The 124208-nt window shown below is 58.4% G+C and overlaps 1 protein-coding gene across 1 annotated transcript; it reads right to left on the bottom strand.

Annotated features, from left to right (window-relative positions):
• Positions 1 to 4011: 4011 nt before the first annotated feature.
• On the bottom strand, positions 4012 to 88046 carry LOC129147385 (basic salivary proline-rich protein 1-like). The gene is made up of 4 exons (XM_054709329.1): positions 88036 to 88046; positions 84687 to 85166; positions 29884 to 30011; positions 4012 to 4348 (listed from the first exon to the last, which is right to left on the bottom strand). Exons 1-4 carry the CDS (start codon positions 88044 to 88046, stop codon positions 4182 to 4184), a joined length of 786 nt encoding a protein of 261 aa, XP_054565304.1. The 3' UTR covers positions 4012 to 4181.
• Positions 88047 to 124208: the final 36162 nt, after the last annotated feature.

Below are 124208 nucleotides of genomic sequence, written 5' to 3'. Positions count from 1 at the left end.
CCCGTCACCCTCCCACCCAGGAGGCCCGTGACCCTCCCACCCAGGAGCCCCGTGACCCTCCCACCCAGGAGCCCCGTGACCCTCCCACCCAGGAGCCCCCGTCACCCTCCCACCCAGGAGCCCCGTCACCCTCCCACCCAGGAGGCCCGTGACCCTCCCACCCAGGAGCCCCGTGACCCTCCCACCCAGGAGCCCCGTGACCCTCCCACCCAGGAGCCCCGTGACCCTCCCACCCAGGAGCCCCGTGACCCTCCCACCCAGGAGCCCCGTGACCCTCCCACCCCGGAGCCCCGTCACCCTCCCACCCAGGAGCCCCGTCACCCTCCCACCCAGGAGCCCCGTGACCCTCCCACCCAGGAGCCCCCGTGACCCTCCCACCCAGGAGCCCCGTGACCCTCCCACCCAGGAGCCCCGTCACCCTCCCACCCAGGAGCCCCGTCACCCTCCCACCCAGGAGGCCCGTGACCCTCCCACCCAGGAGCCCCGTGACCCTCCCACCCAGGAGCCCCGTCACCCTCCCACCCAGGAGCCCCGTCACCCTCCCACCCAGGAGCCCCGTGACCCTCCCACCCAGGAGCCCCGTGACCCTCCCACCCAGGAGCCCCGTCACCCTCCCACCCAGGAGCCCCGGCTCAACGCAGGCGCTCAGGCGCCGGGTCCTCGCTCTCCTCGCCCTGCACTTGCTGGGCCGCCCGCCCCCTCAGCCCTCCCCACCGCTCCTGCCCCCCTTGCCCTCTGGAGCCACCGTATTTCTCTCACCCAACCTGCCCCCACGCAGACCCCCGACCCTAGCCCCAGCACCCAGGAGACACTCTCTGCCTCCCAGCATGGCACTCGGTGTGACCGCTGCCAACCTCCCAGCGACACGGAACCCCGAGGAACGACCGGCACTGCCACCAGCTCTTGTGCCCCAACTTTGCACACACCAGGCACGACCCTGGGTGCGCCCTCCCTCCTGTCCGCCGGGCAAAATGCTCACAGGCCCCAACTTCAGCTCAGGGCCGCCTCTCAGCTCGCCCTGACTCTGACAGGGGCCTGTCCCCCCCCCCCCCCCCCGGCCCCCGCACGTCACTGGTCACTCGGCCTGTGAGGAGCTGCCGCTGTGCCTCCAGCGAGCCTGCAGCTCTGGCCCCTCGCGGCGCCCCCAGGAGTGAGGAAGTGAGTGACGTGGGCTGGAGAGGGAGCGGGCGCCATGCGATTCCAGAGGCGAAGCTGGTGGCTGGACACGAGCCAGAGCTGTGAGAGGCGGACGAGGAAGCGGCCACCGTCCCTGGGCACCTGGGAGCGATGACAGCGGCCGTCACGGCCTCTGGGCACCAGGCCCTGTGCTGAGGCCTTCACTACGGCCCGCCCCCCCCAGGACAACACGGTGCTGTTACCCACGCAGAGATGAGGACGGGGAGCACAGAGAAGACAGGAACTAGCCCAAGATCACACAGCCGACGAGTGAAACGAACCCAGGTGTCTGACTCCAAAACACCTGCCCACCAACGCGGCCAGCTGCTGCCACCGGGCGCGTGCGGAGGCCCGGGCTCAGCCGAGGGGCCGGTGGCACATCTCCCAGGCCCGCCCACCTCCATCTGCAGCCGCACCTGCCGCCAAACTGCTCCTCTGCCCGCCAACCCCGAACGCTTTGGCTGGGAGGTGGGCTTCTCCCTGGAGACGGGGTGGCTGAGCATGCAGGGTGGGCACAGCAGGCGACACAGCTGGGTCCCAGCTCTGGCTGGGCTCTGGGAGGCTGAGCGGCTTCCCGGCGGAGGGTGCGGGCCCACCTTGGTGTGGGACTTGGGTAGTAGGTACCGGGCTACAGGGCACCACTGAGCTGCCATGGACTCCCGGCAGAAGCTCCCCGAGGGCCAGGGCAGACAGAGCCAAGCTTCTGGGCGGAGTGCCGGTGACTGACGGCTGCCAGGTCCTCTCTGGTCCTGGCTTCTTCAGGGCCACTGAGCCGTCACTGTCTACCTTCCCCCATCATAGGCTGAACATACACCTACATGCCTTGGGCACTCTGTCTCCCCAAGCCTGGCAGCACTGCCCACACAGGGCTCTGCCCAGGAGGGGACCCTCAGCAGGGGTCTGTCAGATGAGTGACTGGACCATGATGTCCCAGGACCTGCTCCTCCAGGAAGTCCTCTGGACACCCCACTTCTCTACCCCAGTCACCCAGAACCCTTAGGACACACAGCTCTCACCCAAAGATTTAGCCTCAGATCCAAATGGCAGCATTCCCGTGGGCTTCGCCCCGCTTCTGCCCACTCACTCCAGGGACGCAGTGCTTCCCTCTTCCACAGCCCTTCACTGTGCACCGAGGGGTGCTGGCCTCGGCGCCGGGCGCTGCATCAGCAGCAGGAGGCCGGGTCCCCTCGGGCAGCTCAGCTCTTGGCAAACCTCATCCTGGATGTGTAAGGACTCAGGGAGCCATTCCCAATGCATTAAGTGGGACAGCAAGTCACTGACGGGACGCAGCAAGACTGACGCTACTTCTGCTTTTAAAAATCCAGAACCAGGCTTGGTTCCAGAGCAAATGGGCCCAAAGCGATCCAGCCATTGGTAGGGGCGAGACCCCACAGGAGCCTCGCTTTCTTGGGACTTGTGTCTATTTGCCGAGTTTTCCACGATGAACAGATGTTAGTCACGGGCGGGGGGGAGCCTGCATGCACTGCGCCGGGCCCACGGCTGGGCCCCGGGGTGTGTCCTTCCTGGCGGGGCAGGGAGAGAGCGAGACTCCTCCTCACTGGTGCCCTGCTGCTTCTCCAGGTCATCAGCCAGACCCCCTGCCCAGGCTGCTGTGCCCTCATGGGTCTGTACGGGGCTGCCCCCAGCTGCAACCGTGACTTCCCCAGGGCAGGGCCCACGGGCCCACGTGGGGCTGGGCACACAGGCCCACGTGGGGCTGGGCACACAGCAAGTGATAAGAACAGCTTGCGGGGCGGACTGCCTCCGCTGCCCCCCACCTGGGCAGTGCTCTCGCCTCTCCAGGCCAATGGATGCTACTAACAGCACCTGCAGATGTCAGCCCCTCCCCACCACCCAGGGTCCCTAAACACTGGAAAAAGGGGGAACACGCATGGCTCTTCTGCAAACCCAAACCTGACCTTATTTCTCTCCAGTTTAAACCCCCATGACTCCCCAATTCCCCAAATAACGCCCCAAGCTTTGCATGCAAGGTCTTACATCCTCTGACACTTGATCCCTCTTCCAGGCCCTGTTCCCCACCAAAACACCTGCTTCATGCCCCTGGGCCTTTGCACATGCCAGGCCCTCGGTCCAGAGCAGGCAGACCCACCATGTTCATCCTTCAAAACCCTGCCCGGGCGCCTGCCTCCGTGAAGAACCCTTCCCGGTCCCTCCCCCTCCCCCAGGCCCCTCTCATCGCCTTCCCCCTTCCTGAGCCTGCTCCTGTGCACGCATTGATCATCGCACTCAATGCAATTAGGAGCTGACGTGTCTGTCTCCTACCAGACCGGATGCGACAGGGACAGGGCCTTTGTCTTTGTTTTAAATCCCTGGTGCCGATACTGCCAGCAAACAAGCAGGCACTCGGGAAGGTCTCGCTGGCAGGTGGGGAGTCAGTAAACAACATCTGCACAGCGCTTCCCGGCTTCCATCCCCCTCTCGCGGCTCCTCACCAGGGCAGGGTGGGGGGGGGCGCTCCAGGACCCCATCCCTGCCCACAGGAGCCCCCTTCTCTCCTCCTGGGCAGGAGCTGAGGTCTGCAGGGCTCACCAAGAGCGGGTGGGACCCCCTTTCAGCAGGAAGCCACCGGTTCCCCAACAAGGGCTCTCTCCCACCCACCCTCAGGGAGAGCCGGGTGGGTGCCCAGGTGGCGGCCAGCCAGTGCGGCACGGTGGCCGCGTCCCGCCCAGAGCTGTGGGCTGCGCGGGCTGGAGTGGCAGCGGCACCAGCGAGTCTTGGTAACAGTTGCTATGTAAAACGCTCAGAGGGGGAGTTTACTGTCAGCGTTAATAATAGATGAAGGTTTCAGAATTTTTGATGCCTTACGTTCTAAGCTGTTTGATTTATAATGTCTCTGGAAAGGGAGAGATGAGGTGGGGGCGAGGGAGGCGGCTCAGAGGCATGGATGGGAGCTCCACACCTGCCACCTTGGACGGAGGGGAGACGGGGCCTGAGGGGAAAGCCATGGGGTCACGTGTCTCCAGAAGGCCAGGGCCTTGGGGGCTTCAGCTGCCCAGCCCTGCCGGGGCCACGGGAGGAGAGGCCAGGGCTGCTGCGATGGATTCCTGCTCCTCCTCCGAGCCAAGCAGGTGCCGCTCAAGCGGTCTCCGGAAGTGGCGCCGAGGGTGCCCTGGCGGGCGGGGAGGCGGCTCCGTGGGGCTGGTTACAGGCTCTGCAGAGGCAAATGCAAGTCCTCGCGCTGAGCGGCAGCGGTGGCTGCCGGTGGCTGCCGTGGAGTCCTTGGGGAGCAGGCGCGCAGCTGGGCAGGAAGCAGGGCTGTGGGGGGGTCCCGGGCTGTCCTAGGTGTGGGACGCCGGCAGGAGAGCGTCTGCCCTGGGCCAGGCCCCACCAACATGACTGGACCCACCACGTGGACACACTCGGAGGGGCTCCACGCTCATCTGTCCTGGGCGGGGGGCCTTCCCTTGGACTCCCCACCCTCTGCCCCTCCGGTTCCCTTCTGCCGCCCCAGCCCCTCGGCCTCCCAGCCTCGACCAGGAAAGCTGACCCTGCGGCCAGATGGGCTCCCTCTTTTTTTTTAAATATAATTTTTATTGATTTTTTACAGAGAGGAAGAGAGAGGGAGAGAGAGCTAGAAACATCGATGAGAGAGAAACATCAATCAGCTGCCTCCTGCACACCCCCTACTGGGATGTGCCCGCAACCAAGGTACATGCCCTTGACCGGAATCGAACCCGGGACCCTTCAGTCCGCAGGCCGACGCTCTATCCACTGAGCCAAACCGGTTTCGGCAAGATGGGCTCCCTCTTGCTGACTCCCCGAAACCCTAGCCTTTGGGCACGAGACACTGGGCCCAGGGCTGGGCACCCCAATGCCCAGACGGCAGTCTTCACCTTCACCCCAACAGCGGTCCCCCAAAGCCACGTTTACAAATGGGGCGGGCCCAGGGTCCTCCTGCCTCACCCTCAGGCTCTGGACACCCTGAGCCCCCGTGTCCTGGCTCCCGGCAGGGGAGGACCTCACCGCCTCGCCTCCGCTCGCCCCTCAGGGATGAGGAGCAGCATTCACAGGGCCTCGGCGCCAGCGCTCAGCACAGGCCCGGGTGGACCCCAGGCAGCCATGAGGCCTGCAGGGTGACAGTGACCAAGGCACCCACCGGCCCCACCACACCCCTCGAGCGGCCGGAGGCCCACTGCCTCGGAGGGCTGTGCCTGCTGCTAACCACAGCCACCAGGGAGGACGGGCACACTCTTCCTGCCCCTCAGAGAGGCCTGCTCTGCCCCACCCCAGCTTCATCGCCAACGACTGATCTGCTTTGCTCAGTGCCCCCAACTCAAGCGTCACAAACAAGGATTTTGTCTGTCTGCGTCACCACTGTGCCCTCACACCTAGGACAGCCTGGCACACAGTAGGTGCTCAATTGGTGCTTGTTAAAGGCAAAGTAAATTTTTAAAAATGAGTAAATTGTGCCTGTGGCTGTGCATCCAGCCTCCCATGAATAGGGCCGCCTACAGGCAAGGGGCCGGCACTTAGGGGGGAGTCTGCGTATAGTCACTGGGTCTCCCTGTCCCCCGCTCCCGCCAACACTCGTTCATCCATCCACGCAGCCTCTCCGGCTGTGCTCAGGCATCCCCAGGGACCCTCGATGCCAGGCTCCAGAGTACCCTCAGATGGCGACCCTGGAGCTCTGGGCCCAAGGGGAGCTGGGACACATAGACCCACCCACACTCCAGACACCCCGTTTCCTCATCTACAAAATGGACCCCATGAATGGCTCGGGTCGGTTGGATACATATTCACATAGTAAATGCAAATGTTTTCCACTCTGCTGAGAGACAGGCCAGCCTGCCTCGACCACTTTCCTCTCCCAGCCGCCGCAGAGGGCCAGGAACCAGCACCCGCGGGTGAGGCCGCCAGGGCGGCGCGTGGCTGTGATCACGGAGCCTATGGGGGTCAGCTCGTCTGTGACGACGTGCGGATTTCTGTAACTTCATTAGTACTGCCAGCCTGAGCTGTCGTGGAGGCAGGAGGGCAAGGACGGGCTGGGCGAGGCCCTGCGCTGGGCCTGTACGAAAGGCACAGGTGCCCGGGGCCAGGCAGCACTCGGCAGCAGCATGTAGGTTGGGTTCCCGCCAGGAGCCCCTGTGCAGCGCACAGCTCTACAGCCGCACACTCTGGCCCTGGCTTTAGGTGAGTGTCACATGGAGGCCTCTCCCCACACAGGTCTCCCTAACTTTCCGATCACTCAGCCCCGGCGGGAGAACTCCTCAAATCAAATGCCAAGTCAGATGTGTGTACAAGCACATTTTTTCTAAAGAGAGTGCAGGTCTTTTGTTCCAGTTCCCAAAGGGTCCATGGTCCCGGCACCCTAGACTGACCCTGAGCCCCGAGTCCAGGATGGAGAGTGGGGAGAGGCCCCGCGAGAGCCTGGGAAGGGGTTCAAATGCGTCTGGGGACACAGTCACTAGTCATTCCATTCCTCAACGTTGGACTGAAGATTCTGAGCATTGAAACCACATAAGCTTGAAAAAGGGCAGATTTCCGGACCACACCCCTTAAAATCTGTGATTTGGGGGTGGCCCGAGTCCAAGAATTTCCCCTGTACAAATGCAGGGCGTTTTGTGAAATGTGCCAAAGCTCCACGCCATGAATTAGTATACTGTCACCAGCTTTGCTGTACAATTTTTTTGGTCTTGGTGGGGAACAATATATGCTCCAAAGCCCATCAAAACCCCAAAAGGGATCCCCATGTAGGGCCGTGTAGCTGATTTCGTGACCAGCTCCCTGTTTGTTGCAGAAGTACCACAGGGGTCGGCACTGTGAAGGTCCCGCCCCCCCCCCGCCCCCCACCCCAAGCCAGGGAAGGGCCCAGTAGGGAGTCAGATGGCGGGGCCTCCCTGGGGTCTCTGCTGCCTCTCGAGGCAGGGCCAGCCCCGGGCCCCCATCTGGACAGCACAGTGGACCATTCACCAAGGGCGCACACCACACGAGGCTCCTCTGGCCTGGGGTCTGGGCCAGACACTCACCCCATGGCCTGGCCTGGGACACAAGCTCTTCTGTGTCTGGGAGAGAAGGGGCATCTGTCTCCCTTCTCCCCAGTCCCGGGTCCAGCACTGGGCCTGCCAAGGAGGCCTACAGGGCAGCTGGATGAATGGGCTCATTCAACAATATAAACCGAGCACCTACTGTGTGCCAGGCCACAGGCAGGCCGCGCCCTGACGGCCCTCAGTCTGCTGTGGAAAGAGGAGCACAAACACAGGTACAGTGACAGGGAGAGGAGGCTGGCCGAGAGGAAGGGCCTCCTGTGGTGTGGGCGGGGTCAGCCGGGGAAGGGAACTGACCCCGGGACCAGAAAACACTGCCAGAGCCTGAGCCGGGCACGAGGCGTCCTCCTTTGTTTGGGAACAGCAGTCAGTGCGCACTCACCCCCAACACGCTCAGGTGGCCGCTGTCTCTGAACCCCCACGGCGGAATTCATAACCCCCGCCAACCCTCTGGGCAGGGCCACTCGCTCTGGATGCCCCGCCCACGCAGTTTGGCACCGCCCATTTCCTGTTCCTGGGTGAGGCTCCTGGGGGGCCCACCCTACACAGCATGATGGCCAATCAGGAGTGGCGACCCAGTTCTGGCCTGTGCGAAGGAAATACAGAGTCCCAGGATGTAACCGGCAGGGTGCCCAGTCGGATGCTCGGATGCTGGGATGCTTGAGGCTGGAGACCAGTGGATAACCTCTGGTGGTGAGACCCAGGCCTCCGCTCCTTCTAGGAAATGGGTTCACATTTCGCCTAGGGCTGAGTTCGCTCATTAATTTTAAATTTCACTGAGTGACTACTCTGTGCAGGGCTAGAGATCGACCTGAACAAAGCAGACCAACAAACCCGGCGGCGTGGCTCAGTGGTTGAGTGTTACCTATGAACCAGGAGGTCACGGTTTGATTCCCGGTCAGAGCACATGCCTGGGTTGCCACTGGGTCCCCAGTGTGGGGCGTGCAGAAGGCAGGTGACCGATGATTCTCTGTTATCGTTGCTATTTCACCTCTCTCTCCCTCTCCCTTCCTCTCTGAAATCAATAAAAATGTATTTAAAAACTTTAAAAAAAGGAAGTGCTGTCTGAGGGAGACTGATGGGGAGAGGGACCAGCTATCTGTGGGAAGAGCACGGGAATCAGGGAAGAGCCATGCAAAGGCCCTGAGGCATCACTGTGCACGGGGCAGAGGAGGGAGGCCACTGTCCACAGCTGAGAGACAAGGGAGCAGAGGGGATGAGTCCTGAGAGGTGACGGCAAACAGACCCAGGCCCCTCTGAGGCCTCAGCAGGTACTCGGCCCACTCAGTATCTGCTCCTTCCCCTCCTCACCTTCCTCCTTTCTGCTGTCTTCTTCTCCTCCTTCCTCCTCTCCTCCCCCGCAGACTAGGAGACATTCTGTCTTCAGCGTCCGTCAGAAGGACCTGGATCACTGGCCTGGCTCTAGGGGCTACAGAGAGGCAGGAGCCAAGACCGAGGCTCTCTCAGCCTTTGCACAAGCTGTTCCCTCTGCCTGAGTGCCCTTCCCGGCTCTTAACCTGACTAACTCCCGCCTTCGCCTTCAAGGGCCAATCAAATGTCGCCTTTTCCAAGAAGCCTGGGCTGCCTGGCTTAGTGAGACACCACTCCTCCATACAGACCCTGCCACACCACTGACGCACACCCAGCAGCTTTCCCCGCGGAGTAAGAGGAGGGACAGCTGCTACAGGGCAGGAAGGCCAGTAGGAGAACACTTGTCAATCATAAGGGGCCAGGAAGACAAAACGTGGAGTAAATGGCCACTGGTTAGTGGCCCCAGGTGTACCTCACTCCTGGGTGGGAGGGTGAGTCCTGCCTTGCCCATCACCTCCAGGTGCCCGGCACAGGCCCAGAGCTCAGGAGGCAGAAAAGCAGAGCCCTCCAACACGACGGCTGAAACGATGGGGTGCTGAGCCCCCAGAAAGCTGCACCCCTGCCCAGGGCAAAGGCAAAGCCTTCGGACCAACAGGAAAGACACGCCAGCAGCTGCGCTCAGCACCGCGCGGCCTCTGCCCTGAGCGTGGGCCTGCCTGGGCACAGGCCGCGACGGCTGCCGCAGACTCAGGGGAAGACTCTCTCCTGGACCAGGGCGGTGTTCTAGAAGTTCTTCGGACAGAGAGGCGCTATGGAAGAAGGGCAGGCCAGTACTCAACAACACGGGTCGTTCCGTCAGCTCTGCCCTTAAGGTCACCTGAGCTTCAGGCTCATTCGTACGGAGTTAATAACACCCACCTTGTGAAACTGTTGTGACAACTAAATGGGCCCACGTGAGAAAAGCGTTTAGAGCCATGTTAAGGACTCGGGCAACGTTGGCTCTGGTGGGTAGAGATCAATATGGAGCCTTTGGGTCTACAAAACCAGTGTCTTCTCCTTGGAGCCACAGCTGGACTACATTTCCCAGCCTCCCTTGCAAATGAGGTCATTTGACTGAGTCCTGCCATGGAGTGTGAGTGGAGGTGATGCCCTGGGGCGTGAGGGTTTTGCTGAGGCTACAGGGGAAGGCAGAGCAGAGCAGAGCTCCACAGGGAGAGACTGCCTTCCAACCGGCAATCTCTCCTGCCCCACGTGAAGCACGAGCTCCTAAACGCGTAGTTCTGCTCCCAGCCTCGTTCTCAGTAGCACAGGAGTTCACTGAGCCAGCACTCACTGCGGGCCTAGGTCTCTATCGCCTCAGGGTGCCAGGAACAGAGCAGGGGTGCGCTCTGCCCTCGGGGTTCAGTGTGGGAGAAAGGCCATCCTTAGTACACCCCGAGGGCGGAGTCCTGGGCAGGAGTGCCTCCTGAGATGGGATCAAAGGGAGAAGAGGGAGCCCTGTCAGAGGGGCAGAGGGGTCAGAGGGGTCAGGGGGGGGAAGGTCTGTGGTGGGCAGGGCCACGGCTCCACTTCCCGGAACGAAGAGGGAAAGATGAGGTCGTGTGGTCTGTTTCCCTCAGGTCCCCTTTCTAAGCCTCCGTTTTCTCCTCTTTAAAATGGAGGCGATGCTAACAACACTCTCACAGCATCTCTGGAGCTCAGGGGACGCCCCGCCAGGAGCTGGGCGCTGGGTCCTCCCGCTCTGCCTGACGCCTGTGAGGGCGGGGCCGGGCGGGGTGGGGGGCGGTAATGTCTGCTCAGGAGGTGAGCCGGGCCCTCTCTGGGCTCAGGAGGCAGGAGCAGGAGAGAAAGCTCCAGATGTTCAGGCCCCTGCCGCACAGGCAGCAGCGGTGCTGGCTCCCGGGGGAGGCGGGCAGGAGGCCGCTCGGCGGGCGAGCTGGTGCTAAGGACTGGAACTCTGCTGCGGAGCCCGTGCTGGCTGCCATTCTCCTCTTTCCCGACAGGACAGGGAGGCGGGCCTGGGCACTGCAGGACCTGGGGCAGGTCGGAGGGGCTGGCGGGGCACTTCCTACCGCTCGGTGCCAGCCGGAAAACACGCACCGGTCCGGGAGGTGTGCTTGCCCCCAGGCACCTGGAAGCCAGGCAGGAGGGTGCTGGGCAGGGGGGTCTGCCCAGGAGAGTGGAGCCCCAGTGACGTCACTCGCTCAGCTGTGCCTGCCACGCACGCGAGGCTCTCCGGCCCAGCCGCCGCCACCCTTTCGCATGCACCGCGTTGCCCGATGCACCTCCCATATCCTTCTCTGTCATCTTTAAAGAACCACTTGGAGTTCTAATCCGGGCTGAACAGGTGGCCAGGCCACCTCCCTCCTGATCCTCAGGTACTCACTGAAAACATGTGGGAGCTATTTCCTCCCTCACAAGGTTGTTGGTGCAAATTAAACACGACGACGTATGTGAACAGCACCTGATGGCATGTGGCATGAAGCACTTATGTAAAAAGTAACCCTCCCCCCATCAACCAGTCTTCTTGTAATAGCACTTCCTCCAGGCAGCCTTCCCCGGCACACACCCGTCTGGGAGAGGTGCCTGCTTGCGGGTCCCTAGTTCCCTGGGCAAGTCCTGCCTGAGCGTCTGCCCCGGCCCCCCGGCATGCAGCACCTGCAGGGCAGGGCGTTCCTGGTGGATGCGGGGCCGCACGGCCAGTGTCGGACGGGTGCGCAGGGGCGGGTGCCGGGCCCATCCTCAGCCTCCTCACAGGCCTGCGGGAGGCAGGAGGAGCCTCACCAACGCCCAGCACCCCGAGGCTCAGCCTCTGCCCTCAGGACCAGCTTGCCAGGAGGGTCCTGTCAGGTGCCCTCCAGCTCTGCCCAGTCAGCCCTGACCTCTGCCAGGCTCCCAGGCTCCCACTGATGGCAGCTTCAGGGATGGGAACAAGCCCATGCCATCTCTTCACCCTCTGCCACGCTGCTGGTCAGCCTGAGCTCAGGGCCGGCGGGAGGGGGGCGGGAACTCCCCGGGGGCCCAGGGATTTGGGGAGGTGGTGTGTGAGGTGCATGAGCTGTCTGTTTCTTCTAGAAACCTCAGGGGCACCGTGCATTTACCCGCACGAGGCCACGCCGACACGCACACAGCAGTGTCCTGCTCTGGCCACAGGCGGGCGGTCCGCAGGGCACCTCTCCCAAATCTCAGATGACACTTAGGGGTGTCCCTGATTAATAAGAAATGGGGCAATGAATTAATCATTTTATAATAAATGCAATTTGTTGGGCAGCCCTATCTTCCAACCACATGGCCTGTGTGTGTGTGCGTGTGTCCTGACATAACGAAGGGGGCGCCCCTCCAGAGACACTCTGGAGGCTGCAGTTTCTGCCCCTGGGCCCGGACGTGGGGCAGGCAGTGACAGTCACCAGGATCTGAAGGAGGGGGCAGGAGCGCTGACCGGAGGCCAGAGAACAGCGGCGCGGCCAGGGGCTGGTCTCCCGCCGCGGCTCCTGCCCGGGGCCTGGGACGCTCCAGCAGAGGCGTGAACAGATGTTTCCCTGGGTCAGGAAAAGAACGCTGGCTCCCAGATGGGCTGCGTCCGGAAGTGTGTCCCCTCCCTCCCTCCCTCTGTGACCAGCTCTGTCTTCGGGAGCAGCCGAGTGTCAGAGGGCAGCGGGTGGCCGTGGCACCAGCAGGGCCTCTCTGAGCCCCTGGAGGACTTGGGAAGCACCAAGGCTGCTGTTCTGGGTGGAGGGCGTTCTGTCCTGGAGGGGGTGGGGGGTGATGGGGTTGGGGGGTGAAGGGGGGTGAGGGGATGATGGGAGGTGGGGGTGATGGGGGGTGAAGGAGGGTGGGGAGTGATGGGGGTGGGGGTGATGGGAGGTGGGGGTGATGGGGGGTGGGGGTGAAGGAGGGTGGGGAGTGATGTGGGGTGGGGGGTGATAGGGGGTGGGGGTGATGGGAGGTGGGTCTGATGGGGGGTGGGGGGTGATGGGTGATAGGAGGTGGGGGGTGATGGGGGTGGGGGTGATGGGAGGTGGGGGGTGATGGGGAGTGGGAGGTGGGGGGTGATGGGGGGTGGGGGTGATGGGGGATGGGTCTGATGGGGGGTGGGGGTGATGGGAGATAGGGGGTGATGGGGGGTGGGGGTGATGGGGGATGGGTCTGATGGGGGGTGGGGGGTGGGAGGTGGGGGGTATGGGGATGGGGGGTGGGGGTGATAGGAGGTGGGGGGTGATGGGGGTGGGGGTGATGGGAGGTGGGGGGTGATGGGGAGTGGGAGGTGGGGGGTGAGGGGGATGGGGGTGATGGGGGATGGGTCTGATGGGGGGTGGGGGTGATGGGAGGTGGGGGGTGATGGGAGGTGGGGGTGATGGGGGGTGGGGGCCTGGGGATCTCGGGGCCAGGCCTCTGGGGCCCAGGCCCCCCCAGCCTGCCCCCAACACAGACACACACCCTCCTGCAGCAGCCTTGCTGGGGGCTGACCTGGAGTTCCAGGTCCTCAGGCCCCAAGACCCCCTTCCCTGAACGCTTCCCAAGCTCCCCCTCTTCTCTGCGGAACCAATTCCCGGCGCCGGTGCAGGCCCAGCTCAGACTGCACAGCCCTGACAGGGCTCTCCCTTCCCACCCACCCGCCACGCCGCACCCCTCCTCAGGGACCCTCCTCACCTCAGCACCTGACAGCAGCTCCCCAGCAAAGGGTAACTTATCAGCTATCAGTCTCCCAGCAGGTCAGAGAGCACCCCTAAAGGCAGGGCCCAGAAGCACCAGAAAAACACCCGAAGGCCCGCAGGAAGCGAGTGGAAGCAGGACCCCCGGGAAGCCTGGGGAAGCACTGTGACCTGTTTTTATTATTGATTTCAGAGAGGACAGGAGAGGGAGAAAGAGAGAGAAACATCGATGACAGAAACATCGACGCCAATGGGCTGCCTCCTGCACGCCCCCTGCTGGGGTGGAGCCTGACACCCGGCGTGTGCCCTGACCGGGAATCGGACTGGCAGGCTCCTGGTCAATGCTCAACCACTGAGCCACACCAGCTGGCTGTCCTATTATTTTATGTCCCTCCATCATTTTTCCCTTTTCTATTCATAACCATCATCTCTCTTCTTTTGCAATTAAAAAATGATTTAGAATAAAAACTACCCCCGGCTGTTCAGGGCCAGCTCCCTATGATGGACCCCGTTCGGAGCGAAGCCCTTGCCTCGTGGCCACTGACCCTCACAGCCCGCTCCGCGTTGTGCTGGGTGGTGTGAGCCACTTAGCCGAGCAGCCACACGCGGGGCAGACGGGTGGGTGCTGGAACCTGAGCTCCAAGCTGCCGCCAAGCTTTGTGGGGCTGACCCGGCCATCCCGCAGGGTCATCACACGGTAACCATGTCTGTAAGCAGCGTCGCTGAAGCATTTGCTGTGTGCCAAGAACTAGACACCGGGCACCGGCCGCACCGCCCGAACCAGAATCCCGAAACACCGCCTCCCGCGGGCCCCTCCCCTCCCGCCTCCAGCACGTGGGCCTCTCGCCGCCCAGCCAGGGCTAGAGGCCGGGTCCCCCACTGCGCCTCGGGCCGGTCCTGGGTCCTACACTCTGACTCCTGGGCCACCCCTGGGACTGCGGCTCAGGAGCCGAGGACGGGAGCCGTGTGCCGGGCCAGGCTGCTGTCCTCCCAAGTGCCTGGCCAGGCGAGCCCCGGCTGCCCCTCGGCTGCTGGCTGAAGAGTCTGGGAGCGGGCTGTGGGGTGGGGGCAGGAGGCGGCTCCCGAGAGAATGCTGTGGGTGAGCTCTGCTGCCCCACGAGCCCTGGCACCCGCAGTGGCACAAACTAGTCTGATGGCACCTGGTGCCAGCCGCGATGGGCTCCTGGACGCACCTCCTCGCCCTCCAGAGCCATGGAGGGCCTGTGCCGGGGCCTGTGCACAGAAGGGGCACAAAAAGTGTGTGGGGCGTGGAACTGAGAAGATCCCTTCCAAGTCACAGGGGCTGCCGCTGACTAGGCGCCCACTGTGGTAAGCGTTCCGCCTCCCCGAGCTCCTTTCAGCTGGGACTGGGACCAAGGCAGTGGTGACAGCGGGAAAGCTGGCCACACACAGAACGCACTGTGTCCTGGCCCCGGGGTGGGGGCGCGGGGGTGATGGCGGAGGCCCGTGGAGTTAAAGAACAGTGTGTGTGGAAGTGTCCCACGGAGAAAAACTCCAATCTCACGAGAAACATGCAGAATTCCTGGTGAGAGAGGAAGAGCTAAAGGATGGGACTCCGAGCGTGACTCTGAGGACTCGGGCCTAGATCTGTGGGATGGAAACTTCCAACTGCACATACTGCTGCTCTCTCTCTCGAAACAATGAACACGTATTGTTATTATTATTTTTTAATAATAGGATTTTTGGCAAAGTTTCCAGCTAATTCAGGGCCAGGGGCTTGGGGGGGAGGGTATGCAAGGTTGGCAAGCCCTTCCAGACTGATTCTGGAGAGCAGGCAGACATGCATTCACGCATTCGTTCATTCAGCAAAGGTCCAGCTGGAATCGGCCTCCGGCTACCCAGGCTGTAAGATTTCACTCACTCGTGCCTGCCAGAGACATTATGAAGTGTCTGCTGTGAGTCTCGGGCCTGGGCAGTGAGCTAGGAACCATGGCTTGAGGCTGGGCTGGGGGTGGACAGCCCAGGACAGGTGAGCAGAGCAGCGCCGGTGGCAGTGCCCGTGTTCCTGTCCCTCGGCCCCTGCGGCGTCCCCCGTGGCCACAGGAGACCACGCCCTGCTCCAAGCCGGCAGACACCCACGACCGAAATCATGGTCGCTACAAGCTGGTTATATTACTGCCTTTTCAGCAAACATAATTCCTTTTGATTAGAAAATTAAAGGACAGGACCAGCTTGCCAAAAGAGCTGAAACGCGCTCTCCTAAGATATGCAGCTTCTGATCAAATGGGCTTGCCTGTCTCCCTCCCCCTCCAGCACCCTCCCCCCGCCAGCCTTCCCTCCTTTCGCACCCCTCCGGCGGCGGCACCAAAGCCAGGCCGGCCTGGAGCTCGGCCAAGGCGGCAGGCGCAGCCCCGGAGGCAGGGCCAGGCCGTGGCTGCCCTGCACAGGACATGAGCCGCTTCCTGCGGCCAGGGCTAAGCTGAGGGTGTCAGGAGGGAGAGATGGGAACAATACGGGACTGGCCTCCCCAGAAACCGGCTCCTGGTCACCTGAGACCCAGGCAGGAGGCTGCAGGGAGCCCGGGAGGGCACAGGAGGAGGTCCCTCGGACACACAGAAGCAGCTGTTTAACCACCAGAGAGCCCTTTCTTATGGAGAAGGCCTTGGTTCTCCCCGCCATGTCTCACTGCTGGGGTGACAGAGGCCCAGAGGGGGGCCCCGCACAGGAAGGCTGGGCCAGCTGGCAACGAAGGTAACTCCAAAATCAGATCGTCTTCCCACTAATCTCCCCTTTTCTCTCTGCTGCTCAGATGCCACCTTCCTGGTTTAGAGGGGACCAGAAAGGGGTGGGGAAGAGGGAGTGGCATGTGTGTGCTGAATACTAAAACGGTGACCCCGCTCTTGACATTCCAATGGGAGGGTATGCTCATCGCAGATGTGTCTGCTCCTGCCCTCTCCCCAAAAGTGCCCCCCCCACCCCATGTCTCCCTGTCAAGGGCAGGGTCATCCTCTGCACTCCCTCCCTGCGTGACAGAAGGCGAGAGGCGTCCCCCTCCCCTGCCCGGCCCAGCCTCTGCCTTGGCCTGCCCAGTGGGGCAGCTTTGTTCTGGGGAGAACCAAGGTGAGGTCTGTCCTGGGCCCGCAGGGGTCGGGTAGAAAGAAAGGCCAGAGTGGCGCTGACGTGCCTGGGGCCACGGTCCAGGCCAGCGCAGCCAGAGCGTCGGCCTGAGGAGGCCAGTTCCGGTCCCAGAGGGCCGCAGGGGGCCGCATGGCAGGGCAGCTTCTTGCGCTCTCTGGGCCCGGCTTGCCTGCCTCACAGGACACCCCACAACCTGCAGGAAGTCCGAGCACAAAGTCAGGGCTCCCCCACCTGACCATCTGCAGAGCTGAGAGGGGAAGTACTCTCCCGTTAGGGCAGAGGGAAGGCCCAGCCGGGGACTGCGGCCCATTCTCCGAGGGCGGCTGGGTAGGGTCAGAGCTCCGGGAGGTGTTTCAGGGGAAGAGCGCATGTCATTAGCCCCGAGGACCTAGTGTTCCTCTGAATGGAGGAGCTGGGGACCCCTAGCCAGCGTCCTCCCCAAAAGGAGGCCATGGGAGCGCGGGGGACAGGCAGGGCCTGGCCTGGCCCTCCCGGGCCTGCAGTCTGTGTGTCTGGCCGCTCCTCTCCCCCAGACGTGAGGTCCTGAGGGTCTCCCGGGGCTCCCGGTGGACACCAAGCCCAGAGCCGAGGCAGGGGCCTGGCACACGCAGGTGAGCTGTCCCGTCCCCTCTGGGGTGCTGAGGTCTGGGTCCCCCTGTTCCCTTTGGAAGGGGTTCATCCTGGTCTGTGATTCCTGGGGTGAGGGTGGCAGCATCAGGAGGTGTCTCCCGCCCCGCACAATGGGGAGTGGGGTGAGTCCAGCTGCTTGCACGGCGGCGGGCTGCCCTCTGCCTGGGCGCAAGGTGGTAAGGTCAGCTCAGCAGTGGGCTAGGCAGGCTGGCACCTCGGACCATCCCAGGAGGCCTCTATGGGGCGGACCAAGCCCAGCTCAGGACAGGTGTAACTTAAGGCCTCAGAATAGTCCAGCAGTGGAGCGGGAGGCGGGATGGCGGGGAGGGCGCAGGTGCGGGGCTGTGTCTGCAGCTCTGCAGGCTGGAGGGGCCCAGGGCAGGCTCCATGGCCACAGGCCCTGACCCCTGGGAGCCAGATTTTCTCTGCATTCCATCCCCCGCTCCCCCTCCAAGCACTGGGATGGAGCGTTTTTCATTGCTCCGCCCTCTTTGCTTCCCCAGTTCCTGGGGCCAACTTGTCCCTTCTCATCCAGGCGCCTCGTGGCCCTCCCTGCCCCCACCGAAGCCCAGCTGGGCGCTCCTCGGAGTGCTGAGGCCTTGCTGGCGTGGAGTGCATTGTAATGGGTTTTCCAGAGAACACCTGATGGGTGTGTGATTGTCCTGCGGGCGCTAGTGCACCTGGAGGAGGCAGGCCTCCCCACCCCACCTCTTCCTCACGCCAAAGGCCTCAGTTTCCCTTGTTACAAAGCCTCCCCCCCCCGGGGGGCGGCGGAGAAGGCCCTGGGCAGGGAGCTTCCCCCACACACGTTTCTGGGTGTTGGGTAAAACACCTCAGTAACGACACCCCGGACAGCTGCTGCCATTCCCCCAGCTCCTGTGGGCGCGGGGCTGGGTCTGCCGGGGCCCGGGCATGTGTATTCACGACAGTGACAACAACAGCCGCACCGGCAGAGTTGAGCACTTTGCAGATATTTTAGCTCCCAAAACTCCTACCTAGTTGAGCACAGATCTCATTTCCCAGATGGGGAAGACTGAGACCCCAGGGGCCCATGAGCAAACCCTCTGGCTTCCTGCAAGCACCAGGGGCCAGGGATTGACTAAGTCTGAACAAATGTGGGTAGCAGCTGGCAGCCTCGACATTTTGCCCCAATACGTCAGCGTTGCCTCCCAGCCCAGGGCCCCCCTGGAGTCCATGGTTTCTCCCTGTTTCCTACTGGCCCCTGGAGTCCTCTGCCCTCACCAGCAGACAGACCCGAGTGGTGGCAGGGACCACCCAGGAGGAGAGAGAGAGAGAGAGACAGGCAGACAGGCAGACAGACAGACAGACATGTGACCCAGTGCCCAGCCCAGCGCACCACCCAGCCTGCCTGACCGCAGCTGGGAAAACAGGCTCCTCAGCGGCCCATACCCCGCCCACCTACCCCCCGCCCCAGGCCGGCCGCTCACCCAGCCCTGAACCAGGACCGGGCCTGCCACCGCCCCCCCCAACCCCCCCCCCCCCCCCGCTCTGCCTGCCTCACAGCCCCCCCCCCCCCCCCCCCCCCGCTCTGATCCCACGGCCAGGAGGGTGCAGTGGTTCTGGGGGGCTGCACCTTCTTGCTACCCTGGCTCAGAAGCTCCCAACACAGGCTGCCCCATTCCACGCCTGCTGCAGGCCAGCCCCGCTCCTCTCCGCCCTCCCCCAGATTCTTAGGGGGGCATGCCCGCCGTGCAGCTGCAGTTTGCCACTGACTAAAACCAAGCCCACCCTCTGCAGCCTCCACACTATGCCCCTCACCAGTGTTTGGCTGGGCAGCCCCCTGCCCCCGGGCATAGCGGCTGTCACTGCCTGGCTCCTTCTGGGGACGGGAGAGGGGCTCCCCATCCTCCCCCAAACTGGCCAGGCACAGGTCTCGCCCTGCCTCACACTCCGCGGCAGGATTACTGAGGCTGAAATTTCAATTGAGAAAGAGAAAGAATGACTCCAGGGCTCCAGGCTCAAGGGTGACAGGCCTCCATATCCGCTTCGGGGCGGTGGCCCGAGACCCCTTCCGATCAGCATGGACCTGAGCAGGATCAGGGCCTTTGCCCACACTCAGCCTTGTAACCCCACCATCCTTCTGCTGAAACGGGGCCAAGCTCAGAGCTGCCCGAGGTCCCCCCTGGGGGCCTGGGAGAGGGTGGAGGCTCCTGGCAGAGTGGGAAGGGAGCTTCAGATGGCTCAAGGAAATGGAGAGAAACTGACTCTAACTATCCAGGCGCTGTCTGTTCCTGCCGGAGCCTGAGGGGCTCCCAGAGCGGACTGAGGGCCCGGCCTCCCTCGGGGTGGATCCAGCACAGGCCTGGGGGCGGGGCGGCCTCCCCTATAGGACTCAGGTCCATCTCCTGCAAAACAAGCGCCACAGGTGGGGGCCATTCCTGGGCCCTGCGAGACCCCCATCTATTCAAGAGGTCTGTGTCCCCCTCATCTCTGAGAAATTCCATCTCCATCCAAAATCATCCCATCTTCCATCCAAAAATGTCCAGAAATTCTCAGCTCCAGAATGTTGTATCTCCAGAAATGTTCCATTTTATCTCCAGAAATAGCCCCCGTTCATCTTCAAATATAACCCACCTCCAGCAATGCCAGTGCTCCCTATCGCGGCTCCGCCTGCACCCCAATGCTCCACTTCTCGGAAATGTCCCCCCCTCTCTAGAGATGTGCCTTTTCATCTCCAAAAACACCTCAAATCCAGAAGTGCGCTATTTTATTTCCAAAAATACTTCAGTATCATCTTCAAAAACATTCCATTTCCAGATGTGCAACAATTTATCTCTAGAAATTGTCCATTTCCAGAAATGTTTCATCTCTAATAATGTTTGAAATAGGAATCCAGAAAGGCCTCATTTTTACTCCAGAAAATGCCCTCTCCACTCTCTAGCAATGTTCCTATTTCATCTCCCAAAATGCCCTATTTCATCTTCAGAAACGGCCCTCCTCCAGAAATGCTTTCCATCTTGTCTCTAGAAACGAGCTTATCCAGACTCCAGAAATACCGCGCCCGGTTTCTAAAAGCATTCTGTCTCTGGAAACGCGCCAGCTCGTGTCTGGAAAAGCCCCGGGTGTCTCAGGAAAGGTCTCCCTCGAGGCCTAGGTGCGGCAGGAAGTCAGAAACCCGCTCCTTCAGGCTCTCCTAGGGCGGGGCCCGAGCAGCTGGTGGCCTCGGCCTCCTCCCCGTCCCGGTGGGCCCATCTTGTAGCAGGAACAAGGGTAACGTTAAGAGCTGTGCTGGCAGGTGTTTTGATCCCTGGAAGCGGGGAGCACAGATAGTCAGGGTTTGAGGCGGCTGGGAGCCGGCCTGAGCTGGAGGCAAGCGTGGTGAGAGGGACCTGGGGCGGGAAGAAACAGGCCAGAAAGGACTCTGCAGGGCCTCACACAGCCCCCGACATACCTCACCAAGAGCATGCCCCCCCAGCCAAGTGCACATACGCGAGTTCGGTCAACACCTGCACATGCACAGAAACACCCACCCCCTCCGCGCCCAACCCCGAGCCCCTCACACACACTCACAACATAAAAGTCCACATGACACCTGCAGCCCTATCCACACCAGTGCACAGAACACACACACACAACACATACCCACACACAGGCCCGCCCGCACTGACACACTCTCACCCTCATCCGCATTCTCCGGGTCTCTCTGGGTCAAGCTCTGGGGACACCAAGGGGCAGGAGCCCTGTGGGTCTCTCCGACCAGTCCAGGCTAGCCCGACGGGCACCCCCAGTGACGGCCGGGGCGCCACTGGGACGCTCCGGGCTCCAGGGCTTGGGCTAGAAGGGACCAAAGAAGACAGGAGGCTGCACACTGGCACCTGCTCCCACACCCACTCAGAGGGCATTCCCCCCGCCCCGAGCTTCTAGAGGCCGCTCTGGGTGGAGCTGGAGCCTGGGGTCACCTCTGTCCAAACAGCCAGGCACTGCTCTCCACAGAAGGTGCGAAGCCGTGCCCTGCTGAGCGCCGCGTGGAGGTCCTCTCTCCTTGTCCTTGGACAGGTGGGAGGCGTAAGGGGGACACTGCTCTCCGGGAGGGAAGCCTGGAGGCAGCTGAACGGAGGGTGCGAGTACCAGCCACACACACACACACACACACACACACACACACACACACACAGATGTGCCGTATGTGTCCCAGGACCTCAGGTGCCGACACGTGGACAGGCAGGTAACACACCTCCATGCCCTGAACCCCACAGGCAGGAAGGAGGTGGCCTGGTCTGCACCAGGTCTGTCCCTGATACTTGTGGGTGGGAATTCCAGAGACTCTAGAAAGGGGCCGGGGGCAGGGGGGGGGGGGCCTGGAATTCATCATCTGGGCTCCCAGAGGCATCGGTGAGCTCTGGCCGACTCCTGCGGGAGGACAATTACCATTTATTAATCTTCCCAATTTAGAACCAGCCTTAATTAACTGGAACCTCAGAGCCCCCTCTTCTGGTCCTCCGGGGCCAAGGGCACATGCGAACAGACCTTGAGCTCGCCCTTGAGTCTGCCCCCAGCCCGGGTTCCTTTGTCTGCCGCTCACACTGGCCAGCTCTTGCCTTACTCACCCCTACTCTCCATCCCCCTCAGGCCTGGGTGCCCTTTTTTTCTCTTCCTAGACCTCCCCGCCTCTAGGAGCTAAGATCCTCTCTCAAAAATGGGAGGGGAAAGCCACATGGTCAGACATGAATGGAAACAGACACGCGTTGGGATGGGCGAGCTGGGGCCAGGCCTCCGCCTGCACCGGCATTCTCTGTCCTCACCCCCAAACCCACCGCTAAACCGGGGCCTTTCAGCGCCGCTGTCACCTCAGCAAAAGGTTATGTCAGAGAGCACCGCACCCCTCCCGCATATCAACGAAAGCGTGCTTTAATGACAGGGAAGCAGCTCGCTGAAGAGCCGATTTTCACAGCAGCTCCGTCAGAATGAGCCCTGAAGCGGGGGTCAAAGAGAGGGCTCCTGGCCAGACCCCTGCCCTCCGGGGCCCCGGGACCCAAGCCGCACGCCTCACCACTCTGCTTCCCACGCTTCTTGTCCACGAAGAGCGACATCAAAGCCCCTACAATGGTGTCCTCTCGCGGACGGATCCTGGGTGGCACCAGCAGGCTAGCCAGGGCCAGGGGTCAGGCCTGCCCAGCAGGTCGTAGCCTTGTTCCCGGGAGGAGCTGGGTGCCCGCCAGCACCGAGCCCTTCCACGGCCCCTTACCTGGGCTGGGGCAGCGCCCGCCCGGGCCCCCTGAGTCTAGGGACTGTGTGGGCGACCCCGGCACCACCCATGTGGAATCAGCCCCAACGACCAGTAAAAGCGGGGTGCCAGAGAGACAACCCAGGTCTGGGCGGGGGCACACTCCACTGAGCGGGGACTCTGCAGACACAGCAGAAAATACAGCCCCCTGCGAGCTCGGCCAGCATGGGCATGCGGACACTGAGCCGAGGCCTCAGCCCGTCTCCCAGCCGTTCCTGACCACTGAGGTCACGCACGCACGCAGCTCCAGGTGCAGCAGGGCAATGCGCAGGCGCACCGGCAGGGCCATCGCATATCTCCGCTGAGAGAATGGCCTTGACCACTAGGCTTTCCCCTCCTGCCCCTCCCTGGGCTCAGGTGCATTCCTCTTCTCTGTGAGAAGCCTTCTTCCCGGAAGAGGAACTGCAATCTGCTGGGGTAACTACTGCTCCCCACAGACCACCTCTTCTCAGGGAGACCTAACCATCGCCCCGCCCCCAGGGCTAGGTGACAAGCTGCAGGGCTGGGCCTGGCCCGCTTCCCTCTGGAGCAGCACCCCAGGTCCACCAAGAGTGGGGAGCGCGGTCATAAGGAGGAAGCCCTGTCCTGTCTGGGCCCAATGAGTTAGGACGGAGGCTCGGGGCTCAGCAGTCAGGAACTGAATTTCTGAGGGAGGAAACTGAGGCTCTGCAAGGAGAAGGGGCAGGCAGAGGGCACGCAGCCACACCCAGGCCTCTGCCACCTTGGGCCTCCACACATTCCCAGCTCCACGCCCTTGCATGGGGAGGGGGGACCCCCTTCTTTTCCTGCATCCTTAGATCCATCGCTTCACAGCAGTCAAGGCCCCAGGGAACTCAACCTCCACTCCTGTCTATGACTTCCCTGTTCCCACCTACCTCTGACCTTCTAGAACTCTCCAGGCCCCTTCACACTGCCGGCCTCCCAGCATGCGCCGCCTCCTGCAGTCACCGGTTTCCCTCCCAGCCTCGGGCGAGTACTCTCCTCCGGAGACCCACGCTGACTGGCTGACTGGGGAGCCGGCCTCCCTGCGCCTCTGAGGCTGCAAGCTGAATGCTGAACAAGACGGAAGGGAATGGGAAATGGAGCTGGACCTGTACACCAGGCGCCGTCAGATGCCCCCGCACCCCTGTGCTGCCCGTCAGTGGGAACAGCCGCAGGAGTGCGGGCACCATCAGGAGGAATGGCACCTGTGTGAGCCCTCTGCTTCCACCCCTCAACTCTAAGACAGCTAACAAGGGCCGGGTGGGGGTGGGATGTGCAGGAGGCCGGCACATTGACAGCTCTCAGGCCTGCAGACGGAGGCTCAGAGCCAGAGACAGGCAGTCTTAGTGAGCCCTGGAGCCTGCACCTTGGGGGCCACGGGTGGGTTGCTGGGTTAGATCCGACATACACAGACCAGATGTCATGTAAACATCTGGTCTCGGGTCCTGAGAAGGTAGGCGATGGACACCCCATAGGCCACCCTGGCACAGCTGAGCTGCGACCTCAGGAGGCCAGGTGCCCCTCAGCACTGCCCGGGGCCTGCAGGGCCTCCGGAGGGTGGGCCTGCATTATGCAAGCATGAGTGCATCCTCTGATCACCCCTTTAGGCAGGGCCTCCCGCCCCCTCTCTGCGCCCGCAGTGATGGGAGGAGGTCTCAGGCCCTGGGGGAGGCGGAAGGGGCATTCTGCGGAAAGACAGTGCCATCTCGCTCAAGGTGCTCCTGGGCGTGGCCTTGCAGGGACAGCCTGGGGCAGGTGGGTCTCTGATGCCTCAGTGCAAAGGGCTTTTTGTGGGATAAGCCAACATCGGCCTGTGTCTCTCCCAATTCTGCCCTTGGGAGCCTGTGGGTGCTAACTTTTCCGATCCCATCTGCCCTCTGATTCTCTGTAAGACTATTTCTGGACCCAGAACCCTACCCTTGGTCAAGTTCCCCATAAGAAACCTGGTCCAGGAGGAACATCCCTCCCTTTTCCCATTCTCAGATAATGCAGCTTCTGGGACAAGGGGGGTCCCAGGAGCTTCCTAGCCCCCTGGAGGCTCCTACTGAGGTGACAGTCACCTCAGCCCCAGAATGTCTCCTAGAAAGCACCAAGGGAGTGATGTCGTGTCTCCCTCCACAGAAGCCTGCCAACTCAAAGCCCGGAGTGGCCACACAGGTGCCTGAAGGACCCCGTGTGCCGGCTGCTGCCAGGCACTGGACACACGGGACCGGGTCTCCCTCCTTTCCCAGCAGGGCCCCCGGGAAAAGCTACGCTTCCCCCTGCACCGAGGGGAGCGAGGCTCAACACGGGGCCAGGGCGCTCAGGGGCTTCTGAATGTGGCTGCCGAAGCCAGGTCTCCACGAAGGCCCCGGTGAGCGGCTCACCCCCGCACCTACACGCTATGAACCACAACACCGATGCCGGGTACAGTGAGGACCACCTGGGTTGTTGTTGTTATGACTGCTTTCTCTTACCTCTGCCGTCCTTCCAGGGCTGGCTGGGGGCGAGATACCCAGGCAAGACCCCGACCTTTCCCAGAAAGGTCTTGGTGGCAAATACCCAGGAGTGTCGGTACGTGGCAGCTGGCAGGCCCCAGGGGCACCTGTGGCTGGTCTGCGGCCGAATCATCAGCCACCTTGGGGGATGGGGGGTGGGAGTGGGAGAAGGTCATCCCAGTCGGGCAAAGGTGACCTGGGTCAGACAGGAGCTACCCGGCCGGCAAGCCATCAGGCTCCCCACGTGAATGGCCATCGTCGCCCTAACCCCGTGGAGCCTGCCCTCAGAGAGAAACCACTCGGGTTCGTGGAGGATGAGAGGGCGTGTCCTTGAAGCCTCAGCTCCTCAAGGGTCATGCAGAGGGAGGACCCCTCATTGTGAGTCTGGGGACAGCTGAGAGCTAGGAAGGGGATCTGGGCCTTGGGGTCAGAAGACTGGGCCCAGGCTGGGGCCCCCAACTTCTGGCTCTATGACCTCAAGCTTGTTACTTCTCTGTAAACCCAGAACTACAAATGCTGACTCACAGGATCTGGGTAAACAATCAGGCTGGTGCCCAGCACATGAGTGAGGACCCATGGGGCCTGGTGGCTGCCCCCCAGCTCCTGAGCTCAGAGCACCACCCACAGGAGCGGGTATTTTACATTCAAAGGAAAAGCTCAAGTCAGCCTCCACGCATACCCCTAACACCTCTCCACTCGGCCCCGCCAAGGCCCGAGGCCCTGTGGGCTGCTGGCTGTGCCCTGCATTGGACCTGCCCGGTTTCACATCCTCTGGTGGCTGCCTCCCCCTCTCCCTTGGAGGGGATGTGAGCAGGAATGGCTCAATCAGGATACAATCATTTTTAATTAACGTGCAGATCATTTCACAGGCTGATCTCCTTGGAGACCAGAGGGAAGACAGTCTTTTAAGATTTTCCTTTGCCTTCCTGTACCCACCCCTCCACACTGAGGGCTGCCCCCCCTCCACCCACCCAGCACAACCTTCGAAGCAGCTTGAAAGAGCCTGCCGCCCGCATCCTCCGGGGCCATTAGGAGCGTGTGCTCACACAGCCACACGTGAGCGTGCCCAAGCCTGGGGCATGCTCTCCAGAAATGCTCAAATGGGAACAGAGACTCACAGACAGGGCACATGCCAAAGATGCAAGGCACAGAGACCCCTCAAGAAATATGCAAACAGAATCCGACACACACAAATGTGGGCACACACAGGCCCAGGCTGGCAGGCACACCAACCCCCAAGAATAAACAAACAGGATCAGACACAGACACACACGCACAAAGGCACACACAGATGTGCGGGCACCTACAGGGACACACCCAAGCACAGAGGCAGGTCACAGAAATGCCCAAATACCCCCCTCACGGGAGGGCTGCTCTACACTCCACAGCTGGTGGGCATGCGGGCAGGAGGCAGACAGAAGGTCCCTTCCCTGCGACGGGAAGTCAGAGCCACAATGACCTGCCCCTACAAACAGCCTGGTCCAGCCCCCAACGCCGAGGGCCCTGCCACCCAGCCTAATGGGGAGCCCACGAACAGAGACGTCACCAAGGTCTTGCCTCCCTGTCACCTGGGTGCACCTGGGATCTTTCTGAGCCCCAGACCCCCCTCCCCCAAACAGCCCTGGCAGAGCCCCTGGATATCTAACCTTTCCTGGCCATCCAGCCCTGGCCCCCCAATACCCATACAATACCCATTGAGCCCCCAACTTCTCCTCTGGGGAGAAGAAGTTGGGGGCTCAATGGGTATTGTATGGGTATTGGGGAGGCCATTCTCTTCTCTCTCCTTTGTCTCCTCCCCTCTCCCACTCCCTCTCCCTCCCCAGGGGGCCTCCTGGGGTCAATCTAAGGTCAGAGGGAGAATTCAAGATGTAGCTGGTCCTTCCCCTCCCCCACAGGGGGTACCTGTGCAACACCTGCCCCCAGCTCCCAACCGATCCAGATTTTGCTCTTTGGACAAGTAAACTGAGGCACAAGGGAGGGCAGCACCGCTGCGGACCTCTGGCCTCTGCAAGTCTCACCCCTCTTGCTGCACCTGCTTTGATTCCTGGCTTTTCCTTCTGGAAAATGGGATGGCAAAGAGGAAGGGCAAGATGTGGGGGGAGATGACAACAGGGATCGCATGGCTGGCCAATGGCAGGCTGGTAACTTGGGGGACCCCAGATCCTGTGGCCACAGCCAGTGAGTGTGACAGAGAAGGGCTTGGGAGCCCATCTCAGCTGGAGGCATGCTGGGTGCTTCTCTCCACTCTGGGGGTCTCAACGTCCCCATCTGTGAGGTAGATGAGGTCCAGCTACAGGAGCCCTAGGGACTCTCAGGGTGCAGAAAACAACATGGCAGACCAGTAGCCCGGTCCTGGCTGCTGCAAGGCCCAGCAACTGCGGTGCGACCTTGGAACGCACTCCTTCCCTGGGTTCCGTCCCTCCTCTGTCAAAGGCGGAGGGTCAAACAGGTGATTCATTGCCAAGGCTCTTTTGGGGTCTGATAGAAGGTTCTAGATTGTGCTGGAAGGAAAGAGAATCATGTGCCCCTTCTCCGGGAAAAATGAGAGGCCCATTTCTTCTACTGCAGGCACGTCGGAGCCTTTGGCATCAGCAGAATCATTTTTAGGAAATCATCTTAAACATCAAAGAAACCTTTCTACACAAAAATATATCCACTACCTCATTCATCAGGAGCATCCAGAATGCTGAGCAAAAGGGGAATATTAAGTAAATGATGGTACAGCCACCGGCTTGGAAAAGCCTGAAGACATGGTGTTTATGACGAGCTGGTTGCAAAACAGGAAAAGACTGCTGTTCGCGTGCCAAGGAGAAAGCAGGATGCACAGCGGACGGAGAATGACGCCGCCGCCTTTACAAACAAGACCGCCCGCCACAGGGACTGCAGAGGGCGGAGGGCATCAGCACACGCTGCCACGGCCGCGAGGCTCAGCACCCCTTTGTTTCCTTTCATTTTTCAGATTTTCTATGAGCCATATTTTAAAAGGTCCTTTTCTTAAAAAAAAAAAAAGGCTAAACTCCTCCAATTGAGAAACCTTACCCTTTCACTCACTCACTCATTCATTCATTCATTCATTCATTACTGATCCATTCACTCCTGTGTTGGTCTAGCCAAAGCCCGGGGCCCATCCTGTGCCAAGCCTCAGGGCTCTAAGATCCCCAGGACAGGTTCTCACCAGCAGGAAACGGAAATGGAAATGCGGGGGGGGGCGGGGGGGGGAGAGAGAAGACAGCCCCTCAAATACCTACACCCCAGGGGCTTGTGCCTAAGGGGCGCGCTTTCTCCTGGGAGTGAGGAGAAACTAACCCTGCCCCCCTACTGAGCCCTGCCCCCCATGACCTCACCCAGCTCTGCCCTCAGCACCTGGGCCTCACAGTCTAGCCTAGGGGTCAGAAACTCCCCCTTAACCACCGAGCCTCCAGCTGTGCTTGGTGCGGCGGGGAGGGGGGGCGAGTGCAGAAGACCCCCCTCCCCTCCCCGCCCCCAGTCCCTATGATTCCACTTCCAGTTCCTGTGGGCCTGCCAAGTCAAGTAACCCTTTTTCAAAGCCTCAGGGACACAGGGGGCCCCTGATGGCAACACCCTCTCGGGCTCTTATTTCAGGCTCCACCCTCCAGGTCCTGCTCCGAGGAGGCGGCGTAGGGGCCAGGCATCTGCTAGCTCCCTCCCTGTGGGCAAGTCAAAGGGTCCTGCTCCCAGTTCCTGCCATGTGGGGGCTGAGAGAACGGGGGAACCCTCTCTATTCCTGGACCAAGCCATAGACTGGCCTGAAAACGGTCTGCTACCGCCCCCCCCAACACACACACACCAAGGTGCCTCCACACTCCCCCAGGAATCCTCTCTTTAAACGGGAATTTCCTTCACCCGCCTGGGTGTCCAGCTTCAGGGTCCCTGGCTAGCCCTTGGGCTGCACACCTGGGAATCCCATTAAGGCAGGTTCCCATGGACTCTCCTCCCCCAATCCCGTTCCAACTAGCGCCTCCACACCCCCCCCCCCCAAAAAAAGGAGCAAACGGATCTGGGAGCTTTGACCTCACGGCCCCCACTCTGAGTTGAAATCAGAGTGCAATCCCCAGAAATTCTCTGGGCTACCACTCCCTCCCAAGGCCCCAGTGGGAAAAGAAGTTCCCATCACTCCCCTCCCCCTCTTTTCCCACCCCCAGCCCCTGCGGGAGGGGATGAGGCGCTCGAATCACCGGTCACCAGAGCAGCATCTGCTGTGGATCGCAAGAAAGAAACACACACACACACACACACACACACACACACACCCTCCGGATCACCTCTGAAGCCTGCATTGTACGTGAGGGGAGGAGGCCCAGCTGGAGGGAGGAGGCTGAGGTTGGGGAGGCCCGACTACGACGACGATCCGAAGTCGCCAATCAGCAAGCCCAAGAATCCACCGCCCGGGGCGAGAACCCAGGCCTCCGGCCTTCCCGGCAGCTCACCTGCCCCCGCCCCGCCCCCACCCCAGGCGCCATCCTACGTCAAAGTCTCTGACCCCAACAAGCCCCTCCTCCTGATAGGTCTCCCCCCCCTCCCCCCCTCCACAGGGTCAGTAGCCCCAGGGGAGACCAAGCTTCTACTAACCCCCACCCGACAGCAGAAGCGCAGGATTTCATTGTCAGCCCGGCCATCGGCACCGGAGCCGGCAGCGCTGGCGCGAGGCGTGGGGAGGGTCTCCAGGGGGAGTGTTTGAAGCTGCAGCTCGGCCCGGTACCGATCCGGAAGCCGCTGGGGGTAGAGGAAGGCGGGGCGGGTGAGCGCAGCCTTAGGCGCTCGCGGGCAGCCGGAGGAAGCACCGGAGGCGACAGGGGCGCCAAGTTCCCCAGGAGGCTGCGCTCCCGGGAAGTTTCCCACCGGTTGCCGGGAGCAGGACGGGGTGCGCCAACGGCCCTCGCCGGCCACCAGCTCTGGGGCGCAGACTGGGAACTTGAGCAAAAACACTCCTCCCTTCGCCGGCGTATCTCACTCCCACCACTGCCACTAGCCCCTCCAGCGCAGCCCCTTGCCTTCCGCCAGTACGACTGTCGCCAAGGCCGTGGAGGAAAGGGGAGGAAGGAATCTCCAGCACAACCAAACTGCGGCAAAAAAAAAAAAAAAAAAGGGAAGAAATTCCTTCTCCTGAGACCAATTCCCTCAACCGACACGGAAAACCAACCCCGAACAGGCAAAGCTGCAATTCCAGCCAAGATTGCGGCGTGCGGGAGGGGTGCCGGGTCAGGAGCGCCGCGGCGGTCGGGGACCCGGGAGCCCGCGCACCCCAGAACCGCTCCCCGAAGGCACAAAGCTTCCGCCAACAATACCTGCGGGCTCCTCCCGGGTCTCCCAGCGCCGGCGCTGCGCGTCTCGCCGTCTCCCTTCCCCAGGCAGTCTCCTCCTCCGCGCACGCCCGCTCCCCTTCGCTTCTTCCAGAACTCGGCAGCCGGAGGTCCTTGGGAGAAAAAAATGTGAGCGCTCGCACGATTCCTTTCTCTCCGCCGCCGCCGCGCAGCCCGGCTCGCTCCTTCTCCCTCGCGCTCCCGCGCGCGCCGCGCCTCTCGCGCCCCGCGTTTCCTTCTCAGCAGCCCCTGCGAGCGCCCTCAGTAGCCATTATTCACGGGTCGCCAGGGGACAGGAGGTAATTAGACCGCCCCGTGGCCGCATCCACTCGGAAAGCGCGATGCAGACGCGGGGCGGGGGGGGGGGGGGGCGCGCACACGCGCGCGGGGAGGGGCGCGCGACGAGGGGGCTTGACTGCGCGCAGCCCTCGCGCCAGAGGAGGGGGAGGGGAGAGGAAGGGGGAGCGGGGAGGAAGGGGCGCGGGGGGACGCTCCAGCGGCTCACTGCGGGGGCTCCGGGTCACAGGCTAGGAGGCTCGGTGGCGCTTAGGGATGGGGGGTGGGGCGAATGTTTCCGTGTGTGTGTGTGTGTGTGTGTGTGTGTGTGTGTGTGTGTACGCGCGCGCGCACGCCAGCCAGAGATAAAAGGGGAGGGAGGGAACGCTTTAATATTTTCCCAGTGACTTACGAGCCGGTGGGTGAGCTCTTCCTGGCTGCGCGTTTCAGTCCGTGTGTGTATCAATGAGGCGTCTACTGCTGGTCTGTCCTACGTGTGAATGTCACGGGGCGTAGGGGTCTGGCTGCGAGCTGTGAATGGCTGCGAGCTGTGAATGTGTCTCTGGGTCTCAGAGGAACCGAGTGATGCGGTGCCTGCGTGGGTCATGTTTGTATGCGATTGTTTATGGGGGGGTGCCTGCGTGGGTGTGACTGCGCCTGTGCAGAGCTGTGTCTGTGTGAGGTTGGGGGGATTGTGTCTGCGTGGGCCCGAGTGTGTCTGGGGGGTGTTGTGTTACGTGTGGGCTTGTTTGCGAGTGGGATTGTGGCTGTTGGGGCTGTGCATGGAGGAGGAGTGCGCTTGTGCAGGGCCGTGGGTCCGCGAAAGGCGGTGGTGCGTGTCTGAGGGCGATCTTGCCTGGGGCTGTGTTCTGCGTGTGGGTCTGAGGCCTGGCGGGCGAGGTGGAGGTGGCGGTGGTCCGAGTGGTGTCGGGGATCCCATAACCGCAGAAGAACCACTAAGGCTCGAACAGGCTGCGGCGGGGTCAGGGCTCGGAGCGCCCAGCCGTGGCGGAGGAGGGAGGAAGAGGGAAGGCGGAGGCGGGGACTTCATCTGCGCCCCCTCTCTGCACTGGAGACGCAGCTTAGACACAGACCCTGACACTTGCCCGCTCCAGGTGCTGGAGACACTGGGGTTGGAGGACCCTGCTGCGCAGGGGAAGCTGCCCAAGGGCTGGGGCAGCCGGAGCTGACACTTGGGGTCCAGGAGCAGCCTGGAAGCCTGCGCGGCCAGGGTTGCCTGAAGAAGCAGGTCGTGGACGGGAGACAGTGGAGGACTAGCCGGAGACAAAGAAGACGGCGGGGAGGGGGCGGGTGTTTCAGGGCGGACCACACCTCCAGGTTTCCTCCCCTCCTGACCCCCACCCCTCGGCAGAGGGGTGGCCCTGCCAAGACGCTGAAGGCTGGCGTGGAGCCCCGCGCAGTGGTGCGGCCCCTCCCTGCCCAGTCCCCAAGCTGCCTCGAGCCTGGAATTACGTGCCCAGGCGGCTGCGGTGGGGCGGGGGTGCGGGGACGTTTTGAGCAGTGGGGGTGGGGGTCTGAGCGGTCAGGAGGGCGTGATGCCAAGGCACTGTGATTGAGCGCTGGGCTGGCCACCGCCTTCCTGGGCGTCTCACCGCCCACGCAGCCAGTCACTCATTCATTCATCCATCCATTCGCCTCTCCATCCACCCACCCACCCTTCTTTCCAGACATGTGTCCGACCTACAGGGGTCGGTCTATTCTATTATCGATCATCATTATGGATTATTGAGCCACAGACCACACAGCCTTGTCAGACCTGGCTCTCTCCGCTCTCCTCTGGTCTCCACTCGCTAGTGTTTCACTCTCCTCAACCCTCACCAAGCTTCCCACTCAGACCCCTCTCTGTTCTGGTAAGCGGGGAGGAGCACAGGTTTTGTGGTTCAGAGATGGCCACCTCCCCTCTCCCCATCTCCCACCCGCATCTCCCAACCTCCCCATACATCCAGGGTAGGGGCTTCCCCCACCCTCCCTGGCAGCATCTCCACCTCACTGCTCCAGGGCCTCCCTCAGTCCAGCCCCCTCTGGGTTGGGGTGCGGAGAGCAAAAAAGGGTTTCGTGCCAGGATTGCTGTGCCACCAGGTCCTTGGCTGAGGCCTGTGCAGGGGCTGGTGGCAGAGACCACCCGTTTCCCAGTGGCGTAAACAGGCAATCCCAGTGTCAACTGGGAAACTAAAAACAGATCCTGGGCTCTAGCCCGGACCTAATCAGTCCCAGTGCCCAGAGCCTCGCTGTCTTCTTGCTCATGCTGATCCCTCTGCCAAGGAAACTAGCTTACTGCCAGGCCCGGAGCATCCAGACTCCGGAGTGTGGCGCCCACCTGGGGACAAAGAGCAGGCCTCGCTCCCAGAAATGGACCCAAAACAGCCCTCTGGGCTGACGGAGCCCTGGCTCACCTGTGAAGGGGCTGACTGCAAGCAGCCACTCCCAGCCAGCAGGCCCCAGGCAGCCCCGCTCCTCCCTGGGCCGCCATCTTTAAAATGCAGACTGCTCCGTCTCTACCTTTATGATCTGGCCTGGGAACCAGGGCCCTCAGACCTAAGGCCACTGGGTGAGCCAGGAGAGGCCCACTGTGTGCACCATTAGATAAAACACACGCACAAATATCTGCTGGGGACACCAACCCAGCCATAAACCGATCCATGACCTGTCACAGTGCCACCTGACCCTCGCCTCAGCCTGTCCCTGTCACAGCCTGACTCAGTCACCTCCTCCATGCAGCCACCCACAAAAGGTCAAGACCGGCCAGACTAGAATGGCAGTGCTTGCCTCTTCCCCTGGAGCAGGCAGGCTCCCACCCCACCCTGGTTTTAGAGCAATCAAGGAAGGAAGAGTCCTCACAGCTGTTGAGGTCCCACGCGGTCAGGCCCACCACCTCTGATCGCATCCCCACCCTCCTCACTGTCCCTTGAATTTGCAGGCCCACTCTCAGTTCACGGCCTTGTCCTTGCTGGTCCCTCTGCCTGGAAGGCTCTTCCCTAGCTTCTAATGGACCACATAATTTACCTGTCCGTGGATTTATTTTTGTTTGTGTACCCTCCGTATCTGGAATGGTGCCTGGCACACACTCAGTATCTGTTGAATGGTTCAATGGGGAAGTGAAGGACGGCATGAGGCCGACCCCAGCCCCTCCTGTGAGCATGGCCAGGCCGGGCGTTCTCTTCTGGGAGCCAGCAGCCCCTTAAGAGAACAACAGGGGGTGGGGATGGAGAGCACCAGGGCAAGGGCAGCAGGGGCGCTCCGGGGCTGCCCTTCAGGGCTCTGGATCCCCCTCGCATGCCGGGGGGTTGGAGGAATGAGATGGTGGTACCATGGCTTATTCTAAAGGAGAGCAGAGCCCTTCATCTGTCCAGCGCCCTCTGTTGTTCCTGGGGCCGTCGGGTGGAAGGTCCAGATTCACATCTGCCAAAGGGGGTGGACGGCCCTGCCTGGCCAAGGCCTTCCTTTAAGTGCTAAAGGGAGTGTCGTGTGTCGTGTCCTTAGAACAGCCCTGCGCGCCCCGCGGCGTTCTGCCCATCCCTCAGGGCGGTCGAAGGTTTGTCAACACACAGAAGACAGTCTGATCCCTGCTTGACCATACGTTTCTAGAGAGATCTTGCCACCTCTGCCTGGCACAGAGCAGGTGCTCAACATGCATTTAGCAAATGAATGAATGAATGAAGTGACAATGTCAAGATTCAAACTTAGGTCTTCATGGCGCCCAAACCCTGGCTTGTCCCATCAGACTCTATTGGCAGATTCCATGGGATCAGGGCAGCAGCACCCAGTACACAGCAGGCACTCCATAAATGCTGAGGGAATGACCAGCACGGGAGGTTGCCTGGCTGGCAAGATCCCTGCTCTGTCCAGGGGTCTGACTCCACTACCCACCAATGAGCCCTAATCCAGGCGAAGTGGGGCGAGGGGACCCACCCCATAGCTTGACTGGTGGGAGAGTTCTCTGGGCGAGCGTGGGGTGTTCCCAGTCTCAAAGGGCCCGCTCTTTCCTGGGGAGGTGGCGCAGTGTTCAAGAGAGCTGGGCCTGGACGGCGCCCGTTGGTTTGCTCAGCGCTGAATAGGTGCTTTCCTGTGACGTCTGTGTCTAAATGCTGTCCCAGGGCTAAATAATAGCAGGAGCCGTGGGGGAGACCCAGCATGGGCTCGCAGGGTGCAGGCAAGGGGGTAGCAGGGCTCACTGATATGCTACCGGGGGCAGGGGTTAGCCAGGGCCACCCGGTGGGCACAAGAAGCAGAGAAGAGGGCTCTGGACTCCACCCATCAGACCAGGCACATGCCACTGAGACCCAGAAGTTGCATTCAAGTTCAGCCCTGGGCTGGTGACCCTCAGGCCCTCCTCGCCTGGGGGCTGTGTGCAAATATGAAGGCCTGGGGTCAGAGGTGGCCAGGCAGGTTTCACATCTACTCCGCACATGTTTATGGAGGAGTCAGCCCGTGATTTCTAACCTCTGTCTCTGCCTCCACTTAATCACCCTCCCTATTTCAGAGACAGGTCCCTGAGGTCCAAACAACTGACCTGCTCAAGGTCATGCAACGTGAGTGTAGCAGAAATACCCATCCATTTGGTTGGCAAATGTTTACTGAGCACCTTCTGTGTTCCAGGCACTGTTCTAAGAGTTGAGGATTCAGAGTGAGGAATGAGAAAACGTTTCTAGTCTTTTCCAGCTGTGGTGCAGGCAAGAAGCAGAGTGACTGAGCAAACGGCGCAGCACGTTCCATCAGGTGGGGCAGTGCTACCACACGTGAAGCGAGGGAGCGGGCTGGAGCTTTGTTTTCATGTTGGGGCTCAGGAAGCTCACACTTGAAATCATTTGAGAACAGATTTGAAAGACTAAGTAGTGAGGCATGCAGCTCTCTGAGGGCAGACTGCAGATAGAGGGAACAGCACGTGCAAAGGCCCCGAGCAGGAACAGGGTGGGAATATTCAAGGAATGGCAGAGGCTGGTGTGGTTGGAGCAGAGAGCAATGGGTGAGTGGGAAAAGATGGGACAGAGAGGTGACAAGGAGCCACATCTTTGTAAGGACCCTGGCTTTCACAGGGAGTGAGGTGAGGAGTCTGCAGTGTTTGAGCACAGGAGGGACATTCCCTGAGGTCCTCAGTGTCCCCCTGGCCCCTGTAGCTAAATGGTTAGATCACTGGCCTGTGCACTGAAAGTTCTCGGGTTCAGTTTTGGCCAAGGGCACATACCTGGGTTGTGGGTTCGATCCCCGGCCCCAGTTGGGGTGCGTACGGGAGATGTTTCTCTCTCCCTCCCTCCCTCCCTTCCTTCCTTCCATTCTCTCTGAAAAATCAATGGGGAAAAAAATATTCTCAGGTGAGAATTAATTATAAAAAAAAGACAAAGAGAGAGAGAGAGGATAGGTGTGGGAACAGGGCAGGAGCGGGAGAACACTGAGGCGGCCCCTGCACAAGATGGAGCTACAGCGGCCGGTGGTGGGTGGTCGGGCCGTTGGCAGGGCTGGTGGGAGGCGCGTCCTCAGAAAGGAACCCCCTGCCTCTGGCAGGTTACTGACCTCTGGGCCGATCTGCTGGCCATGAAGAGGCCTCGTTTCTCGTGGGCACACCGAGCAGTGTCCTGCCCGGGACAGCACTGGGCAACCTGCCAAGGTACTTTCCCATCCCAAGCCTCAGTTTCCCCTTCTCACGAACATGTTGGGCCAGGTCAGACCAAGGGCCCTGTCGGCCATGTCTCCCCCACGGCTCCTGCTCTCCCAGACCAACTGAGTAAATCTGCTCCACACACCTCCACTCCAAAAATCTCCACTCCACACACCTCCCTCCACACACCTCCCTCCACACACCTCCCTCCACACACCTCCACTCCACACACCTCCACTCCACACACCTCCCTCCACACACCTCCCTCCTCACACCTCCCTCCACTCACCTCCCTCCACACACCTCCCTCCTCACACCTCCCTCCACACACCTCCCTCCACACACCTCCCTCCACACACCTCCCTCCTCACACCTCCCTCCACACACCTCCCTCCACACACCTCCCTCCACACACCTCCCTCCACACACCTCCACTCCACACACCTCCCTCCACACACCTCCCTCCACACACCTCCACTCCACACACCTCCACTCCACACACCTCCCTCCACACACCTCCACTCCACACACCTCCACTCCACACACCTCCACTCCACACACCTCCACTCCACACACCTCCCTCCACACACCTCCACTCCACACACCTCCCTCCACACACCTCCACTCCACACACCTCCCTCCACACACCTCCCTCCACACACCTCCACTCCACACACCACCCTCCTCACACCTCCCTCCACACACCTCCCTCCACACACCTCCCTCCACACACCTCCACTCCACACACCTCCCTCCTCACACCTCCCTCCACACACCACCCTCCACACACCTCCCTCCACACACCTCCACTCCACACACCTCCCTCCACACACCTCCCTCCTCACACCTCCCTCCTCACACCTCCCTCCACACACCTCCACTCCACACACCTCCCTCCACACACCTCCACTCCACACACCTCCCTCCACACACCTCCACTCCACACACCTCCCTCCTCACACCTCCCTCCTCACACCTCCCTCCACACACCTCCACTCCACACACCTCCCTCCACACACCTCCCTCCACACACCTCCCTCCACACACCTCCCTCCACACACCTCCACTCCACACACCTCCCTCCAAACACCTCCCTCCACACACCTCCACTCCACACACCTCCCTCCACACACCTCCACTCCACACACCTCCCTCCTCACACCTCCCTCCACACACCTCCCTCCACACACCTCCCTCCACACACCTCCACTCCACACACCTCCACTCTACACACCTCCCTCCTCACACCTCCCTCCACACACCTCCCTCCACACACCTCCCTCCACACACCTCCACTCCACACACCTCCACTCCACACACCTCCCTCCTCACACCACCCTCCACACACCTCCCTCCACACACCTCCACTCCACACACCTCCACTCCACACACCTCCCTCCACACACCTCCCTCCACACACCTCCACTCCACACACCTCCACTCCACACACCTCCCTCCACACACCTCCACTCCACACACCTCCACTCCACACACCTCCCTCCACACACCTCCCTCCACACACCACCCTCCACACACCTCCCTCCACACACCTCCACTCCACACACCTCCACTCCACACACCTCCCTCCTCACACCTCCCTCCACACACCTCCCTCCACACACCTCCACTCCACACACCTCCCTCCACACACCTCCCTCCACACACCTCCACTCCACACACCTCCACTCCACACACCTCCCTCCTCACACCTCCCTCCACACACCTCCCTCCACACACCTCCACTCCACACACCTCCACTCCACACACCTCCCTCCACACACCTCCCTCCACACACCTCCCTCCACACACCTCCACTCCACACACCTCCCTCCACACACCTCCCTCCACACACCTCCACTCCACACACCTCCCTCCACACACCTCCCTCCTCACACCTCCCTCCTCACACCTCCCTCCTCACACCTCCCTCCACACACCTCCCTCCTCACACCTCCCTCCTCACACCTCCTTCCACACACCTCCCTCCTCACACCTCCCTCCACACACCTCCCTCCTCACACCTCCCTCCACACACCTCCCTCCTCACACCTCCCTCCACACACCTCCACTCCACACACCTCCACTCCACACACCTCCCTCCACACACCTCCCTCCACACACCTCCACTCCACACGCCTCCCTCCACACACCTCCACTCCACACACCTCCCTCCACACACCTCCACTCCACACACCTCCCTCCACACACCTCCCTCCACACACCTCCACTCCACACACCTCCCTCCACACACCTCCCTCCACACACCTCCCTCCACACACCTCCACTCCACACACCTCCCTCCACACACCTCCCTCCACACACCTCCCTCCACACACCTCCCTCCTCACACCTCCCTCCACACACCTCCACTCCACACACCTCCCTCCACACACCTCCCTCCACACACCTCCCTCCACACACCTCCACTCCACACACCTCCCTCCTCACACCTCCCTCCACACACCTCCCTCCACACACCTCCCTCCTCACACCTCCCTCCACACACCTCCCTCCACACACCTCCCTCCACACACCTCCCTCCACACACCTCCACTCCACACACCTCCCTCCACACACCTCCCTCCACACACCTCCACTCCACACACCTCCCTCCACACACCTCCCACCACACACCTCCCTCCACACACCTCCCTCCTCACACCTCCCTCCACACACCTCCACTCCACACACCTCCACTCCACACACCTCCCTCCACACACCTCCACTCCACACACCTCCACTCCACACACCTCCCTCCTCACACCTCCCTCCACACACCTCCCTCCACACACCTCCACTCCACACACCTCCCTCCACACACCTCCCTCCTCACACCTCCCTCCACACACCTCCACTCCACACACCTCCCTCCACACACCTCCCTCCTCACACCTCCCTCCTCACACCTCCCTCCACACACCTCCCTCCACACACCTCCACTCCACACACCTCCACTCCACACACCTCCCTCCTCACACCTCCCTCCACACACCTCCCTCCACACACCTCCACTCCACACACCTCCCTCCACACACCTCCACTCCACACACCTCCCTCCACACACCTCCCTCCACACACCTCCACTCCACACACCTCCCTCCACACACCTCCCTCCACACACCTCCCTCCACACACCTCCACTCCACACACCTCCCTCCTCACACCTCCCTCCACACACCTCCCTCCACACACCTCCACTCCACACACCTCCCTCCACACACCTCCACACCACACACCACCCTCCACACACCTCCCTCCACACACCTCCCTCCACACACCTCCCTCCACACACCTCCCTCCTCACCCCTCCCTCCACACACCTCCCTCCACACACCTCCACTCCACACACCTCCCTCCACACACCTCCCTCCTCACACCTCCCTCCACACACCTCCCTCCACACACCTCCCTCCTCACACCTCCCTCCACACACCTCCCTCCACACACCTCCCTCCACACACCTCCCTCCACACACCTCCCTCCACACACCTCCCTCCACACACCTCCCTCCACACACCTCCACTCCACACACCTCCCTCCACACACCTCCCTCCTCACACCTCCACTCCACACACCTCCACTCCACACACCTCCCTCCTCACACCTCCCTCCACACACCTCCCTCCACACACCTCCCTCCTCACACCTCCCTCCACACACCTCCCTCCACACACCTCCCTCCACACACCTCCCTCCACACACCTCCCTCCACACACCTCCACTCCACACACCTCCCTCCTCACACCTCCCTCCACACACCTCCCTCCACACACCTCCCTCCACACACCTCCCTCCACACACCTCCCTCCTCACACCTCCCTCCACACACCTCCCTCCACACACCTCCCTCCACACACCTCCACTCCACACACCTCCCTCCACACACCCCCCTCCACACACCTCCCTCCACACACCTCCACTCCACACACCTCCACTCCACACACCTCCCTCCACACACCTCCCTCCTCACACCTCCCTCCTCACACCTCCCTCCACACACCTCCCTCCACACACCTCCCTCCACACACCTCCCTCCTCACACCTCCCTCCTCACACCTCCCTCCACACACCTCCACTCCACACACCTCCCTCCTCACACCTCCCTCCTCACACCTCCCTCCACACACCTCCCTCCACACACCTCCCTCCACACACCTCCACTCCACACACCTCCCTCCTCACACCTCCCTCCTCACACCTCCCTCCACACACCTCCACTCCACACACCTCCCTCCACACACCTCCCTCCTCACACCTCCCTCCACACACCTCCCTCCACACACCTCCCTCCACACACCTCCCTCCACACACCTCCCTCCACACACCTCCACTCCACACACCTCCCTCCACACACCTCCCTCCACACACCTCCCTCCACACACCTCCCTCCACACACCTCCACTCCACACACCTCCCTCCACACACCTCCCTCCACACACCACCCACCACACACCTCCCTCCACACACCACCCACCACACACCTCCCACCACACACCTCCCACCACACACCTCCACTCCACACACCTCCCTCCACACACCTCCCTCCACACACCTCCACTCCACACACCTCCCTCCACACACCTCCCTCCACACACCTCCCTCCACACACCTCCCTCCACACACCTCCCTCCTCACACCTCCCTCCACACACCTCCACTCCACACACCTCCCTCCACACACCTCCCTCCACACACCTCCCTCCACACACCTCCCTCCTCACACCTCCCTCCACACACCTCCACTCCACACACCTCCCTCCACACACCTCCCTCCACACACCTCCCTCCTCACACCTCCCTCCTCACACCTCCCTCCACACAACTCCCTCCACACACCTCCCTCCACACACCTCCCTCCTCACACCTCCCTCCACACACCTCCCTCCACACACCTCCACTCCACACACCTCCCTCCACACACCTCCCTCCACACACCTCCCTCCACACACCTCCCTCCACACACCTCCCTCCACACACCTCCCTCCACACACCTCCCTCCACACACACCTCCCTCCACACACCTCCACTCCACACACCTCCCTCCACACACCTCCCTCCACACACCTACCTCCACACACCTCCCTCCACACACCTCCCTCCTCACACCTCCCTCCACACACCTCCCTCCTCACACCTCCCTCCTCACACCTCCCTCCACACACCTCCCTCCACACACCTCCCTCCACACACCTCCCTCCACACACCTCCCTCCACACACCTCCCTCCACACACCTCCACTCCACACACCTCCCTCCTCACACCTCCCTCCACACACCTCCCTCCACACACCTCCACTCCACACACCTCCCTCCACACACCTCCCTCCACACACCTCCCTCCACACACCTCCCTCCACACACCTCCACTCCACACACCTCCCTCCACACACCTCCCTCCTCACACCTCCCTCCACACACCTCCACTCCACACACCTCCCTCCACACACCTCCCTCCTCACACCTCCCTCCTCACACCTCCCTCCACACACCTCCCTCCACACACCTCCACTCCACACACCTCCACTCCACACACCTCCCTCCTCACACCTCCCTCCACACACCTCCCTCCACACACCTCCACTCCACACACCTCCCTCCACACACCTCCACTCCACACACCTCCCTCCACACACCTCCCTCCACACACCTCCACTCCACACACCTCCCTCCACACACCTCCCACCACACACCTCCCTCCACACACCTCCACTCCACACACCTCCCTCCTCACACCTCCCTCCACACACCTCCCTCCACACACCTCACTCCACACACCTCCCTCCACACACCTCCACTCCACACACCTCCCTCCACACACCTCCCTCCTCACACCTCCCTCCACACACCTCCCTCCACACACCTCCACTCCACACACCTCCCTCCACACACCTCCCCTCCACACACCTCCCTCCACACACCTCCCTCCACACACCTCCACTCCACACACCTCCCTCCACACACCTCCCTCCTCACACCTCCCTCCACACACCTCCCTCCTCACACCTCCCTCCACACACCTCCCTCCACACACCTCCACTCCACACACCTCCCTCCACACACCTCCCTCCTCACACCTCCCTCCACACACCTCCCTCCACACACCTCCCTCCACACACCTCCCTCCACACACCTCCCTCCACACACCTCCACTCCACACACCTCCCTCCTCACACCTCCCTCCACACACCTCCCTCCACACACCTCCCTCCACACCCCTCCCTCCTCACACCTCCCTCCACACACCTCCACTCCACACACCTCCCTCCTCACACCTCCACTCCACACACCTCCCTCCACACACCTCCCTCCACACACCTCCCTCCACACACCTCCCTCCACACACCTCCACTCCACACACCTCCCTCCACACACCTCCCTCCTCACACCTCCCTCCACACACCTCCCTCCACACACCTCCACTCCACACACCTCCACTCCACACACCTCCCTCCACACACCTCCCTCCTCACACCTCCCTCCTCACACCTCCCTCCACACACCTCCCTCCACACACCTCCCTCCACACACCTCCCTCCTCACACCTCCCTCCTCACACCTCCCTCCACACACCTTCCTCCACACACCTCCCTCCACACACCTCCCTCCACACACATCCCTCCTCACACCTCCCTCCTCACACCTCCCTCCTCACACCTCCACTCCACACACCTCCCTCCACACACCTCCCTCCTCACACCTCCCTCCACACACCTCCCTCCACACACCTCCCTCCACACACCTCCCTCCACACACCTCCCTCCACACACCTCCACTCCACACACCTCCCTCCACACACCTCCCTCCACACACCTCCCTCCACACACCTCCCTCCACACACCTCCACTCCACACACCTCCCTCCACACACCTCCCTCCACACACCTCCCTCCACACACCTCCCTCCACACACCTCCCTCCTCACACCTCCCTCCACACACCTCCACTCCACACACCTCCCTCCACACACCTCCCTCCACACACCTCCCTCCACACACCTCCCTCCTCACACCTCCCTCCACACACCTCCACTCCACACACCTCCACTCCACACACCTCCCTCCACACACCTCCCTCCACACACCTCCCTCCACACACCTCCACTCCACACACCTCCCTCCACACACCTCCCTCCACACACCTCCCTCCACACACCTCCCTCCTCACACCTCCCTCCACACACCTCCACTCCACACACCTCCACTCCACACACCTCCCTCCACACACCTCCCTCCACACACCTCCACTCCACACACCTCCCTCCACACACCTCCACTCCACACCCCTCCCTCCTCACACCTCCCTCCACACACCTCCCTCCACACACCTCCCTCCTCACACCTCCCTCCTCACACCTCCCTCCACACACCTCCCTCCCCACACCTCCACTCCACACACCTCCACTCCACACACCTCCCTCCACACACCTCCACTCCACACACCTCCCTCCACACACCTCCCTCCTCACACCTCCCTCCACACACCTCCACTCCACACACCTCCACTCCACACACCTCCCTCCACACACCTCCCTCCTCACACCTCCCTCCTCACACCTCCCTCCACACACCTCCCACCACACACCTCCCTCCACACACCTCCCTCCACACACCTCCCTCCACACACCTCCCTCCACACACCTCCACTCCACACACCTCCACTCCACACACCTCCCTCCACACACCACCCTCCACACACCTCCACTCCACACACCTCCCTCCACACACCTCCACTCCACACACCTCCCTCCACACACCTCCCTCCACACACCTCCCTCCACACACCTCCCTCCACACACCTCCCTCCACACACCTCCACTCCACACACCTCCCTCCACACACCTCCCTCCACACACCTCCACTCCACACACCTCCCTCCACACACCTCCCTCCACACAGCTCCCTCCACACACCTCCCTCCACACACCTCCCTCCTCACACCTCCACTCCACACACCTCCCTCCACACACCTCCCTCCACACACCTCCCTCCACACACCTCCCTCCACACACCTCCCTCCACACACCTCCCTCCTCACACCTCCACTCCACACACCTCCACTCCACACACCTCCCTCCTCACACCTCCCTCCTCACACCTCCCTCCACACACCTCCCTCCACACACCTCCCTCCACACACCTCCCTCCTCACACCTCCCTCCACACACCTCCCTCCACACACCTCCACTCCACACACCTCCCTCCTCACACCTCCCTCCACACACCTCCCTCCACACACCTCCACTCCACACACCTCCCTCCACACACCTCCCTCCACACACCTCCCTCCACACACCTCCCTCCACACACCTCCACTCCACACACCTCCCTCCACACACCTCCCTCCTCACACCTCCCTCCACACACCTCCCTCCACACACCTCCACTCCACACACCTCCACTCCACACACCTCCCTCCTCACACCTCCCTCCACACACCTCCCTCCACACACCTCCACTCCACACACCTCCCTCCACACACCTCCCTCCTCACACCTCCCTCCACACACCTCCCTCCACACACCTCCCTCCACACACCTCCCTCCACACACCTCCCTCCACACACCTCCCTCCTCACACCTCCCTCTACACACCTCCCTCCACACACCTCCCTCCACACACCTCCCTCCACACACCTCCACTCCACACACCTCCACTCCACACACCTCCCTCCACACACCTCCCTCCTCACACCTCCCTCCACACACCTCCACTCCACACACCTCCACTCCACACACCTCCCTCCACACACCTCCCTCCTCACACCTCCCTCCTCACACCTCCCTCCACACACCTCCCTCCACACACCTCCCTCTACACACCTCCCTCCACACACCTCCCTCCACACACCTCCCTCCACACACCTCCACTCCACACACCTCCACTCCACACACCTCCCTCCACACACCTCCCTCCTCACACCTCCCTCCACACACCTCCACTCCACACACCTCCACTCCACACACCTCCCTCCACACACCTCCCTCCTCACACCTCCCTCCTCACACCTCCCTCCACACACCTCCCTCCACACACCTCCCTCCTCACACCTCCCTCCACACACCTCCCTCCACACACCTCCCTCCACACACCTCCACTCCACACACCTCCACTCCACACACCTCCCTCCACACACCTCCCTCCACACACCTCCACTCCACACACCTCCCTCCACACACCTCCACTCCACACACCTCCCTCCACACGCCTCCCTCCACACACCTCCCTCCACACACCTCCACTCCACACACCTCCCTCCACACACCTCCCTCCACACACCTCCACTCCACACACCTCCCTCCACACACCTCCCTCCACACACCTCCCTCCACACACCTCCCTCCTCACACCTCCCTCCACACACCTCCACTCCACACACCTCCCTCCACACACCTCCCCCCACACACCTCCCTCCACACACCTCCCTCCACACACCTCCCTCCACACACCTCCCTCCTCACACCTCCACTCCACACACCTCCACTCCACACACCTCCCTCCTCACACCTCCCTCCTCACACCTCCCTCCACACACCTCCCTCCACACACCTCCCTCCACACACCTCCCTCCTCACACCTCCCTCCACACACCTCCCTCCACACACCTCCACTCCACACACCTCCCTCCTCACACCTCCCTCCACACACCTCCCTCCACACACCTCCACTCCACACACCTCCCTCCACACACCTCCCTCCACACACCTCCCTCCACACACCTCCCTCCACACACCTCCACTCCACACACCTCCCTCCACACACCTCCCTCCTCACACCTCCCTCCACACACCTCCCTCCACACACCTCCACTCCACACACCTCCACTCCACACACCTCCCTCCTCACACCTCCCTCCACACACCTCCCTCCACACACCTCCACTCCACACACCTCCCTCCACACACCTCCCTCCTCACACCTCCCTCCACACACCTCCCTCCACACACCTCCCTCCACACACCTCCCTCCACACACCTCCCTCCACACACCTCCCTCCTCACACCTCCCTCCACACACCTCCCTCCACACACCTCCCTCCACACACCTCCCTCCTCACACCTCCCTCCACACACCTCCCTCCACACACCTCCCTCCACACACCTCCACTCCACACACCTCCACTCCACACACCTCCCTCCACACACCTCCCTCCACACACCTCCACTCCACACACCTCCCTCCACACACCTCCACTCCACACACCTCCCTCCACACACCTCCCTCCACACACCTCCACTCCACACACCTCCACTCCACACACCTCCCTCCTCACACCTCCACTCCACACACCTCTCCTGTGGGCACTAGAGCAACAGTGAACAAAACGGACATCCCCCTGCCCAGGTGGCTGGCCGGCCACTGAGCAATTCCAGCCTGTTCCTGTCCTTCCCCCGCAAAACCACCTAAGGCCCAGGCCTTCCTGAGAGCCGGCCGCCGTGTGAGGCTGAGAGCTCACAGTGGGGAAAATGTTTTCTTCTGGAACCAAAGACCTCGGTGTTTTAGCTGGGGAAGGGGATCGGGATGATGAATATCCAAGTTCCCTTAAGTTTTTACAATATTTTCAAACAGTTGGCGTGCCTGGTCCCTCACTCCCCCACCCAGGGGCTGGCAGGAGAGGTGAGAGGTAAAATCTGGGATCTCCCTGGTTAGTTCTGGCCAATGTCTGGGCAGGAGAAAGGCTATTTGGCATCCACCTCTCCCGCCCTGGGGGGGGGGGGGGGGGAGGGGACACGGCACAGGGTGGCCCGGCCTGGCCCTTGGCCCTGTAGGGGCTGAGTTGGGTGCTGCCCGCCAGCCTGTGACAGAGACCAGTTCTCTCCCTGCCTGCTTTTGAGCTGCACCACCTCTGCTCTCTGCTTTCTGCAGCTTTCTCAGCCGTCTGTCTGTCCACCCTTCTCGGCTGGACGGCAGGAGGCCACCAGATGATACACCTGCAGAACTCCACAGGCAGCCTCCCCTAGGCTCCCTCTCCTCGGGGCTGGGCTCCAGAGGAGAAGCCTCGACCTCTCTGTAACCTCTCACCCTTGCCCTGCACCCCTCCCATGCCAGGGCACCTGCAGGCCCAGGCCTCCACTGTGTCTCCGCATCTGAGTACCTAGAAGAGGCGGGCGTGTGTGCGTCCCTGAGCGGGGAGGAGGCAAGGCCCGGGATTCACAGGGCTGTGGCTGCAGGCAGGGCTGGGGGAGGGGACACTGGAATGAACGGGAAAACGAGAAGGCTGGGCAGCGGAATGGAATGGAAGAGAGAAATGGGGAGGAAGCACAGAGGGGAGGGAGGAGGAGAGAGGAGAGGAGACGGTAGGAGAAGGGGACACATGGGGAAGAAGGAATGGGTGAGCAGGGGGGAGGGCACCAGAGCTCCCAGTGTGGGAGGCTCTGCCCCTGCTCTGCATCCGCTGGCTCAGTCCTGGGTCCAGAGGGCACCCCTGGGCCCTGGGTTACGACCAAGGTCACCCACACCCAGCACATTGGCCTGGCTGGGACCCTGTCACAGCCACAGAGCAGTTCACGGAGCCATGTGCCTGCCTGGTGCCCAGCAGGCCCAGGTGACTTGTAGGCCTGTGCCTGCTTTCGGAGGTACCCCCAGGGCTCACATCCACACTCTTGGCCAGGAAGCCACCAAGAGGCTGAGGGCAGTGGTGTGGCTAAGGCCTATTCAGTCCTCTGTGCCAGTACCCCTGACCCCAACCACGGACTGACCCCTGCCCTCTCCCATGAATGGACTTCTGACCCCAGCGATAGCACCTAGCCACACACCAACATCTGGCCCCTGCTACAGACTGACCTCTGACCCCAGCCCCAGTCTGAGCCTGAACCCCGATGCTACAAGGTGCCCCGTGGTGACCATCCATGGATATATTCCCGCAGGGACCATGAGGGAAGCTCAGAGCCATCCCACCATTGAGATAAAACCGCATCAGCCCGGCACCCGGTCCACACTGACCTCAGGGGCCCGTGGTGACTGAGGAGGCCCGAGGCCACTGGCTCTTTCCCAGGGCACAGTCCAGAGCCTGGTCAGCACAGCAGGCCGGACGCACACCCAGCACGCCCGAGTCAGGCGGACCTACACCTACAGTCAGACCCACAGGCCCAGCCCGACACCCTCACACACACACATACATGCAGAGACACACTAGGTGACATGCGCAGGTGCCAGCACATGTGCACCAAGCAGACACCAACCTAGACATGCACCCAAGCACACACAGACCACCCACCCTGCCCTTCTCACTGGGCCACACAGCCCCCACCTAGGCCCAGTGTGTCCCCAGGTGCCTGAGGGGGGAATGCTGACGCCCCCTCCCCTTCCTCTCCTGAGAGGCGGGGGAGCCCCCAGGCCCTCCCCGGCTCCAGGCTTCCTCTGCTTGCCTGGAAGGGAACCTCATGAGAGTTTCAGCTTTACTCCCTCCCCAGACTCAGGGCTGCAGCACCCGCAGCTTTCCAGAGGGGCCCCGGGCACACAGTAGGTCTGAGTGATCAGCACAGGCATGAACACACATGCTCCCCTAGGTGGAACTGCGTGGCACACCATCTGTCACACACTCACAAAATTAAACGCACACATGCGCTAATATGCACACAGGAGACATAACAGGGACATGGACACATGTGAATGTGACACAGATGCACACTTAAGGGCACGCACAGGCTCCTCTGTGTGAGAGTACACACGCACCTGCCCACACCTGGGTGGCAGCTCCCCAGCACAGGGCTGAGCGCTCCTGGGAATCTCCGGGTGGCTCACCCACTCTTCAAATGACCCTCCCGCCCCGTCCCAGCTCAGCTCAGAGCTCCGCAGCCTCTGCCCTCCCTCGGCCTGGTGGTACCCAGGATGCTGGTTAGTCCATGGCTTCTCCTGGCCCCAGCCCTCAGCCCTAGGAAGGTGAGGGCCCTGGAGCCTCCTGAGAGCTGCGGCTCCAGCCGGAACCTGGGCTGGTTGGCTAGCTCCCTCCTGCTAAGGGAGGCCCGTGCCTGGCCTGAGAGACCTGGGCTGCCTCTCCTGGGCAGGGAGACCCTGCATCTCAAGGAACGTGCGAATGGGAGGCTTTCTTCAGGGGCCTGTGTCTGGGCCACTGCTGACAGAAAGGGGGCTGGTGTGGGAGGGACATTCGTGTGCTGTGTGAGTTTTTACCATCAGGGTATGAGGAGGGGAGAGGGGAGCTGGAGGAGGGGAGGAGGACAAAAACGGGGGGCGGGGGAAGGACATTCTTGTCCGTGTGCTCGTCTTCCTGGCTTGGCTTTATCCCAGAATTTCCCGGTGGAACCCAGGTGGCTGTACCACGGCTCATAGGGGTGGCTTATACAGATGGCGCTGACTCCGCCAAGCACGCCCCACGGAATCCTGCTAGCAATCCCGCGGCAGGTGGCCTTTGCCCGTCTTAGAGATGTGGTACCTGAAGCTCAAAGAGCAGAGAGGCACAGGCCTGCGTGACTTCGGGTCCAGCGGAGGCCCTGCCCGCCGGTGAGCTTTCCATGGAGCTTTTCTCCACCTGGATGCCCGCCTGCTCAGGGCAGGCCAGCCCTGCATTTGTGTGGAGGGAAAGAGCAGGCCTGGCTTCGGATGCCCACTGGGCTCTCCAGGAGTTCCTGGGGGCGAAGTCATGGTTCCCACCCTCCCACTCACCCTAAGCAAGGATAGCTCTGTGGCCGCCTGGCTGTGTGTCCCTGGACAGCGCCACACCCTCTCTGGGCCCAGAGTCCACAGCTGAGAAGGACAGTGTTTCTGCTCCTGCTTACCTCAGGCGGCAGGAGGGGAGGGGCATGGTCTGGGCTGGAAAACAGACTTGTAAGCCCTGTGATAGCTCTCTCCTCAGACTTGGCAAAAAGCTCACGGTCTAAGCCCAGAACACTCCCGACCCAGCACCCAGACGCAGCTGTGAGTACAGACAGGACCCTTCACTCGACAAACTGCCAGTGCCAAAGCCAAGTCCAACCGACCACAGCCAGCACGTCCTCCCGGCCTGTTTCCATGCATTCTGCGGAGGGATGGTGGCCTCCACCCGCCCCGAACTGTGCGACGAGCGTCATGCCCGTTTCCCATCGGATTTCTGAGTCTCCATTTTTCCACACGTAAACTGGGAGAAGAGCAGGGCCTGGGCGCGCCGAGGGGAGTGCGTGACAGCGGCGGCTGGTCACACGCTGGCTCTGTGGGCAGCCACCCTCCTGGCCTGTGGAGAGGCCTGTTTTCAATCTCTGGGCAAGTATCAAACACCAACCTCACAGTCCAGGCTGAATATTTCATGTGGAAATCCTACTAGGTGCACTGCTGGGGAACCCCCCCCCCCCCCCCCCCCCCCCGTGTCCCCGGTGCCGAGGGACTGCCGATACCACACGAGCTCTGGGCTACTAGATTTTCTGAGTCCTTTACAACCTCCCAAGACCAAAGCGGGGAGGAGGTTGGGGCAGGGAGGTGTGTGGGTGCCCCAGCCACAGGCCCAGAAGGAGCTCAGGAGGGGCAAAAGCAAACGGCAGGCGGATTTCACCTCCATATAAGGAAGAGCCTGCGACCAGGCACGGCTCCCAGAAATGGGGTGAGCGAGCGCCCCGCCTGGGGTGCTGAGGCCCGTGGGGAAGGGGGAGCAGGGAAAGGTGATCTTTGCGGGGAGACGTCAGGCAGACAGCTCAGACGCAGACGGAGATGGGACCCCCAGGGCCTCGGCTCTGTGACCGGGCCAGGCCCTGCGAGCAGGGGTGGAACTCCAGAAGGTGGGCCCTGGGCCCGAGCGCACGGCTGCCCAAACGCCCAGCAGCCGGACAGCCCTGGCGCTGGAGGCGGCCCCTCCCGGTCAGTCCCCAGCCATCCTCCCCGTCACAGAGCAGTTACTTTTTAGAGAGAAAGGCCTACATTTAATTTTAAAGTTGGAAAGTACATAAACGTACAAAGGAAACATGAACCCAGGAGTGAGCTTCCTGCCGGCGTCTCTGCAGGTGGAGCTGATTCGACGTCCTGGTGTGCTCTGAACTTTAGTCTAAAGCTTTGTATGGAGATGCAATCCACTCTTCTCAAGGTTCTTGGTGTCCTCGGAGCGTGCAGCTCCCACCTCTAACCTCAGAGCACGTCCCTGCCCCAGACCCCGGGCCACGCTCAGCCCGGCTCCCCGCTCCTCGCACCGCAGCCCACAGCCGTCACCGCTCACTCGGCGCCTGGCCTGTGGGGACCGGTGCGGCCTGTGGGGACCCCTGTGGGGACGGATGGGTGCGGCCTGTGGGGACGGATGGGTGTGGCCTGTGGGGACGGATGGGTGTGGCCTGTGGGGACCGGTGTGGCCTGTGGGGACGGATGGGTGCGGCCTGTGGGGACGGATGGGTGCGGCCTGTGGGGACGGATGGGTGCGGCCTGTGGGGACGGGATGGGTGCGGCCTGTGGGGACTGGATGGGTGCGGCCTGTGGGGACCGGTGTGGCCTGTGGGGACGGGATGGGTGTGGCCTGTGGGGACCGGTGTGGCCTGTGGGGAAGAGATGGGTGCGGCCTGTGGGGACGGATGGGTGTGGCCTGTGGGGACGGGATGGGTGTGGCCTGTGGGGACGGATGGGTGTGGCCTGTGGGGACCGGTGCGGCCTGTGGGGACGGGATGGGTGCGGCCTGTGGGGACGGGATGGGTGTGGCCTATGGGGACGGGATGGGTGCGGCCTGTGGGGATGGGATGGGTGCGGCCTGTGGGGACCGGTGTGGCCTGTGGGGACGGGATGGGTGCGGCCTGTGGGGACGGGATAGGTGCGGCCTGTGGGGACGGGATGGGTGTGGCCTGTGGGGACGGGATGGGTGTGGCCTGTGGGGACGGGATAGGTGCGGCCTGTGGGGACGGGATGGGTGTGGCCTGTGGGGACGGGATGGGTGCGGCCTGTGGGGACGGGATGGGTGTGGCCTGTGGGGACGGGATGGGTGCGGCCTGTGGGGACGGGATGGGTGTGGCCTGTGGGGACGGGATAGGTGCGGCCTGTGGGGACGGGATGGGTGTGGCCTGTGGGGACGGGATGGGTGCGGCCTGTGGGGACGGGATGGGTGTGGCCTGTGGGGACGGGATGGGTGCGGCCTGTGGGGACGGGATGGGTGCGGCCTGTGGGGACGGGATGGGTGCGGCCTGTGGGGACGGGATGGGTGTGGCCTGTGGGGACGGGATGGGTGCGGCCTGTGGGGATGGGATGGGTGCGGCCTGTGGGGACCGGTGCGGCCTGTGGGGACGGGATAGGTGCGGCCTGTGGGGACGGGATGGGTGCGGCCTGTGGGGATGGGATGGGTGCGGCCTGTCGGGATGGGATGGGTGCGGCCTGTGGGGATGGGATGGGTGCGGCCTGTCGGGATGGGATGGGTGCGGCCTGTGGGAACCGGTGCGGCCTGTGGGGACGGGATGGGTGCGGCCTGTGGGGACGGGATGGGTGCGGCCTGTGGGGACGGGATGGGTGCGGCCTGTGGGGACGGGATGGGTGCGGCCTGTCGGGACGGGATGGGTGCGGCCTGTGGGGACGGGATGGGTGCGGCCTGTGGGGACGGGATGGGTGCGGCCTGTGGGGACGGGATGGGTGCGGCCTGTGGGGACGGGATGGGTGCGGCCTGTGGGGACGGGATGGGTGCGGCCTGTGGGGTCGGGATGGGTGTGGCCTGTGGGGACGGATGGGTGCGGCCTGTGGGGACGGGATGGGTGCGGCCTGTGGGGACCGGTGTGGCCTGTGGGGACGGATGGGTGCGGCCTGTGGGGACGGGATGGGTGCGGCCTGTGGGGTCGGGATGGGTGCGGCCTGTGGGGATGGGATGGGTGCGGCCTGTGGGGACCGGTGTGGCCTGTGGGGACGGGATGGGTGTGGCCTGTGGGGTCGGGATGGGTGCGGCCTGTGGGGACGGGATGGGTGTGGCCTGTGGGGACCGGTGTGGCCTGTGGGGACGGGATGGGTGCGGCCTGTGGGGACGGGATGGGTGCGGCCTGTGGGGACCGGTGTGGCCTGTGGGGACGGGATGGGTGCGGCCTGTGGGGACAGGTGCTGGTGCAGCCCTCTCCAGCCTCGGGGGGCCGCCCCGCCCCTCAGCCCTCAGGGCAGCCAGAGGGAGCTGCTGAGACCCACGTGAGCTCGCACCCCTCCCTCAGAGCCCTCCCCAGCTCCGCCTCACACGCGAGTTGAAACGTAACTCTCCCAGGGCCTGCAATCCCTGTGCCGGCCGCCGCCTCTGGGCCTCCTCTCCTCCCGCTCTGCCTGCAGCCCTCCGGCCCCTCCGGCGGCCCACCCTCCGCCTAGAACGCACTGCTTGCTGGGCCTGCCTGGCCCCACGGTCTCCTTCTTCAGGACACTGACGGCCTGACGCATCCTCTGTCCCTGGCCCTCCCTCCAAGGCGGCTGATGCCCTGTCCGCGCCAGCGCAGAGCCACGCCTCAGGAATGTCCGCGCTGTGCCCAGGGACAGAGACACCGGCAAAGGGCGCCCGGCGCCCGGGGCAGACAGTTAGGGCTGGCAGCCCTGCCCCCACACGTCAGCCCGAACCACACTGCCTGTTGTTAACGGAACCAGGAGGGACCCATAAAAATCCCAGTTCGGCTTCTCTTGGAAACACGGACCTGGCCAAGCAAGGCCGTACCCCGCAGGACAGCGCCCGCAGGCGCTGCGGGGCGGGCCCGGGGCACTGGGCCCTGCACTGGGCTGGAGGGCTGCTCGGCCAGGCGGCCTCAGCGGGCATGAGGCTGCAGGGACCTAGGAGAGGAATGTCTTGCTGCTTCTCAGAGGTGCCCCAGACATTGTTGGGGGGCGGGGAGGGGAAGCAGCTTCCCTCAAGGAGAGATATGAGCCCTCCCTGTGGAGGCTCCCGAAGGACCCCCGCCTCCTCGCCCCGCCTTTCCCTCCTGGGCTCACCAGGCTCCCTGCCAGCCCTGCAGCGACTGTGTCCTGTGCCTGCTCTCAGCCTCACCCTAGGCTTCCAAGAGGCTCCGCTCATTGCCCCGGGCCCATTCCAGCCCCCTACACCTTGCCAGCTGCAGGAGGACAGGGGTGTGGCCCCCAACTCCACACCCCACCCAGGCCACAGGGTGAATGAAGAGCACCTGCCTGGGGGCCAGGAGGAATTAAGGGGTAACCCATGCATCTAGAAGGGTCCGACTTGAGTCACACTCAGTGCCCACACACACTTGTTATCGCCTACAGTGCGCTGTGCACAGGGCCAAGCCGGGGAAGGCCCACATGGAGACGCAGGTCCAGAGAGAAGGCAGGAGGCGGAAGGCTGTGCTGCTGCGTTGAGCCTGTGAGCGTGAGCGTGTGCGTGTGCGCGTGCTCACACTGGTGAGGGAGGCTCCACAGCGGGCAGTGTTTTCCTGGGGCCTCAGTCTCCGCACCTGCGCACAGACTTCCCAATCACCAGCCTCTATCCCCAGAGCCGGGCGCCCCCACCCCGGAGAGGTTCCCTGTACTTCTTGGGCCCTGCCTTCCCATCCATCAGGACTGCATTCCTGTGAGTCATTCTGCAAACAAACTCGGGGAGGGAGAAGAGGGAACAGGAGCGGGAAGAGGGGAGGCTGGATACAAACCTGGCCCTGTCTCCTCCCTTCCGCCTGCTCTCCCTCAGCACCCCTGCCAGGTATACATGGGCCCCCCACCGGGAGAGTTCTAGACTAAGCGTCTGGTCAGCCTGTACCATGGACTTGCTGTGTGACCTTGAGAAAGACCCTTGCCCTCTCTGGGCCTCTGGAGAAAATAACCTTGAAGGTCCCCACTTACAGAATGCACGAGCTTCTGAGGGGGCTGTCAGTCTCCAATGAGGCAAGGAATGAGAGGAAGGTGTGCCTGGGGTCCTGGAAGCAGCCTCTGCCCAGGGCCCAGGCCAGCTGCCAGCACAACACAAGGCCATCGAGACCCGCACTGAGGCCAGCGGGCAAGCATTTCCTGGGGGTCAGGGAGCACCAGGGCCTCTGGGTAGACCCCAGCTCCAGGGGTGGGGGAGGAGACAGCACTGAAAAACAGAAATCCCACACCAGCAGTGGGGAGGAGCCTCTGCTATGGCTGTGTGCACATGTGTGTCCATGTATGCGTGTGATCATGGGACAGGTTCCCAGGTGGCTATTTTTCCATGAAAAGCTGGCTTCTGAGTCATGGTCCCTGTGACAACCACCTCTGACCGGTGGTGTATGCAACAGCTGAGTGTCTGTGCACATGAGTGTGTATGTGCTCGTGTCCTCAGAGCCCTGAAGCAAGTGTGTCCGTGATTGTGTGGCAGAGGGCTGGCTGGCAGTGGAGAGCATGAGCAAGGTGTGTAGGTGCCATGAATGTGACTGCAAGCAGCAGGAAGAGAGTGTGAGTGTGTGAGTGAGTGTGTGTGTGTGAGTGTGTGTGCGAGTGTGTGTGTGTGTGAGTGTGTGTGAGTGTATGAGTATGTGTGAGTGAGTGTGTATGAGTGTGTGTGTGTGAGTATGTGTGAGTGTGTGTGTGAGTGTATGAGTGTGTGTGAGTGTGAGTGTGTGTGAGTGTGTGAGTGTGTGAGTGTGTGTGTGTGAGTGTGTGTGTGAGTGTGTGAGTGTGAGTGTGTGAGTGAGTGTGTGTGTGAGTGTGTTTGAGTGTATGAGTATGTGTGAGTGTGTGTGAGTGTGTGAGTGTGTGTGTGAGTGTGTGTGAGTGTGTGTGAGTGAGTGTGTGTGAGTGTGTGAGTGTGTGTGTGTGAGTGTGTGTGTGAGTGTATGAGTGTGAGTGTGTGAGTGAGTGTGTGTGTGAGTGTGTTTGAGTGTATGAGTATGTGTGAGTGTGTGTGAGTGTGTGAGTGTGTGTGTGTGTGTGAGTGTGTGTGTGTGAATGTGTGTATGTGTATGTGTGTGTGTGTGAGTGTGTGAGTGTGAGTGTGTGAGTGAGTGTGTGTGTGAGTGTGTTTGAGTGTATGAGTATGTGTGAGTGTGTGTGAGTGTGTGAGTGTGTGTGTGTGTGTGAGTGTGTGTGTGTGAATGTGTGTATGTGTATGTGTGTGTGTGTGAGTGTGTGTGAGAGTGTGTGTGAGCGTATGAGTGTGTGTGAGTGTGTGTGTGTGTGAGTGTGTGTGAGTGTGTGTGTGTGAGTGTGTGTGTGTGTGAGTGTGTGTGTGTGAGTGTGTGTATGTGTGTGTGTGTGAGTGTGTGTGAGTGTGTGTGTGTGTGTATGTGTGAGTGTGTGTGAGTGTGAGTGTGTGTGTGTGTGTGAGTGTGTGTGTGTGAGTGTGTGTATGTGTGAGTGTGTGTGAGTGTGAGTGTGTGTGTGTGTGTGTGTGTGTTGCTGTACGCCACAGTGGGCTGGGATTAGGAATGAGTGTACAAACAAGAGGACTTCCTCCTGCAACGCCAGCTCGGGGGCCTGCGCCCTGGGCTCTCATTCTCTCTGGCTCCATGACAAGCCGGCTTCCCAACGCTGGGAGCATCGCCCACATGTGTGCATGTCCTGGGCACGGTACTCGTAAGATTCGGAGCAAAGCTCCAGGCCCTCTACCCATGCAAATGCCCTCACACACATCGGGAGCCCAGGCAGGGGCCCCCCTTCCTAAGGCCCAACAGGCTCCAGATCAGGCCTCGCGACCACAGCTGGCCCAGAGGAGGCAGATCAGGGCCACAGTGAGGCCGGGCCTGGGAGGGTTTGGGGTGGGAGGAGCCTCAGCTGTGCGGGAAGGCGTCCTCGGGGGCAGCCAGGGGTGCTCGGCAGCTGCTCCAGGTAGGACTGGAACACCCCCCTGGGGGCCCGCATGTTGGGCAGCCGCAGGGGGTGGGGGGTCAGCTTGCAGGCGAAAGGGAGCGGTGGTGACCAGAGCTGAAGGCCAGGAGAGCGGGGCCCCTGGGCGTGTGTGATGAGAAGAAAGTCAGGGCAGGGGCACCGGGCAGGGCAGGGGGTTCCTGAGTGTGTGGGAGACCAAAGCAGAGGAGCCTGCCCTGACCACGACACAGCTACAGGGCAGCGCAGGCTCAGCGAGCCCCGGTCAGCTCCCAGCTGCCCCTCCACTGGGACATGGACCCCATCCTCTTCCCAGGACACCGCAGGCCCTCCATCAGTGGCACTGTTGTTACAGTAACGGTTCCAGGCTGTCGGCTACTCTTCGGATGTAAGTCCCTTTCGCTCACTAGGACTCAGTCTTCCCATCTGTACAATGGAGTGCTCTGACCCACTCTGCACCTGATGGTAGGAAAGGGCCCACAGAGAACACTAAGATAAAGCGCCCCCTTGCTACCTGGAGTGAAGACAGCAGGGGTCCCCCAGTGTAGGGTTCAACTCCACATGCCAGCAGTCATAAAGCTGACATGTTCCGGGTGTTTCCACATGGGCGTAACCCTTTGAGGGCAGAGAGAATGGGCTTCAGCCAGTTAACTGGCACCCAGCCCGGGCAGGGACCCGGTCTCCAGACTCTGGGCCCTTGTTCTGCATCCTCACCTGTCTGCGATCCCTTGTTATTAGAAGGGGAATATGGGTAAGAGACGGTCACCAGTGAGGGACGGGGGCATGGGGGACTCGAGGAGTCCCTGGGGCTCAACTGTGCTGAGCGAGAAGCTGCCTGGGGCCGTCCCAGCAGCTGTGCAAGGAGGTGTGGCCATTCACCACCCGGGCCAGGTCCTGCCGCAGCGACACTCAGGTTTCACCATTCTATATTGGGGGGCTTTTCACCTAGTCCCCCCAGTCTCACCTTTGAGAGAAGCCCGGGTGGAGGACGGGAAGATATAAAAGCCAGTTGCTGGTGGGTACTTATACTGGTAGAGAAAAAAGAGGCTTGCAAAGCTTCCCGGAGCTCACGGGGAGGGCGGCTCCCACCCCGAGGCCACCTCCAGGACAGGCGCACGTGGAGAGGACCACAGGCTGAGGAGGCGCCGGGCGGAGGGAGGAGGGCACAGGGAAGCGCAGGACGGAAGAAGGAGGGAGACAGGACGGCAGGGGCAAGGCCGAGGAGGTCGGCGGGATGGGGTCCGCTTGCCCAGATGGCTGCAGCCGCTGAGGCCTGGCCAGCCGCAGGGAACCTGCTCCTGGCCTCTGCGCTCTGGGCTCCAAAACCAGCTGGGAGCGCGCCTCTGCGGCCTGCGCCTCACCTGGAAGGAAGCACGGTCCTGGCCGGCTGGAGGCCTCTCGAGAGCCCCCTCCCGCTCGCTGGGCACATGGCCCTGGCCACCAGGCGGCCTGCGGCACGTTCGCCTCTGGGCTGTGCAGAGCCACGCCCTCTGCCCGCAGCGCCCTCCGCCCACAGCCCCAGGCCCACCTCCCTCCCTCAGGGCTTTGGCTCCCAGGTTACCTGCTCAGGAGGCCAGCCTGATTCCCCCATTTAAAAGAGCAGCTTCCTCAACTCCTGAGCCTCTTCCCTGCTGTATTTTCTCTCATCACATTTAGCACCTTCCAACACTCTGAGTGCTGTCTCCTAGGAGGAGGGCGGGGTCCCGGCTTTGTTCACTGATGTGCACTTAGAATGGCACAGAGTATGGGCTCAATAAGTGTGTGTAAATGAGTAAAACAGTTATTCAAGACAGGAAAGCCTCCCTTTGAATGGCGAAATCTTAAAAAAATAAGTCCCCTGCAGGAATTCCCTTCTTCTTCTTTAGTGAGAGGCACACGGAAGTAACATGGCCCGGCCCGCGTGGCTCTGGCTGAGCGCTGACCCACGAACCAGGAGGTCAGGGTTCGATTCCCAGTCAGGGCACAGGCCCAGGTTGCCGCCTCAATCCCCAGAAGGGGGAGTGCAGGAGGCAGCCAATCAGTGATTCTATCATCACTGATCTCTCTCTCTCCCTCTCCCTTCCTCTTTGAAATAAATAAAAATATGTATTTTTTAAAAAGAAACATGTGCTGCCCTCCCAGCTTAGGCCTCACCCCCAGCCAATGGTTTGCTCTCATTTCCCTTCAGTGTTCAGCCCACTAACCCCCGCTTCCTGGACATCTCCCCTGGCGTCCCTCGTGCACAGGCTCCGCTTTGATTCCCCAGCCTCCCCGGCACTGCAGGGCGTCCCTGTCCAGCCCACAGCGCCCCCAGGCGGCGGGTGCTGCCCTCAGCCCCCGCCGCGCCGCCCCCCGCCTCCCGTGCCTGCGCTTCCTCTTCAGGCCTGTCAGGTTTCTGCCACGCGGACCCTTGTCCGGCTGCAATCTGGTCTCCCTGCCTCCGACTGCCGGTCTTTCCTCTTACCCACGGTTTATCCTCGTCTTTCAGCCGGAGCACTGGGCCAAAGGCCCAAGTCTCCCTCTCGCCTGGCCCTTCCCTGGCCTGTGTCCCTGGCCTGACCCTACTGCCCAGGTCTCTGCCACTTCTCGGCCTTGGTTCCTCCCCTCGGCCCGGGCTCTGCAAGTCTGACGCCCACCCCACCCTTCCAGTGTCCCCGCCTCGGGGCCCCACCGGGGAGCCCATGCCCGGCCACTCTGCAGAGCACCCCCAGCTCCCACAGCCTGTGGGCTCCCCGGGGCCTCGGAACAGATGCTCTAGAGACACTTGCCAGTGAATGAACGAGCGCTGTGAACCAACAGCGAGCAGTTGAGGAGATGAGTGAGGTTCCCAGTGACACTCTGGAGCCCCGTCAGCAGTCAGCCCAGGTGGGCCTCCTCTCAGCTCATGGCTCCCCTGCTGGGCCCTGACGGTCACGCGTGGACAATGATGATGGCGCCTGACAGCCATGATGGATTAGGCAGGGGGCTTTGTTGCTGTAACAAAACCCTCAAATCTCAAGGGCTTAAGACAACTAAAGTCTGTTTCACGTCCACACCTCACCTCCTGGGAGCTGGCAGGGAGCTGCTGAGAGACAGGCCCCTGGGGGACGCGAGGCTCATTGGCCAGAACCGGTCACATGACCTCACCTGCCCCAGCTGGAGCTGTCCAGGAAGCACCGTCCTACATCCTACCGTGGGCTTGGGAGGATAAGGAATGGGACATTTTAGCCAAAAGTTCTAGGGACACCTCTAATAGCAGCACCCCCACAGGCAAGAGGCCGCCTCCCCAGTGCTCCTGTGCTCTGGACGGGACGTGCAGTTTCACTTACTATTTGGTATTATTCTAAGGCCAATGCTATGAATATGCCCATTTTCCAGATGAGACAACTGAAGGCCAGACGGGGAGGCACTTGCCAAGGTCACACACTTGTAAGCGAGGCCAAGACCGGAACCCCAGTTGTGCAGTCCCAGCCTCCTGCGCCCTGCCTGGCACAGGCTCCCCCTTCCTCCTCCAGGCTGGCGGAGGCCCAGGACTGTGGGGCACAGGAATCCCCAGTGAGGCCGTCCTGGCTGCCCCTCCCCCAGAAGAGCCTCCTCACACGGCACAGCCACTCCAGCTTCTCCCAAGCAGCACGGGTGGTGTGGAGGGCAGTCCCGAACGTCACGGAGAGACGCTGGGACTCGGGGCGCAGGGCGGGGCTGTGCGGGGCTGAGATGAGATCACGAGTCTCTCCCTGTGGCCTGAGTGTCCCCAACTGCCTGGACAGCACTGGGGGTCCTGGGGCACGCTCAGCCTCAGTCAGGGACCCTCAGCAGTGACAGCGGTCATGCGCACCCCACCTTCCTGGCAGGCAGGTCCGTGGAAATGTCCCCAGTGCCTGGCCCAGCAAACCCGTGGTCCTGACTGCTGGGGTCACCCTCTGAGGAGTCGGGCTGAGGCCCTCCCCTGGCACCTCAACACCCCAGGAACAGCCCAGAGGGCCGGGGGGGGCACATCTCTACCCGAAGGATCCACATGTGGGGTATCTGAGAACAAGGCTGCCACGTGGAGTCTGTGGGGACCGGCGTGGACAGAGAGAAGAGGTCCCGAGTTGAAAACCGACCCCTGGAGTGGACCCAGCTCTGCTCGCCGGCCTGGCCTTCTCTGAGGCTGTTTTCTCGTCTGTTGTCCTTAAGAGGACAAATGGCATCCCTGATGCCTGACACACGCAGGTGCTCCACAGCACTGTGGCTCTGATTGTTCCTGATGCTGTCTTTGTGCCCGCCAAGCCCTCCCTTCCCACCCACCTGAGCAGCGGACCAAGCAGCATCTTGCAGCTACAGGGGCGCCACACAGAAAGGACCCGCTCTGCTGTCCTCCACGGCCCTCCCAAAGGCTCCACGCCCAGGAGCTCGTCAGAAAGAGCTGCCACGCTGCATCCAAGCCCCCTCCGCGTCCATGCCCCAGGCAGCACCCCTGGCTGGCCGGCCAGCCCCAGCAGCCCCGCCTCCACCTCCTCTGAACCCACTCTTTGTCCGGAAACCCGGAATCCCCACGTCTCCTTCCCCCTGATCCCTGCCCACAGCTCCTGGGAATGGAGGCGGAGAGGCAAAGTGGGGAACTCTGTGCGCAGCTCACTCCAGTCGCCCAGCCCACACACATGTACTGAGCACCTACTCCTGCAAAGCATCATGCCTACCCCCAGGAGAGAGCGCTGAAATGGCATGGCCACCGCCCGCCTGCGAGCCCACAGCCTGAGAGAAACGTACGAGGCGTTACTGACGCAGCCCCGCGGCAGCTATAAACGCGGGCTTTGAAGCTGCACAGACCCGCGTGCAGGGCCAGGTTCGGCCGCTGCCCGCGGAGTGACTTTGGGCTTCCGGCATCACCCCACCAGCCTCAGCGCCCCAGCCCACCTCAGAAGTGGTGACAAGCTACCAAGTACGAGGAGCTTCACGCAGATCGGGCATACGGTAGCTGCTCAGTCCAGGCGAGCCTCGTTTCTCGCCTTGCGGGGCGGAGGGGTGGGCGCAGAGCCCGCAGGCATGCTGGGAGAGCCCCCTCTGGGTTTCCACCCGCTCGTTAACCAGGGAGGGCTGTGATGCCACCTGCACCTCTGTCCTGTGCGCATGGAGCTTGACGAGTTCTGGCCGAAGGGCAGACACGCTGGGACCTTGGCAAACCAGAACAGGCCCACCCAGCAGGCCCCAGTGACACTGAGCCCACACGGCTCATTGCGAGCCCCCCAACTGTGTGCACACAGTCAGCCCACCACAAACAGCTGAGGGCTGGGCTGGTGGTGAGGAACCAGGGGCGGCCAGGCTGGCCTGCGAGGAGGTGGTGGGTAAGCCTGCTTGCCGTCAGAGGCCTGAGTCTGGCCTTTGGCCGTGGGGAGCCACTGAAGGGCAAGTGGCGAAGGGCCCTCTGCCCACCTCTCCGGTGTCATGCCCACCGCCCTCTGGTGAGCTAAGTTCTCCGGCTGTCCCTTACCGCCCACCCTGCCACGCAACGCTGTGCCCCGGGCCGTGGCTGCCGTGCCCCCACCCGGACTGCTGGTCCCAGCTCCTCATCAGCTCACGTTTCTCTCTCGGCTTAGCTTAGAAGCCTCTGCCAATCTTCCCAACTGGTTCAAAGAGCGTGCTCTGCTTCCTGCTAGCGGTTCTCAACCTGTGGGTCGCGACAGAGAACCGCTAGCAGGGTCGCCTAAGACCACCGGAAAACACAGATATTTACATTACGTTCATAGCAGTAGCAACATTACAGTTACGAAGTAGCAACGAAAATAATGTTATGGTTGGGGGTCACCACAGCATGAGGAGCTGTATTAAAGGGCCGCGGCGTTAGGAAGGTTGAGAACCACCGCTCTAAAGGTTCTTTTTACATTAGAGTTCAAGTCCTTCCTGGCCACCTTGGCCAGACAGGAGCCCTGCAGGGCAGAGCCCGGCGCTGACCCTTGCACCAGCACGCTGACCGCCGGGCCAGTCCTGCCTGAGCTGGCAGAGGGACGTTCAGGAGCCCATGACGATGTGGTTGATGCAGACCCGAGGGGAGGAGGGGCTGAAGAGGGCAGCAAGGAGGGCTCCGGCACGGGGAGGATAGAGGAGAGGGCAGGGCAGGAGCAGGGGCCATCTTGGAGAAAGCCCATGACAGAGCACCTCTTCCCTTCCCACCTCCTGCCGCAGAGAGGGGAGAGGGAGAGGGAGAGAGAGGGCTGCAGCTGGGGGAGGGGAACGTAGGCAGGTCCCACAGAGAACACCTGTCTCAAGGCTTCCTCCACGCTCCCATCATTCCCCACAGCACCCCCCCCCCCCCCCGGGCCCAGCCTGTGCAGGGGCTCAGGCCAGCACTGCAGCCAAACCCTGTGCCTTCCCTGGAGGGTCAGAGGCGGCGGTCTGGGCACTGTCCTCGGGAGCTGGGGGTCTAGGGGACAGCACCCTCACCCTGGGCTGCTGCACCCCAGAGGGACAGGCAGATCCCGGGGGACAGAGGCTCCCTTTGGAGGGGGCAGGGAGGGATTTCGGGGTGAGAGAGGGAGAGGGGCCCTGGTCCAGGCAGTGGAAGAGCTTCTGAAAGGCAGGGGAGGGGAGGGGGGCAGCGAGAGGCACTGGGCACCTCTCGGAGACGCCTGGCGCACACTGAGTGACCACCGTGACCTCTGCGGGCGCAGAGCGGGGTGGCACAGGGCCGTGCGCAGCAGCCGGTCCGGAAGGGCCTCGAATGCCAAGCAGAGCCCTCCCGGTGCCGAGGCCAGCGGCGCTGCTGAACTCCACCAAGGGCGGGCGATAAATTACATGAATGACCCTGACCCGCCAGCCGCTCCCCACCCGGCACTTCCGTCAGAAGATGAGAGGGCTGGGTGGCCAGGAGGGAGACTCGGCCGCCAAGACCCTGCTGCCCCGCCATCCCTCCGGCCGGCCGGCCTGACAGGCCTGCTCAGGTGCAATTAAACGCGCCTGTTCGCCACCATAAGGCCAAGGGGAGGCCTTGAACCTGGGCAGCTGGCTCCCCAAGCTGCTCCTAGCCGCACCTCCTGGCCTGGCTGGGGGGGGCGGGGCTGCGGCCAGGCGGAGGTCAGCGCCACAATCCAGCCTTGAGGGAAGATGAGCTGTAAAGGGTGAAATGCCCCAAGGACCCACTGCGTTTGAAGTTTAACCCCAAACTGGGTGGGCCTCCAAAGTGGGTCTGTGGGGGTGCGGCCGGAGGTCTCACCAGGGCACAGAGCCTGGCAGCGAACAGTTATTCAAAAACACGTGAGTGCGGGACGCAATGCTAACCGCCGCCTCCACAGCGGGGCTGCCTTTCCCGGCTCCGCTCTCCCGCTCCCGCCCCGGCCCAGGGCTCTGTGAGAGCGCAGGGGCTAAGACAAAATGGCAGGGGAGCCTGAGGCGGCCGCTGTGCTGTCGGTGCTCCCGGCATCCCCCGGGGCAGTGCCTCGGGCACCCCACCGTCTCCTTGTTGCTGGCGGATGTCTTAAGGGCCCTGGCAGGGAGGGCAGGGAGCACTGAAGGAGGCATCGGCTGCCTGAGTCCCACTCGGAGGTGACGGGGCTGGAAGGAAACTTCTAGGCCCTGAGGAGCCCAGAGAAGGTGGGCAGTGGCCTGGGGCAAGAATCTGGGTCTCCTGACTCACTCAAGTCCTAGCTGAGCCTCGCAGGTGCCCGCGCACCCCCAGCGGAGGCCCAGGCCTCCCCTCTCCAGCAGAGACACTCTCCTGCATTCCTCATGCCCGTCTTGCCTTGTGATAAACGCACGCGCGATCCCACACAGGAATGTGTAATGACACCGACAGCCTGACTGGCTACTGTTTCCCGGGGCCACACTCCCCAGGGCAGAGAGCATGAACACCCAGATCACAGCCGACTGCAGCCCTGGGACCAGATGAAGTACTGTTACTACAAACAGTCACGGTGCCAGGGATAATGGTGCTTGGTGTGGGCATCCTGCCTCCAGGGCCCTCTGGCACCCCGCCCTCACACAGCTGGCTCCGCGGCCTGGATGGGCCTCCATGCCCCCAAGAGCTGAGTTGGCTGGGGACTATGGGCAGGAGAGGGGCTTGGTCCCCCTCTTTCCAACCTGACCCTGAGACGGGCCCACCCCCAGCTGCTGGCTGGCCTGCGGAGGTATCCGTCCCAGAGGGGCCTCAGCAGCCTCATTAGGAAAGTAGTGACAGATGCATTAGCTGCTAAGGTGGGGGGGGGGGGAGCTGAGGGCTGTCACAGGGCTGAGGAAAACCACATTCCGGCCACGTTCCGGGTCACTGGGCCCCATCTGGGCCAGGGGCTGCAGCCGGGGAAGGGACAGAGCTGGGACGCTCCTGGGACTCAGGGCCCGGAGCAGGGATCTTCCCATCATTCCTCATTCTTGCTGCCTGCCTCCTGGCTGGATTCAACTCAGTGATCCTTGGCAAACCCCCAACTCCTCTGTGCCTTGGCCATTCCAGTCCCGATGCTCTGCACTGTGTAACAGAAGAGGAAACTGAGGCCCGGGGCGGGACTGCCCCCGAGCAGAGTATTAGAGAGCCCTGCTCTGCATTCGGCCCCAACAGACTATATGCCCTCTGGACCTGTTTCCCCATCTGTGAAACGGGCCCTAACCCCCCCTGGCCCCTGAGTTCGCACTGGTCTGAGCTGCAGGCCAGGGAAGGCCCAGTTCTGCTGGAAGAGGGTCAGAGGGGTCAGTGTTCCTGCAGCGCCAGAGCAGGTCTTCCTGGAGCCGGAGGAACGATCGCAGAACTCGGGTTTGCAGGTACCGAGTTCCTCTCGGTGCCTGGGGCCGGGGAAAAGCAGGTGCGACCCAGCCAGTGGCCACGACCTCCCCAGCGATGGAGTGGGTGTAAAGTCCTACACCACACTCTACATGGACCCAGGAACAGGCCTCCACCACAGGACACAGGACAACACACAGGCAGACACCAGGCCCCCTGCCCGCAGATACATGCACCACACCGAGGAGCACAGCCTCCCCCACACGTGTGAGCGCCAAAGACACCTCAGACAGACAGCCCCTCAGCGCATCTCCCCTACCCAGACACACACACAACCACATCGCCCAGTGGGAACACAGACACCCCCACTGTACACACCGGTCACACTCACGGGCTCATCCTCAGCCGTCCAACACAGACTCATCTGTGCCGGGACGCACCACGCAGGAACCATCACCCCCCACGTACAGAATCCCTCCCAACAGACGCCGAGGACGTGCACACACACGCCACCTGGTTCCATTCCACAGTGCAGGCGGCCCGTCCCAAAGAGCAAATCCAGATAAATAATCGCCTTCTGAACACCAATCTCAGCCCCCACCTGCCTGCCTCCTTGCTACAGGTAAAGCGAAATGTGTCTTAAATATTTTATAAATGACTAAGCCTGTTCAGAGAATATAATTTACAGGGCCATTGGCTTCAGGCTCACGTCGCTCCGCATCTTTTCATTCTGGGGAGCGCACAGTGGTGGTAGCTGGAGATGGCCGGTGGGGCACGGCGCCTGGTGCCACGGATATCACTCCCAGGGACGGGGCATCGGCGGTTCTCCATCCACTAAATCCAGCTGCTGCTCAGGAGCAGGGCCCTGCGTTCTCTTGTCTCTTTGGTCCTCCCCCTCCCCCATCCTTGGATGCCTTTTAAATGCCAATCCATCCCTGGCAACTGATTTTCCAAGGCCTGTTTCACACAGCCTGGCTTGTGTTGTGATCGGACTGTTCAGGAATGAGGGAGAAGAGAGGGCCTGACAGCAGGGACATGCTGGGGTAAGGGCAGCTGAGCAGAGGCTCTGCCGGGTGCCAGGCCCACGTGCCCCCAGGGAGAGGCCCCCGGGGAGGGGCCCCCAGGGAGAGGCCCCCGGGGAGAGGACACAGAGCGGGAGCAGCAGGTGGGTCACAGGACCAACAAGGGATCTGTGAGTCTGAACACAGCTGGGCACAGGAGGACCCAGACGAGGCTGAGGCCTGCGGCCTTGCTGCACCCTTGCCCACCGGGGCGATTAGAGCCCGTTGCTGCTGGAATCTGAATCTCAGCCGGGCCCACAAGCGTTCACTGCCCCTGTCCGGGCGGGGTGGCCCCAGGCCCCACAAGCGTTCACTGCCCCTGTCCGGGCGGGGTGGCCCCAGGCCCACAAGCGTTCACTGCCCTGTCCGGGCGGGGTGGCCCCAGGCCCCACAAGCGTTCACTGCCCTGTCCGGGCGGGGTGGCCCCAGGCCCCACAAGCGTTCACTGCCCCTGTCCGGGCGGGGTGGCCCCAGGCCCAGGCTGCTTCTCAGAGTCAGAGGCCTCAGGGAAGGCTCCTGGAGCGGCAGGCGGCAGCGAGCAGAGGCTCTTTTCGGAAGCTCTCCCAGAACGCGGTTCCTTTTCTCTCAAGACCCTCACAGATCAGGAAAAGGAGCATTACACACAACAGCAAGCGAGAAAAGCAGGAACCACATGGTATTCACAAGAGAAGTGACGGCACACTGACAGAAAGCACCAAACCAAACCATCATGACAGGAGGCAGGAGAGTCAAAGGTGACTTTGGAGACTGGGAGCCAATTGTTTTTACTCGTCCTATTCTCCAAGTCTATCCTAAGCCGGTCCTCCCTGTACAGTGAGGGGGAAACCTCCAACCACCTTACAAAACCAAGCGTATTGGACACTTACTATATTTATGTCTGTTGTATGTTTACAAAACAATGTTTAGAATAGTTATGTCCTAGGGGTGGAACCAGAGAATTTTTACTTGTTTTCCTGTATTTGTAGGTTTTTCTAAAATCAACATGTTAATAACCTGATAAATTAATTAAAAACGAAATGCTTAGGACTGGAAAATTCTTTTTTATTTCAAGCCTGAGTCCCTCCCCACTGAAGCCCCTTCTCCTTCGCGCGCGTGTGCCCCGACCGCGGGCGGGGAGGGGCTGAGAAAGGCGGCGCGGCTGCCCCGCGGACTCGGCTCCGCACAGCCCGCAGGCCGGATCGCATTCGGCCGCCGCCTCGCCCAGGTGCGTGCAGCTGCCAGCGGAGGGGGTGCCGCTGCAGGGACCGGGGAAAGGGGCCCTGGGGTGAACGCAGGGAGCCCCGGGGGCAGCGGGGAGCGGGCTGCAGGCTCCAGGGGCGGGGCCGGGCCGGGGGCGCCCAGAGAACGCCTTTCCGCCGCCCGCGCGCCCCCCCCCCCCCCCGCCCCCGGCCGAGGACCGCCGCGCGCCGCAGGCTGGGGAACCCGAGTTCAGCGAAGGGGCGGGGCCCCGGGGCCGCGAAGCACGCCGGGACCCTCGCTGCCTGGGCGACCGGAGGCTCCGCCCCTCCCAGCGGGGCTGGTCGGTCCGCGGAGGCGCCCGGCCGCGGCCGGGGTGGTGGGCGCTACGGCCAGAGAGGCGGCGGGGAGCCCGGGAGTTGGGGGGCGGGGGCGCCGGGCCCGGGAATGGGGGGCGCGGAGCTTGGGAGTGGAGGGTGGGGGGTAAGAGGCGGGGGCCGGGGGCCGGCGAGGAGCCGGGACAGGCAGCTGGGGAAGCTCGGGCTCGCCTCTGGCCGCGCCCTCGGCGTCGGGAGCGGAGAGGAAGTGGCCCCGGAGGCGGGAACAGCGGCCGCCGCCCTCCGCCGGGCCGCCCTGCCCTGGAGGCGGGCCCAGAGCCTGACAGCCCGCCCCGCCGGCCCCGCCCTCCCAGCTCTGACCTCTCCAACCCAGGGCGCCTCCGCCGATTGCGGGGACCTCTGGTTCCCTGGGCCTGGGCCGCAGGCTCTCCAGCACAAGCCGGTTCCCCTCAGCGTGCCCACAGCGCCGAGCGGCCACCCTTGCCCTCCCAGGAGACCCAGCCGAGCTGGCAGCTCGGGGGAGACGCTGATCCCCTTACCCAGTGTCCTCCCGGCAACAATGGGGACAAGGGTAGGGTGGGAGCGCACACTGCTGGGCCCGGTGCCTAGCTCCCGGTTCTCCTGTGGTGACCACCCAGGTTCGGTGGGCAAACACGCCGAGATCTGCTAGGGAGTGAGGTGGCAGGGCTGGGGCTCAGCCGGGCTGGGGCTCCAGACGCCTGTCCACACAGAGGCACCCCCAATGCCCGGCCGCGGCCTGGGAGGCTGGAGCAGCCGGAGCAATGGCCTGCCACCTCCCCCCCCCCCCGCCCCTCTCCCGCAGGCCGGGCTTGCCGTCTGAGCCGCCAATCTGCAGCCACACAAAGCCCTGTTTGTTTGCTTTCTCGGCGGTTCCCCTGGATCTGTCTTTCTCTGCTACCTGTGGGCCTGGCTTCCTCTCCAAGCTGCCTTCCCAGCCAGCTGACGGCAGGAGGAAGCAGCCATTCCCGTGAAGCCTGACTCACAGCCACCCCATTCCGCCACCGTTCCTCCAGCCCACCCCTAGGGCAAGGGGCACCCAGCCAGGCCGGCCTGACTGAATGGCTTGGCAGCCCCCTCCCTGCTCCCAGGACGGAGGGTGAAGCAGGGGCTAGGGGAGCGGGAGGGGAGCCAGAGAGGCCCAGGCACCTCCCTCGCCTTTGTGAGCAGCCTTGTTTTGTTTGTCCATCAGGAAGGTTGCCCTGATTTCCCAGCAGCCCACTGGCTGCCGGGAGATAAGGAAGTAAATGGGACCGGGAGGGCTAAACTGGAGGAGGCCGAGGGCCTTCCTGGTTTCACGGCCCTCACCCACCCCTTCCTCTTTCTAGGGATCTTCGGGGTCCCAGGCTGGGATGAGGGCTTACAGGGTCCACTGGGGCCTCACTGGGCGGGTGCCCTGTCCGCAGGTCCTCGGAAGCCCTATCAGAGGTGAAGCGGCTTCCACAGGCAAAGGAAATGAACACCCACATTCCAGACCACGCCTCTCCCTTTCTCTCCTTTCACGTCAAGAAACCCAACCCTGAGAGAGCACAGATACCTCCGGCTGGCCGGCTCTACCCAGGGTGCGTTTCGGTGCCCTGCCACCTGGGTGGCCGGGGCTGGGCCGCTCCCTCCCCGCTCCCTGCCTGCAGCGGTTAACCCTTACCGGAGCTTTAGGGTAAAGGAATGACTGCTCACTTGACAGAGGTCAGGTGCTCCAAGAAAGAGCCACAGAACTCAACTGCCTCAGTCAGAAGCCAAGCTCCCTCCGGTCGCCCTCCAAGCCCCAGGAGCTAGTCGGTGACTATCTGCCAAGCGAGCAAGGGACCAACAGGCAGAGCTTGGCTCCGGAGCCCGACCCATCTAGTCTCCAATCTGAGCTCTGCCATTTGGTTGCTATGTGACCTCAAGCAGGTCACTGAACCTCTCTGAGCTTCAGCTTCCTGGACAATCTACAGGGCAGTTATGGCTTAGAACCACCAATGCCCGGCACCACCGCAGGCACTCGGTGAAGGATGGCTGTTCTCCAGGATCCCCCAGCATCCAAGACAGGCATTCATTCACTTTAACATCCGAGGGACCAGGCCTTCCGCTGCTTTCACCCGCCTGGCCTGCCTCCAGGCGTCCCCCCAGTCACCATCTCTGGCCTCTGGAATGCTCCCGCGGCTCCTGTCCTGTCCCGGAGACCAGAGCCTCTATGTTTAATTAGCCAGAGGGGGCCCCGGGGGACAATGTTACCCCCAGCTCCATCCACATCCTGCTGGACTCAAGAAGAGAGAGCCACTCAATTAAGTCTGATTTGGCAAAACGTCTGCTTTTAGTGCTATTTTAGGCCACAGTGGTGATTTTCTGTGCTTATCTCAAAGGTATCCTAAACCCTATTCCTTCCCAACTCCCCACCCCTATCTGCTTGGAATGAAAACATTGTTCTTCCTCTTCTCTTTTCCTGTTTCTCTCCCCCACCTATCAGAGGGATGCACAGAGAAAAGGGGCCGAGGCTGGGCCCCCACAGAAAGCAGCACTCCCACCCACAGGGCCTCTGCAGTCCCCTTGTCTCAGTCCCCCAAAACACAGCACGCTGGGAGTTGTAGTTCTCTTAAACTAGACGAAGGTGAGAGGTCCTCCGGCCCTTCTCTTCTCCCCACCTCTGGAAGCCCTTTAGGCTGGGTCCTGTTCTACCGTCTCCTCAGACACACCAGGTGTCCGCCCTTCCCAACAGACCCCTTTGGACTTTCTGCCTCTGAGCCTTTGCTTGGGCTGTGCCTCCTGCCTGGAAAGACCTCTGAAAGTTACCCCTCCACAGAGCGGAAAGCTTCCGGCCTCACTCTGCACGTTACCTTCTTAGCTTGCAACACAATTACAATGAAATCTACAGAAGTGCCATTACTTCTTTAATGTACGCTCACCTACCAGACTCTACGCTTCAAAAGCACAGGGGTGGCATCCACGTGGTCACTACTGTTTCCCAGGTTCCACAGCCCAGGGGCGCTGCTGACACTGGCAGATCATGTTGGGAAGGCTGTCCTGTGCATCTGGGCGCTCAGCAGCGTCTCCAGCCTCTCCCTACCAGGGATGTCCCCTGGGGACTTGCAGTCAGAACGTTTGCACCGTGAGAACCACGGCTCCAAGCCCGGCCCAGTGCTCCCCTCCCCCAGTGAACGAATGCATGACTCTCCCCTCCCCCCTCCAATACAACAGATGATGTTTTTTCCTTAAAAAAAAAAGAACCTTTATTGAGAGTATTACAGATGTCCTCCCTTTTGCCCCTGTTGCCCCCTCCACCTGCCTCCCAGCCCGCCCCAGGCCTTCACCAACCTATTGTCTGTGTCCAGAGGCTCACCAGTTCATTTTGTTCATTAGATTTCTTGTTCATTTATTTTTAGATTCAATTGTTGATACATATGTATTTGTTGCCATTTTATCTTCATATTTTTAATCTCTTCCTCCTCCTTTCCTCTTCCTCCTCCTCCTCTTAAAAAATACCCTTCTTCAGCATTTCATATAATACTGGTTTGGTGGTGATGAACTCCTTTAGCTTTTTCTTGTCTGGGAAGCTCTTTATCTGACCTTCAATTCTAAATGAGAGCTTTGCTGGGTAGAATAATCATGGTTGTAGGTCCTTGCTTTTCATCCCTTTGAATATTTCTTGCCACTCCCTTTTGGCCTGCAAAGTTTCTGTTGAGAAATCAGCTGACAGTCATCTGGGTGCTCCCTTGTAGGTAACTGACTGCTTTTTTCTTGCTGCTTTTAAGATTCTCCCTTTGGGAGAACCAAGATGGTGGCATAGGTAAATGCCTATACTCACTGCCTCCCACAACCACATCAAAATTACAACTAAAATACAGAACAACCATCATCCAGAACCTCCTGAAAGCGGGCTGAGTGGCAGTCCTACAACTAGAGAAAGAAGAAAGCACACCAAGACAGTAGGAGGGACAGAGGCGTGGAACGGGATGGTCCGGCAGCCACGTGTGCTGTTTTTTTTAATCAGGAGGGAGATCGTCTCTGCAGAGGCCTCCATGAGGAAGGAGCAAGGGGTCCCAGCCCCACCCAGACCCCAAGTCCAGGGTCCCAGAGCTGGGAAGAGAAGTCCCCACAACTATGGGCTGTAAAAACCAGTGGGATTTTGGCTCAGTGACACAGAGGCTGCTGGAGACCCAGGTTTTTCATTTAAAGGGCCAGCATATGAACTTACTTGGACTCACTTCCTCTGAGCTCCAGTGCCAACCGCCAGGTGGCAGCTCTGGGGGACCCAGACACATATGAGGAGGAACTGGATTGTCTGGCATCGAGGCAGGAACTTGGGGCAGCTTTCTCCCAGATGGAGGTGCTTGCAAAGGTCATTGTTCCTATGCTGGGACCTCCTGGTCTCAGGGCTGACTGGCAGCCATTTCTGTTTGCTCCACTCTGGTGATTCCCTGAGACCCCCACTCCAACCAATTTGCAGCCCCTCCCACCCTGTGTGCAGTGGCTTTTACTTATGAATGGCCTGTCCTGGCTCAGGCTTCACACTTTGCTAAAATCTCTCAAATAAGCTGCAGCTTGGTCAGGGTGCCCCAAACGCATCAATAAAAGGCCCAAGACCTGGCACTAGCACCGGCCTGCCTTACTCCACAGCTTGGCCTCACCTGGGCAACTCCAAGCCCAATACAAATAGGAGAAATCTGCAGATCTCTCTGTAGCTCCTGCCAGGTGACCCCAGAGCCAGTGCACCTGGTGGACAGCTCAGATCATACCATACAACTCTACACATCCACAAGCAACACACTCAAGGGGCAGACTCAGTGAGCACCAAAGCCCCACTGAAGCAAGTCCTGCTCCATAGGAGTGTCTCCTGCACAGCAGCTCTCCCACTGTAGTGGCAGCTGGTCCTCACAGTCAATTGGCCTGGAGGTCAACTCCTCCCACTGACAGCCAACAGCAATCAAGGCTCAACTACAAGACTATGCACACAGCCCATACAGGGGTGCATCTAGAGTGCCCAGCTCAGGTGACTGGGGAGGCTGAGCCACTGGGCCCTACAGGACACCTACTATACAAGGCCACTCTACCAACTCAAAGACATATAACAGCTCTACCCAATACATAGAAACAAATGTGGAAGCAGCCCAAATGTGGAGATAAACATGTCACAAATGAAAGAAATGGAAGAAAGCAAACTACTGGATATAGAGTTCAAAATCACGGTTATAAGGTTACTCAAGAATCTTCTTGAGACCTCCAAGGGGCTTTGTGATAATTTTTTTTTTTTATGCTTTGTGAGATTTTCAAGGATCTTAGTAAGAATGCCAAAAAGCCCTGATGGGTTTGGTTCAGTGGATAGAGCGTCGGCCTGCGGACTGAAGGGTCCCGGGTTCGATTCCAGTCAAGGGCATGTACCTTGGTTGCAGGCACATCCCCGGTAGGGGGTGTGCAGGAGGCAGCTGATTGATGTTTCTCTCTCATCGATGTTTCTAACTCTCTATCCCTCTCACTTCCCCTCTGTAAAAAATCAATAAAATGTTTAAAAAAAAAAAAAAAAAGCCAAAAAAAAAGAACCAGCAAGAAATTAAGCATACACTGACTGAAATAAAATATAATATACTGTAGAATAGAGGATTCTGAAAATCAAATTGATTTGGAATGTGAGGAATAAAAAAACACCCAATCAGGAGAAAAATAAAAAATATGAACATAGTGTAAGGAGCCTCTGGGACAACTTCAAGGGTACCAACATTTGCATTATGGTGATGGCAGAAGAGAGAGAGCAAGATATTAAAAACCTATTTGAAGAAATAATGAAAGAAAACTTCCCCTACCCGGTGAAAGAAATAGACTTACAAGTCCAGGAAGCGCAGAGAGTCCCAAACAAGATGAACCCAAAGAGGCCCACACCAAGACACATAATACTTAAAATGCTAACAGTTAATGACAGAGAATCTTAAAAGCAGTAAGAGAAAAGCAGTTAGTTACAAGGGAGCGCCCATACAACTCAGCTGATTTCTCAACAGAAACCATGCAGGCCAGAAGGGAGTGGCAAGAAATACTCAAAATGATGAATAGCAAGGACTTACATCCCAGATTACTCTACCCAGCAAAGCTATCATTCAGAATTGAAGGTCAGATAAAGAACTTCACAGACAAGAAAATGCTAAAGGAGTTCATCACCACCAAACCAGTATTACATGACATGTTGAAGGGTCTTCTTTAAGAAGAGGAAAAAAAAAAAAAGAGATAAAAAATATGAACAATAAAAAGGCAATAAATACTAACTGAATCTAAAAATAAAAATAAACAAGAAATCTAATAAACAGAATAAAATGGTGAATAAAATAGAATCAGAGGCATGGAAATGGAACAGACTAATGATTCTCAGAGGGAATGGGGGTGGGAGGCAGGAAGAGATTAAAGATTTTATATGCATATATGCATTACCTATGGACACAAACAATAGGATTGTGAAGGCCTGGGGTGGGGTGGGAACTGGGTGGAGGGGGGCAATGGAGGGGTAAAAGAGAGACATCTATAATACTCTCAACAATAAAGATTTTTTTTAAATATACAAAAAATAATTTTTTAAAAAATTCTTTGTCTTTAACCCTTGGCATTTTAATTATTATATGTCTTGATGTGGGCCCCTGAGTTCATCTAGTTTGGGACTCTCTGAGCTTCTTGGACTTGTAAGTCCATTTCTTTCACGAGGTAGGGGGAGTTTTCTGTCATTATTTCTTCAAATAGGTTTTCAGTATCTTGCTCTCTCTCTTCTCCTTCTGGCACCCCCATAATGCGAATGTTGGTACACTTGAAGTTGTCCCAGAGGCTCCTTACAACTAACATGTCAAACGAGGCATGTGGCCCACCAGCTGTGAGTTTGACATGCTTGCCTTACACTATCTTCATATTTTGGGTGTTGTTTTTTTCTTTTTGCTCTTCTGATTGGGTGTTTTTTGATTCCTCATATTCCAATTGCTATATTTCTGGCAGGTTCTTTTTCATGTTTTTGACATTCTCACTTAGATACTTGAAGCTCTCATTAACACCTTTATAACCATGGTTTTGAACTTTTGTGTCCAGCAGTTTGCTTCCTTCCATTTCTTTCATTTCTGACATGTTTCTTTGTCTCCGAATATTGGCTGCTTCCCTGTATTTGTTTCTATGTATTGGGTAGAGCTATGTGTCCTTGAGTTGGTAGAGTGGCCTTGTGTAGTAGGTGTCCTAAAGGGCCCAGTGGCTCAGCCTCCCGAGTCACCTGAGCTGGGCACTCTAGGTGTGCCCCTTTGTGGGCTGTGTGCACAGTCTTGTAGTTGAGCCTTGATTGCTGTTGGCTGTCAATGGGAGGAGTTGACCTCCAGGCCAATTGGCTGAGAGGAGTAGCTGCAACTACAGTGGGAGAGTTGCTGTGCAGGAGACACCCCTCTGGACCAGTGGGACTTCGGTGGATTTGTGGAGTTGTGGATTTGTTATGGTCTGAGCTGTCCACCAGGTGCACTGGCTCTGGGGCCTCCACAGAGGTGCAAAGTCAGCCACTCCCTGGGGCCACCTGGCAGGAGCTACAGAGGGATCTGCAGACAGCTGATATTTGCTATTTGTATTGGGCTTGGAGGTGCCCACGTGAGGCCCAGCTGTGAAGCAATGCAGGCTGGTGCTAGGGTCAGATTTTGGACCTTTTATTGATTGCTTTGGTGCACACCGTCACCAGCTGCAGATTGTTTGAGAGATTTTATCAAAGTGTGAAGCCTGAGCCAGGACAGGCCATTCATATGGAAAAACTGATGCAAACAGCTGGGGTGGGCCTGCAAATTGGATAGGGCTGGGCCTCAGGGAATCATCCGAATTGAGCAAACAGTGTGCTCCAGGCTGATGGAGACTCAGGTATGGCTGCCAGTCAGCCTTACAATAGGGGAGATCCCAGCACAGGAACAATGACTCTTGCAAACACCCCCGTCTGGGGGAAAGCCGCCCCAAGTTCCTGCCCTGATACCAGACAATCCAATTCCTCCCCGTATGTGTCTGGGTCACCACAGCCACCTGGTGCTGGGAGTCCAAATAATTTTGTGGGCCAGCTCTTTAAACAAAACATCCGGGTCTCCCATAGTCTCTGTGTCACTCAGCCACAATCCCCACTGGTTTTTACAGCCTATAGTTATGGGGACTTCTCTTCTCCGCTCTAGAACCCTGTGCTGGGGGGCTAGTGTGGGGATGGGGCCCCTTGCTCCTCCTGGGTGGTCTCCGCAGAGAAGAACTTCCTCCCAATTAAAAAACAGCACAGAAGGGTGTCGGACCAGCCCATTTAGTGCCCCTGCCCCTCCTACCAGTCTCCATGTGTTTTCTTCTTTACTTCTATAGTTGTAGGACTTCCATTCAGCCAGCTTTCAGGTGTTTCTGCATGATTGTTCTGTACTAGTGTTTTAGTTGTAATTTTGATGTGGTTATGGGAGGCAGCAAGTACAAGCATTTTATGACACCACCATCTCTATTGCCATTTTATTATTCATATTTTTTTATCCTTCTCCTTCTTTGTTCTCCTAAGACCCTTCAACATTTCATGTAATACTAGTTTGGTGTGATGAAATCCTTTATCTTTTTCTTGTCTGTGAATCTCTCTATCTGACCCTCAATTCTAAATGATAGTTTGCTGGGTAATCTTGATTGTAGGTACTTGCTATTCATCACTTTAAATATTTCTTGCCACTTCCTTCTGGCCTGCAGAATTTCTATTGAGAAATCAGCTGACAGTCGTAAGGGTGCTCCCTGGTAGATAACTGCTTTTTTTGTTGCTGCTTTTATTTATTTTTATTTTTTTTAAAATGTTATTGATTTCAGGAAGAGGAAGGGAGGGGGATAGATAGAAACATCAATGATGAGAGAGAATCATTGATCAGCTGCCTCCTGCACACCCCACACAAGGGATCGAGCCCGCAATTCAGGCATGTGCCCTGACCTGGAATCAAACCGTGACCTCCTGGTTCATAGGTCAGTGCTCAACCACTGAGCCACACCAGCCAGGCTCTCTTGCTGCTTTTAAGATTCTTTGTTTTTAACCCTTGGCATTTTAATTATGATGTGTCTTGATGTGAGCCTCTGGGTTCCTCCTGTTTGGGACTCTCTGAGTTTCCTGGACTTGTAAGTCTATTTTTTCCACCAGGTAGGGGAAGTTTTCTGTCATTATTTTTTCATATAGGTTTTCAATATCTTGCTCTTTCTCTTCTCCTCTGGCACCCCCATAATGCGAATGTTGGTACGCTTGAAGTTGTCCCAGAGGCTCCTTACACTATCTTCATATTTTTGGATTCTTTTTTCTTTTTTGCTCTTCTGATTGGGTGGGTTTTTTTGTTTGCTTGCTTCCTCATATTCCAAATTGCTGATTTGATTTTCGGCATCCTCTACTGTTGATTCCCTGTAAATTATTCTTCAGTTAGTGTATCCTTCATCTGACTGATCCTTTTTCATGTTGTTGATGTTCTCACTAAGATCCTTGAAATTATCACTAAGTCCCTTGAAGCTCTCATTAAGTTCCTTGAGCACCCTTACAACCATTGTTTTGAACTCTGTATCTAGCAGTTTTTGCTTGCTTAGATTTCATTTAGTTCTTTTTTTTTTTCCTGTTCTTTCATTTGTGACATGTTCCTTTGCCTCCGTATTTTGGCTTCTTCCCTGTATTTGTTTCTATGATTAGGTAGAGCTGCTGTGTCTCCTGGGATCGGTAGAGTGGCCTTGTGTAGTAGGTGTCCTGTAGGCCCAGTGGCTGGGTACTCTAGGTGCACCTCTGTATGGGCTGTGTGTACTGTCCTGTTGTAGTTGAGCCTTGATTGCTGTTGGCATCACTGGGAAGAATTGACATTCAAACCAACTGGCTGTGAGGACCAGCTGTGGATACAGTAGGAGAGCTGCTGTGCAGGAGACACTCCTATGGAGGACTTGCTTCTGTGGGGCTTTGGTGCTCACCAAGTCTGCCCCTTGAGTGTGTCGATCACGGATGTGTAGAGTTGTAACCTGGCGTGGTCTGAAGCTGTCCGCTGGGTGCACTGGCTCTGGGGCCACCCAGGCGGTGCAAAGTCAGCCACTGCCTGTGCCCTGCCTGGGGCCACCCAGCACAAGCTAGAGCAACCTGCAGATGGCTACTACTTGTGTTGAGCTTGGCGATGCCCAGGAGAGGCCAAACTGTGAACTAAGGCAGGTTGTTGCTAGTGATGGGCCTAGGGACACTTACTGAGAGTTATGGGGCACACTGAGTCCAGCTACTGCTTGTTTGAGAGATTTTAGGAAAGTCTGAAGCCTGAGCCAGGACAGGCCATTCATATGGAAAAGCTGCTGCAAACAGCTTGGGTGGGGCTGCAAATTGGGTGGGGCAGGGTCTCAGGGAATCACCAGCACCACGTGAAGTTGTGGGCCAGGTTGATGAGACTCAGATATGGCGCCTGCCAGTCACTCTGTGGTAGGGGAGGTCTCAGCATAGAACAACGATCTCTGGGAGCACTTTTGTCTGGGAGAAAGCTGCCCCAAGTTCTTGTCTTGATGTCAGACAATTTAGTTCCTCCCTGTATCTCCCTGGATCCTTCCAGCTGGTGCCCCAGTGCTGGAGCTCAGAGGCAGCAAGTCCAAGCACGTCTGCAGGCCCTTTGAGTCCTGCCTGGGTTCCGGCAGCGTCTGTGTTCCTCAGTCACCATCCCTGCTGGGTTTTACAGTCCGAAGTTACGGGGATTTCTCTTCCCAGCACTGGAACCCCGGGCTGAGGGGTCTGGTGGGGTGGGGATGGGACGCCTTGCTCCTCACAGGTGGCCTCCAAAACCAAGATATCCCTTCTGATAAAAAAACACCACCCATGGGTGTCGGACCAGCCCATTCCTGCCTTTGTGCCTCTGCCCCTCCTACCAATCTCATGAGCTGTCTTCTTTCCTTCTCTAGTTGCGGGACTTCCATCCCGTCAGATTTCAGACGGTTCGGTTCTGAATGATGGTTGTTCTGTATTTTAGTTGTAATTTTGATGTGGTTGTGGGAGGATGTGAGTACTGCGTTTACCTACACTGCCATCTTGGTCCCCCCTCTAGAACAGGTGATTTTTATTTTACCTCTTTACCTCTTACTATAATAGTGTATAAATTTCATTTTCTCATCAGACCAGAAACTTTCAGAAGACAGGCCCATATGACCTCAGCTGTATAGCAATACTGATTGTCCATAACTGTTTGATGAAGGAATAACTATCAAAACATCAGAAAGCACAGTATTAAAACCCAGTGTGGTTCCCCTTCCCTAACCCATCCTGGATTACTGTGTGACTTTGCTACAGTAGCTAAATTTCTCTGAGCCTCATATTTCTTGTCATTGTAGTAATTCTTTGCCCTATAGGGCTAGTCAAGTTTTACAACTTCCCATCTCTAAGGAGCTGTAGCCACCAATAAGAAATCTTTCAGGCGTTTTTTCATTTACAAGTTTTGTTTTCTGAGGGCTGTTATTACTAATAGGCAATATTTATTAAGCACTTTGCTATGTGTCAAGTACAGCTAAGTACATTAGAGGCACCATCTCACTGAATCCTTTTAAAAACAAAACTATGAAGTAGGTACTATTAGTCTTACTATTTGATGAATGAGGAAGTAGAGCTAAGAAAGATGGAGGTACCTGATGTCTAAGGACACCCAGATATGGGCTGGCAGCCGCTGGCAATGTAGGATGTCAATCAGGAAACACTTTCAGCTTCGATATTTGATACTGAAATTCTTTAGATCCGAAGCCCACCTGGTGCCAGGCAGAATTAGGCCCTCGCACCGCAGCCCTCACCCTCACCCATGAGCTCCCAGGTGCCCAGGGATAGGTCTGACAGGGCCAGGAGGGCCGAGGAGTGCTGATGCAAGATGTTGGCCTGCCCGGACAGGTGCTCGGCGCTCCACCACCCCCTTCCCAGGCGTCACCCTCTCAGGAGTCCCGGCTGCGACTGGCCTCCCTCAGCACCAAGCTGGTCTGTGCGATTCTTCCGGGCAGGAATGCAAACAATGAAGAGAAGGGCCCGTTCTCAAGCCGTTGCCATGCCGGGCCCTGCTTTCAATATTGCCTCTGCATTAACTCACTAACCTTCCCAACAACCCACTGAGGCAGGTGCTATCATTTCCCCATTTTATAGACTGAGCAAAGAAAATAACTTGCCCAAGTTAGTACATGGCAAAGCACGTGGCAGGTGAACTCCAAAATGCATGTGCTTCTCCACTATGCTGTATCAGAAATGCTTCGTGTTCATGGCTGTCCTCCCAGCACCCTGGTATGCATGTGATTTAAGAGTGAATGAATGAATGAACGAACGAACGAACGAGTTTTTGGTTATACTGCCATATTCACTGCCTGGAAGTAAAGAGTTGCTGGAGCAAAGCCCCTTTTTAGAAATAAACTCTGACCAGAAAACTATAATTCTTACCTGCCCTACTAAGTGTTAAAAAAAGCCACTCAATCGATCAGCCTCAACCTGGCTGGAAAAGAAACTCTGTTTTGGCCAGTGTTACCTTCGCAGGTTTAGATGCCACCTGGATGAAGGGGAACGGAAGAACAGCAGTCTCTTCCTCATGCAAAGTCCTTTAGCAACGAGAGTAACAGCCACGTGTACTGAGTGTAACCAGGAGGGCCTGGGGTTCCACCCATTTTAAAGTGGCTTATGGAGCTTCAGAGAAGACAGCAGGTGCCTGGACTTGAACCAAGGCTGGCCTAACCCCCATGTCTGTGTTTAAGACCCCGAGCTCAGGGCCTCGAGAGGAAACTGATGCTGAGAGAGGGAAGTGACTTGCCTGAAGCAGCAGTTGGAACTAAACCTCTTCCTGATTCCAAATCTAGTGCTTCCCCCACCAAACTGCACGGTGCACAGGCAGTCTCCAAGGAAGGAGCTCGGCCAGGTCTGCACGTCTTCTCTGGGGACCCACGCTGGGGCCTGTCCAACACCCTGAGCAAGCCCCTGCCCTGCCCCGTCAGCCCTCCCCACCGGTCCCCTACTTCCTCAGCCCCAACAGTCCACCCTCCCCAAGTTACAGGTAACACTCAGGCCTAAGAGGAGAGGGGAGATGCCCACCATCCCCCCAATACACACACACACTGGCCCTGCGCATCTGCTCCCTCCTTCTCTCCTGAGCACGACAACTTTGTGCAGAAACTGTATGTTCACTGTCCGCCTGGCCCACAGGCTGGAAGGTGCGCGCACAGGGCTGGGAGCAAACACCGAGGCCTGTCTGCTGAGTGGAGGGACAGTCAGACAAACGCGTGAACCAATGACTGTCCAGGGTCACGAGAACTCCCAGTTCTCCTGGATAATTCCTTCCTGATTCTAAGCACACCATTCAGCAACAAGAGCATCTCCTCACTCTCTCATCTCTCCCCCCACCCCATATCTCTGCCTGTCTCTCTCCCTCTCCCTCTTCTACCTCGACTCCCGCTCCCGCTGGCTCAACCATCAGAGAAGAGGGAGATGAGGCTTCGGTTTTGCCTTGGGAGGAAGGGAGGAAGGTGGAGGGCATCTCAGAGGAAGAAGCAGGCCAGAGGGTGCACATGGCGACCTGGGAAGGAGGGCTGTGCTGTGGCTGGAGGGAGGGGCGGCCCTGCGGCCGGGGGAGACTCTGGACCGGGGGAGGCCACTGGAAGCATCTGCTGTGCTGAGGAAGACCAGGCTGGTGGTATGGCCCACACTGGGAGGGGACAGCTGTGAGGCAGGGAGGCCAGCGAGGAGGCCCAGCAACAGCCCAGCCTTTTCTGCAGCCATTCCCTCTGCGCCATTCCACCCCTCTTGGCCACCGTAGAGGTCACGTCCGTTTCAGCCTCCAAAGACATGTGTGTGTTCCCTCTGCCAGGAATACCCCTCATTCTTACCCACCTGTGCTTAAAGCCCTGCTCCAAGCCCTTTCTTCCACGAAGCCCCCACCTCCACGAAGCCCCCACTCTGGCCATGACTGGGCACACTTGCTCCTGAATCCTGACGCTCAGGTTGTCTGTCCCGCCCACCTGGGACAGGATCATCCACCATCTCCCTCTGCGCTTCCTCCCTTGGGCAAGGCTTACCAAGATGCTGTCTCCGCTCTGGCCCTCCTCATCCCCATCACTGCCCGCAGGGCGCTGTCACAGGGCCTGCTCCCCGCACAAAGCCCTGCTGCGGGCTCCCACGACAGTGCTGCCCGGCGGGTATGAGCCGGCTCTCACCCACCTGTTGGGCTGTGTGACCGCCTGGGGGCAGCTGCAGTAAGCCAAGGCCTTCAACACAGTGGGTCCTGGAAGATGTTGGTTCCCGTGGGGCCAGCGCGCCCCGCGCCTCGCCTCCAGGAGCCCGGCTCTGTGCACACGGCGCCCACCTCCTCCTCCCCGCAGAGCCCACGTCAGAAGGCGGGGAGGGAGCAGCCATGCCCCAGCCACAGGCAGCTACTAAAGCAATAGCTGCCATGGAAACAAAGTAGTAATGATGGTGGTGCAACTGGCATTTACAGGGACAAGTGCTGCTCCATAGTCGATAGTAAGGAACTCATTAACTCTTCACTGTAGTCCTGTGAGGCCAGGACAGTTCTCACTCCCCTTGTGCAGACAGGGACACTGAGGCACGGAGAGGCAATAGCTCATCCAGGGTGCAGTGGGGCCAGGCCAACCCGAAGCCTTCCCGAAGCACCGCCCCCTGCGGCCTCACAGGGACAACCGGAAGGGAAAAGGGACGCTGCAGAACAGGAGCCTGAGGCTGCTCGCCCTGGGGGAAGCAGACGAAGGGTTTGTGTGTGTGGCAGATGCACACGTGAGGAGCACATGGTCTGGGAGGATGTACTCCCACTGTTAACTGGTACCTGTGAGGGGTGCGGCGGGCACGTTTACTCTACTCTGGGTTTTTTTGCATTTTTTGCAACAACAAGAAAAATCCATGTGCTGTGTGAGTAATTAAAAAGGAGAAAATTCGAGGAGTTAAGGGTAGTAAAGGGTAAAGGGGGTCAAATATATGTTAACAGAAGGTGACTTGACTCTGGGGATGCACAATGAGTGCACAGATGATGTATCACAGAAATGTAACTTGAAATCTATATAATCTGTCATCCCAAGAGAATAATATTTTATAAATATTTTCAAACCCTGGGTATGACCCATTAGTGGATTGTAAAATCAAGTTAGTGAGTTGCCACCAGCAATTTAAAAACAATTAGAGAGACTAGAGTATAAAGCACCAGGTCGAGAGGAAGTAGAAGCAGGCGTTATTTCCCAAGCCTCACTGCGGCCGTGTGCGGGAGAACAACGCTGCGGCCTCCGTGTGTTTCTCACCACACGTCACTGGCAAGAACGTGAAAGCCACTGTGCAGCTTCTTAGTCTAAAGAGGGATCAGACGAGGGTCCGGCCTGCAAGGGCCTCTGGGTCCAGGGGGTGTGGAGGTTGAGTGGCTGCTGAGTAGGAAGTCCGGGTGCCTGGCTGTTGGAATTGTCCTGTTGGGCCCACTCCCCAGTCAGCTTCCGGTCGCCCCTTGGAATCCTTCCTTTCCCTCCACGGCCCTTGCTTTTGAGAGCCTTAGCCAGAATTTTGGGGTTGAATCTCCTCCAGACCAGAATGTCTCTGCTCTCTGCCACACAAATGGCCCTTCTCTTTGCACTTGAGGGCGTCCTCCTGGAAGCTCCGGGGCCCTCGTGGTCACGGGGCGGGTGGAAACGAGAAGGTTCTTTCCCAGCTTCCCGAGGAGGAGGGCCAGTCCCGGGAAGCCGTGGAAACGCGGCCGTGTGGCCAGTCGGGGGAGGCCCCACTGTCTGCAGCGAAGGCGGTCCCCACCCAGGGTGAGCCTGACCTCAGGGGCCGGTGCGGGACGAGGAGCAGAGCCGCCCCCCGTCCCCCGCCCCCGCCCCGCTCCCCGGGCCGGCGCCTCCACAGCAGAGCCGGCCTACCCCCGCCCCGCCCAGGGCAGCAGACATCTAAGAAGATAAAATAAAAAGAAGTAATTCCCCTGCTCTGACGTCAGCGCGGGTCTGAGCAGCCCGCCGAGGCTTGGGAACTGGATTGCAACCAGATGTAACGCCCTGGAGTCCTCCACCCGGCGCGGCGTTGGGAGAAACGGGGCGGGGGTGCGCTCCGGTGCGGGAGGCGCGCGGTCCCGCGTGGGTCCTGGAAGCGGAGCTGCGGAGACCAGCGAAGGAGCTGCGGGCAGAGCGCGGCGCGGAGGCTCCGGCAGGGCCGCCATTCAGCGCGGTCGCCCTTCCCCCGCCCCCGACGCGCATTGTTACCCGCCGGTCCGTTCTGAGCCGCGGCCCCCGCGCCCCCGCCCCGGCTTCCCGGGAGGAGGCCCGCTCCGGCCCGGCCCGGACGGAAGGAGGACCACGGGCCCCGCGGCCTCGGGCCTGGCGGCTCCGACGCGACCAAGGCTCCGATTGTCACCCCGTGTCCTGCCATCCCTCGCCCCCCGCGCTCGGGGGACGTTGGTCTCCCCGGCCCCCGGTTGCCCCTGCGCGGGGGCCGTGGACCTGGCCGCGCGCCGCTGTCGGGGGACACGGGCTCGTGTGTCTGGAGCCCGGACGTAACGCCACCTCCGAAGGGCCCGAGCCTGGCCTGGCCGCGTCGGGGCGCCCGGCCTCGGGGCAGCTTCTCCGGGTCGCGGCCTGCGCAGGCCCGGCGCCCTGCCCGGGTGGAGGGGGCGTTGAGCCCTGGAGCCCCGTCGCCCACGCGGGCCCGCCCGCCCCGCGCGTCCCTGGCTTCCGAGCTGCGGCCCCCGCCGCCCCGAGTCCCACGCGGAGGCGCCGGCCTCCCGCCCCCCACGGGGCGCGCGCACAAAGGTCCGCTCCGGCCCACAGAGCGCCCCGCGCCCCCACCCCACGCCCGCACACACACGGCGCCCGAGCGCGCAGGGCCTCCGGCCACACACGCGACCCGCGCTTCCAGGGTCCACGGCCGACCCGACCCCCGCCGGCCGCGCGCATTCCCTGAGCCCCGCTCCGCGGCGCAGGCGCCCCACCTGGCACTCCCACTCGGCCATCTGTGACCCGCGCCCCCCACGCCACACAAAGCAGGGGCCGGGCTCCTGCGCGCGGGCCCCCTCCCCTCCTCCCGGCCTCGCCCCGCCGCCCGCGCCGCCCCCGCCGCCCGCGCTCGGTGCTCACCTCGCGCCGCTCACTCGGGGGCCCTGGGCCTGGCGCTGCGGCTTCGCGGCCCCGAGGCCCGGGAAGCCATGGGGTCCGGGTCGGCCGCCGCCCGCCGCGCGCGGGCAGGAAGGAGGGGGGCCGCGCGCCCCCTCCTCGCGCCGGCGCTCGGGCCGCAGTGGGCGGCCTGCTCCGCTCGCCTCCCGGCCGCGCCGCCCGCGCTCCAGTCCGCCTCTCCCGGCCCAGCCGCGGGCGGGGCGGCACCGGGACCCGGCCCTGGCCGCGCACCCGGACGGGCTGCCTGTGACCGCGGGAAACGCTCTCCCCTGTGCACAGAGGCGGGAGCGGCTCGGCGTGGGGGCCGCAGGGGGAGCGGGAGGAAAAAGTTCCCGGGCGGCCTGGCTGCGCTCGCCCGCGCCCCGGCGCCCGCAGGGCCGTGCGCGCCCCGACAGCACCCCCTGGCGGCCCGCGTGCCCACTGCGCGCCCGCCCGCCCGTGCGCCTTGGGGGAGGGAGGCTTGGTGGTGGGGTCCCAGTGGAGCCCTCAAAACTTGCATGCACGTCTCAGGCTTGGGGACGCCGCAGGACGAGGTTGGGGTGACCGCTGCAACCTCGAGCAGAGGATTTGGACCGACACCCTGCTCTCAGGTGCTCCCAGCCTCTGGCCTGTCCTCGAGGCCAGGCTCCCACCTGGCCCCACCAGTATGTTGTTTTTAGAACATTAGACTTGTGGTCTGTTGTTACTGTGGCCCTAGGAGAATAACATACGCGGAAGGCATCCGGCACACAGTAGGTGCTCAGAAACGGCCCCCAGGGTCCTCCTCTTCTTGCTGCTCACTGCTGTTCCCGGCCCGTGGCCTTCCGCTGGGTTCTCGCAGCAGCAGGTTAAGGCAGGGAGGCAGGAGCCTGAGCCACGCTGGGGGCGAGGAGGCCTCAGGACGGGTGAAAGGGACCCTCCCCACACATCTAGCATTTGACCTAAAATGCCAACAGCACTCACTGCATACCAGGCCCTGGCTACTGCTCCCCACACCGACCTCATCAGTCCTCTCGGCACCCAGGGAGTGGGAACCACTGTCATTCCCACTCATCACAGACAGCGAAACGGAGTCTCAGCAAGTTAAGTGGTTTGCCCAAAGATTTAGAAACCAAGTCTGTCTCCCCCAGAACCTGTGCTTAAGCTACATTGAGGCAACACAGTTCACCTTGACCCAGCTCCCGTCTCGCCTGCCCCGACCCCTGGGCTGGTGGGAAGGGCTCTGAGACAGGGGACTTTAGCCCTCTGCACTTCAGTTTCCTCAGGAGCAAAACGGGATTAGTCTGCCTACAGAGGGGCGACAGGATCAAATGAGATGCATAGAAAGGGGTACAGTCATCTGGTCCCCCCCAAGATAAAAGGGCACTGTCCTTGCAACCCCACTGCCTTATTTTACAGATGAGGAAACAGAGGTTTGATACAGGAACTCACTAGTCCCCACAGCACCTGGGAGCTCTGACACCCTGACCACCTCCACAACACCAACAGAACGCAGAGGCTGGCGGCGGGGGTGGGGGTGGGGCGGTGCCTTCCTGAGCAGGGCTGCTGGCTTTCAGCCTGCGTTCCGGTGAGTGGAAGCCTTGGAGTGACAACTGTCGGGGAGTCTCTAAGTTAACGGGTTCATGCACTCATTCATTCAACATTAAGGTCATCTGCCCACGGCTTCCTTCCCAGTGGCACTAGGATTGCACCCGCACTTCTCCCCAGACCCTCTATAGCCCCGGAGAGCCTGGTCCTCTGTGCGGCGCTGCCTTCAGCATGCCCACCACGCGTCCCCTTGCTCATGCCCACCAAGCTCTCTTCTGCCTCAGGGCCTTTGCACTTGCTCTGCCAGAGATGCTCTTCCTGTCGCTCTACCCTCCACAGTGCCTTCCTGCTATTCCGTTCCCTGCTCGGAGAGGCCTCCTACTCACACTCCCAGCTGAGTGGCCGCTCACTTTACCTGCTGTCACCTCACCCGCTGGTTTTCTCCCTGCACTCCTCTCTCCCAGCAGTTTATCTTTCCACACATAAGCACTGGTTTGTTGTGGTCTCTCTCCACCAGGACACCAGCTCTGTGACAGCAGGAACCACTTACTTCTGCTGATTCCTCAGCGTCCAGCAAGGTGCCAGGTGCCCAGTAAGTGAAGACATTAACATCCAGCCCGTTCCATTTCGGATTCGAAAATGTTTCCAAAGATCACAGTGAGGGCTACTGGTGGGGAAAGAGCAGAGTGTTTGAAGATTTTGGAGTGGAAATGCCTTTAAGGACTCTAAATTCTAGGGGCCCCACCACTGTGACCCATTGTTCTTTACCCACATTTAAACCACCCAGCTGTTCTCCCCTCTCCCCAGGGTCATGGCCCAGTTCTGCATCTGAATGGCCTTGGCCTTGAGCTCCCCCTAGATTTTCTCTTTGGCCAAAAGGAGACAATGACTCCTGCCAAGGGGGAGAGACCCTGGGCACTGGAAGCCAGGGAAAGGGGGGGGGGGGGCGCTATCTCCGGATAGAGTCCTGTCCCGGAGGGAATAGATGTATTACTGGCTCACTCAATACCATGCAAGGGGCCGCTTCCTTAGGTAGACATCCCACTTCAATCCCCTACTCATGGCTGGGAGGCGGGCCTGGGAGGCCGAGGGCCTGGAGCGGGGAACGCAGAGCAGGGCTCAGGCGTGTCCTAGGCCGTCCTGCCGGCCTGAGGGTGAAGACAGCCGAGGCGCAGGCTCCCACACAGCCCTCCCCAGCCCAGGCAGAGTGGGCCGCAGGCCTCCCCGTGAGCACACAGCCAGCGCTTACTGAACATTTCCTGTGTGCTGGGCCCTGTGCGTTGGATCTCTTACCTCCCTTTTGCAGAGGGGAAAATAGGGTCCCAGAGACAGGAGGACCCGTTTGGAAGGGAGCGAGATGGAAAAGCAGGGGGACCCCTCGCCCAGCTCTGCCCTGTACCAACAGCACGGCTTCGGGCAGCTCCGTGCCCGCTCGGAGCCTCTCATTCTCCAGGAAGACGGGAGGTTGCCCACCACTGGGGCTGGTGGTGAGGCGTGAAGCCCTCAGTGCCGGGAGCCGGGTGGCTGCTGTGCACTGGGCCCATCCGGCCCCACCACCCCTACCCGAAGGCGAATGGCAAAGGCCTTGCCAGTGCTTGGCGCCCAGCCGCAGGAAGGCAGGGCAGGGAGAAGGGTGTGCAGCTCATTTCAGAGTGGCCGGTGGTCGCTGGGCGGAGCATGAGACCCCTGGGCCTTCTGCAAGGCTCTGCTTTCCAGCGGAGAAGGGGCCAGCCCTGCTGGGCTCCAGTTCCAGGCTCCCAGACCTGCAGGCCAGATTTCCATCCCACTCGCTCGCTCGCTCACTCACGAATGAGCCATCATTCGTGCACATACGGGGCTAAGCCCTGCTCTAGATGCATCTCAGGAAGAAGGTGACACAGGCCCACCCACACAGCACCCATGGGCTTGCTGAGCCACACAGACACTGGGCCCACCCTGAGGCCTCATTATCCCAAGGAAAAGGCCACTGTGATTACAAACCCTCTTGCAATTGGGAACCAAGACTTTTAGTAACTGGAGAAAAGAACTTTAATTGGAATTATATTTAGAAAATAAAATTAGCCCTGACCAGTTTGCTCAATGGTTAGAGTGTTGGCTTGTGCACCAAAGGGTCTCGGGTTTGATTCCTGGTCAAGCGCACGTACTTCAGTTGCAGGTTCATTCTCTGCCTGGGTCCAGGAAACCAATCTCTCTCTGTGTCTCTCTCTGTCTGTCTGTCTCTCTCTCTCTATCTCTCTCTCTCTGTCTGTCTCTTTCTTTCTCTGTCTCTCTCTCTCTCTCTCTGTCTCTCTCTCTCTCTCTCTGTCTCTCTCTCTCCCCCTCCCCTCCCTTTCACTCTCTCTCTCTCTCAAAAAAAGGGAAAATTAAATTAAAACTATGAAAATTCTTAGTTTATCATCCACTCAAGAAAATATAGGTTAATATGCTAATTCTTAGATTAATGTGCTAATACTTAGAAAGCAAAACAGTTCATTTGAGGAGGCCTGGCTTTTCCCACAGGATTGCCTGCGGGTGTCCTCCAGGCCCTTCCAGGCAGTGACCGCTCACAGTCCCCCTCCCCCACCCCCTGCGGCACCGCAGCCCCTTCCCTGGGGGCACCGTGTCCCTCTTCACGTGGGGGTGTGGTATTTAGACGGGCTGACCCAGCCAGGCAGTTTCCGCCCGCCAGCCTCGGTGCCAGAGCTCAGGGTTTCTCCAACATCACTCTCATCAACTTCGTGAAATTCTACAACTTTGGCGGGACGTGGAGATTTCCTTCGCCGTCGCCTGGCGTGACGGGCCTGACAGCACGGATGCTGGTGGCAGCGGCGAGAGACGCAGGGGATGTCGGAGTTGGAACTGTTTGCAAGCGGCCCACAGAGTAGCAGATATGCTTGAGTTTTAACCACGTTTCCTTCCAAGGAGGTAACAAATGCTCGGCTGCCCAGGCCGTCAGCGGGGACCGGCCGCTTTCGAAGCCGCATCAGGGAGAACACGCCGCTGGCCCCGCTGCGGGCTCTCAGAGCCTCGCCTGCTGTTCGCTCGGTCCTTGGTGCTGACCACCTCGAGGAGTGCGGGAGCCTTCCTTCTCCCTGCCAGCCCGTGTGGGTCGGCCGGGGCTGACCTTACCGCTGACATGCAGACATGGTCATATGACCCAGCTTAGCCAAACTAAGTGCTCCGTTTGCCTGGCCACAGCGGCCCGTCCAGGGGTGACACACGACCCCCGCTTTCGGGGCGTTCTGCTGGAAGCATTGAGGTGTGCTGGCGCCTCCAGGGGTGGTAAGCTGACTGGGTGTGTGCCTGAGAAGAAGGCCGACGGGAGGAAGGCAGGGCAGGGCACCCCCTGGGCACCTGGACCCAGCTATGCCTGAAGCGAAGGAACCCCTGGACTCCCGTTACACACATCAGTAAACCCACCTATTGGCATCAGCCGGTGTGAGTTGGTTTCCTGTCACTTGTCTCAAAGAGGACGGAGGTTGCTCCACCCGGAGAAGAAGTGGGGTGGGGAGCGCAGGAATATGACCACTGTCTTCGAAGGCCCGAGGCTTCCCAGCCGTGTGCTGACGGACAGATGGTGTGGCCCAGGCGGTGGGAGGACTTGGAGCAGGATTTTGACTACTTTCGGGGCGTTCTTCATGAGGAAGAACTTCCCCACAGTGAGAACTGTTCAAGGAGGGCCGTACACCACTCTGAGGGCGTAGCCGCCCCGCTGCGGGCACCCAGACAGCAGGGTGTGGCGAGGGGCCGCGGCTGGCTGGGACGGCAATCCTGTCACGGAAGGAATATGACTTGGCACCTCAGACCAGCTCTAGAGGGGAGCTGGGACATACCAGTCACTCCCAATTTCCTTTTCATCCTCACCGGAGGGTGTGTTTACAGGGAGGGAGGGAAACCTTGATGTGAGAGAGAGAAACATCGATTAACTGCCTCTCGTATGCAGCCGACCAGGTATGGAACCTGAAACCCTTGGGTGTATGAGACGACGCTCCAACCAACTGAACCACCCGGTGAGGTCACTCCCAATTTTTAATTGTAAACTATTAAAGGTATTTAGGAAGGTACAAGACAATAAATTGAGTGATTGCTCCTGAACCCACTGTTGTCAGCTCAAGAAAGAAAGCCTCAGCAATGCAGGGGGGCTCCTGACCCAGGCCCTCCCCCGCCCTGCCCCTCGCCGGCCTTGCCCCGTTACTGCGCTCGCCAGGACACGCAGCTCACTGAGGGTTAGAACTGCCGTCCTTGGAGACCTGCAGGTGCTTTGTTACCAGTGGTGAGGAGAGATGTGCTCAGCTGCTCATAAAACATGTGCTTTCTTTATTTTTAATAATAGAAAAGTGTTACAAGAGGGCTCCCCAAACGGGCTCCCACTTAGTTCGTATGAAAGTGATCCCCTCACCCTGCGCAGCGTCTGAGCTGGGCCCCTCTGCGTGGCGCGGAGAGCCGCAGTGTCAGAGCGAGGGCCGAGGCCGCCTGAGCGCGGCATGCACCAAGTGCTCTGTTATTGCGTGGCTGTGAGGATTCTTGTTACCTCGGGGAACTGCCCCACTCCAGGTCTCTCCCTGCTCACCCGCATCGTCCATGAAATCGGTTACCCTTCGGTCTTCTCTGATCACACCTGGGTGACTGGTCTCCTTGCCTTCAGGTCCCCATCCCCCACAGTGACTCACGCACTTCCCCAAGGTCACGCCCTGGCTAGCCCCCACACCTCCACGGCTAGCCAGGGCGTCCCCAGCCCCACACGTCCTTCTCTGCTCCGTCCCTGCGGAATGACTTGCAGGCCCCTCAATCGTCCCATCCCTCTGAGCATCCCCACATGCTGTTCCCTCTGCTTGAGGCCCCTTTCCCCGAAGCTCTATCTGACTGCTCCCTCCACCCTCTAGGCTCAGCTCCAGGGGGCCCCCCCAGAATGCCGTCCCAGTGCCCTCCCAGCTGTGCACCCAGGCACCGCCGGCCTGCCGCCTTCTGGGCCGTCACTCTGTGAGTCTGTCTTGCTGCAGGTGAGCTCCTGAGGCCCGGAGTGCTGTCTTCTTTAGAGCGTGGCAGGTAGTTTTTAAGAACAGCACAATTTGCTTTTCTAAGCTCTTTGCACCTACCAACTCACTTAACCCTCATAGAGCCCGGAAGGGCAGTGTTCAATCAGCCCATTTTACAGATGAGGAGGCGAGGCACTAGGAGTGTGGCCACGCCCCCCTGTGGCTGCCTTAGCAAACTACCACCCCGGAGGCGGGAAGCAGCACAGGGCTGGAGCGCAGTCGCCAATCTTCCAGCGCTCACGGAGCAGCAGGAGGTCGCGGACCACCGGTTGCTGACCGCTGGTCTGGCGGAGGCGCGCAGAACCAGGCTCCGGGTGAGGCCAAGCCCAGTGCCGGCAGGGCAGGGCCGGGCCGGCTCCTCAGAGGCTCCGGGAGAACCCGTGCCTCTCCCTTTGCCTCTCTCATGAGGACGCTTGTGCTCCAGGGAGGGCCTCCCCGCTCAGCCAGGCTGACCTCCCATCTCCAGAGCCTCACCTCAGTCACACCTGCACCTCCCTTTGCCAGCTCAGGTCACATGCTCAGGTTCTGGGGCAGGGAAGGGGGTCTTTGCCCCCCCCCTCCCCCGAGTGGGAGAGCTGAGACTCCAGCCCAGGAGGTCTGGCCCCGATGTCAGTCCATGGAGTCTCCTGCTCAGGAGGTCGCTGACTGGCGGACTGCATGGAGCAATGCGCTCCAGGCGGAAGGGAGATGGGGTGGCATGTGGGCGGGAGGCAGAGGCGGCGTGGGAGGGAAGTCCATGGGCTCTGTGGGGGAGGGAGGGCCCGGGTTACCTGGACCCCGATGAGGCACCGCTGTCCACGGCCCGTGTGCTGGAGCAGTGGCCAGGGAGTCTCCACAGGGGCAGGCACACTGCCCCTCCGACTCCTCCCCACCCCCACCCCAGGGTCAGGGCCTGGGCTATGGTCCTTCCTGGAGATGCAGTTTAGGATGTGCCAGGCAGTGGGCCAAGCTGGCCCCGCTCCTCTGGCCTCTCCATCCACAGCTGCTCACAGGCGCGCTCTGTGGGTGCAGAGAGAGGCTTATCTCGTGCTGGGGTTCCCGAGTGCTCCCAGCCTGTGCTCCTCACTCCGCGCCCACACTCCCATGGTGCTCCCAGCCCTGTAAGGCAGGTACTGTTATCTCTGTCCAGGGGAAACGACTTATATACAGTGAGGTCATGGGACCCGAGGGCCGTGCCCTGGGCAGGCCCGTGTCTGCAGGGCTGCAGTCTGAAGTGGAGGTGGAGGCACAGGCCTCTGTCCAGCACCAGGAAGGGAGGAGGCTGGGTGGGGGTGCTGGTGCTGGGCTGCAGGGAGGGGGGTAATGGGGGATGGGGAAAGAAGGGGAGGGAAGGGATATAGGGAGCAAGGGACAGAGGGAGGGGAGAGGCAGTATGGGGACAAGAGGGAGGGAGAAGGAGTCAGGGAGGTCCAGGACAGTCGCCATAGCAACAGGAGCCTGCTCTGCTCTGAGGTTGAGCTGTGGGAGGGGGGCGGGGTGGGGGGAGATAAAAGATAAAGTCATTGGTGATAAGCTCCTCCAGCCAAACAAGCTGGGGGTGTGGCGGGAGGGAGTGCGCAAGCAAGACAGGGTCAGATGGGGTGGGCTGGGCAGTGGGCCGCATCTGCCTGCTTTGCCTCAGTCTACCCTCTGCTCAGTGGGCAGTGCACCTGAGCTGCTGCCCCTGCCTCTGGAGCTGTGCTGCGTGGGGTGGAGGGGGAAGGGAGGGGCTGGGATCCAGCGGGGGTGCGGGAGAGTGGGACGCTCTTCTCTGCACCTGGAGGGGAGGGTCGGCTGCAGAAAGCTTGTCTTTTCTCTCCCAGGGAACTGGTGGGATTAGCCAGGAGCCCCCCGGGCCTGGGCAGCCCCGGCTGAGGGAGGGCCTGGTGGTCTTGGGTGGGGACAGAGACGGCCAACGCGGGCACCCCGGCCCGCTGTCCAGGGCCTCACTGGGCCCAGGGCAGCTTCAGCTCAAGGCCGCCTGCGTGCCCGTGTGCCACGTGCGGCGGTGCAGGTGGGCTGAGGCCTCGCAGTCCCGTGCGCACAGGCGTGCACAGGTCACCGGTCTCTGCGGTCTCCGTGAGCGTCCATCTGCGTCTGTGTCCATGTGCCTCCTTCATCCACGGCGTTAGGGCCTGCGGTGCCCCCGGTGCTGGGCTGGCCACCGGCGCCACGGTGGCGACCAAAGCAGCACAGCCACATCCTTGCCGGGTCAGCACGTGGGGGTGGAGAGAGAAACAGCCAGTAACGCGTGGGCTGCGGAAAGGGCCGGCCAGGGCGCCAGGAAGGGCGGGGCGTGGGCACGTGCTGCTCAGTCATGGGGGGGGGGGGTCTCTGGAGAGCGGGAGCTAAGGTGCGTGGCCTGGGGACAGCCAGCGCGCAGGGCAGGGAGGAGGCCTGTGGCGGAGGAGGGGCTTGGCGGCCGCAGCTAGACGCTGGCTTTGATTCTGAGTGGGGGTGCATGAGGAGGGGCTCTCCCCGAGGCCTCCCAGCATCCCTGGCTGCTGTGAAGAGAGCAAACGTAGCTCAGGGCAGGAACAGGAAGGCCAGCGAGGCGACCACTGCACGCGTCCAGATGGGGCATGTAAAGTTCCCAATCCCAAATAAACTCCGAAGGTAGAATGGACAGGACTTGCAGCCTGGGGTGAGAAAGAGGGGAGCCCAGGACAGTCCAGAGCTTTTGGCCTGGGGGACCGGCCACATGCTTGCCTGAGCCAGGAGCCGCGGCTCTCTGTGGGGTCTGCGTGCTGCTGGGAGGCTCCAGTACAGGCTCCGGGTCAGGGTCTCTGCTGCTGGGCAGGGACGCAGGTCTGCACACAGGGTGCGGCACGGGCATCTCTGCGTGCCCTCAGGGCCAGGCCAGTCCCAGGCCCGCAGGGTGGCTGGTGCCCTACCTGCCCTCCAGGGCCGGACCCCAGCCATGTGTTCCTGGGGCCTCCCTGGCGCCCTCCTGCCTCCTCGGTGCCAGGCACGAGGGCACCCTCAGCCCAGCAGACCCCCGCCTGTCCCACCCTGCTGCCCTGAGGAAACAGGAGAAGGCGGCTGTGACAGCCCCAGGAAACCTGATGGGTGAATGTGGGCACTTCAGAACTAGCACCTCCCTGGGGACTGCCTGTTGTTGGGGTACATCCTGGAGCCCCAAGAGGAGGGACCTGCCCAGCAGCAGACACTGACCCCACCCCACGTCACCTCCTTCTGGAAGTCAGAGAGAACCCCACTGGTCCATTCAGCTCAGCTTCTCCGCTCCCCAAACCCTCCCATCCACACCTGGCTCCGGGGGGTCTGCTGTGCGGTCTGGGGCAGGTCGCATCCCCTCGGAGCCCACCGCCCGCCGTGTCCTGGAGCCGGAGCACCTGTTCTGCGCTGCCCAGCTGTCACCTCTGTGAGCCGTGTCCCAGCCTGTCAGGGCGCTGCGGGAAGATGAAACCAGGCGCCCCGCGGCCGGCCGAGCACCTCGCCACGCTCACTCCTTGCTCCTCCTGGTGCTCCCCCACCCCCCTGGCTTCTCCGAGACCCTCCCTTCCAGGCGCGCTCACCAGTTCGGCCCGCAGGGCAGGCTGGCTCCGGTGCTGGCTGCAGTGATGGGGACTCCAGTCAGACCCAGGTGACTCCCGGCAACCTGTCCTAACCGTGTCCTAACCCGGGAACTTGCAGATGCCCCTTCGAGGGCGAAGAGGAGGCTTTCAGGTGCCTGAGGGATCTGAGCTGGGGACTGGCCCCCGCCCCCCCCCCCCCCGCCCCGCCTCAGTGACCGGACTCACACGGGGCCTGTGACCTGGCGGCGGGGCGTGGGGGGAGGCAGCGTGTGGGGAGGCAGCGTGGGGGGGGCAGTGTGGGGGGGCAGTGTGGGGGGGCAGTGTGGGGGGGCTGTGTGGGGGGGCAGTGTGGGGGGGCAGTGTGGGAGGAGGCAGTGTGGGGGGCAGTGTGGGGGGGCTGTGTGGGGGGGCAGTGTGGGGGGAGGCAGTGTGGGGGGCTGTGTGTGGGGGCAGTGTGGGAGGAGGCAGTGTGGGGGGGCAGTGTGGGGGGCTGTGTGTGGGGGCAGTGTGGGAGGAGGCAGTGTGGGGGGCAGTGTGGGGGGCTGTGTGTGGGGGCAGTGTGGGAGGAGGCAGTGTGGGGGGGCAGTGTGGGGGGGCAGTGTGGGAGGAGGCAGTGTGGGGGGCAGTGTGGGGGGCTGTGTGTGGGGGCAGTGTGGGAGGAGGCAGTGTGGGGGGGCAGAGTGGGGGGCAGTGTGGGAGGAGGCAGTGTGGGGGGGCAGTGTGGGGGGGCAGTGTGGGAGGAGGCAGTGTGGGGGGGGCAGTGTGGGGGGGCTGTGTGTGGGGGCAGTGTGGGGGGGCAGTGTGGGAGGAGGCAGTGTGGGGGGCAGTGTGGGGGGGCAGTATGGGAGGAGGCAGTGTGGGGGGGCAGTGTGTGTGGGGGCAGTGTGTGGGGGCAGTGTGGGGGGAGGCAGCGTGGGGGGGGCAATGTGGGGGCAGTGGGGGGGCAGTGTGGGGCTGAGTGGGGGGGCAGTGGGGGGGGGGCGGTGGGGGGGCAGTGTGGGGGGGCAGTGTGGGGGGGCAGTGTGGGAGGAGGCAGTGTGGGGGGCAGTGTGGTGGGGCAGTGTGGGGGGGGGCAGTGTGGGAGGAGGCAGTGTGGGGGGCAGTGTGGGGGGGGCAGTGTGGGAGGAGGCAGTGTGGGGGGCAGTGTGGGGGGGCAGTGTGGGGGGCAGTGTGGGAGGAGGCAGTGTGGGGGGGCAATGTGGGAGGAGGCAGTGTGGGGGGGCAATGTGGGGGGAGGCAGCGTGGGGGGGCAATGTGGGGGGGCAATGTGTGGGGGGGCAGTGTGGGGGGGCAGTGTGGGGGGGCAGTGTGGGGGGCAGTGTGTGAGGGAGGCAGCGTGGAGGGGGGCAGCCACCAGACCTGGAAGAGGTGGCAGGCCCCCTGGCCTCTCGCTGAGCCTGACCTGCGCCGGATGCTGACTTGGGGCTGCTCACCTCCAGAGCTGCCAGAGCCATGTCTGCTGCTCGGAGCCCCACATCTGCTACAGCGGCCGCAGGGGCGGGGCTCCCCCCCCACCCCGTCCCCCCCTCCTCCCGCCGAGCCTCGGCCCTCCCTGGGCCTCCCTCCCACGCTCGCCCCGTGGGTGGGGTTGGGGCGGTCGGCCAGGGCCCAGGGATGTGGGAGATGAGGCAGGGAGGGGAGTGGGGTCCGGGAGTGGGGGTCTGTGTGCCGCTGGAGCTTCTGCGTGGGCCGGGCTCCCGGGCACCAGGAGTGGCGACGGGCTGGACTGCCCGGCCCGCTCTGCCTGGTGTCCCAGGGCCCCTACGCCGACCTCAGGCCCGAGGGCACAGAGGGCGCCGCCCGCTGAGGCATGCTGGCAGCTTGGAGGACAGTCCCCAGGGCGGAGCCAACTGCCTGGCCTCCGCACACACGTGTGCCTGTGTGGGGCGGGCTGGTGCATGGACATGGGGGGGTCACCGGTGTGCAGGCCTTCCCTCTGGCAGGAGCACGTATGCATGCCCTGGCACAGACCCGCTGAAAACCCAGGGTGCTTCCTTATCTTCTTTAAAGCACTGACATTCTATTCTAAGCCCCATCTTGCTGGCTGGACATTGGATCTCAGCCATTACTGGGCCCCTCTTTTCTGTCCAAAGTGATGCAAAGGTCCTGGGGCCCATTTGAGACTGGCCACCCACCACCTCTGGCCGGACAGCAGGTCAGGACAGGTGACCATCTCAGGGAAATACCAGGAAAACTCCCTTCATAAGGAAAAGCCGGGGTCGGCCTGTCTGGAATTTGAGGTGCAGCAGGGGTGAGTCAAAAACAGAACAAAACCCAAACGAATCTCTGGTATTCATTTAGACCCTAGAGTTGCGCTGCTCAATACAGGTATCATTAGCCACGTGTGGCTACTTGAATTTCAAATTGAATGAAATAAAAATGTTTTTATGTAGTTCCTTAGTCACAATAACCCCGTTTCAAGTTTTCAGTAGCCATGCGTGGGACACCACAGAAGTGCTACGTGAGTGCTACACTTCTGAACGGGGGAGCTGCCATTTTACAGATGGGAATGCTAGGACCAGACACAGGGAGTGACTTGCTGAAGGCCACTTGGGGCAGCCAGAACCTTCGAACTCCACAAGGTAGTGGCTGCGTCTGGCTCGGTTGCCATAGTAACCCCAGGGCTGCTAGGCAGAGCAGGTACTGGCCAGTGGTGGTGGCTGAGTGGTCACCTGTGCCCTCGTCAGCATCCTCAGGGGAAGCGGCTTTGGGAGAAGAGGCGAAGCCTCCCGAGCTCGGCTTGTCCGGGGCTGTGGGACTCCACCCCGCCTCGGACCCGACACCTCGCTCCTTTGTGACTCAGTTTGCCCACTCAGGAGGTGGAGATTGTAACAGCCTCAGAGGCCACTGCATGATTTCTCTAAGTTACTCTGGGCTGTGGGAGCGACCCCAGTCAGGTGAAGCTGATCTGAGAATAATGTGAACACAGAGGAAAGGGAGGCCCTGAGGAAGGTTCTGGGTGGTGCTGAGAGCTGAACCGGCTGCTCCCGAAGCTGGTTATTTCCCAGTTATGTTCACCAATAATTTTTTGGTCATTTGCAACTCAGAGACTAATGTGAGACCATCTCATCCAACCCCTTGCCCCCTAACACCCTTATGAGCTTTCTCCACAGCAGCTGATAGTCTCTGCTTGAATGCCACTCACGATGGGGCTCTCACTACCCCATACAGGAACTCCACAAGGACAGAACCAACGCGGGCATGAGCGAGAGCTGATAATTGATTGCTCCTGTCTGGAGAGGGTTGGCAGAAAGACCAGGTGAGTGGGTGGCCAGGCTGTTCCTAAAGAAGTCCTCCGTGCCCAACGCTGTGCAAAGAAAACCCTGCGTGTCCCGCAGACCTGGGTTCACATTTCATCCCTGCTGATGACTCGCTGTGTGACTCCGAGCAACAGACTTACTCTCTCTGAGCCTCAGTTTCACCAACTGCAAAATGGGTTCCCTGGCAGCCCTCATCTGGTGAGGACATCGTAAGGATCAGGGGAGAAAGCATGTGTGCCCGTGCTGGGTGCACGCCGGTGCCTGGCAAGAGTGGGAGCTACCTCCCTGTGGGTGATGACAGGCATGTCCTCATGTCTAGAAACGTCTGCTTGTGCCCATGAGGGGATGGCACTGGGGGGCTGTGAGGAGGCCCAGGCTCTCTGCCAGGAAGCAGCTTCCGCAGCTGTGGTATACACCCCAGTTCAAACCCTTCCCCTGGCTGCTGGGCACGGCCCGAGATGGAGAAGCTGTCTGTTGTCGTGGCGACAGTCCATTGGGGTCCTGGGAGCATCAGTCACCTAGGCCTGCTGCCGGGGGTGCACTGGCGTGTGTGTGGTTTGAGCATGAAATTCCTGAATGTGCACGGCCATGCGCCCGTGTGCATGTGGAATCCCTGAGTGTGCAAGGCTGTGGCCTGTGTGTGGGCGTGGGAATAGAGTTCTCGCATGCATGAGGCCGGGTGTGCCCATGTTGTGGGTGGCTCTGTGGACGCTGCCCCAGGCAGGTGTGGAGGAGGTGCCTGGGGAGGAGGGTGTGCTCAGGTGCCACCCCTCTGACTGTGGCCCGGGGTGGTCACTGCCTTTTCTGAGCCTCCATTCCCTCTCTGTAAACAGCAGGCTACAAAGGCAACCCCACTCGCCACTTCATGTCCTCCTGTGAGGCCTGTGGCAGCAAAGCTCTCCACTCAGCACACATCTACGAGGGCTGGGTGTGCGCAGGCCCTGGGGAGACAGCGTGAGCTAGCCCCTCCTCAGGCACCTTCCTTCCGGGGGAGGTGGACAACGCACAGGTGAGCAATGGCAATCACAGCGACGCCAGGCGTGTGCTGGGAGGAAGAGCGAGCTGAGGCAGGGTGGTGGGGAGGGGCCTCTCAGCAGGCCCGAGGGAAGGGGGGACACAGTCATGGGAAGAGCATTGGGAGCAGAGGGACCAGCATGCACAGAGGTCCCAAGGTGGGGCCGAGGTTCAGCTGTGCTGCGGCAGTGTGGGCTCCGGTGCTGGCTGCAGTGATGGGGACTCCCGTCAGACCCAGGTGACTCGGGCGACGTGTCCTAACCGGGAACTTGCAGATGCCCCTTCGAAGGCGAAGAGGAGGCTGCGGCCGAGGGTGGGGGGGTGGGGGGGAGAGGGGGGAAGGTGCGGGAAGGGAGAAGGAGGGGAGAAGAGAGACGAGCTGTGCACAGTTGCCAAGCAGGCGAGTGGCCTTGAATGTTACTTAAGACCAAGAAAGCCTGAACAACTTTTTACGTTAAAAAGGTCCACTGTGCAGAGGGCCTGAGAGGTGGGTGACAAATGGTAATGGTGGCAGCCAGCGCCTCTCCTCTCGTGTCCTGAGTGATTCTGCTCTGTGCCCCCTGCATACTGTGATAGTAAAACAAACCCAGGACTCTTACCACTGGATGATAAGCAGCCAAACCCCAATCAAAATGGGGAGAGGGTCAGCAAGCCTGGGGAAGAGGCCCACATCATTAGTCACTAGGGAGATCATGGAATACTACTGCACCCCACAGTGCAGAAAGTGGGTACACCAAGCACTGTGAAGAATGAACAGCAGGCACCCTCATGCTTTGCTGTGAGGATGAAAATGGCACCAGCACTTTGGAAAACAGTCTGGCAATCCTATCTAATAAAAGAGTAATATGCAAATTAACTATCACTTTGCTACACTAAACAAGCTACGCCCACCAGCCAATCAGGAGTGAGTATGCAAATTAACCCAACCAACATGGCTGTAGCCACGGAGTGAACAGGAGGCTTGGGTTGCCCCCGGCGATGGAGGAAGCCAAGCTTTCCTCACACCCTGGCCAGCCCAGGCCTCCACTCAAGGCTACAAAGTTTCAATTATAGAAGATACATAAATCCCAGATACCAGGGCCTCCGCTTGGGTCGGCGGGAGGCGTAGCCGGCCTGAAAACCACCACAGGCCCCTTGCTCAGGCTGCCTCATGCCCCAAGGGAACCCCCACCCTGATCTGGGACACCCTTCAGGGCAAACCAGCTGACCCCCACCCGTGCACCAGGCCTCTAGCCTATCTAATAAAAGAGTAATATGCAAATCGACCATCACTCCAACACACAAGATGGCTGCCCCCATGTGGTCAAAGATGGCTGCCCCCATGTGGACACAAGATGGCCACCACAAGATAGCCAGCAGGGGAGGGCAGTTGGGAGGGACCAGGCCTGCAAAGGAGGGCAGTTGGGGGCAATCAAGCCTGCAGGGGAGGGCAGTTAGGGGTGACCAGGGCTGCAGGGGAGGGCAGTTAGGGGCAAACAGGCTGGCAGGGGAGCAATTAGGCATTAATCAGGCTGGCAGTGGTTAGGGGGTGATCAGCCTGGCAGGCAGAAGTGGTTAGGGGCAATCAGGAAGGTAGGCAGGCAAGCACTTGGGAGCCAGCAGTCCTGGATTGTGAGAAGGATGTCCCACTGCCTGTTGCGGGATCGGGTCTAAACAGGCAGTCAGACATCCTTTGAGGGGTCCCAGATTGGAGAGGGTGCAGGCTGGGCTGAGGGACACCCTCCGCGCCCCCCCGCCCCGTGCACAAATTTTGTGCACTGGGCCTCTAGTCTATCTATATAAAACCCTAATATGCAAATAGACTGAACTGAACAATCAGTCACTATGACATGTGCTGACCAACAGGGGGCGCATGTGGAACATCAGGGAACAATATCCTGACTCCTTTGGTGAGGATTAAAAAAATAAAGTAAATAAAAAACATACCCCCCAAAAAATATATAAATATAAATAAAATAAAAAACATATCCTTGAGGTAGGATTTTTTAAAATATATTTTATTGATTTTTTTACAGAGAGGAAGGGAGAGAGATAGAGAGTTAGAAACATCGATGAGAGAGAGACATCGATCAGCTGCCTCCTGCACACCCCCTACTGGGGATGTGCCCGCAACCAAGGTACATGCCCTTGACTGGAATTGAACCTGGGACCTTTCAGTCTGCAGGCTGATGCTCTATTCACTGAGCCAAACCAGTTTCGGCGAGGTAGGATTTTTAAAAAAAGAAGATTCAGGTGATTCTCAAATTGTCTCAGAAGTACTAGCAAAGAACCTTGGTAACTTGACTCTCAACCCTAGTGCCAAATTCCCTTCCCTTCTACCAGGAGGTTCACCCCAACACAGGACAGAGTAAAGAACTTCCAGGGGCTTGGACTGGGGCTGGGTCAAGGCATACTCTACAGGAGACATGAAATGTGGACATTGGCAACTGCTTGGGAAGAAAGGCTGCAAAGGATGCTACAAGTTATTAGATGCTGCACCCTCTCTCTACTCTGAAAAGACCCACGTGAAAGGGAACTTAAGACTGAAGCTTTATTTTTATTTTTTTTAAATATATTTTATTGATTTTTTATAGAGAGGAAGGGAAAGGGATAGAGAGCTAGAAACATCGATGACAGAGAATCATCGACCAGCTGCCTCTTGCACACCCCCTACCAGGGACGTGCCCGCAGCCAATGTACATGCCCTTGACCGGAATCGAACCTGGGACCCTTCAGTCCGCAGACCGACGCTCTATCCATTGAGCCAAACCGGTTTTGGCGAGACTGAAGCTTTAGATGTAGCGGTCATTGTTGCCCATTTCTTAGAGATCCTTCTGATGATATTAGTTTGGAGAATAATTAAGACACTAAGTGGAGTTAGCCATTAGCCTGATTCTTGTATTTTCTTCTTTTTAAAAAATGTTTTTATTGATTTCAGAGAGGAAGGGAGGAGAGAGATAGAAACATCAGTGACGGCCCTGGCTGGTTTGGCTGAGTGGATAGAGCATCAGCCTGCAGACTGAAGGTTCCTGGGTTCGATTCCAGTCAGGGGCATGTACCACGGTTGCAGGCTCCTCCCCGGACACCAGGCCCTTGTCCTGGCAGTGCAGGAGGCAACCAATCGATGTGTTTCTCTCATCGCTATTTCTCTGTCTCTCCCTCTTTCTTCCATTCTCCCCGAAAATCATTGGGAAAATATCTTCCAATGAGGATTAAACAAAATAATCAATGATGAGAATCATTGATCAGCTGCCTCCCGCATGCCCCCACCCCCACCCCAAGGGGACTGAGCCCATAATTTGGGCCTGTGCCCTGACACTGGTGACTTCTTGTTCCATGGGTCAACACTCAATCACTGAGCCACACCAGCTGGGCCTGGTGTCTTTTTTTAAAAAAATCTCTTTCTTACCTACCTTCATGCCAGTAGCTTATAAGAAATATCAACTGATGGTCGTTGGCACCAATTCAGGGCCATGAGGCAGCCTGGGCCAGGCCCCTCCGCTCTTCGGCGCTGCCTCTCCTGCTGGTCTGCACTGAACTGGTCTGCTCTACTCTGCAGTGTCTCCTCAGCCAGGGAGATGCAGCCTTCAGTCTCTGGTGGAAAAGGAAAGTGCCTTCCCAGAGCCCAAGGGGAGCTGGCTTATAAAGACAGAAGCCCCTGCCCCTGGCCCCTGATTGGTCCCTCCTCATGCAAATAAGGGTTCTGAATCTTCAAAGTTTGATTGGCCCAAAAGGCACTCTCTTGGTTGGTCAAAATAGAGTCCCTTTGATTGGTCAGCCACTGACCTCGCTCCCACAGCGTGGCCGTCTCCACTCGGCCTCTGGTTGGACTCACACAGGAACAGCCTTTCACTGGCTCCTTCCCTCAGGGATCTGCAGCGAAGGTCCCTCCTGTCTCTTCAGGGCTTGGCAGCTCATCCGTTTGTAGTGCTGAGTAACATCCCATTGTCTGGAGGTACCAGTTTATTTATCCATTTACCTGCTGAAGGACATCTTAATTGCTTCCATGGTTTGTTTTGTTTTAATGTATTTTTATTGGTTTCAGAGAGGAAGGGAGAGGGAGAGGGAGAGGGAGAGGGAGAGATAGAAACATCAATGATGCGAGAGAATCATTGATCGGCTGCCTCCTGCACGCCCCCCACTGGGGATCGAGCCCACAACCAGGGCATGTTCTCTGACGGGAATCCAACTGTGGCTGCCTGGTTTGTGGACAAAAGGGGCCACATGCTGACCTGACAAGCTCAGGGGCGGCCTGCATGGCGGTCTTGCAAACTCAGACCTAAAGTAACCACAAAGGATGGTCTGAAATGAAACTTTAACTAAAAGCAGTGATGGTGAGTAGTCACCTCCTAAGCCTGTATGTTCCCTGACAAGGTCAACCTTTACCTTAACTGAGCCTATCTGTCTTTTTGCATCTAAGATAACATACCCTTGAAATGTCTGGGTAACTGTAACTTCCCTTTATCTGGAGCCCCTGGGGCACAACCAAATGTGGTGGGTGCCAGGTCAGAGACCACAAATTCCTTCATTATCATGTTAATTGTTCCTGCACCCACCTAAGTATGTGTCCATCATTTTACTTTTTATCCAATCCCAGGGGTTTCCCACTGCTTTGCTTTATCCCACCTCCTTAATCCGTCACCAATGAATTTCATGTAACCCACCTATGTCCCTCCTTTGATGGCAATGTATAAATACAGATGTAACCCACCATTCTCCGGAGCATTATCTCAATTCGTTGATGTTCTGCTTCCCGGCATATGTCGACAGTTTGGCTCAAATAAACTCACAAAAATTCTTTACAGGTTTGAATGGTTTTTTTTACGTTAACAGGTTCATGGGTCGATGCTTGACCACTGAGCCAGGCCGGCCAGGCTGCTTCCATGTTGTGGCGATTATGAATAAAGCTGCTATGCACATCCATGTGCAGGTTTTTGTGTGGACATACGTTTTCAACTCATTTGGGTAAATACCACACAGTGTGGCTGCTGGGTTGTATGGTAAGATTGCGTTTAGCTTGGCGAGAAACTGCCTGCTTTGGGGAGGTGTGGCTGCCTTAAACAAAGGCCCCAGGTTGGGCGCTGGAATTAGCAGTTCCTTCTTCACAGTCTGGAGCACACGGCTCGCTGTGGCTTCACGGGGGTGGAGAGAGAGGAGAGACAGAGGGGAGGAGTAGAGACAGGAATAGGAGAGAAAGAGAGTGTGTTCGCTGGTGTCTTGTTTTAGGAGCCTATGAGTCTATCCAGCCAGGGCCCCACCCTGAAGACCTTGTTTAGCCTGAATTCCCTCCACAAAGCCCCATCTCCGAATGCTAGTAGAGTCGCATCGGGGTTGAGGCTTCAACATGTGAACTTTAGGGGAACACGAGCATTCAACCCACAACTTTGCCAAAATGCGTCCAGAGTGGCTGACCTGCACTCCCAGCAGCAGAGAGTGAGGCTCCGTGCCCACTCCCACCATTTGCTGTTACTGTGCCTGGTTTCAGCTGTTCCAATGGGTGTGTAGTGGGCTCTCGCCGCTGTGTTAACCCGCAGTCCCCTCATGGTGCACGATTGAGCATCCTTCCATGTACTTATTTTCCACCTGTAAGTCTTTGGTGAGGTGTCTGTTCAGATCTTTTGTCCATTTTAAAAAATATATTTTATTGATTTTTTACAGAGAGGAAAAGAGAGGGATAGAGAGTTAGAAACATCGAAGAGAAAGAAATATCGATCAGCTGCCTCCTGCACACCCCCTACTGGGGATGTGCCCGCAACCAAGGTACATGCCCTTGACCAGAATCGAACCTGGGACCCTTCAGTCCGCAGGCCGACGCTCTATCCACTGAGCCAAACTGGTTAGGGCTCTTTTGTCCATTTTTAAAATTGGGTCATTTTCTTATTGTTGAGTTTTAGGAGTTGTTGTATTATAGTCCTTTTCCAGATATTTCTGTTGCCAACATTTTCTCCTAATCGGCTTGTCTTCTCATTCTGTTGATAGTATCCTTTGTAGAGCAGGAGTTTTAATGAAGTCCAGCTTATCTATTCTTTCTTTGATGGGTTGTGCCTTTGGTGCTGTATCTAAAAAGTGATTAATCATCCTTTGTTCTTTTAAGGCTTAAAAGCCACTGAGACTTGGGAGCTGCTTGTTACCACAGCATAACCTCGCTCGTCCTGACCAATACAGCCATTAACAACAGAAATGTTGCTTGGCCTGCAGGATCAGACTTCAGGACTGACTGTCTGAAAAGCTTTTACTCTGTCACAATCAGGACAGTGAAGATCAGGAACTCCCTGGTAGCTGGACCGGGATACCTTTGCCACCATAGCAACAGCTCAACATTCACAAAACAGGTCTTTGGAGCTTGGGTAGAGGCTGCAGCCAGGGCCTCCCCCGTGGAGAAGCCCCTCCCTCACGTCCTTCTTCCTGGTCTCGTTAGTCAGTGCAGCCAATGTCCAGAGTCCGTTTCCCACTGAGAACCTACCTGCAAGGGACCCGGGAAATGGTTGCAGCTTTCCAGCCTTGCCATCCAGGGAGACATGGGAGGAGGAGTTGGGAGTGGATGCTGAGGATGCTCGGCCACGGCCAATGCAGTGGGTTGGGAAGGAAGGGCTGACTGCAGAACCAGAAGAGGCAGAGAATGAGGCTGACAGTGATGAGAAAAGGGGAAGAGGAGGCTCAGAGCGGCAGAGAGGCCAAAGGAAACGATGCTGAGGGGAAAGTCAGGGCAAATGTTGGCACTGGAGAGGGAGCAAAGCTGGGGATGGGATGAGAGAAGGAAGGGAAATGGATTATAGTTCGGTCCTGCTATAGTGCGTTCAGTATTGTTTCTCAAAATGCATCTCCACCTTGTTAGAAATAAGGTGAGCCCCCAATTCAGGGGTCCTGGTAGAACACAAAACATACTCAGGAGCCAGGCAGCAGGCAAATATCTTTACTTCTACATAGAAAGGTGCGCACACATGGTCTGGAAGCGCATGCACAGGGAGCAGGCGATCTGCTTGGGTTTATAACCCCTGACCTGTCCCTCGCTCTTGATTGGAGCTCAGGCGCGCAGTCTTTTGTGATTGGCTAATTCAAAGGGAAGGGTTGGCCTTTGCTGTTTCAAGATGGCGGCTCCCAGGGGAGCTGCAAGCCATGTGGCCAACATGGCAGCTGCCAAGTCACACAGTCCAACATGGTGGCTGTCTAAACTGTTCTTTGACAGAAAAGATGACTTGTTTATTCTCACAATTCTTCCATTTTCTTTATGTAAACTCTTCTTCAAATTTGGCTGATACCCATTGACTTTCCTGCTCTGCAGTGTCTAGAAGACTAACTTGCTGTTTGGTCAATGTGGTTTCAGTTAGCCCTTGGATAAGACATGGGACGATGTGACATCCCATCACTGTAGCTCCTACTCAAAGGGGTGAAGTGGACACCATTGCTCTAGTGCATTAAAGAAAGGACCCTCGGTCGCACGCTCCAGCTTACGCGTCACTAAAGCTGCCGATGCCTTAGGCTCAGTGATGGTCCGTGTGCTGTGTTGTCAGGGATGAATGTGCCGCACTGGCCTCAACATTACACATCTTCCTCCTTTTCTGCCAGAATCCTATCCAAGGCCAACCTACTCTCCCAGGGCACCCTGCTACTGGCATCTAGCTGTTCACTATCCCTTTAGCTGCATCTCGAGCATAGTTAATGAGCCTTTGCTGGTTCTAGAAAATATAACTAATCTACCACATTCTTGTTCACAGTGGCCACCAGCACAGGACAGACTCAAACCCTGCAGCAATCTGATTTCCAGCCTTAAACTCCTTGGCACCCCTCCTGGAACCCCCAATGGGATCTGTGTGTATATGGGGACCAAAGGAGCCCCCCGGACTCTCCTCTTCTTAGTCTATCTGCCCATTGAAAAAGGTTTACTATGTGCCAACGTGAAAGGGATAGCCAATTGTATCAGAGCGCAGGGTCCACTCCATTTGCTGGGCAAGGCCACAGGGTCCCCCATGACACCACCAGACATCAGCATGGGATACCGACAGTGCAGCACGATGGGCTTCTGAGGATACTCAACCATTTACACATCCAGATAAATTTCTCATAAACTCCGAGCACTGTTCCCCCCCCTTGAAAGGCAGGAGGTATAGTTTACCTCAGAGGACAGGCTGGATCATTTTGGGGGTAGTAGGGGGTCCTAGCTCTTTACCTCTGTTGGATGGGAACAAGAGGGCGAGAGTCTTACAGGAAGCGTTTCCCCAGGCGGTTTTCTCCTGGTACAAGGCAAGCACACATCTCATCCCGTGACTGTCTGAGGTCCATCCGAGTGGGAATGGGACCACTTGGGCCTCTATAGCCTTCCTGCTGCGCAAGCGAAACAGTCGCTTTTATTCAGGGTGTGTACAGAATATTTAATCCATTCCACCCAGCCATTCGTTCCCTTATATCCACTATTTGCATGGTGGTGGCAGTGGCCTAGGGGATCTTGTCCTGTGACATCTACTCCTAACTCTAGTCCTAGCCAATCTTTTGACCTAAAGGCTGAAATATCCAAGTCATTCAAGTTATCTATAATCAATAACTTAACTGGGTAAGCATGATCCAGATTGTACACATTTCCCTAGCCCACATCGTAAGCCCCTGCAATTTGCCAGAGCCATAAAGCAAATAGAATTCAGTACATGATGGTTATTAAGACAGCTCAGTTTTTAGCATCAATTTCAAGGGGACATGTCCTGGTATGGCTGTTCAAGTTGAGGTGTGTCCGCCCTTAAGCCATGTGTGATGGGTCCAACCTCGATCTGCAGTCCAAACAGCAGTCTCTGTGGTAAGCAAGACAGGTAAGGTCCTTCCCAGGAGGGTTCCAACTTGCTTCCCTTCCAAGTCTTGATTAGAACAAACATAGTCTTCCGGTCGATGGCAATAAACTGGAAACTCAAGAAAGCCTTGGGTCAGGAGGCCTTCTAACCTGAGAGAGATTAAAGTAGAAGAGATACCCAGTACTCAGTTCTTAAGAAATTGGTCCCTAGTTTCCATTGTAGGAAGATCTTGAGGCATTCCAGGGCCTATTGGAATCACCTACAGCCAGCTCTAGGTTAAAAAAAAAAAAACTTTTCCTAAAATTCAAACTCTAGGAAGGTTGTCAAACTTGATTTTACCAATAAGATTATATATTAAAGTGTATTAGACAGGAACATAGGCCAGCAAACTTCGGTTCCTATGATTAAAAGATGGGTTTTTTAAATTAAATACCTGATTAATCTACACTAATAAAAGAGCAATATGCAAATTGACCATCACTTTGTGACACTCACCAGCCAATCAGGAGTCAGTATGCAAATTAACCTGACAAAGCTGGAGGCGGCCCCACCCCCCAGCCGCTCCGGGCCATGCAGACGCAGAGTGGCTGGGCAGGGTGGGATGCCTGCTATGAGGGGGAGGGCGGGGGTTGTAGGGAGCTACAGGAGCGGCGCTCTGGCTGGAGCAAAGACTGAAGGCAGCAGCCAGAGCAAAGGCCTGGGTCCTGGGTGCCAGAGGAAAACCAGTCCCGGCAGCCAGGGGAAGGAAGGCCTTTTGCACAAATCTTCATGCAACTGGCCTCTAGTCTAACATAATTATTTTACTAGAAAAGAACTGACCAAAATAAGGCTTATTTTCTAACTTCATTTGTCCTTGGGTGTGGACAGCTAATGACACTACTTGGATTTCTCACATCAGCCTCCCTGAGTACTTTGACATAAACTATTTACCCTCTTTTTTTAGGAAGGCAAAATACAAATCATTGACTTTTAAGTCTCCATGGTTTAGGAAATACAGAATTTTCTAGATGGTTGCAAACTGCTGTTTTAATATTTTAGTTTCCTTGTTCTGCTTGTCCTGGCTTACTGGCCTGTATCATTTAATCAATTTCCTTTTAACATTTCTCTTTTCCTTTTTATCACATACACAACCTTCACAAATTTCACACTTTCAAATTAGCTTTCAAACCTTCCTTCTATGTCCTTCAAAAATGCATAACCATGCCTCAGACCTTCCATTAAGTATTTCTACTCTAATATTATTTCTTTCTGTCACACCTTCAGCAACTTGTACTGGCCTTTTCTTTTCTTTAAAAAAAAATAATAAATATGTGATACCTTAATCAATAAATAAATTTAAAAAAATAATAATGTTTTATTGATTTTTTACAGAGAGGAAGGGAGAGGGATAGAAAGTTAGAAACATCGATCAGCTGCCTCCTGCACACTCCCTACTGGGTATGTGCCCACAACCAAGGTACATGCCCTTGACTGGAATTGAACCTGGGACCCTTGAGTCCGCAGGCCATCACTCTATCCACTGAGTCAAACTGGCAAGGGCTGGTCTTTTCTTTATCTCTTTCTTTTTTAATGTATTAGAAGTCTTCACTTTTAGAAATCTTAATTTTTCAATAATTACCAAAAAGTAAACAGTCAGCATTTCTTAGATTAACATTTATGAACACACTTTAAGTGCACTTTTACTTTCAAGAAAATATACCTTCATCAAAGTACAAGAGACCTTCTGTGATAAAAACTTAGAGCAGGCAAATTAAAACCTGTAACATTATGTTAGTTTTCTGTTTTTGCTTTTCTTATTTTTATGTACATAGACATTCTGAGCCTCTTTTAACAGCTTTTCTGCACTTCTATCCTTCCAGTTCTCTACCTTTGCAGTTTTCTTGAGATGTCAGGCAAACTATTGGTGACAAAATGTAATTTTTAATATTTCTTGGCCCAACAAGTCCTCAGATTCTGGCCCAGAGTACTTTCTCATTTGATCTTTTAGTCTTTGGTAAAATTCAGAAGGCTCTTTTTCTTCGCCCTGCTGAATATTGAAGGCTCTATTTAGGTTCTGAGACCAGGGAACTGCTCCCCTAATCCCTTTAATGATTAGTTCCCTGAGATCTCTCATGTGTCCCCTATGGGTCTTGTTGTTAAGGTCCCACTGGGGCCCCCAGGTTTGGAGATCTTACATCTGCTGGAAGCACACCAGGCCAGCCAGGTGCTCCCTTTCCCAGAGAGCCATGGCCGACTTTCAAACCACTCCCCCTTCTTTTAGTCTAGCTAGTCAGTGGGTCTTCCAGTAGAGTTTTTAACTCTTTATTTATTTATTTTTTTTACTGCTCCAACTCCTTTTGCAGTCTAGAAAAGCTGGTTTCTGATGGCGCAGTGGCCTCATGGTGGTTGGAGCCTTATCAAGATAGCTCTCCCGAGGGGGAGGCTGGGATTGTAAATTGCCATCTTGGTTGTTCCCTCAGATGGTCCCTGGGTCGCATAGGGATGGGAGGGCAGGACAAGTGTTTCATTGCCCTTGTTCTCTTTTAGGCTTCTCTGCCTTTAGGAGGAAAAGGACGACTGGTCCCTTACTCCAACAGAGAGCACAACCAGTCTCTTCTTGAGTGACTGGACTTTCATTATTAACATATTTATAATTATTACTGAAAAGCTTTATCGAAATTCCTAATTTTAGTTACATCTATTTCAGTGATGGGCAACCTTTTGAGCTTGGTGTGCCAAACTTCGCCAAAAAACTGAGCATAACTCGGGTAGCGTGTCACTTTGAGGAAAAAGCATTATTTCGCAAATGTTTCATCCTCAGGAGCAGCAAATGTTTCATCCTTGGCATGTGGCTGCCTCAGCGGCTGCGTGACATCAGAAATGGCTACGCGTGTCAGTGCTGACATGCGTGTCATAGGTTCGCCATCACTGATCTATTTATTATATCTTAACAACTTTGAGATTTTTAAAGCCAATTATTACTGAAAGCATTTTCTTGACTAATTTTGTAACAGGGATAACTCAATGTGAAAGTACCATTTTATTTTAATTATGCTGTTAACTATGATTGCCCTTTCTGTTCAAAGAAAGGACACACTAATCTGACTGGGAGTCATCTGCCTCCAGGACCACCGTTGGAATTCGGTCCATCCTCATTTAAGAACCGCCCATTCTCTTGCTGCCATGCCTCTAAAGTCAGCCTTAGTTCCACCTCGGCTGGCCTGCGTGGGCTTGTGATGTCACAAGCAGGCACGGGCCACCCGTTTCTGTCTGGTCTCGTTCCCGTTTCGGTCCCATCCCGGTTAATACCAATGCTGACAACTGGATGTTTAATGGACATGATGCTGGGTGAGGTTTTGCAAATTTCTCCACCCTACTGAGGTCGGCAAGTACCGCCTCCCATTCTGCCGCTTGGAAAACTCGGGCTTTTTTCCTTCCCCTCCTGCTTTGCCTCAGGTGGGGAAGATAATGGTTTGTTAGGCTTGGAATTAGCTGGCCTTTGTTTTAAACTTCCCTGGGTTGCAACCTTTACAAATTTTACACTTTTAAATTAATCTTAGAATCTTAAAATTTTAACCCAGCACAGAAAATCATAAATCAGGGAAGAGCAAATTAAAGTTTCTACTTTCTAGACATAAAGACAGAAATCTTAACTAGCTAATAGTTTCTGGTGGGCAGGGAGAGCAGGATGAATCCCCAAGAATAAGGATTCTTGCCCTAACTGGTTTGGCTCAGTGGATAGAGCATCGGCCTTCGGACTGAAGAGTCCCAGGTTCGATTCCGGTCAAGGGCACGTACCTTGGTTGTGGGACATCCCCAGTAGGGGGTGTACAGGAGGCAGCTGATCAATGTTTCTCTCTCATTGATGTTTCTAACTCTCTATCCTTCCCGCTTCCTCTCTGTAAAAAATCAAAAAAATATATATATTTTTAAAAAAAGAGTAAGGATTCTTGGCAGCTGCTGGGACTTTCCTGCAGTCTCTGTCACAGGTTCAGCCTTACCACAAACAACTGGGCTTCCCTCAAGGCGGGACTTGCCCCATCTTTAAACAAATTAAACAAATAAACAAAAACAAACAGACATAAAACATCAACACACACTCTCATAGAGGTGCGCACAACACTAAAAGTTTACACCCAGAGCAATGTCTCTGTCCCGGGTTTGGGAACTTGCCTCCCCAGAACCTCAGCATTCTCCCAATGGACTATTTTGGGGGAATGTATTCCCTAGGCCTAGAATTTCTGCTTTCCATCCTTGGCAGGTCCTTGTGACTATGGTCTCAACCCCCATGTTGGAGGTTTCTTGTACTCCCCGAGATCTGCTTCATCCCTCTCTGGCCGCTTCCCTCTCAAGAGAATGGAACCGCAGATCAGAACTCCGCACTCACTTTATGTCTGAGACACATCCCAGTCACATATGCCCGACCTCCGAGGACACCCAATCACCAAAGCAGCACTCAGTCCATTTCCCGCCTTGGCTCATGCATGAGGTCACCTGATTGCCGTGGGTCTTGCTTGGGCCCTTCCTGCATTTCTGGCTGACTCTCTATCCCAAGCTCGTAGTTGGCCAGGGGTAATGGCTGTCCCTCCTCACCGAGGCTGCTGCAACTTGGCAGCGGAGTGCACCTCCTCAGGAGAGGGGTCCAATTTCCCTGTGGTGACAGATGGTATCCCGGATGAGCCCCCAAATTGTTAGAAATAAGGCAAGCCCCAAAATTCAGGGGTCCTGGTAGAACACAAAACATACTCGGGAGCCAGGCAGCAGGCAAACATCTTTACTTCTACAAAGAAGGGTGCGCACACATGGTCTGGAAGCGCACGCACATGGAGCAGGCGGTCTGCTCGGGTTTATAATCCCTGATGCATGTGACCTGTCCCTTGCTCTTGATTGGAGCTCAGGCACACAGTCTTTCACGACTGGCTAATTCAAAGGGAAGGGTTGGCCTTTGCTGTTTCAAGATGGCGGCCCCCAGGGGAGCTGCAAGCCATGTGGCCAACATGGTGGCTGCCAAATCACGCAGTCCAAAATGGCGGCTGTCTAAACTGTTCTTTGACAGAAAAGATTATTTGTTTATTCTCACAACCTGGCACCTCAGAAAGTGACCTTATTTAGAAATAGGGTCTTTGCAGATGTAGTTAGTTAAGGATCTGAAGGTGAAATCATTTTTTATTTAGGGTGAGTCCTAATTCCAATGCCTGATGTCTTTTTAAAAAAATCTTTATTGTTGAAAGTATTACATATGTCCCTCCCCCCACCATTGACTCCTTCCAACCTGCTCCCACCCCTCGCCCCAGGCCTTCAGCACCCTATTGTCCCTGTCAATGGGTTATGTGTATGTGCATATAAAGTCTTCGGTTGATCACCTCCCCTCCCCCACCCTTCCCCACCTTCCCTTTGAGATTTGCACTCTGTTCCATGCTTCCATGTCTCTGGATCCACTCCACTCATCAGTTTACTTTGTTAATTAGATTCCACATATGAGTAAGACCATGTGATACTTGTCTTACTCTGACTGACTTATTTCACTTAGCATAATACTCTCCAGGTCCCTCCATGCTGTCTCAAAGGGTAAGAGATTCTTCTTTTTTTACGGCTGCATAGTATTCCATGGTGTAAATGTACCACAGCCTTTTTATCCACTCATCTGCTGATGGGCACTTGAGCTGTTTCCAGATCTTAGCTACTGTAAATTGTGCTGCTATGAACATAGGGGTGCATACATTCTTTCTGATTGTGTTTTGGTTTCTTAGGATATAGTATTTCTAGGTGGGATCACTTAGTCCAATGGAAATTCCATATTTAATTTTTTGACAAAATTCCACAGTGTTTTACAATTTGTCTGCATTACCACCAGCAGTACACTAGGGTTCCCTTTTCTCCCCATCCTCGCCAGCACTTGTCATTTGTTGATTTTTTTATGGTAGCCATTCTGACAGGTGTGAGGTGATATCTCATTGTCATTTTAATTTGCATCTCTTTGATGATCAGTGACTTTGAGCACTTTTTCATATGGCCCTTGGCCATCTGTATGTCCACTTTGGAGAAGTGTCTATTTAGGTCCTTTGTCCATTTTTTAATTGGATTGTGGTCTTCCTTTTGTTAAGTTGCATGAATTTCTTATATATTTTGGATATTAACCCTTTATCTGATGTACTAGAGGCCTTGTACATGAATTCGTGCATGGGTGGGGTCTGGCCGGCCAGCCCTGATAGGGCTGGGCCGGCTGGGGGGAGGGGATGCAGGATGTAGGCTGGCCAGCCCCGCCCCCTGATCGAACTCTGGTCAAACTCCCAGTTGAGGAAACAATTTTCATATTACCCTTTTATTATATAGGATTATTTACTATGCTAGAGACCTGCATTCGTGCACTGGTGGGGTCCCTTGGCCTGGCCTGCGGAGATCAGGCTGAAACCTGCCTGGTGCACAGATTTGTCCAGGGCATGTCCGTCCTGTCTCTCCCAGTCCCCATCAGCAGCACCCCAGCAGCAAGCTAACCTACCGGTCAGAGCGTCTGCCCCCTGGCGGTCAGTGTGCATCATAGCGACCGGTCGAACGGTTGGACACTTAGCATATTAGGCTTTGATTATATAGGTTCATTGTCAAATATGTTCTCCCATACAGTGGGCTCCCTTTCGTTTTATTGATGGTTTCTTTTGCTGTGCAGAAGTTTTTATTTTGATATACTCCCATGTGTTTATTTTCTCCTTAGTTTCCTTTGCCCTAGGAGATATATCTGTAAACATATTGCTACAAGAGATGTCTGAGATTTTGCTGCCTATGATTTCTTCTAGGATTTTTATGGTTTCACAACTTACATTTAAGTCTTTTATCCACTTTGAATTTATTCCTGTGTATGGTGTAAGTTGGTGGTCTAGTTTCATTTTTTTGCATGTGTCTGTTCAATTTTCCCAGCACCACTGATTGAAGAGACTGTCTTGACTCCATTGTATGCTCTTGCCTCCTTTGTCAAATATTAATTGAGCGTGATGACTTGGGTTGATTTCTGGGGTCTCTGTTCTGTTCCTTTGATCTATATGTCTGTTCTTGTGCCAGTACCAGGCTGTTTTGATTACGGTGGCTTTGTAGTATAACTTGAGATCTGGTATTATGATTCCTCCAACTTTGTTCTTTTTTCCCAAGATTGCTGCAGCTATTCGGGCTCTTTTTTTTGTTCCATATACATTTTTGGAGTATTTGTTCTAGGTCTGTGAAATATGCTCTTGGTAGCTTAATAGGGATTGCATTGAATCTGTAGGTTGTCTTGGGTAGTATGGATATTTTAATGACGTTGATTCTACCAATCCATGAACACAGCATATTCTTCCACTTGTTTATGTCTTTCTCTCTCTCTTTTTTCAATGTCCTTTAGTTTTCCAAGTACAAGTCTTTTGCCTCCTTGGTTAAGTTTATTACTAAGTATCTTAATATTTTTGTTGCAATGGTAAGTGGGATTATTTTTTTAGTTTCTCTTTCTGAGAATTCATTATTGGTGTATAAAGGAGCCATTGATTTTTGGGTGTTGATTTTGTATCCTGCTACATTGCTGAATTCATGTATTAAATCTAGTAGTTTTTGGTGGAGTCTTAAGGGGTTTCTATGTGCAATATCATGTCATCTGTGAATAATGAGAGTTTTACTTCCCCCTTTCCAATTTGGATGCCTTTTATTTCTTCTTCTTGTCTGATCTCTATGGCTAGGACTTCCAGTACTATCTATAATAGTGGTTCTCAACCTTTCTAATGCCGCGACCCTTTAATATAGTTCCACATGTTGTGGTGGCCCCCAACCATAAAATTATTTTCATTGCTACTTCATAACTGTAATTTTGCTACTGTTAATGAATCATAATGTAAATATCTGTGTTTTCCAAGGGTCTTAGGCGACCCTGCTAGTGGTTCTCAACCTGTGGGTCGCACCCACAGGTTGAGAACCGCTGCTGTAGAGCCTGAGACCATCGGAAAACACAGATATTTACATTACGATTCACAACAGTAGCAAAATTACAATTATGAAGTAGCAATGAAAATAATTTTATGGTTGGGGGTCACCACAACATGTGGAACTATATTAAAGGGTCGCGGCATTAGAAAGGTTGAGAACCACTGATCTATAATAATAAAAGCATAATATGCAAATCGACTGAACTACCGAACAGCAGAACGACTGTTCAGATGACCTTCCAGACGACCATGCTATGACATGCACTGGCGCCAGGCCAGCTAAGGCGGGTGCGATGCAATTTGTTGGGGGACCCGCCATCGCCCCAGGATTGCCTCGCAGAGGGAGGCCCTGGCCACCAGCTGGTGGGGTGATTGATGGGGGGCAGAGGAGGCTCCACAATCACCCCAAAGAGGGAGGCCCAGGCCATCCTCTGCGTAGCAATCGATCGCTGAGCCCTGGCCAGGTGAGCGGGGCCTCCCTCTGCTGGGCGATCAATCGTGGAGCCCTGTGATCAATCACCCCACAGAAGAAGGCCCAGGCCAGCCAAGCGATCGCACCCCACGCCTGTTGCCTACAGAGAGAGGCAAGCGGTGGCAGGGGAGGGGTGGCAGAGCCGCACAGATGGCAAGCAGTGGTAGAGGCAGGGTTGGGGCCAGCTGCCGGCAGCCGGGGAAAGGAAAGCCCCTATAGGCTCTGATCGCAGGCCAGGCCTAGGGACCCTACTCGAGGGGTCCCGGATTGCGAGAGGGCGCAGGCCGAGCTGAGGGACACCCCCCTATCCCTGTGTACGAATTTTGTGCACCGGGCCTCTAGTGTTGAATAAGAGTGGTGAAAGCGGACATCCCTGTCTTGTTCTTGTTCTTAGGGAAAATGGTTTTAGTTTTTGCCTCTTGAATATGATGTTGGCTATAGGTTTGTCATATATGGCCTTTATCATGTTGAAATATGCTCCCTCTATTCCCACTTTGCTGAGAGTTGATTTGTGAATATTGTACCAGCCTTGCATCCCTGGAATAAATCCCACTTGGTCATGGTGTATGATCTTTTTAATATGTTGCTGGATGCGATTTGCTAATATTTTGTTGAGGAGTCTAGCATCTATGTCCATCAGGGAGATTGGCCTGTAATTCTCTCTCTTTGTGGTGTCTTTATCTGGTTTTGGGATCAGGGTAGTGCTGGCCTCATAGAAAGAGCTTGGAAGTGTGCCTTCCTCTTGGAGTTGCTGGGATAGTCTGAGGAGGAGGGGTGTCCGTTCTTCTTTGAAGGTTTGGTAAAGGTCCCTGAGCCTGGTGTCTTTGTGAGAAGAGGAGAGGACACAGACACATGGAAAACAGCCGTGCAAAGTCAGAGGGAACACAGTGAAGGGATTGATTGTGCCCAGGCCAAGCGATGCCAGGGGCCTCCTGCCCGGGAGTCTCGGCAGGGCGGGCCCTATGGCATCTTCATTTCAGACTCCTGGCCTCCAGAATCCTGGGAGAGTGCGTGTCGTTTGTTTGAAGCCACCCGATCTGTGGCAGCTTGTTACAGCAACACAGAAAGTGAATACACTGGCCCAGAGACTGGCATAGAGGGAGGGCACGCTGGAGCAGACCTGGGTGGCCTGGAGGGGAAGAGGATGTGAAGGACACCCCAGGGGAGGTTGTGGGGCTCATCAGAGCCCAAGAATGTCCCGTCAGCCTCGGGCAGAGCCCTGACAGGGCCAGGGGTCTTGGACCCTGGGCGATGGGGTGGGGTTTGCGTGTGAGGCCGGGTCATCCTGCTGCTGGTGGCAGGGGCCAGCTGGAAGGGAGCAGGGCTACCTCCAGGCCTCCAGCCTCTGCCTCCTCTGGCTTCTACCTCTCAGCGCCTGTCAGCATTTCCCACCTGGCTGTGTGACTATGGGCAAGTCATGCCTCCCCGGGCTCTGGTGGGCACTGGGTTTTGAGTGTGTAACAGGGCGAGGGGCTGTGGTCACCATCATGGGGAAGGGTTGGGGACACAAGGGGGTCAGGGACCCAGGTGAGCAGGGACCACCTGCCAGCTTATGAGAATTTAGGGGAAACTGAGGAACCCATCCAGAGCCCTGGCTTCCCAGGCCTGGGAAAGTAAGGGAGCAGAAGGTTTCCTTCCCCCGTCCCTGAGGGCTGAGTCAGGTGACCGTTGAATGCAGGGGTCCTCACACGGGTTCAGTATCCTGGTTCATCCTGCCACCTGTTTTTGCGAACAGTAGTATTGGCACCAGCTATACCAGTGATGGCGAACCTATGACACGCATGTCAGCACTGACACGCGTAGCCATTTCTGATGACACGCGGCCGCTGAGGCGGCCGCATGCCGAGGATGAAACATTTGCTGCTCCTGAGGATGAAACATTTGCGAAATAATGTTTTTCCTCAAAGTGACACACTACCCGAGTTATGCTCAGTTTTTTAGCGAAGTTTGACACACCAAGCTCAAAAGGTTGCCCGTCACTGAGCTATACCCATTCAGTATGTGCCAGCTCTGGGGGCCTTCGTGCCTTGTGGTGGGCCCAGCAGGCACAGCAGGCTCCGTGGGGCCGGAAATGATTGCCCTCTGACCCTTTGCAGCAGCATGCTGACCTCTGATAGAATGGACACGCTGAAGTGCAAGGGGGTCAAGCTGTTGAGCATAAGCTGGGCTGTCCCAGAAAAGACCAGGAATGTCGCTGCTCGGGGCACCCTGGCGCCTGCCTCTGTAGGTGGCATCTGTGACTGTGGTCGTCAGTCCTGAGGTGGCATAGAGGCCGCCATGAGAGTGACTGGTCAGAGGTACCACGGGGCCCACAGGCCTGTCTGGACTGGAACAGATGCTTGAGCCCCCAAAGTCGGGCTCACTGTTGGAAGCACCAGGTGGGCCAGCCGTCTGACACTCCGCTGAGCTGGCACAGGGCCTCTTCTCCGGTCCTTGTCAGGCATTCAGCACAACAGCTCTGCCTTTGGCCTGGAATCTCAGGGCACCTGGGCCCATTTCCGCTGTTGCCGGCAGTGCCTGTATCGTACACCAGGTGGCACTGTTCACCCAGCGTTGGGGCAGATTTGAAAGCCTCTCCACATTTTTATAAAGCACTGGTGACAACCAAAATGGCCAGGGGACATGTCACCCGAGTCTGGGAAATCCTCGCAGAACACTGGCCATGCGCTTCGCTGTGAGTGTGGCCTCGTGAGAAGGTCTCAGCGACCCCAAGGCCAGCCTCTGCCCTGCCTCCTACTAGCCTCCTCCCCTCATAAATCAGGAGCTGGTACTGTCTTGAAAAAAAAAAAAGTTTTACTCATCATCTTCATTGATAAAATAGACTCCCATGCAGTATATACCTTCCACATAAATTTAAGGTTCTTCTTTTAAAGAAGTATGGGAGCCCGACTGGCATGGCTCAGTGGTTGAGCACTGACCCATGAACCAGGAGGTCACAGTTCGATTCCCGATCCCCAGTGTGGGATGTGCAGGAGGCAGCCAATCAATGATTTTTTCTCATCATTAATGTTTCTATCTCTCCCTCCCTCTCTCTTTCTCTGTGCAATAAAACTTTTTTTTTAAAAAGTATGGGATGGGAAACTTGCTATTTAACAAAGTAAATGCCTTTAAATTCACCAAGACCTTCAAATTATATCCAAGTGAAAAGACTTTAAATAAATTAACTCAACTTATTTGTTTATAAAATAATTATTTTTAAGTAATGTTTTATAATAGAGTTGCCTCAATGAACTGCCTCAGGCTTAATCTCAACTCTGTAGCTTATTTTCATTAATTCCAACTTGGGATAAAAACAATATGAATGAATGTGCCATCAAATTAAGGGATACTTTCCCCAAAATCAATAGAGTAGATAAAAAATAAAATAAAAACTGCCATTTATTTATGAAATATTAAGGCCTCTAAATGAGAAAACAATCAATTTAATGTTCAAGTCAAAACCTTTTCCATTCCATCAGCCCCATCAGCCCAGTCCTCCACTTCAGATAGAAAAATTCCAAAAAACAGTTTTTCCAATATATGAAATTATGCATAAAACTTGCCATGTAAATATTTATCAAGTTATATAGTCAAAAGTAAATTTTCTATTGTGCTAATTTTAATATGTATTTAATATAAATGAGTATAATATGTTTAATCATATATGACACATTTATCCTTTTATTTTACAATCACCAGAATGTAAGAAAAATTTGGATTTTAATTGAAGTTAAAGCACATGTCTATTTCTGGTGGCTTTTTAACATTTACATACTGCATATACACTGAGTGGCCAGATTATTATGATCTCTGAACACATAATAATCTGGCCACTCAGTATGTGTGTGTGTGTGTGTGTGTGTGTGTGTGTGTGTATATATATATATATATATGTATATATATATATATATATACACACACATATATATATATATATATTAGAGGCCCAGTGCATGAAATTCATGCATGGGGGGGGGGGGGGGTGTTCCTCAGCCTGGCCTGCACCCTCTCCAATCTGGGACCCCTCGAAGGATGTCCTACTGCCGGTTAACAGGGATTGGGCCTAAACCGGCAGTCAGACATCCCTCTCGCAATCCGGGACTGCTGGCTCCTAACCACTCACCTGCCTGCCTGATTGCCCCTAACCACTCTGCCTGCCTGCCTGCTCTCCCCCAAATGCCCCCCCTGCCAGCCTGATCACCCCCAACTGTCCCCCGTGCCAGTGTGCTTGCTCCCAACTGCCTCCCCTGCTGGCCTGCTCACTCCCAACTTCCCCCCTTGCTGGCCTGCTCGCCCTCACCTTCCCTCCTCACTGGCCTGCTCACCCCCAATTGCCCCCCTGCTGGCCTGCTCACTCCAAACTGCCCCCCCCCGCCATCCTGATCACCTCCAACTGACCCCCACTGACGGGGTGAAGGCTGAGGGCTGTTTTCAGGTTGGCCACACCCCCCTTCAGGGTGGGGGTCCCCACTGGGGTGCCTGGCCAGCCTGAGTGAGGAGCTGATGGCTGTTTTCAGGCTGGCCACGCCCCCTGGTGATCCAGGATCCCAGCCCCTCCTTTTTTCTTTTCTTTCTTTTTTTTCAGCGCCTCCTTGAGAAGAGGCCAGGGCCGGCTGGAAGCAGGTATCTGGGATTTATTGATCTTCTATAATTGAAACTTTATAGCCTTAAACAGAGGCCAGGGCCGGCCAGGGCGGGTGGGAAGCTTGGCTTCCTTCATTGCCAGGGGCAACCCAAGCCTCCTGCTCACTCCAGCTCCATGGCTGCCGTCATTTTTGTTGGGCTAATTTGCATACTCACTCCTGATTGGCTGTGGGTATAGTGGAATGATAGTCAATTTGCATGTTTCTCTTTTATTAGTGTAGATTAGAGGCCCAGTGCATGAATTCATGCATGGGTGTGGTCCGGCTAGTCTGGCCAGGGGGAGGGGACATGGGCAGTTGGCTGGCCTGCCTGCTGGTCAAACTCCTGGTTGAGGGGACAATTTGCATATTAGCTTTTTATTATATAGGACTAGAGGCCTGGTGCATAAAATTTGTGCATGGGGGGTGTGTCCCTCAGCCCAGCCTGCACCCTCTCCAATTTGGGACCCCTCGAGGGATGTCTGACTGCCCGTTTAGGCCTGATCCCAGTAAGATCGGGCCTAAACGGGCAGTCGGACATCCCTCTCACAATCCAGGACTGCTGACTCCCAACTGCTCGCCTGCCTGCCTTCCTGGTTGCCCCTAACCGCTTCTGCCTGCCAGACTGATCACCCCAAACCCACTCACCTGCCAGCCTGATTGATGCCTAACTGCTCCCCTGCCAGCCTGATTGCCCCTAACAGCCCTCCCCTGCAGGCCTGGTCACCCCTAACTGCCCTCCCCTGCAGGCCTAGTCACCCCCAACTTCCCTCCTCTGCTGGCCTGGTCACCCCTAACTGCCTTCCCCTGATCACCCACAACTGCCCTCCCTTGCAGGCCTGGTTCCTCCCAACTGCCCTCCCCTGCTGGCCATCTTGCGGTGGCCATCTTGTGTCCACATGGGGGAAGCAATCTTGTGTGTTGGAGTGACAGTCAATTTGCATATTACTCTTTTATTAGATAGGATAGAGCCCTGGTGCACGGGTGGGGTCCAGCTGGTTTGCCCTGAAGGGTGTCCCGGATCAGGGTGGGGGGTTCCCTTGGGGCATGGAGTGGCCTGGGCGAGGAGCCTGTGGTGGTTTGCAGGCTGGCCATGCCCCCCAGCAACCCAAGCGGAGGCCCTGGTAACTGGGATTTATTTGTCTTCTATAATTGAAACTTTGGAGCCTTGAACAGAGGTCAGGGCAGGCCAGGGTGGGCGGAAAGCTTGGCTTCCTCCATTGCTGGGGAAACCCAAGCCTCCTGCTCTCTCCAGCTCTGTGGCTGCCACCATTTTTGTTGGGATTTATTTATCTTCTATCATTAAAATTTTGTAGCCTTGAGTGGAGTCCATGGCCAGCCAGGGTGTGCGGGAAGCTTGGCTCCCTCCATTGCCCGGGGAAACCCAAGCCTCCTATTCGCTCCGTGGCCGCAGCCACCTTGTTTGGGTTAATTTGCATACTTCCTCCTGATTGGCTGGTGGGTGTGGCTTGTGGGTGTAGTGGATGTACGGTCAATTTGCATATTACTCATTTATTAGATAGGATATACATTGAGTGGCCAGATTATTATGCATTCAGAGATCATAATAATCTGGCCACTCAATGTATATTTTACTAAAAATAAAATACTTCTAACTCCATAGAGTTTTTGAAACCCCTTTTTTTGACCAAAAGAAATGAGGGCGAGATGGTGATTGAGAGTAATTACTTTTAAATAGGGCCCTATGAGGTAGAGGACTTCCCAATTTACTGTGAAATAACCACATCAGCTTGCTACCTCAAACATTTCAACTCTGTCAGCTGAATGAGCTACAGATTATTAAAGATTGACCAGCAGTGGTGTGTCCTAGCCCCCTGTAGGCAGTTCCCACACCCTTTGCTCTTCCTGCCAACAGAGGGGAGTAGAAACAGTAGGATTCTGTCCTCTTGAGAGGCACTGGCCCCAGAACTTCCCCCACCCTCCTGGCTCCCTGATGCCAACCCAGGTCCAAACCTCAGACTGACCACAAAGACCCTGTGTAGTTGGTGCCAGAGAAGACTCCCCAGAGGCTGCCTGGAATAACTGGCCCATTTTACAGATGGGGAGACCAAGGCCCAGATGGGAAACCAGGGTGTGAGGGTCAATGCCATGGTCTCATTTGGCCCTTTATACCCAAACTAGAGGCTCAGTGCACGAATTCATGCACGGGTGGGGTCCCTTGGGGTGGCCTGCGCAGATCGGGCCTCAGCTCACGCCCCCAGTCTCGCAGTCCCGCAGCCCCACCTGGCACCCCGCCTTGGCCTGGCGCCACCCCCTCACCTGCTTCACCAGGGTGATCAGTTGGGGCTGGGTCCCCTGCTCAGCTCCCTCAGCTCCCCCAACCCCCACTGCCACTACTAATTGCTGTGCGGGGCGATCAGCAGGGCAATCGGGCCCCCGCTCACACCCACCTTGACCTGGTGCTGCCCGCTCACCTGCTCCACCATCCCACCATGGTCCCACTCTCCTCAGCGCCCATCAGGTAGGCAGCACCTCCACTGCTGCCCCCTGGTGGTCAGCTCACATCATAGTGAGAGGTCGAACTCCCAGTCCAACGACCACCTGAGGGGACAATTTGCATACTAGGCTTTTATTATATAGGATACCCACAGATATCCCAGCTCCAGGGTCCCCAGGTCCCCAGTCCCACACCACAGCCCACCCCCAGGAGTGCAGCGTGTTGGCTAGGTCCCGCGTGCCCTCCCCACGCCCAGAGGAGAGTGCAGACTCCAGGCGCTGCACGCCCGGCCGCAGCGGGCGTGCTTCTCGCTGGCCCAGGGAAGATGCCGGACTCCAGGGGGCGTTCAGGCCCAGGTCAAGGCCACCTGTGGGCCGGTCGGTGGGCAGCCTTCCAATCATGGCAGCGGGCACTTGGTGAAAGGGGGTGGTGGTGTGAGGACTCAGGGCACCCCCCTGGGCACCCCTGGGAGCCTGTGCTCCCATCCTGTCCGAGTCACTCCTCCTTCCGCCTCCGGCCACCCACAGACCCTGAGGCCTCCCTCGGGCCAGAGGCACCCACAGGAGCTGGAGAGAGCCGCGGCGGGCAGGCTGTCGCCTCCATCTCCACGGCTGCCCGACGGCTGGCTCCTCTGGTGGTGGAATACCGCTGTTCGCTCCTCTCCGTCTCTCTGTATGTGAGGTCTTTTTCTGACAAGGAGGAACAAAAGGAGTTGGCAAGACTTGCTGGCTTAGGATGGGTGCTGAGAGGAGGGCTGAGAGCCAGCGAGGTCGGCGTGTGTGTGTGTATGTGCATGTGTGTGAGCACGTGTGTGCGCGTGTGTGCATGTGTGTGTGTGCGTGCTTGAGTGTGTACGCGCGTGTGTGCATGCGCATGTGTGCGTGTGCTTGAGTGTGTGTGTGTGCGCGTGCTTGAGTGTGTGTGTGTGTGTGCGCGTGCTTGAGTGTGTGTGTGTGGGCGTGCTTGAGTG

Source organism: Eptesicus fuscus, chromosome 20 (assembly GCF_027574615.1).
Source record: "Eptesicus fuscus isolate TK198812 chromosome 20, DD_ASM_mEF_20220401, whole genome shotgun sequence".
NCBI lineage: Eukaryota > Metazoa > Chordata > Mammalia > Chiroptera > Vespertilionidae > Eptesicus > Eptesicus fuscus.
The sequence above is the reverse complement of the archived record's forward strand: the minus strand, read 5'-3'. Positions and strand labels throughout refer to the sequence as shown.

Bases quoted from the DNA above. Each gene is read 5' to 3' on its own strand.
- LOC129147385 (XM_054709329.1), bottom strand. The intron at 30,012-84,686 runs GTGAGCACCGAG...TTTTCTCCCAAG, and splicing joins CCCCGAGTGAGCGGCGCGAG to GACCTCCGGCTGCCGAGTTC. The intron at 4,349-29,883 runs GTATTGTTGGCG...TTGCCTCTGCAG, and splicing joins GACCCGGGAGGAGCCCGCAG to AGCCTGTAACCAGCCCCACG.